This window comes from Tauraco erythrolophus, chromosome 3, assembly GCF_009769465.1.
Source record: "Tauraco erythrolophus isolate bTauEry1 chromosome 3, bTauEry1.pri, whole genome shotgun sequence".
Taxonomy (NCBI): domain Eukaryota; kingdom Metazoa; phylum Chordata; class Aves; order Musophagiformes; family Musophagidae; genus Tauraco; species Tauraco erythrolophus.
The window spans coordinates 90,243,742-90,387,920 of record NC_141467.1 but is presented as its reverse complement, the minus strand read 5'-3'; the positions used below and the strand labels follow the sequence as shown (position 1 = coordinate 90,387,920).

The following is a 144,179-nucleotide window of genomic DNA, read 5'->3' as shown; positions in this document are numbered from 1 at the left end:
CGAGAAAAAATGAAAATAAAGCAAGTAGGTAGTGAGAGTAGGATTTCTCTTTGTAAACGTAGTCCTCTATGAGTTACACGTTTAAGCTCACTGGTCACCTGTGCTACTGCTGCTGTCAGGAGAGAGGATGACAAGTGCCTTCAATGAACGCTGCTTTTCCTCCCCTTGGTGACTTCTAGGAAATGTAGTCTGATTGAGTTCTTGATGCTTTGATCAAGTTCAGCCAGACGAATCCTACTCTTTCTGCTCCCTGCCAGGAGGAAGCAGACCTGTGCTGCTGCTCCTCTGCCAAGAAATAGCAGACGTTGTGTTTGTCCATATGGAAGCGGCGCTCTGAATTCTTGCACTTGGAATACATGTGGAATTCCCTTTCTATTACAAAGCAAATCAAACCAGCCTGCTCAGAAATAAGTGGAAGGTTTTTAGAAATGTGGAATAGGTGTTCTTTCCTGGATGCCAGGGACAATTTAATGTTCTGTTGGGTCACTATGAATTCCATCGTCTCTCTGGGTAGTAAAAGCATACAAAGTACAATGGGAAAACGTAAAGTAACACTGTATGAATGATCTCAAAATATAACATTGATGAGGAAAATAACATAAGAAAGGGGATAGGGCTGTGATGCTTCGCACTGCTGATAACAGTTGATGTTTGCATAGTAACAGCATCAAATTCTTCAATACTGGACCTACACCTCCTCTGCACTGGGAATTTTCACTGTATGAGGTGTAAGGCAATGAAAACTCAGGGTCGTAATATCCCACTGAGTTTCTGAGTCATCTTATGAAACCAAAATAAAAGCACTTTAGAAAATACAAGCCATCTGTGATGTTAAATGCAATTATCTGATTTGCCTTAATAAATGCTCACAAATCACCGCCAACTACTTGAATTTTTCAGCGCTGTTCTGAGTCATTCATAAGCAGGTAAAGGTCATCATGCTAAGACATTATCAACTCTGATCATTATCAAGTTATTATTATCTGCAATAACACAATTGCTTCCATCCAAATCCAGCACACGAAAGATTTTTAAAGAAAGAGACAGGTTATTTTTTTTAGCTCTGACCTTCAGAGGATCACACTAGGTATGTTACTACACTGAAGTCTATGCAGTATCGATTATTACTTATAGTTTCATCTAGCTCTGAGGTAAGCGACAAACATTAATGTTGTTAAAGGTCAAATCCCAACTCTATGCTCCAGATTCCCCATGCCTGGAGCAGCTTCTGTGCATCAGGTATTCCCCAGATATCTCCTTTTTCCTATTTGCCCAGTAATTTTGCCTAAGTGTGACAGGGCCACTGTGATTGTTCAAATTAAATATTCTGGTTGTAAGTGCACTGTGCTCAGGATGTAGTAGCCCTACTGTGCATGCACAGATCATGTCCCAGATGGGCTCTGTGCAGATGCACATGTCCTACACTGCGCATTTCTCTGGGGAGACCCAGAAGATCTGTGATAGTGCTATCTAAGACTTTTTTTCTCAGATGTTATTTACGCCTGCAACAAAAGTTACCAATATGAATTTAAAATGTATTTCACATAAGTGTAAATGTTTCTAGCTGCCCATCAGGAATAGCTGTATGTGTGTGTTACCCAAACCTGAGCACAGTGAGGCTCCACAATACAGACATCAGTGCACAAACCAATCAATGTCTCATGTGTGAATGTAGCAGGAGTGGTCTGAATGCTCAGCCAGTAAAAATCAGCATAGAATTGCCAAAATGAGGACCTTACAGAAGCAGAATTAGCTCCACAGCAAACCAGGATCCAGAGGTCCAGGATCCTCAAAACAGTGGAGAAGAAAATTGTTATAACCAGGAGGAATACAGAGACACTGTCCAAGCACACAGGGATGATGTTAGGAAAGCCGAAGCCCACCTGAAGATGCATCTAGTGAAGGACACAAAAGGCAACAAGAAGAGCTTCTACAGTTATGTCAGTGGCAAATGGAAAACAAGAGAAAATGCAGGCCCGCTGCTGAATGAGGCAGAGGCCCTAGTGACATGAAAAGGAAATGGAAAAAGCCAAGGTACTCAATACCATCTTCATTTTACCTTTACTGGTAAGACCAGCCTTCAGGAATCTCAGGCCCCTGAGAGCAGTGGGAAAGTCTAGAGCAAGGAATACATAGCCTTGGAGGATGAGGATCAGGTTAGGGAATGTTTAAACAAACTAGACATATATAAACCCGCAGGACCTGATGAGCTGCACTCAGCAAGTGCTGAAGGAGCTGGCCAACATCATTGCAAGACAACTCTCCATTACCTTTGAAAGCTCAAGGTAATTTGGGAAGATGCTTGATGACCGTAACAGAGCAAATGTCACTCCCATCTTCAAGAAGGGCAAGGAGGATCTGGAGCAGTCAGCCTTGCTTCGACCCTTGTGAAGATGATGCAGCAACTAATCCTGGAAACCATTTCCCATATTTAGGATGGGAAAGCCATTAGGATGGAATCCATGGTCAAAATGGATTTACACAGGGGAAATCTTGCCCGATTAACCTGAGAGGCTTTTACAATGAAATGACGAGCTTGATGGACAAGCAATGCTTTCAACACTGTATCCCATAGCACCTTAAAAAAAAAAGATGAAATACAGACTAGATAAGTGGTTGGTGAGGTGTATTGAAAACTGGCTGATATGTTGGGCTCAAATGGTTATGATCAGCAGCAAAAAGTCCATTTGGAAGCTAAACACTAGTGGTAGACTCCAGGAGATGATTCTGAGGCACATACTGTCTGTCATCTCCATTAATGATGTACTGGGATGATGGGACAGTGTGCACCCTCAGCAAGTGTGCTGATAATACAAAACTGGGAGGAGTGGCTAATATACTGGATGGTTGTGCTGCCATTCAGAGGAACCTGGACAGGCTGGAGAACATGGAGACACTGGAGTATGTCCATCAAAGAGCCATGAAGATGATTAAGGGACTGGAGTATCCCTCATACAAGGAGAGGCTGAGAGAGATGGGCTTGTTCAGCTTGTAGAAGAAAAAGGCTTGGGAAGACAGGACGAGAGGGAATGGCCTCAAGTTATGCCCGGGGAAATTTAGGTTAGATATCAGGAAAAATTTCTTTACAGAGAGGGTTTTGAAGTATTGGAACAGGCTGCCCAGGGAGGGGGTGGAGTCCCCATCCCTGGAGGTGTTTAAAAACCGTGTGGATTTGGTGTTGACGAACATGGTTTAGGGGCCCTGACAGTGCAGGGTGAATGGTTGGACTCGATGATCTTGAGGATCTCTTCCAACCAGATGATTCTATGATTCTATGGTCTCATTGATGTTTATAAATTCCTGATGAGGGAGAGTAAAGAAAATGGAACCAGACTCTTCTCAGCAGTGCCCAGTGAAAAGAAAAGGCAATGGCCACAAACTGTAATACAGGAAATTCCATTTAGATGGAAGAAGAAACTGTGAGGAATGATCAAACACTGGAGCAGGTTGCCCAGAGAGGCTGTGGAGTCTCCACCCTTGGCAATATTCAAACCTGGCTGGACATGACCCTAAGCAACCTGCTCCAGTTTCCCTTGCTCTGAGCAGGGGGTTGGACTAGATGATCTCCAGAGCTGCCTTCCAGCCACAATGACTGAGAGCATTGAATTGTTCCAGCCCACATCAAGTTGCAGTTCAGCAAATAATAGCAGAAGTCAGGATTGTTTAAATAAGTTACCCAACTGTTTGCCAACTGGTCACATGGACCTGCTATGGTAGACTGTTTCTGGACCTGCTATGGTAGACTGATTCTCTAGCTCTGTTTACATATACATCCTCTATTAGGTATGGTTCTTTCGTGTTCTATGAGGAATATTTATGCAGTAAGGCTCAGTGATTCACACTCTCCAATCAAAAGCAAGGAGGACACTCAACATTTTATTTTTCTCTAAAGAAAAGCGACCCAAGCATTTTTGAGGAAACCATAAATCTCATTCATTGCTCTTAGATCTCCAATACAAACTCATCTGAGGCCATCACTGAAACAGTCATTGGTGACACAACCCTCACTTGCTCCTTGACACCTCATACTGCCGAATTCCTAGTGCTACCACATGCATTTGGGTGGTCACCTGTGAATGACAGTAGGCAACTGATGGGGTTAACACTCCAGGGGCTTTGTGCCAGGTTAGTTTTCAGTACAAAGGCAGGCTGTTTGAGGCTAATGACAGCAGTAGATAGCAGGAAGGTAAACCACTGCTTTAGATAGCAGTGCTAGTCCAGGGTAGCTAAAAGTGTTCATAAGATCACAGGATGATTCAGAGTGGAAAGGACCTCAGCAAGTTTCTAGCCCAACCTCCCCTTCCAAGCAGAGTCAGGTGTGAGATCAGAGCAGGTTGCTCAGGGCTTTATCCAGTTGAGGCTTGGGTATGTCCAAGGACAGTGATGGCAAAACCTCTCTGAGCAACAAACCTGTTCCAATCCATGACTGTCCACCTGGTGAAAAAGGTTTTCCTTATACTTTGCCTGAACCTCTCTTTTTTCAGTTTATGCCTGATTTCTCCCAACCTCCCACCACGCACCACTGTGAAAAGCCTGACTCAAAAGCTGTCATCCAAGGCAGCCACAGCTGTGGTCTATGCATGCAGCCCCACTGCTGATTTCGGATTGTTCTGCTGGGCAAGTTGTCACAAACTTGCTTCAGGAGGAAATGTGTGGCATGTTTCCATGTTTGCATAAAATTTCTCTTTAGCTTACCACTAAGCAATTACTGAAATCAACAACTCGTCAGATCATTTGATGATAGCAAAAGTCAGTACCACTCTCTGTACATGACTTTAGACATAGGTGTTACTGGAGAGTGGAATTAACTTCACACTTCTAACAGGACAGACGTTTGTATACGCTGCTGTCCACCCCATGCATGTGCAGATCATATTAACCCATCTGCTTCCCTTCCCCAGTTTTCTATCCTATGTAACAAAACATAATAAATTCCATGGATCTTCTGAGTATGTGAACACTCAAATTCCATTTTTTTCCTCGCAACTAAGAGCGGAACACATTGGCTATTCAAGAAGATAATTTTTTATTAAAAACAGACAGAAAAAAAGAAAACACCAGAAATTGCAACGGTAATGAAAAAATGGACCTTGAAGACATCCTATGATCTTTTCTGAGTCTCCTACAGACCCCCAGTTGATTATCATGCAAGATACTTTTGACAATAGCGAAATACAGGTGTGTGAGATAAACAATATTCAAAGTATACTTCAGCAGTAGTACAAAGAATATTAATTATACAATTACACTATGACACTATTAAAACCTGCTTTTCAGTGTCTCAGTGGCATACTGTTGAAATCATATCATATACATTTTAGACGTTTATTACAGTTTTGGGTGGACTACAGCCTCCCTGCCTGACAGCTCTTCTGAAGTCATTCTCAGGCCCCAGAAAACTGCTTCAGAATATTATTAGTGCTTACACTTTAACACGTAGAGTACCTTGGTTCACTCTGTGATGGTAGGATTGATCCACACAAGTATAAGAATCTGTTTCCGTGGATCAGAGCATGGGACTTAAGTTTAAACTCCGCTTCTCCTCTTTGCTCAGTATATGCTTAGTTGAGTTATAGAGCACCTTTTTCTCTTAAAATCAAAACCCTGCAGAATAACATAAAGTTGGATACTGAAAAAGAAATCAGCATTGAACCCAGCATTTTCACCCTGTGCCTTTCAGGTATTTGCACGAGACTCATCAGGTCTTCTCAGGAAACACCACTTCCTACCGCAAAAAAGAGAATGCACAGTAACTCCCCACTCTCCTCGTCTCACTCCAGATCTGGCACCCAGTATCCCTGAGGCTGTTTTGCCAGTCATGTGGCTAGGTCTGACAAAGGGAGAGGAACTGGAGGGGAATTCTCTGCTTACCACTTTCACACCCGAATTTCCAGCTACCTCCTACACTGTAGTGTCCATAAAATTTCGGCTAAAACTTCCTTATTTTTCATTACTAAACCAATGCAGCTCATGGTCTAGGGTCTGTGCTGAGGGTGTGCCTGAACCACCATACAGACCATACAAACCACCTCTTCCTCTTTCAACCCTCAGTACGGGCAAAGGTACTGAAGTGGAAAACCCCACTTCTTCTTCCCCATCAATATCAAATCTGTATAGTTCTATGCATGTTCCTCTCACACCTTCCCCCAATCTAAATGCATTACTTGTCAGTTACCTTGGAAAAAAACCACCCATTTCCATGTACTGATTCCCAGCAATACGCAAGGCAATGCAAGAGTCCAGATACGGAGTTGTTAGGCAGGTGGGATGGTCCTGTCATGGGGCTATTTCTGTCGCACTTGAGTTTGATGACAAACTTTGGATGGTTTTAATTTCACCATCACAACCTAGGCCCATTCAGCTACCTGAATCACAGCCAAATATGTTCAGTCAAGGCTGTGATGCTGTTCACCGCTGGAGACACTTTGGTGCCTGACTTGAGGTCAACGATTTTCAGATGTTTCTTCCACTGTCCCTCAAAGATGGCTCTGTGCATGTGTTTGGGCACCCAAAATAATCAATCGTGTTTGAAAATCCTGGGTCACAATGATATGGCAGAAGAACCTTGCTAGCAAGGTCATCAGATGAAGATGAGTGAGAATTTCACTATGTTTTACAGAAAGGACTTAAGAGCATACAGGGATGCTTAAAGCTTAATGACTGTTGGATTTCTGTAAGGTGAAAGGGGAATGAAAAGGGAGAAATGATGCTGCATGAGAGTGCAGTGAAGTATACAAGCCTAGTATCTTGTTTAGACTTCAGAACTCTTCTAGGAGAGCTATGCTGTTGACGGATGTACTTTCGTCTAATGTTAGCTGGCAGAATTCCTACCGAGGAACAATTCGAATGGTTAAGGAGCATCCGGTCAGTATTGCTTATTTGATCTGGTGACCAAGGGCAAAGTACACAGCAAATTGACTTTGGCTGCGACAAACCGAGTCTGTTTAAAGGGAGTTTGCTACACTTTTAAGAGAAAGTTTAGAAGAAACCTGTCTGGAAAGAGTCAAGGTAAAAAGAGAAGTGAGAAAGCAGGGAATCATGATGAGAGAGCTCTTTCTGAGCAGAGAAAGCTGGTCTTTTTCTACTCTATAATTTAGCAGGGTGTTTTTAGAAAGTTAGCTTGCTCTCACTGGTGCTTTTGAAAGCTCTGCTCAAAACAGATTGTGCTTTACCAGAGATTAACTGAATCAATTTACAGCCTCTTTTCTCTAATGAGTGACATACATTAAATTACAATTTGCCTAGTCTTGACCAGAATTTGAGAAGTTTGGATACTGTTAAATGCTAGGTTTCACCAGCTATCATGTAACATTAGGTATCAAACACTACACCTGTTAACAGCTGTCATGCCCTATTTGCTATCTAGTCACAGCCATAATTTTGCTGTTCTTCAGCAGGCACAAAGTTGTAATTAAAACCTGCAAGGCTGTTTAAAGGGCTTAGTAAAATTGTACTCACTGGGGATGTCCTCAGGGCCCGCATCTGAAATGCAGTTACCAGTCAGAAATTCAGCATGCTAATGGGGTAGGACTCCAGCTCTCCACATCGATGCCACTTGAACTCTGTGCCTTGATTTATTCACTCTTTGGCTTCTAACTCATTCTAATCAAGAAGGCACTGCTTCATATAGGCATTAGCCAGGTAATTACTCTAACATACCTCCAAATATTGTCATGATTAAATAAATGATTAATGATTAATTAAATATATCAGCTTAATGCAAAATGTCATCAAAATCACAAAAGTTTACGTAGTGATGTTGAGAAGAACCCGCTGAAGGTTGTACGTGTGTATTACACACAGTTGAAAACTGTGAAATCTAGGAACACTCTATTTTCTTGACAGAAAGTATGTGAACATCAGCCCATTTCATATGGGATCAGGTGTGTGATTATACTGTGCTTGGAATACCAGCATCCCTATTACTTACAATGCGCTGTGAGTATGCCTACCACTTTGCAAACATGTGAAAGGCAAGGCTGCTGCTCCAGGGAGCTTGTGTCTTGACTCATATACAACACAAAGGCTAATAGTTCAAATGCATATGAGAGCAAAGAACAAGTGAGGTCTTCAGGGCAAAGTTGGTAATAGAAGGCTTCAGGAAAGAGTTGGGCTTTAAGGCTGTTCAGTATAGGCTCTGGTTTTCCTACATAAAATAAATAATGAAGACCCCGTTTTATTTTAATTACTTTAGATATTTCAAGAATGTCCCTGGGGTTTATGAGGACTTTATTCATGTGCGCATTGTATGTTCTCGCACTCTAATTTGAACACATGGAGGTTGGTTTTACAAAAATAACCTGTCATGAATCACACTTATTAGCTGCAATAACCACTGCTAACAAACAAAAAATACATGTGAAAATGTTTTCATGACCTATCTATATTTGCCCTCGTATACTCGGTCCCTCTGCTGTTCCTCTCGGTTTGAGTAATGACACAACTTTGGTGAGTGAAGGAACTCATAGTCTCTTTCTGGGTACATTAATATTTGTTAATACATTTGAAACAAAAAAACGGCTACTTTTGAAAGAGAAAAATCTTCAAAACTTTTTTTCTGTGTCAACATGAAACTGAAAAGCGTACAAACCCACAGCTGTTTTTTGGACAGCAAGCGTTTTAGGACTGATCTTGAGGGTGCCAGGTTGTTTGGTGTAAGATTTGTGAGGAGTTGAGGTAAAGGCTCAGTTACCGTGTCCCTAATTGCCTTAATTTTCTGGATTTTTTGGACAATCGAGTTGAACAGGATAAAGGTGGCAAATGAGCAAGGCTGAGTGCCCCACTCTGGGGTCAGGTGCTGACGGGAAGTTCCCGATGCTCTTTGAGTGCCTGTCTCCTTCCCTGCAAAAACCTCTGGACATACTAGGGAGGGCAGCGGGATGGGCTGGCACCCGAGTCCCCCGGAGCCGTCAGGCTGGAAGTCACAGAGACTGAAATACCACGACTGAAACACCCTGTGCAACTGTGAAACGGCGTTTTCTGTTGGCAGGGACCTGCTCAGCCCCTTCTTCCCACACCTCGTGGCGGTCACCATCCCTCCCGCCTCCCACAGCCCATCTGATGCCACCGGCCGCTCCCTGCCCCCGGCGTTGCTCTCCCTGCTCGGCGGGTAAACGCGGAGGCGTCCCACGCCAAGTCCACCACAAAGGCCCGCGGGGCCCCTCCGGCCGCAGGGGAAGGCAGCGCCTCGGCCGGGCGCCGAACAGCCCCCGGGAATGGCGGGCCCGGGGCGGGCCGGGCGGACTACATTTCCCAGGGTGCCGCGGGGCGGGCACGCGGCCCCGCCCGCCTGTCAGCGGGAGCGCTGCAGGTTGATCGCCGCGGCTGCAGATGAGCGGAGCCCGCGCGCGGGCGGGGGGGCGGCCGGGGCAGCGCCGCCGGGGCCGGGTCGGCGGCCGGCGCACTATGCGAGGCCGGGAGGATGGCGGTGGAAGGTAAGGGCTCCGCGTCCCCTGCCCGCCGCCCCCGGGGTCCCTCCCCTGTCTCCTCCCCCGGGCACTCACCTGCGCCGCGGCGGGGCCGGCCCGGCTCGGCCTGCGGAGGGCAGCTGCCCCCGCCGGCGGGGCCCTGAGGGGGCGGCGGGGCTGCACTGCCGCCTGCCGCACCGGCCTCGCCCGCGGGGCGCCCGGCCGCCTCCCGCGCCCCTCGGCCCGGCCGCTCCCCGTGCCTTGCCTGCCCCCGGGCCAGGTGGCGCGGGGTCGTGCCTCGCCGGCCCGCCGGAGGGGCGACCGATCGTGGGGGGCGGTGGGGGAGGCGGCGGGGGGCTGCCCGCGCAGCCTGCGGCAGCCCGAGGCTTCAGTCCGGCAACTTCCCGGCGGGCCCGGCGGTGCCGCCTCTCCCGGCAGGGGCGGCAGACCTGCGCCGCCTCCCTCCCGAGTGGCCCCGGCGGCCCCGCTCCGCTCGCCGGGCGCCTTCCCCGCCCCACCGCCGGTCTCCCGCAGCAGCCGAGGCGCCGCCGCCGTCCCTCGGTGCCGCCCAAGTCCCCGAGGTGCCCTGGGGCCGGGATACCCACGAAGCTCAAGCAGCCCCCGGCCGTCCTCCCGCGTGGGCGCAGAGCCGTCGGCGCGGGGGTGTGCTCGGCCCCTCCTTCCCTCCGAAGGAGGTGCAGAAGCCCAAGGGCCGAGGTGCCCGGTTCGTGGGGAGCCGGGAGCTGTGAGGTGTTAGTGAGGTGCCCGGCTCCTGGGAAACAGCGGTGCCTACTAAGAGCTGGAAAGGGGGATGCTTTGCTGAGGTCTTCCAGTAGATGCTGGGCTCCTACAGCAGCCTGACGTTGGCTGCGTGTTCCCTTTCCAGGGGGCTTTTGGGAAGTTGGAGGAGAGATGTGACTAGGTGTATGGGAAAAGGCAAATCCACTTTCCTGCTATTTCCAAAACCCCCTTGGTTTTCTAATGCTGAGGAGCGAGGCATTGAGAATCCTGGGGTTTGTGCCCCATCTTGCTTTCTTCTGTGCCCTTGGGAAAGTTTCAGAAGTCTACAGTGTGAAAACCAGCCATCTGACTCCTCTCCTATGCTTAATTTGGGGGATGTTGGGTTTTTTTGAGTGCTCATCTTGAGACCACCTTGAGCTTTGTTTCTCAGACATGCTGAGACTCACAGTTCCATCAGAGACCACTTTATTGCTGAAAATCATGCTGAAACTGTCTTTTGCTGAGTACCCAAGTGAGCAGTGCAAATGATGGTCCAGCAAAAAATTGGGCTTACTGAAGGCGATGGACAGCTTAACATCCCTGAAAGCAGCTTCCTAGGCAAACTCAAATAAAACCAAACAAAACCACTATGTCTCAAAAAGTGTCTGTGTGCATCTTAAGCCTCTCCATGAGTCAAACAAATTTCTTATGCACAGGCTCCTTTATTGAATGGCAGTTTTGAAGACTGTAATGGTATAAAGAAAGAAGGTAGTGGTCTTCAATAAAAGCATTGCTTCTTCAGTGGCAAAAACTTAACATGAACTGGGCATGCGTGCCCAGTAGTGGGTAAGTAAGTAAATGAAACGGGCTGCCGTACACCAGATGGTTCATATGCCAGCAGCAACCCCTATTTCAGTGTGCTCTCTAATGTCATCCTTCTTTATTCATTTGAAGTCCTTCTCAGTATGTTTGCTAGATTTTTTCAGGTCTGTAATAATTCCTGTCATATCTGCAGTGCCTTCCATCTGAGAGTCTCTAAAAGCTTTGTAAATATTAATGAAGAAAAGCCCTGCTAAAGCTTAGGGAAGCAGTGCCTTTCCCTTCTCCTGAAATGGGATTTTTTTTTTTCTTTAACTCCTTCCCATTTCCTTCCCCCAGGATGCATCCCTGCTGTGGTCTCTCAGAACAGGTTTTCTTGTCTGTCTGTTCTCCTTTCCTTCCATTTTGAGTTTTTCTCCCTCAACTTTCTTGCCTTTGCATAATTGTATTATCCTCACACTAGCACAGCAAGATGACTACTTCTTCATCACAGGTAGCTGTGCAGCTATGACTACTTTGTGTGAATGTAGTGCATGCACATTTAAGGCCTTGTCCATCATTTTCTGCTGGAACTATGTTTCTTTGTGTGCCTGTGCTTAAAAGCATGCTTTTATCTTAATGCATCTTCTGCTGTATTGGAGCCCTGGGTGCGAGCCGTGTGCTTTTCATGAACTGTGACTTTTGGCAGGTAATATGTGGCATTGCAGCTTCTGTTTGGGAAGCTGAGAGGTTGGTTACTTGTCCCTCATGGCTCTGGTCACCATGGTGTGCGGATCCTACTTTACTCAAAAAGTAAAGTTGCTGTTGAGTCTTCTAAATTGATAGTTTTGTAGAAAAATGCCAATTTGCTAAACTTAAAATGTCTTGGACTCAGGAAACACAGACTGCTTTTTTTTTGTTTTCTTCCTAGTTGTTTGATTTGTTTGTTTTCATTGGAAAAACATTTTCCTGGTTTGCTGCTTGGGATTTTGAGAGCATAACCTGCTGTACATCAACTCTGGAAGCCTGGAAATAAGGAAAGCCCTGAAAACCTGGCCTTCCAGTCTCTGTGGTAGTGGGCTGGGAGCTTGGCTAGGATGGGCTGCCTGGGTCTTCAGACATTTTTATAGAGTGTAGCAAGGCTTCTAGAGAGCTGGGCCAACGGGGTCCTTGTGTGAACTCGAAAGTGGCTGGCTCTGGGATGCAACTTAGCAGGGAGCGGAGAGGTCCCTGGGGCACAAGGGAACCACGGATCCTGGAGCATAGGAGTTGCTGGCCAGACCCAACATCCGCTGCCTCACCAGCTCCGCCACGGCTATTCTGTGGAAACTGCGTGTTTGCCAGCCTCAGCCATGAATCCAGAGACTCTTTGTTTCTCCTTCAAGAAACGCTCTATGTGGCTAAAGTGAAAATGTTTTGTAACTTGTAGTTTGTGTAGAATCTTTGAAAAATTCTGATTTTGTTTTATCTAAAATCTTCCTCAAATTTGATTATTTTTAATGCTGTCTTTGCATGAAGTGCGGAGTTTAGTTATGGCAACAAATGTCCAGTGGTGTACTTAAGGGAAAATCCCAAATTTTTTACTGGGATACCTGATAGCAATGGATTTGCAAATATGAAATAGGAATTTGAAGGATACTACGGTTCCTTGCCAGTTATATATAATACATACCTGAATGTCCCAAAAGAGATTATGTGGACTGGGAGGTCCTTCGGGCTGCTTAGTACCAGTGATTCCTGACTGATGAAAGGATTGGTGTGTGTATAGGGAAAGTGAGTTTGCACTCCTTAATATGAGCCCATCTGGATGGGAGCACTGCCAAGGTAAGTCTATTTTTAGACCTAACAGTTTTGACAGTGTTCCTTTAAGTGTTTTTTTTCCCTCCAGTAAGAATGAAAGAACTAGGTCAGAGCCAGTAGAAAAAGGCTTTTGATCTCTGCAACAGTGTTCTCAAATTTTTTTTTTTTCATTTTGCTCTTGTGCAGTAGAGGTAAAGGGGAAGAGAGAGGTGGTGATTTCTCCTCTAGTGTTTATTGCACAAGAAAGTGAGAGATTGACAGCACCCACCAGACAATGTATGTGTGCAGGTAATCCCACACAGTTCTGTCGAATCCCCTGCAGCTCTGACCTGTGGTGTCTTTGAGATTCCTGAGCAAAAAAGTGCTAATTATATCATGGAGTTCTTTCATAGTAAGTGTTTAATGAAGTTTGGTCTAACACCTTTCCTGCTGCGTATAGGCTTTGGAAAGTGCATACATACATTGCTGGTCTCCTCCTGAAAGTTTATGTATTCTACTGTCCTTTTGGCTCTTCTGCAGTGGGCTTGTGCTATTGAGACCCTGGATCTACCTATGGGAGAATATTTTTTTTTAGTAAGAAGTGAAATGTTGCTGACATAAAATGACAATGACTGTGGCCTTACCCCTTGGTAATCCTCAAGGGTGCTAGAGACTCGAAGGAGGTTAGGGCATTCTGGGGTGTGGCATCAAGGTTAGCTGCTGCAGGACTGAAGTTATTTGCAGCTTGTAACCAACTTCTATCAACGCCATCCTCTGAATTTCAGCAATGTGATATACTGAGTGGAAAGTCTTCAGTGCCTTGCCAACTCCAACGGATATTGACTGCTGCCATGTGTTTCCTCAGAGACTTGAGATATGGTGAGCTTATAGATGTGCTATGCCAACTCTGCCAGGAACGTTAAAGCGAGTTCAGGACCATCTGAAGGACAGCTTTGAAGCAGGTTTCAGTGTAGGTAACTTATCATGCTGTTCCAGGGTGTGCCCAAAAGTACAACTTTCTGACAGGTATTCAGTTATTCAACTTTGTCTTATACCTACTCCCACTCCAGACTCAGACTAGCTGTCTCCACATCTATATTTCCAGGGAATGTGATCTAATAGATGGGTTTTCAGCACACTTAATTGCCTGTGGAGCAGAGAAGTAACAAACCCTGTCATTCAAAAATAGCATGTGCTTCCATCAATGCTCTTGTTTTCTTCAATAGTTTCCAACCACTCCTTAGCTTGAGGGACTCAGACAAGTGGCTCAGAAAGAGCTGCCATTTGGACGAAGGGCTGAGATATGCATCTACCTCTCCAGTTGAAACTGTCACATTGAGTCATAGCAGAGGAGATGAGTAAGACCAATGGTGGAGGTGCACACAGGACAGAGAGGAGTAAGACCTGAACTCCAGCCTTTGGTCTTGGTACCAGTTCTGTATGTTATTTAGTGACCATTTATTCCAAAAATGCATCAGCAATTATGGAATTCCAGACTCGGACATAAGTCTTCTCCCATCCACAGCCTTCTTGTTGGACTGTAACATCTATACCCTTCTTTCTTGCTCAGCAACAGCACAACTTCAGAAGATGGGGCTTCCTTTCTTGACACACCACCACCACCCTTCCACATCCCCCATAGTGTGCATACAGCTTGGCAGCAGCGTGTGCTTCTCTGCTTTGAACTACTGCTTAGAGCTTTCCTATCTAGGTTGCTACATTTGAAAAAGTCATCTCCATCACAGTTCATTGTGTCTAGCTTTAACAAGACAGATAGTCAATGATCCCTCTCCAAAGGAGTAATGTAGCTGTCTAAGGCCAGGAGTCTATCTTGGACTGCAAGTTCTCAAATCAGTCAGGTACACTATGCTCCTCAGGCAGCATACAGGGAGACTGTGAGATGAAGTGGGAATTGGAGACCCCAAAATGAAGCTGTGGCAACAAAGAATGACACTGCACCGAAGTCTCTTTGCGTGTATTCAGATTGAGTGGGGAGTGGATATGATTGCAGGTTATGTGGTTATTTTCCCCTCTCTGCATTTAGAAATGAACCCGTATTAGGATGGAATCAAAATACAGTATAGACTTGATATGCCACTGCATTTCCCTTAGGTGAAGTTTGGTTGTAGGGTAAGAGAGTACCTGGAAACTCAGAAATACTTTCAGGTCAACCAATTTAGATACAATTCCATGAGTGTTTGGCTTTACCCTTTCAAATACTTGGAAGACTCAGAAGATCCAGGAGGATATTGATTAATCTGAATTGGCTGTTTCAGTGCAATTGAATCCCATCATAAGGATAAAACTTATCAGGTCGTGGTGATGTATGAGCAGAGGGCAGGAATGGTGCTTTGAAAGTCCATGTGCTTTCTCCACTGAGAAGAGAAGGCCAGTGAGCAAATGACAAGAGTTAGACATTATGTGCATTTCTTAACATACTACTGGGAACTACTGACAAAGTCTGCAGTGACGTTGTAAGATCTCATGTTTACTGCTTAAATGGAAATTATAACATAGAGTTCTTGAGATTTTTTTTTTTCCCCTGAGGTGACCAAGCATGGTGAGTAACATCCAAAGAGGTTGTGTAGCTTTGTTCCTCTCGTTTACAGCTCAGTGGATGAGGCCAGGGTCTCTTGTGCTTCTCAGTGTTGCTGTGTCACAAGAGTTATGGCAGGAGAGCAGCAGTGAGGAGCTCAGAATAAGGCACTGTAGCCAGGTGGTGTTAGAATTGCAGATTGATGCAGGTTGTTCAGCTGATAACCACGGAGAGGTTTCTGTCCAAAACATCATCTGTGGAGACTTGCTAGTGAGTGCACACCTAGGTGTCTGCATAGCACCGTAAGCTTTTGTTTTGACCACTGGACTCTGAAAATGCTACAGCCAGTTTGCAGAGGTAGTAGAGCTGTTGGAGTGCTACTGCTGAGTGCACTGAGTATTGAGTTCCTGGGTTTGTTAGGGATAGTGTCTCTGGTTCTGGTGCCAACTTTCTGTGCTGCCCTGGCTGAGACAGCTTTACTCTCTTGTGCCCTGTCCCATCTCTCTCGTGTCTCTCTTTTTTTTGTCCAAATTGTATGTTCTCTGAAGCAAGGACTCCCCTTTCTGTGTACAGGAGATACTTGGAGGTTGGGACTGAGCAATCCTATTGTGAGTTATCTTGGATAAAAGCTGTTGCCTTTGAATGGATACAGGTATTTACCCTTGCACATTAACAGTTGAACAACTCAGCCCTTAATTATTTGCTCAAAGCATGCAGAGAATGTAGAGGGAGTAGTTCTGGAAGGTGCCAAAGGCAAAGGTGGAGAATATGGCCAGAAAATGAAGTAATCTCGAAGTCTTCTGAAACCATCTGTTTGGTAGTCGTTAAAATAGTAAATAGGATTTCAGGATCTATGAGGAAGAGCTTAGAACAAGGCAAGAAATGTCTCTGTTTCTGTATCATTGCATATTGCTCTTGTATTTTGAATGCTCACTGTGGTTTTGCTTGCCACAACCCCAAAAAAGCACAGGACTGGAAAGAGTACAGGAAAGGGCAGTCGGCTGGTCAGAGACATGGTATGTTCTCTGAGGGCAGGTTGCAAAGATTCAGATTCTTTAGCTTGGAAAAGAGATGACCATGGAGGGAATCCTTAGACATTGATGAATGATTTGGAGAAGGTGAAAAAGGAGCTAGTTCACAAGGCAGAACAATAAAGCTGTAGGGTTTTGTGCTTAAAATAAAAAAAGGAAATAGTTTTTTGTATAATACAGGGTTCCTCAGGTACAGCTTTCAACCTTGGGTCATTCCTAGCCCGCCAAGAGAGGATCCATTCATGTTTGCACTGCTCTCATGCTGTGTCTTTAAGCAGTGGCGTAAAGGGCTACACTTTTTAGTCTGACTCAGCCTGATCACTTTTATGACAAAGTCTAGCTCATCTTGTCCAAGTCCACTAGTGGAACAAGTCCACTCACCACAACAGGTTGATTTGCATCAAGTAACTGAGAGGAGAATTTGGCCTGGGCAACTGGAAATGGAGAAGAGATGGGGCATTGGGCACTGAGCTATAAAAACATTAACAGACAGGGTAGTGATGTGTAAGATACGTAGCTCTCTTTTGTCCAATATGTAAGAACTGATACTGTTCTGTAAGAGGAACTGTCTGCTATGTCAGGTCAATGGGACTGGGGAAGAAGGAGGGACTGCATTAGGCTGCAGCTGTAGAAGTGCCATCCTGGAAAATACCAGTTCCCCACAGCAGGTAGGGTTGGAAACTGCTGTACTACCCTGCATAAATGAGGTGAAGTGTGGTCTGAGAGAGACTTTCAGGAGAGCCTGAAGCAGATCAGATCTACAGATCTCACCCTTAGTGGCTTCTCCTTTGGGTCAATTGTATGTTCCTTCACCTTTGCATAGGGTCCTCTTTCTCTCTCCAGAAACATCCTGTGGCAGAAGGGTTACAAAGAGAATCATGAGGGAGTTGCTGTCACTAGCTGTGTGTTCTCCGTGCAGCATGAGCTAAACTTGACATTAAAGAGCAAGTTCGTTACTTGGAATAGCAAAAATTCACCCTACTATGTGCTCCTGGATGAAGCAAGCAAGTGGGCAGTGGGACTGAACTTGGGCTGAAGTGAACTCTGCATTCCATTACAGGATCTACTATGCTTGTAGGGGTTATGTGACTGAACAGGAAAAGAGCATGAGGAAGACCTTTGGGGTGGATTGTAGCCTGTCTTTAGTGCAGTTGTGTCCATCTCTGTGTAACGTGGAACCTTGCTAGCTCATACTCTTCACCTGAACATTCAGATCATTACTTCTTTCCATCTCTCCACTCATTTGCTCTCCTCTGCCCTGTTTTTGTGGCTTCCCCCCGAGGGGATTTTAGTTGTTGATTTGCTGCTCTGCAAATAACATAGTAAAAGCAAGAAAGAGACTTTTAATAATGCTATTTCAGAAACATAAAAAGAAGAATTGTAATGTGTGTAAATAGAAGCTTTCTCCTGGATTTTCCTCTAGCAAAATAATTGCATGCTCTCAGCTAACGGTTTGTCGCTACACAAATCAGCCGGGGTACTAAAGTGAGTAGGATACAGTGGTATGAGTAAGCAGTAGGAGGTGAAGAATTTTACTGGGGGAAGGAAAGAAGACGTTTCCAGGCTCTTCAGTTGAACGTGCAACGGAAGGGGTGGCCTCAAACGATGATAAAGGACGTAACTTTTAGGCAGTTGAGAGAAAGCCAGGACTGAAAACAGAAGTCAACTGCCAGGTTGTGGAGTCTCCTTCTCTGTAGATGTTCAAAACCCGCCTGGACGCGTTCTTGTGTGATCTGATCTAGGTGGTCCTGCTCCGGCAGAGGGATTGGACTGGATGATCCTTTGAGGTCCCTTCCAATCCCTAACATCCTGTGATTCTGTGAGGTTGCAAACCAATGACGCTAGCGAGAATGAATAAATATATTTTCCTTTGTATTTTGATGACTTTGTGCATCATTCCTGGGACAAGAAGTAAAGCCTGGATCCACAGCTGAATTGCAGCCGTTTCTGTGCCGTGTGTTCAGCAGACCCCAGGTTTCATGAGCCGGGCAAGGGCAGAGGTCTGAGATGCATGTCTGGGACAGTGCACCTCTGATGCCATAACAACAACTTAACCTGTGGGTGTCTGAGCCATTCCTTGTGTGCCGGATAGCTCGCTAGTGTTTGGAAAAGGTTTCTGATGTAATGCTGGCTGATTGTAGAATTGACTAGTAGTGATATTAGGTCTTGAGATGAGACATTGTTAGAAATGCAATTTGCGGTGGAGCATGACTGGCTAATCTCCTAAGCAGTGATTGCAAGACAAGTTTCTTCCAGGAATAGTGGAACTTAATGAAGACTTTTTTCTTACCCAGGTGTGTTCTTTATCTTTTCTATGTACTTCCTCTCCATAGGCACTGTGAAATCCTCAGAGGGCAACAGTGGTACCTAGCCTGGAGTTTGCCTAAGTCAGTTGGTGGCTGCCGATTGCAACGTATGGTGGATACTTTTCCTTCAGAGAGTGTGTTACTTTAGATCTCTTCCTCTCTGTCTACCCGTTGTTTTTTTTTGTTGTTGTTGGTTTTTTATACTTACACTTTTTATCTCCTGTAGCACCCTCTTTGATTGCAAGTCTGTGCATCTCACAAACTTGAAATCCAGAGGAGTTGTTTCACTTTTCAGGAGAAGCTTTGCAGATGCTCGCACAAGCCTTCGTATTATCAGAGGATGAAATTAGTTTGCAAAACAAACTGCTATTTTGTAGTGTAATCTTTTGCTCAATTATGTTCCTGTATACATACGATGCATGTTACTGACCTTTATTACTTTGTTCACTAAGATGCATTTTGCTCTGAGCTGAGTGCATAGCTCACTAGTCCTTTTCTTTGCCAGTATTCTCTTCTTCTATACCTGTGCAGGATTTGTGGTAGACTTGCCTTACTTATTCACTGAATTGGTCCATTTTTCAATGATCCTCTCTGTTGCCATTGTGAGTTGAAGAACTGCTTGTACCAACTGTACATCTATTAAAATGGAATGAGAAAATGCTTTAGAAGTAATTTGGCTGTCCAGTCATTGTGCCTGCTTTTTATCGTGAAGCCCTGTTGCTGTCGCAAAGGCAGAACTTGCATTGCTGAGGCTCCAAAGTCTATCTAGTGTAGTGATAATGGGCAGTCTCTCCTGAAGAGCAGGTGTGACAGAAACTTTTATGTTTACAGCGTTTGCTAATCTATGAGATAAGGGATGACAAGTGGATATTGCCATACATAAAATAAATAGTTTCAAGTAGGAAAATTGTCAAAATGCACAAGTAAATTTCTTAGCTGAGTAAACTTAAGTGGCCAAGTATCCTGGTGGGATGAGGGTCTTAAAAAGCAAACTTAATGCATACAAGAGGAGGATTTCTTATTCTAGGCTTAGTGTTTCTGTTCTGCAGACAACTGAGTCTTTCTTCTCTCTGTACACTGAAGATTTGCATGGCCTTCATCAAGGTTTAGTTTGTTTCTGGATGAATCTCCTAAATTATTCTTGTTTCTTGATACATTTCTGATGCTATACAGCTTGCAGCTGAAGTGTAAGAGATGTATGTGGAGTGTAGTAGATTGTCTCACTTTTTTTTCTCTTTCTATGTTTTTCTTTAGCTTTAGTTTTGGGCACTTTTCATTGTTTCTGGAGAGAGCAAATGGCTTGCAGTAGTAATTGGCTTGGTGCTGTGGGATGACTACCCACTTGCCCATCTAGGGACGTTCAGAGATAGCTGCATCAGGAGTGCAGTTACTTTAAATTTTGTCTTGCTGATGATAACTCTAAAGGGGTAAAAAAGGCAAAAGCCCCATAATTTACAGTTATGAACTAAAATGAATGCCCCTCCTCTGAATGCTTTAATCCTGTCTGCCTCTTACCATCTTCCTACACCTGTCTCCCCTCGGCTCTGCCCTCCTTGCCCATCTTGACCTGGTTCAGTGTCCAACTTCCTTGCCGCAGAGCTATCTCTTCTCTTGCCCTTCAAGGTACCTCTCAGCTGGAGGGCATGTCTAACTGCTTGGACGAACTCTTGACTGTAAAATTCATGTTACAAGAAGTTTATAATTTGTTAAATTGATTAATCCAGAAGTTAATTAATAGTCATGATAGAGAAAGTAGAAGAAGCAACTCGATGGATGGACCTGATGGTACAGCAGTGTGCTGCTGTGTCTGCCAAGCCTTGCTGTCCTTGCTGTCTATGTCTGAGCTTTGAATGCAAACCTACGGGTACAGATCAGCAGTAGCAGCAGTTTGCAAAGCACCCCACAGCTCAGTGCTGGCCTGGATTTTGGCACAACCTATTTGTAATTGCTTAATGCTGATTTTTTTGATGCTGACCAACAGAAGCAGATAGCTAGACATGAATACCGCTTCAGTGAAGTACTTTGGGACTTCAGCCTTTGTCATGGTTTGATGTGGGGGGGGAGGTTCTGGTGGGAGGAGCTGCCCAACCTGATCGGACTCCCATCCCCAGAGGAGGTTTCTGATACAGTACAGTGTTATCTGTACTGAAGTAGAAAAGGTCCTGACTGATTTGGTGGGCTTCTTTGCTCTGTGTGAATGCTCCTGATTTGGTGGCCCTTAGATAGGCAGATTTAAGAAACAGTAGGCAAAATGTTGAAGCCACTTCCTCAGCAGGTTGCCAGTAGTATTTACTAGGCGACAACATAAGCAGCAGGTTGTATTTATGTGCGACTTTGACTGCAGTTTTGTCCGGTCCATTACATTTTGTCTATTTGCATTAGCTGGAGATAGGACTGTATGGAGGAATGATTCCTATAGGCAAAAGCCAGACAGTTTCTCAAAACTAGAAACTGATTAATGAGGCAGATGGACCATCCATAGAAGTTACAGAAACTGATTACTGTGGAAAAACTTTCTGCCAGACAAAGTAGAATAATCCTAAATTTTATGGTACAAAACAAGGTCATCTTTATTAGCTGTTTTTAATCTTACTTAGTATTGTAGAAGTGGTACTAACTGCTCAGGTCAGACATGATCTTTCTGTCCTGGGTTTCCGTGTGTGGGCTAGCAGATGGCCAGGGCATTGCTGCTGTTTCTGTGCTGCCATACTGGACAGGCTGGAACTCTGATTTGAACTTGAGTAGAAGGGACTGTGAGCACACGGGAGTGGGACATATAGATGTGTCTGTGGCTGTGAGCAAGTTCATATCAGTGCAGGTACATCTCGAAGCATCTGTGGTCATGGTTATGTCTGTGCAGCAGCAGATGTACCTCTGAAGGGATTGTGGCCCAAGGATAAGGTCACGTTGGAACAGATGCACCTCAAAGCGAGTGTGACTGTGGATGTCTATGCTGCAGCAGGTACACCCCGAAGAGACTGTGGCTTGTAGTCTGAGGGGGAATGAGCGAGCAGCTGCACGGTGCTCAGTTGCTGGCTGAGGTTAAACCACAACAGTCCTTTTTGGTGCCCAACACCATCACTCCTAACATCCTCCCTTTCCTTCTTCTTCCCCCAGCTTTATATGCTGAGCATGACGTCTTATGGTATGGAATATCCCTTTGGTCAGGTGGGGTCAGCTGTCCCAGCTGTGTCCCCTCCCAGTGTCTTGTGCACCCCCAGCCTGCTTGCTAGTGGGGTGGAGTGAGAGGCAGAAAAGGCATTGACTCTGTGTGAGCACTGCTCAGCAGTAATGAAAACATCCCTGTATGATCAACACTGTTTTCAGCAGAAATCCAAAACACAGCCCCCATAGTAGCTACTGTGAAGAAAATTAACTCTATCCCAGCCAAAACCGGCACCTTTGAAATAATCCTGTGTTTTCTAGGGATATTCAGAGTTACTAAGAAAGTACAAGCTTCTGGAAAATACAAGAAGGGCTTCGCAGTGCAGATCCTTCTTGCCTGTTTGGTCAGTGTGGGCAGCCATCTCGATCTGGAACAAGATCTCAATGTTCTCAATGTGAACGTCTCCTCTCTGATCAACCTTGTTAAAGTGGATTGTGAATGATCGCAAGCAAAAAGCCCTAGCGATACTGTTAGACTACCTACCTGGTATTGAAATGCAGCATGTGGAAGTGTATAGAAGTCTAACTGCAGAATTTTATGTGGTTGGAGATTTGATTTGCTTTTGTCCAAGAACTGGGCAGAGATGGAAGGAACAGGTCCAGTGAGAGGTGCTGTCCAAAGGTCTTGTAGGACCTCGTTTCCTGGAAGTAGCTGTTAAAATAGCTGTTAAATCTTCATGACCTTCATGAAGACTTGAAATGGCTGAGAAGGTATTTGGATCCTTTTTATAACGTCCCTGCTGTGTCTGACCTGAGTTTGTTAATGTTCCGCCTTTACAAACTAACTTCTGTCTTTTTCAACAACGTGGCATTTTATGGTGGGAGTAGCAGGTGGGTTGTATGGACTTACCTCTTAGCTTTGTGCTGCTAAGTCCGTGGCATGAGTACATAAAATGGAGCTTGTACGCTTGCCAGTATTTGACACATGAAAGTTTCCTAAGGATCGTTAGAGGTTGAATGGATGTCTCCTGTGCCTGCTTTTTGTCTCCGAATAGCAACAGCTAGCATATGACTGTGATGCACACAGAACAGGCCAGATGAGTAAGAATACACTATTTTTACTCTATCGCTTTTTAGAATAGAGCAATTGTTATTGCATGTAACTCAAGCACTTGCCAAATATGCTTTAATGTAGGCTTAATTGATCTGCTTAAAATTTTAAGCAGCCAGCAGTATTCCCACTGAAACAAGTAGTTACGAAACGTTTGACATGGTAGGCAGGAGAGAGCACAGAGGCAGCAATTGATCATAGATTTGATCTGCTAAGCCTTGAGCCTACAGATGGAGAGACGACTTTCCATCTGCCCATGCAAAACTTCGGATATGTCAAGGCTGTGTTTTGAAGAGTGCCTTCAGGCTTTCCTCAAGACACGATTCACAGAGTAGTACCCTCTCGTAAAATGCACGGCCTGCCTCCAGATGCCAGTAACTTACTGTGGCTCCTGGTGACTTTTGTGTACCATCAGGCGTGCGCAGACAAGCTGTCTCTTGGCCTCTTGCCGAACGGGAGGCAGGCGCGTATGGGAAGGGGCAGCGAGGGAGGGGAGCGGAGCGCTCATGTTGCCCCGTGAGCTCTGCTTCTGAACTGCGTATGCATAGCACAAGGGATCTGCTGGGCACAGAGCTCAGCTCACACCTACCCGGGGCAGCAAATCCTCTTGCACTGTCTACATGGAAAGGACTTGGGTTTGTGTTCTGGCGTGTGGAAAAAATACACTGTGGATTGCATTAGTTTTGTTCCTTCCCTAGTTTTTTAGGACAGATGTGGTCATTTTTCCATTTTGAGTGCTCCGCTTAGTATTTTCTCACAGAGTTCTTGACTCTCGTAACTTGGCAGATCTCAGCAGTCTTTCCTTTGAAGTTCTGGAAAAGTGGGTATTTTCCTGTAAATTCAGCTCTACCATTGAGGTAGGAGTACAAGAGCACTTAAGTACTTTTGTTTTAAATAATAACTTGTTTCAGAAATGTAATCTGTGGATCTGTGTTACTGTGTCTGCCAGCACCATTCGTCGTGTGCTTGTTGCTGCGCAGTCGGGACTGTACAGAACATCCACCCGCCCTCTCCAAAGGACACAAGTTCCCAGCACAGAAAGTGTTCAATCAAAGTTAAGGAACAATTGTTGGGAAGCATGAAGAGAGAGAGACACAACATTAATCAACTGTTAGGTGGGATTTTCAGCAGGGAAAGGAGAATTTAAGTGCTCTGAAACTGGATGAAGAGTTGTATTACTAAGACATATGGATGATATATGAATGAGATTGTATTGAAGAATATTGGAAGAGGTTCTGTTTCAAAATCTAATGATACTGCTGGTATCTAGTGGTATTAGGCTGATACTATCAGCTGATTTGGAGATAGTGTTTAGTGTCTTGATGGACTTCTAAAGTCTGGGAATGATGAAATGGATTTAATTTGATAGAACGAAGAGGTGCTGAGACAATAGGGATATTGTCCAAGCAGCTGTGTGGGAAAATGGTCTGAATGCAGAGGGTGGGGTGAGCTATCTTTAGCTCATACCAGGGTAGTAAGAAGTAAGAGCCTGGACAAGTATTTAGCAAAAAAAAGGCTTGTCTGTAGGTAGAATCTTTTCCAGACAAATGCCATTAAATCCTGATAGATATTTAAGAAGAGTCAGCTCTAAGAGCATCAGAGCAGTTGAGATGTGATAAAGTTGGTGATTCGCGATTCTTTTGTAAGAGCTGCTTGGACTCAGTCCTACAGGACAGTAACCTTGGGTTTACCTTTGGTTTTGTATAGTCGATCCTGAGTTTAGAGCTGGTCTTATCTAGCTAAAATTTTATAAGGTGCTGATTTAAGAAGAGAATATGTTATTATTGACCAAATCTTGACCTCTCCCCCTGCTTTTAGCAAATCTTGAAAGGGAGCAATTATGATTTGTATTGACATTTAAAAGGCGGTAAGAGCTCCACTTCTGTCTGCCACAGAGATGGAAAATGTGCTTCTGTGTGGTAACAGGAAATAACAGACCCATGCAAGCAAACGTTCTTTCCTTCTTACCCTCTATGTAGCTGAGAGTTGGAGGCAGCACTAGGGGAAAACAAGAGCGCTGGCTGCCTGAAGATGGCTCATGACAGAGACTAGGTTCGCCAAGTGACGGAGATACTTGTCCTCACCTCTGCTTTTTTCTGTCCTGCCCTTCGCTCTGTCTTCTCGCCATGCTGAGGCTCTTCTCGGTGTGTCTTCCTTAAAGAACAGATTCAGTCCAGGTGTATGGTAAGCCAAGGCTGTGATGGGGGTGAAGGAGAGAGATGAACTCTTTCCTTCTCCCTCTACTCCCTCTACCCCTAGGAAATAAAAAAGTTGTGCTTTGTGAGCTCTCTCTAGTGAGCACTGGAAAGGGGCTGACAGCCAAAACCTGCCTGTTTCTGAATGCTGCTGAGGTGTGTTAGCATTTCAAAGGTGTATGCAGGAGTCTTCCTATTCAGCCAGGCAAGATCCTTACAGAAGAAAGTTGGACGGGTTTTTATGGACTCAGTTCCCTACCAAGTGTCCTTCACTGCTAATTTCTAGCCCCTGCTGGAGGAGGATGTGTTGGCAGTACTTTTACAGGTGTCATGGTTTGATGTGGAGGGGGGGGTGGTTCTGGTGGCAGGAGAGGGATTTTGCTCCCTGCGACCTCCCCGGTTTTGGATCCGGGTTAGGCTTAGTTCTGGCCACCGGATCAGACTGCCATCCCCCTCGGGGTTGAGCCAATAGGGCGCCTCTGCGAATTGCCCTATTTAAGTCAGGACAAGGGAACCGGAAAAGGTGCTTCGCCCAGGATCGACCAGAGAAGGGAGGAGGGCACTGCCCCCGCTCCCTGGCTCCTGGCCGGGCGGCTGCCTGCGTCGGGCCGGCGCCGCCCACGGAGAATGGCGGCGGTGGAGCCAGCTGGGGAACTCGGGGGCACCCCACTCCCAGGGTGCCCACTGGGCTGAGTTCACCTGGAGAGGACTGAGATCTGAGAGAAACAGCTGCATCGACAGCAGGTCAGTGAGGATGGAGCGGGAGGAGGTGTGCCGGAGCCGAGTTTCCCCTGCGGCTGATGGTGAGATAGCAGGCGGCCCCCCTGCAACCAGGACGGCCTCGGTGGAGCAGCGACCCACTCGCAGCCCGTGGGGAGAAGATGCCTGAGCCCGAGGATGGTCGTGTTGGGGGCACGGCAAGGCAGAAAGGCATCTGGAGTCTTCGTGACGACCCACGCCGGAGCGAGTGGCTACAGCTCCCTAAGTACCCGAGACTGTGGTATAGCCCACACCGGAGCAATCTGTGGGGAAGGATTGTTTCCAGTGGGCTGGACTCACGTTGGAGAAATTTGTGGATTTTTCCTCGTGGGTAGGGGATCCATTGGAGCAGGGGAAAAGGGTGTAAGGACTCCTTCTCCTTTAAGAAAGAAGCAGCAGTAACAGCACGGAATGAACTGACCTGCACTCCCCCAGTCCCTGCCCCTTGTGCTGCTGGGGGGAGGAGGTAGAGCCGAGAGGAAAAGGAAGGTGGGGGGGGGGAAGGTGTCGGTTTTAAGATCTGGTTTTGTTTCTTTCTGTCCTCTCAAGTAATCGGTTTTTATTTCCCTTTGTCCTTCTAAGTAATCATTAATAAACTGTTTTGCTTTGAGAAAAGCGCTGCCTGTTTTGCCCAGGACCATGGTTGGTGGGTGCTCCCTCTGTTCTTGCCTCAACCCTCAGTCCTTTTGTTTTTTTTTTGTTTTTTTTTTTTTTTTCTCTCCTCTCTACTTTATTGGAGAAGGAGAGACTGTGTGAGTTTTAGTTGCTGGATCAGCCTAAAACCACGACAACAGGTTAGTTAGGATATCTCTGCTACTAACCGAACAATTTCCATCCTCACTGAGCTATGGAAAAGTCTGTCTTGATGGACCATATGCATCTTTTATGTGGTCTGGAGGATAAGCAAAGTAGTCATTAGTAACTACTTGTTTCTTTCAGGTATCATAGAATAGTTTGGGTCGGAAGGGACCTCAGAGATCATCTAGTTCCAACCTCCCTGCCATGGGCAGGGAAACCCTCCACTACACCAGGTTGCCCAAAGCCTCATCCAGCCTAGCCTTGAACACTTCCAAGGATGGAGCATCTACAACTTCTCTGGGCAACCTGTTCCAGTGCCTCACCACCCTCAGAGTGAAAAATTTTTTCCTTATATCTATCCTAAATCTCCCCTCTTTCAGTTTAAATCTGTTGCCCCTTGTCCTATCACTACATGCCCTTGTAAAAAGTCCCTCTCCAGCTTTCCTGTAGGCCCCCTTTAAGTACTGGAATACTGCAATAAGATCACCCTGGAGCCTTCTCTTCTCCAGGCTGAACAGCCCCAACTCTCTCAGCCTGTCTTCACAGGGGAGGTGCTTCAGCCCTTGGATCATCTTCGTGGCCCTCCTCTGGACTCACTCCAGCAGCTCCATGTCCTTGATCTAGAGGAGATAGATAATGATAGATGGATATGATCTAGAGGAGAGAGAGATATTTTTTTTTTGGTTTTGTTTTGGTATCTTAAGACACACTGATGTAAATATAAGACACAAAGTAATATCTCTGAAACCTCCCATAGGAGCTTAAAAGCCTTCATTGTAACAGCTTGGCAGGTTCTGGATACCTCCCCATCATGGCCATACACCCAGAGCAGGTGAAGCCTGTTAGCTTCACTGCAGAAGTAAAAAGGATTTTGCATTTTCTCTGACACAAAAAGAGATCCTGCAAGGCAAAAATCAAGCAGCCGCTGTGTTCAGTGCCATTGTAGTCTTGTAGCCATGACAAAAGCAAAATCCAGGAAGGGGTAAGTATGGACAGTACCTAGAAATAAAGGACTCAAAAGTTAGGTAATGTCTCTACTAACATAGTTAAAGTTTAAGTATATATGTTTTGGATTGACTCAGTGGTGTGACTGGGAAAACCAGTAAGAGGAAAGGAGTGACTTGAAGACAGTCAGCTATTTTTCCCTCCTCAGCAGTGAGAGGCAATGCCAGAACGATGGATTTGGTTTCACATTGCCTTCAGCCAACCTACAGAATTGGTTTGAGGCAGGGAAGAAAGAGACTTGCAAGAAGAGCTGCAGCGAGACTTAGGGAAGAGCTCCTTAGAGTTGGTTTGGAAAATGAGGCTTCTGTAGCAGTTCTCTAGGTATCAGGAAGAAATTGCAGATGCCTGCCCTGCTAAAATGAGACAGAAAGATAAGAACAATAGCCACACAGGCTGCTGCAGACCCCTTTTCCTTAAATGCTTTTTCTCTATTAAAATTAAAAAAATGCTCATTTTTGAAAAATTGGTGCCTGAAGGGCAAACCCAGGAGTTCCCAAAAAGCTTCTCAGAAGGTTTTTGGTGCTTTTAAAGCAAAACCACAACTCTCTATGTAAGGCTTAAGCAGATGGAGGATCCCTTTGAGAAGGGAGGGATTTTTAGCTGGAAGTCCTTCTCCTGTGATAGTCCCTGAGGTGGCCAGCAGAAACCCTGCCTCACCTCCAGAAGCTCTGCATAATTCAGCTCTTCTGTGTCTTTCCCCAGAAGGAGATCTCTGCAGGGCTCAACTGTGGACACGATGCAGTCTAGTGATTCTTCCTCCTCTTCCTCTCATGCTGTCTGCTAAAGAATTGACTATTTGGAGAGGGATCTCTGCCTCTCTTACATACTTGTAAAAGAAGTCCAGGACTAATTCCCTACAGCTATTCACAGTGAGACTGAAATTTAGTTCCCTTCCCGTTTTCAGTTTCATTTACTAGTTTTCTGTGGGCCACTGGCCTATTTTTCTCTTCTTCTATATAAAATGGCTGCAATTTGTAATAGAACATATTGCTGTTCTTTACTACTTTCCATCACTCAGTGTTGTTAAGGAATTGTCCTTCATAATGTTCTTTTGACTTGAAGATAGGAGATGTTTCCATCCCTAGCTTGCAGATGCAGCTATTGGAGTGCTTGGACATATCACTTCTCTTTTACAAATACTTAGATGTTTTAAAAAATCCCAAGGAAAAAAGGCCAGCTTTTTGGCTTTTGTTTTAATTCTGCACCAAGGAATTGCTGTAATTTAGGCTCAAAGTTTTCAGTTAAGACTCTGGGATTTCAGGTGAATGGATTTTCAAAAGGTGCTGTAGTTGAAGGACTCTCTGCCTTCTCCAGCTGCTTTAGCCTGTTTCCTGTGAGAGGCTTTCAAGGGCTGATCTGTAGCTGGCAGAAACTGGCAGTTCTCGTTCCTCTCCCTGCTCCTCACCCTTAGCTTCTAAACCAAGCGAAAGGAAAAGCACAGCTTTTATTTTGCCTTTACGTTGTGTTTCAGGTCTGTCAAACACTGCACCACAGTATCTGAGCAAAGCTCTTTTGCACAGAGGGTAAGTTGAGACCATTAATTATGAGTAGTGCTAAAAGTAATGCAAAAATCGGGTGCTTGCATGGAGGGGAAGTTGCCTCAGGATCCACATTTTAAAGTCGCTACATGTGCTGAGAAGGTTGTTAAGGCTGCTGTCTATGCGAGTGCTGGAACTGTGACATTTCGGACAGAAAACGATTAAACTACTGCCATAGTTCTAAATGTGCATTTCTGTGGTGTGGTTTGCATTTGTTTTATTTTTTGCCTCTGGCTGCTTCCCTTATTCTGCTGCCATTAGTCCACACCTCATTATATGCTCCCAGAGAGTACATCCCTCTTGCTTGTTAGGATGGCGTAGGTGGTAATTTGCAGTGGTACAAAGTGCTGAAGGAGACATAATCAGCTGGGTAAGTCATTACTCTGTGCAGGGGCCGACTTGCTGACTTGCTGTGCACAGCTTACTTATCTCACATTGTTTAGGACCTAGAATGTTGTAGTAATTGAAAATGTAATAAAAAAACTTTAACTTGCTTGCCTGGAAAAGAAAAAAGGTACAGCGGAATGACGAATACGTGGGATATATTGTCCTACCCTCATAAAAGCTGTAAGTTGAGGGTCTTGGGTGCTGTAGAGCACAGTTCAACACAGTAGCCTACACTAAATAGCCTTATACAGTGCTGCATTGCTTCTCATTTTCTTTCTCAAATATCTCACCCTGAATCCATGTCAAGGTACAGATAGTTCTTTCGCCATGATCTGACATCGCTCTGGTTACCATATGGCACTCCTCAGTACTCTGTGGTAAATATTTGTAACATTGAGCTCTTCTTTCCTAAGCAGTGTTTTCTCTTTCTTGTATTTTTTCCCAGCTATCCATTGCAATCTGAATCCAAATGGTATTGATCACCCTGTCCCCACAGAAGGTATTAATCTGCAACTTGAAGGTGAAGGAGTTGAATCACCCTCTGTTAAGAACACTAGTACTCCAAAAGGGACTGAGTCAAAAGAGACACCCAAGAGGCAACAAGTGGAGCCAGAAATATCTAAGGTAGGTAGAACTGGGTTCTTATTTACTTTGGTGAGTCTTAAAGAATCCAGGCTTCTTGGAGTCCTGGCTTCTACTTAAAAAGCATTTATCATCCTATTAAAGACATAAAAAGGTGCAAAAGTAAGTGCCTGAGGAAGTGGGCGTTACAGAAGCAAGGTATCGCTGTGGAGTTTTAGTGCACACACATCTTGGACATTGCACTTTTATTTTTCTCTAGATGAAGGTAATTAAAATAATAGAATCTCTCTTTTTCAGGCACTGTGGAGACTTTTTCCAAATGACTTGGGTAACAACCAGAATCTGAATAGATGTTTTTTTTCTCGTGTGTTTTGTTTGCTTATTTATTTTTTCCTTGGGCAGGTAAAGGAGGAGAAAAGTTCTATGGATATATAAACATATGGATTTTTATATAAGTGACTGAGTTTAATAAACTGTTAACTAATTTTAAGTAGAATACCAGATCAATTCTTCCGTGTCTGGTATGTCAGTGAATAAACATACTTCAGAGGTGAATTCCTAAAGACAAATGAAGCGTCTGTTCACATTCATAAGCTGCTGTTTCTTGTTTGTGAGCAGCAGACATGACTACGAAGTGCAAGTGAATGTGTGTGCTCCAGACACTTTGGGTATAGGAGAACAATTTGTCAGATTAGATATGTTTTTAACTAGAATGAAAAATAAGAGAGTACTAAAAAAATAAAAAATTGAGATAGATACTTTAAAAACCTTGTCAGTCTTTTTGACCTTTAAAGGCCTAAACCCAGGCTTTTGGGAATGATTTCTGCGGAGTGGAAAACTGAGTTTTTACCAAATCTGACACTTTGGGAGTTAATAGAGCAAACAAAATGAGTGTCCTTTTTTTTTTTAAAGATCTAAAAAAGGCAATAACAATTAATTCAATGACTGAACAAATAAGAGTATTTCCTACTGTCATCAGTACAATAAATCTAACAAATAATACGCATACGGTTGTGAAATATTTTACTTTCAGAATAAAATAGCATTAAATGTTTTGAGCAGTAGCCTTGACAATAAAGGCTTGGTTTGAATTCTCCATTCTGATTTTTATCTAGTTTTAAATGAATACAATTTGAAGTCATTTCATCCTAAGTCGTTGAACTAGATCCAGTACCGGTTGACATTGATTGAAAACACTGCTACTTGCAGTCTGTTTCGTGGCCAATTATCAAGCACGTTGCTGATTCCTCTTGAACCCTTGGGGAACAGGTTTGTGCTTATTGCTTTGAATCATCTGTTTCGTAACAAGACCACCGAATTTTGGATGGGCTTTGAGACAAAGCTTAGTTACTAATGCATTTAGCCAGCTTTTTGCAGACAAAGGCAAGCTAATTCTGCCTGTGTTTCAACATCAGCGGATCCAAATCTGCCCTGTATGAACAGTTAAGGGGATACATTGAGCTCATAGCAGATCTTACAAGCTTGGGCGTGAAGAAGCTAAATGATGTAATGGAGCTTCCAGTTGAGAATGGGCTTATGTGTAGTTGACGTGGAACACAAACAGATCAAGCTTGTCTTTGCTTGCAAAAGACTCATCCTAGTGGAAAACGAGGATGAAATATATTGGTGATTTAATGTAATGGAGCCTGTTTTCATTGTCTGAGCCATACTTGTTGGATTGATGAATTGAAAACCAGTTCCAAGGCTGTCCCTGCTGGTGATAACTGGGGAAAAGGGGAAGCAAAGTGCTCTCAAAGTAGTGAAATCAGCTATTGGTTTTCTACGTCTGATTGCAGTAGCTTTATTTAGAAAGTTGGGCATGCTTCAGATTTAAAAACAAACAAACCATCAAACAAGGCTAAACATTTTGTTAGGTGAAATAAGCTTGGCATAATAGTGTCAAGCTAATGAAGAGGACTGATCTTCTGGATGTATTGCTGCCTTGTTAGTAACGTTATTTTTTATGTGTGGTATTAACTTAGTGATGTTTTTCATCTGGATTCACATGTTATAGCCTGAGGTGGCCTGTCTTTTCTGGCTTGCTTTGCCTTAAATTTAAAAATTGTGTTGCTTTATCCTCTAAAATGTGAATATGGAGGTGGATAACTTGTGTGGTGTTAGGAGTTGAATTCAGCTGTCATTATGAAACTTTATCCAAGTAGTCATATCTGTACAGTACAAAGATGAGCAGGAAGAGAGGAAAGTATTGTAAATAAAACGTTGTGGGCAGATCCATTTGTTTTATATTTCCTCATTGCTCAGTGTGTACTCAAATAATATTAACACATATCTCATATCCACAGTAGTGAGACTTATATTTCACAAAGCAATGCAATGTACTGAATGCAATTTAAGATGCCTTAAAAGACCAACTTCTCTGTTTTCAGCTTTCTGCTTTGTCTTTATTGGAACCATTTCCAGCACTCTAAACCCCTGGCTGCTTTAAGGTTTTGCTGTCTAAAGAAACAAACAAAATCTCTGTAATGAAACGTGTCCTCCTTTTTCTGTGCTCAGCTATGGAGTTGCAGAACATTAGTAACTCATGGGCTACAGGTAGATTTAAATTTCCTTTTTATGCAGCTACTATAATGTAAATAGGGGAGTACATGTATTTGTTTCTGTTTTTGGGATGCAGACAGCAGAAAGTGTAGTGTGAGTTGAAGGATCACTCATTTAGAAGTTCCTGATGAGTATGGAAACTAATTTTTGTAGGCTGACTGAGTTAGGATTTTAATGGAAAACAGAACAATGATCTTAGTCTCCCTCAGCTGGTTCACTAAGGAACCACCGTGTTACAAAAGTGAGCAGGTCCAGAAAAGGCCAAGATTATTCAGATCTAAGCTGATGTGCGTAATTCCGTGAGACTCTGATAATGTACATAGTATAATACAAATTAAGGAAATGATATGAAGTGTAAAAATACTTAGCTTTTTTGGTTTTATATGTTTATTTTAAAGTGTGTATTTATAAATATACACGCTTTCTTGATGAGTAATTGATTTTTCAATATTCACGCCATATAAAAAAAATTCAGGCAGTTGAGTGGACACTTTTACAGAGTAGAAAACTTTCATTAGAGAAAGCAAGGATGGTTTTTAATATGCATTTAAAAAAATTATATTATTTATTTAACGAACACCTAAATCTAACCTCTGTTGTGTATGCTTTCTAGAATTCTTGTGGTTTTTTTCATTAAAATCCTACTCCTGGCCTTTATGTCTAGTCTGTTTGATTTTAATGTCAGTTATCTCTAGATAAACACAATGAGTCAGGACATTTGGAGTCACAGAGTAGAGTTCTGTTAAAAAAAATTAAAAAGTTTTACTATACTTTTGACTTTTTGTACTTCTCTGAGTATAGGCTTTAACAGAAGGTGATTTTCTGTGACTTTCTGTCACTTATTAGAAGATTATTTATTCAGGGAGTTTTGATTGCTAAGTGAGGTGTGCATAGCTGGTGACACACTTTGTCTCATTATGTGGTAGCAGCGGTAGCAAATAATAAAGACTTTTTAATGGCAACCACTACAGTTAGACTTTTTATCTTGTGTTAGCAATGGCAGTTTTTTAATCTGACTCGGAGACAAATTAACCATCCTTTAAAATGTTCACGAAAACTATGAAAAGAAACTGGTAAAAGAAGTGAAAAGCTTTTTTTGTCTTGCCTGCTGTTGGCAAGTGCTATATAGACACCAGTAGAGGATACTTTTTGTTGCAGTGTAGCTCATTAATTCTCTTGGTTGCTTTTGCTTACTCTTTTTCAAAATGACATAGAACAACACTGAAGGGCTGATCAAACTCAGTAACAAGAGGATGAGAATTTATCTTGACTTAACTGGGCCCAGTTCAGGACTGATTTGGGTGAAAGCAGCTCCTCTGGCTTCCTGGGGAGTTCTGCTCGGCTCGCGAAGTATTGGGTGTGTGTGTTAAGTGTGTGATGGAATGTCCAAGAACAAAAGAGTGAGGCTTCTGGGTAATAAGGTTGTTATAAAATTCTTTTTAGAAATACAAGTGTTTTGTCAGTTATTTTTTTAAAAAGTAAAAATGTCCTGGTACTGTTTTCTAATGAGAGAATAGAAAAAGTAATTTTCTAGAATTCTCCAGGTTTTTTAATCAGTGGTGTCTGCTTCACAGTGTTTATCTTTTTTGGTCAATCTTAAAAAATGAATTGGATGAGAAGGACAGGATTTGCCAAGCAGTGGTCCTGGCGATGAGCATGAGGTAACATACACGTTCATCATCATAGCTGCTTATGCTAAGACCATTTTATTTTTCCCCACTGCTTTTTTTTTTTCTTTTGCAAATGGTTGAGAAATGTCAATGGCCACTGAACTGAGGCGATGAGGTTCTACCATTTTGCTTTGTCTTCCAACTATCCCCCCCCCTTGTGAAACTTCTGGTGGCCACAGGATATGTGTACAAGAACCTGGATTGGACTGACTGAAGTTTGCAAATGTTTCATCTGTTGAAGTGAAGGTTCAGCATAACCCCGGCTGGGCTGTTCCACTCCTCCAGATTTCGCTTTAAAATTGTGCAGCAGGGTGTGAGGATGTTTGAATTGCAGACCTCTGCATGTACCCCAAGGGAGGTGTGGATCCTGGATGGTGAAATGTTACTTTACTGACTGAAAGTTTGCATTTCTTCATTGATTTTCATGGAGAAGTAATTAATCAATGTCCACATCGGATCGCCACAATGAAAGCCAATAGATACAGCAGTGTGAGTGTAATTTCACTTTCTTTCCCTACTTTTTCACTGCAGTCCTGACAAACTCACTTATTGCACCAAGTCTATTTTATGACTAGCAAAAATAGATACAGAATCTGAGGGTACATTATGTCTGAAGTGGATTTAAAAATAATTGGTAAATGTTAATATAAGACAGCTGAAATAATTACACTTCGGGGCAATGTGCCTTTCTAATATCTCATTCTGTGGTTATTAGTAATACACACTAGTGTGCTCACTTCTGTCTTCATTTTCAAGAGACTTTTTCTTTCATGTGTTGCATAGTTAGAAGTACACATGTTGTCTTGTTTTCAGGTGTCTAAATTGGGGGTTGAAATGTTTGATGTGGATGTATCTCTTCCTCTCTCAGCCCGTCATTCATGATTGTGACCTCTGGCTGAAGGCTGACGTTTCAGAACCGTGCAGTGAACAAACCTATCCTGAGCAGTGAAACAGGAGTGCTGGGTGACCCTGTACATTTCAAGCAGCCGAGGCTGATGTTTTGTTTATCGCTCTGGGGATTTACTCGTGTAAATAAAGTGCTGGAGTAACCCTACCTGTAGTGCAGAATATAGCTGCTTGGTTAAGAATTTACAGTGTCACAAGCCAGGAAAACAAGAAACATCTCTCTGTTGGGGTCTTGTAAGCCAGCTTATCGTAGGACAACAAATGCCTGATTCAGAATCTAAATGTATTCTTGCTGTAGCATGTTTTTCCCCATTGCTATATCATCCATTCTTATTATAAATAGTGTAATATGAAGGCCCATGTTTTTGCAACGAGGTTTCTGCATTCAGCATAAAAGATATGGCTTCTCGTGTTCGCCCTGACTGTGTGCCTGGGGATTCTGAAATACATCTGCCTTGACAGCAACCCCATGTAAGTGGGAGATCTTGCCTGAATTCGTTTGTTGTGCTCTGCCCAGGACAGTGAGGGGAAAGAAGGACATCTGCTATAGACTATTATTCATTTCCTTCTCCTTTACCTCCCATCACAAGGTGGAATTATTTTCATATTACTTCTTTCTTCACATAAGAAGTGCAAATAATTAGCTCAGATTAATACTTAGCTCTTAAGATGGGTATAAGTAGCACAGATTAAGTTTGCTTACCAAGACCACTATTGATTGACCTTCCAAGTATCTAAAGGGATCCTTTAGGAAAGTCATCTGTACAAGCATGCTCTGTCTATGATTTCAGTCCATCAAGTGGTAATAGGAAGAGAAATTTCTGTTTGTTAGGCTTTTTACAGTTGACTTCCACTAAAAAAATGAACAATGAAAATGTTTTCAGTGGTTGCATGTACGGTGAGGTGTTGGCCCATGGGAAGGGGTGCAGCCTGTGACCCTGGGGTGTGCTGGGGGCTGCACAAATGCACAGCAAAGTGCTGGTTTCCGCTGCAGGGAGCGAATGCAGTCCTTGTGTAGGGCAGGCAGGAGCAGATGGTTACAAAGAGGCAGCTGAGGGAGCATAAGGAGGGAAATGTAGTCTGAGCTGGCTCCTGTTGTCCTGTGAAAGCAATCAATGTGAAATTTGTGTTCTTTCCCATTACACTAGTGTGAAAAGGAGCAGCAATTGCAGTATGTATTAGCAAACATAAGCAGTAAAAAGCTGTGGTAGTACTCTAGAAATAAGTGGGATGTCTAACACTATAGACACATGTAGACAGACGCATTATTTAAAATAACTTCTCTTCAGGGGAAAAAGAAATATAGATAAAAAGATGAAGTGGCTTTTAGAGGAAAAAGCAATTCCATACTGCGTGTGGATGCATAATGTACTTATAGTGCCAGTTCTGCTGCTTGCCTCGTTGTGAAGCTGCTCCACGAAGCCATCCAAAACCTCTGCTTGTACTTTGAAGATACTTTAAGAGCTTCATAGAGGTTGCTTCAAAAATAAAGCAATATTTTAATGACGCAGCTGCCTTGATGGGCAAGGCAAAGTATAGAATCGCCCGGTAAAGAAAATAATAGCATTGTGATTAGAGGGATTACAAAACATATTATAGAACCAATTTAGCATTTCAAATGGGAAAGCAGTTAAATACTGCACTGCTGGCACTGCAGGTTCTGCAAATAGTGCATTCATCTGAGTTATAACAATAATTTTATTAATCTGCCACATGTGTTTGCTGGACACTTCTGACCAAACTGATTAGTGGTTGCTGTAGTCCACCTTTCTCTCTACAAGTGGGAAGTTTTTTTCTTTTCTATTTTGAAAAATGACAGAATTGTTGAGCACCGTGAATGAAATGTGTCACAATCACAAAAGGGGTGTGGAACTGTAATAGCCTTGATAATGTCTGAACGGCGTTTCTTATCAACCTGTCAAGCTTTCCCTTACTGCAGAGGAGAGAAGAGATTTCTTTAGGAGATTCTGGAAAAGGGTGGCCTGGGGCAGAGTGGAGTATGTCTTCCTTTCAGTTACCATGGGTGGAATTGAGCTTGCTCATGAGGGAAATGTATATTAAGTGTCTATGTGTAAGCTAGGTGTCTAAACTCCTATTACATTTGATGGAGATCTAGTCTGCATGCTCAGAGGCATGTAGAGAGGGATCAGACTCCATCTCAAGTGAGCACTGCTCAGCTGCATCCGTCTATGCTTTGGGGACTGCACTGACACTTGAGTTTAGGTATTCAGATCTCAAACTCAGTTCTGTCCTCTGCCTTACTAGCTAACCAGCCTCTGCCTTTGACATTGAAATGGTTATTAATGTCTGATGGAGGTGAAACCTTGCGTTAGGAGACTGTATTTCAGAAGCTGCATTTACCTCAAAAATCATACTTGAACACTTCGGATAGACTAGTCCCATGTATACAGCTACATTCAAGATGATCTTCTGGCAAGCAAATACTTCTTAATCTGAAAAAAAAGTCTGTCTTTTGGATTAAAAGGAAATGATTGGAGTGTGTTTGTTTCATTTTTCCCTGTTCTTTTGATTGGTCTTGAACTTTAGAAGCCTGTCACTTTTCACTAGGAGTGAAGTTCTTGCTCTGAGGCTCAGTTTTCCAACTGTAAAAGAATGATGGTAATTAGTATGAGTTTAAACTGTTGTTTCAGTAGGAAACAGATTTGGAATAAATTTGCTACCAAAATTTTGTCTTATGCTTGTGTATGTATGTAAAATTGATTGCCCAAAACCTCTGCAATGTGTCCCTGAAAACTGGAAAACATAGGCTTGGTCAGGCTGCCTGAGAGTAACAAAGGCAGCAGCACGTTTGCTGCCTGTTGCCGTTCCTCTCCACGGGACAGATTCTTCAGCTGTTTTCTGTGGTGAGTAGTGGTGAAGGCCTCCACTGGTGCTTTGTCTGTGTCATGCCTCTGATTTTGATAGGAAGGATTTGGTGGATGGGGACTCCCTTTACTAGAGCGTGCATGGTGTCTGGCTCTCAGGGATCTCTTGTCTCATTTGGGCCTCTAGGCACTGCAAAAATGCCAACAGTAATGACCTCTGAAATCAAGGAGGCTTCTCAGTATGCTTTCGTTTCACACTTTGCAGATACTTGTTCTTTTTAGCTATTTCTGAATGTGAGCTTCAGTCAGAAGTGTTTCTGTTTTATCTGTATTCCACAGTCAGCTGCAGATTACTGTGTAGCTGATGTGCCACTGCAGGGAGCAAGGAAACAACTCCCAAATGTTAAAGCAGACATTATCTATGATGCTGTGTATTACCAGTGAGGCAAGCAGAAAGTAAGGAGAGTGTCGTGTTTAATGAGAAACGATTCTTCCCTTTCCCTCTTTAATTTTTTTGACCAACAGATCTGTAAGTAGCATGGGGTTTCTTGGCTGTGATGCCATTAAGTGAAACCTGGGCATAGTGATTTAGCCTGGGGGTGGCTTTAAGTGCCTGTGTCCTACATCTAGTTCTTCATCAACATAACTAGAAGCACTGGGGTGCCTTTATATTGTCAGTAACCACTCTGGGCATTTGCAGAGTTACTCAAAATGATATTCATGTATGACAACTCTTAAACCGCAACAAGTGTTGTAGGTTTGCAATGGGAGAGCAGAGGGAGGGAGAAAGGAAACAGTGCAACGATATGTTTCTTTAAAATTGGAATTGTCAGAGTTAGAATGCAGCTGAGGCCTTCAGCACTTGGAGAAGACAAATGCTGTTGGTGATCAAGAGTGGGAACAAATGTCACAAGTAATTTCTCTTTAAGAGATTAGGGAATGTGAATACAATTCCTTCAACAAATCCCTGGTTTAAGAATAAGAGAAAAGAGATTAACTTTTTTTTTAAGCTAGTTACTTACATTAGCTTTTGAACTGTGTCTTCCTCTGTTCATGCAAATTTGTGGTGTTTTCTTATTCTCAAAGTATACCAGCTGTCATCTTCGGTCTGCCAACCCTATGAGACCCTACAGACTGACATATGACCACCTTCTGTCCACCAGTGCCATCTTCACTTCACCTGCCGAACTGATCTTGTCACCCCTAGAGCCGGTAGCTTTTCCCTTCATCCATCCATGTAAACAGTTCATTGGAGTCAAAAAGTTAGCTGTGACCTGTTAAGACTGATGTAGTAGTAGTCATTCTTGCTTCACAAACTGTTGCTTGAAATGGGAGATGCTGATCCTGGTCCCTGTGGTGCAGTGCTACCAGAGCGTGCCTATGCCTAATTCAGATTGAATAACCAGCAGAATCGGCTCTGGGCTTCCCACCAGTCTGACTGCGAGTTTGCAGTGGAAGCAGCACAACATGGGTTTCAGGAGACTGCTGTGATGTCCCACAGCAGCTAACAGATGTGATCCTTCTTGCAACCTCAAGAGCTGCAACAGTAGAAGCAGCTGCAATGTGCAGCCTGGGCTGTTGGGGAGAAGGAGTAAGGCCACCATTTTGGGTTGTAGGTAGCTATTAAACTGGCCATTTCTTACAACATAAACATTGCGTTTCCTGCTTGTCTGGAGGTTGCCACACAACTGCTAGCAGTCATTAACAAGGTCTGGAGCAACAGTTCTTCCATCTCGTTTACCTCCTAGTTCCTCACCCAAAGGTTGTAGTTATTGCTGGTAGGGGCTGTTCTCAGAAGATGTACTTGCTAGAATGAATATTTCTAATTTTACTTATGTCTAGGAATGAACATTGTGATGATGCATCGAGCTGCACTTCTAGGATTAAATGTGTCCTTGACACGCATATCTAAAAATAGAAAACCTTCAGCTCTGAACAAGGTAGAGTTACTGCGCATCTTGAGGCCTTTATTCTGTCCTTAACATAGAGGATCTCATAAATGGGTATTATGTTCTGCCTATTTTCCTTTTTTCTCTAATGTCGGTAAGTGCATCCATCAAGTACTGATGACTTTGCTGACCTAGACACCCTCTACTTTTTTTTGCCTTTTTTCCTTGCTTTAAACAAAAGCATGACAATAGAGTCTGTATCTAATGGTTTTAGAACTGCTATTAATGCATCTTTCATTCAAGGCTGATTGCTTTCAGTCTTAGCAGTACACTTCAGATTGCGAAGGATTTTGTGAAGGTGTTTTCATTATGAAAAGGTAGATGTGACTGAACTTCAACATACCTATGTTGGTGTACAGTCTTTTATCTAAATAAAGCTTCTGTATAGGTTTGAAGAGGTATTTTTAAATAATCAATATCCTTGCTGATTAAATAGAAATTTTTTTTCTGCAGATAAACAATGATATGTTCTCCTTCAGATACAAGACTGTCTCAAACTTCCTTTTTGTTTTGTAACTCAGAATTCTTAATGTTGTTTTCAGGTTTGTCCTAAACAACAAATAGCTTAATTGTCAACATTTCAGCATTAGATGGTGATTTGTGAAGTTGATGAGGAAAACTGAGAGTGCTATTCCATGTACTAAGCTTTCCTGAAACCTTTATTGTTGACTGTAGGAAGAAGAATCTGAAAATGAAGTGCTTGTTAAGGTTCATGCTTATTAAACTGTCACTCCTGTTTTCTTTTTCTGTAGGGAAGGCTACTTAACTAGTAGCAGATTATGTCAGAAAAGTTTTTTTCATTAATAGTTATCAGCTTTGTTTTCCTTAGCTGTTGTTTCGTGTTCCCTTACTCTCTGTTGAAATAATTTAGTATTGGAAGAGTTTAATTTTTAAACAGAATTTTTGAAGGGCTCATATCAAGTAAGTGTTCAACTTGTTGACTAAACTCTCAAATTAATATGAAATCCAATTAGTTTTATGTGTCCATTAGAACATATTGCCCCTTCTGCCTTTTGCTGGGAGGAAAACAAGGTAAGATATAACCTTTCTTCCCCCCTCCCCCCCTGTTGACTTTTACTCCCCTGCACTGGTTTCCAGGTTTTAAAGGACACAAAAATGCTGATAAAAGCCAAAAAGAAGAATTGGAAAGGAAATTGTCTTAGCTTTGGATTCCAAAAAGAATACTGTAGAATGTAGTCAGGTTACATGAACAGGCCTGACATTTTGGGGAAAAAAAACCCCACACCAGAATGCATCCTTTTGTTGTGCTCTAGAATATTTTATGCAAATTGCAAGTGATTCTGAAAACACAAAATAAACTGAACAGATGAAACTGAACTTGAAAATTAAATTAGCTTCTCTATGCATGGCACAATGATAGCAAATAAGACCAGGTCATTAAAAATTAAATTCCTGTTTAACTCTTTTTCGCATGTTTAGCATCTTCTCATCTTCCTCCCTGACCACTCTCCCATGGTTAGTTTTGTTCTAGGTTTGTGGGTAGTTCTCCTTCCACTCTTTTTCTTTCTTTTTTTTTTTTTTTTCTTGACAAACTTGGTTCAATTCAGGATCTTACAAAGACTTGTAGCAGGGTGGAGAGGGGGCAGGATGGAGTGGAAGTGTGAGTGTGTCCTGGCTGAGCTGAGCTGATGAGGAAGACCCCATTTAGTGGTGTATTTCCCACAGCACACTTCATCCCCAACCCCTACTTTCTCTTGTTTTGAGCTGACTGCTCAGTTCTTTGACATCAGTGAGTTGATGATGAATGTATCATCTGCCTGAATTATCTCACTCTGGCTTTTATTAGTGATAGAGTACTCTGTACTAGCTGGTCAAGAGCAACCAGTGAGAACTGCGCTCTTTGGCAGTGCTTCCCTGCTAATTTGGCTTCTTTTAATGACTTTGCCATGCTGGCAGTAGTTAGGGCGAGTATTGCTTGGCTGCTTTTGCTGCTGAGAGAAACGTCTGTGGAAGTGCAGTCTAAATAGAGCTAGGAGGAGATTGAATCAGATTAGGAGGAGGAACAGGACATTATCAATCTAAAAGAGTAGTAGCCTTAATAACCAAATGTGTTTTGATTTTACAGCACATCATCAGCTTTACCAAATGCTTCAGTTTGTCCTAGCATGTAAGAGATGAGAATTGGGAGATCTTACAGTGAAATAGGAGGTTGCATACATTTCTTGTTCACAGAAATGTAGCAGTCCTCTGTGTCCAGTGCTATAATTACATGAGCAATAGAATGGACAGCAGTGAAATTATCCATCTCGTATTCTGGGATATATGATTGTGCTCAAAGGATCAAAAGAAAAAGCCGAAGGCATAGGCTGTGGGCATAGTAGTAAGTGGATGGTGGAGATCAGGCAAAACAGTAGAATATGGGCAGCAAAAGGGAATTTGACTGCAGAGGATGAAATATAGTGCAGTGGAGGAGTAATTTCTAGGATGAGTCTGAATAGCCCACTGTATTTATAAATCTTAGAATTGAGGAAGAGGTAAAAACAGAAAATTGTTGCTGCTGCATGCAAATACGCTAGAAAAATAAAACAACTATGCTGACACAAGCAAGTAGGGCTGTAAAACAAGATAGAACTTGAAACTTTCCTACCTATTAGAAAGTTCCTGTCATAATTTTATTAATGGATATTAATCTGCTACGTGTTTAAACAGATTGACTATAACCTCTCCCTTAGCAAAGCTTGTATTGGTTGTTTCCCTTTTAATCTTGTTCTGAAAAGATTCAAAAGGATTATTGTATAAAAACAGTAAATTGAGTTTCATTGACCTTTGGAATCTGCATGAAATATAAAAATATAAGTGATAAGCTTTAGATGTGTTATTGATGTTTTAATCAAGAAAACAACACAAAGCAAAACCCATATGTGAATGTTTCTTTTCTACTTCAACTTTTGAGATTAAATATCACAAGTGGTTCTTATGTTTATTAGTCAAGGCCTTTAGGACCAGTGGCTTTTGAGCAATTGGGTAGAAAAGTTATTCTAATTTATTACTATTTTTATTTTCTCCAAACATATATTAAAAAATAATCTAACTCATACTGTGTTGCAACACAAATCTTACCACAGTAAGTAATTGCGATAGTGTTAGCAAGTACTTTCAAACAGTGTGCCTGAATAGTTCAGTGCATTTCTGCTGTGTATTATGCCTGGGTTTAGAAGTGATCAGGATGTTAAATAGCATTCCTAAAGGTTATTTCTAGTTGTACTAGCCAGGAGAATAACAGCTGAACCATTTGTGTGTATTGATAATATTTTCTTGTCTGTCAGAAAGTAGCCTTTTCTTATGTGCATCTGCTAATAATTTTGTGTAGTAAAATAATAAAAGGTTATAGTACTGTGTTCAAAGAAGTAAACCAGCAGTAGGATAAAAGTGAGGAAGAAACCTCCACCTCTGTGTAATCTCCTCCATGACAAGACCATGAGAGTTGTAGAACACTGGAACAGGTTGCCCAGAGAGGTGGTGGATGCTCCATCCCTGGAGACGTTCAAGGCCCGGTTGGATGAGGCCCTGAGCAACCTGATCTAGTTGGAGATATCCCTGTTCCTTGCAGGGGGGTTGGACTAGATGACCTTTGAAGGTCCCTTCCAGCCCTAACGATTCTATGATTCTATGATTCTAAGACAGAAAGCTATTTCATCTCATGAAGTAAACCTTGAAGCTTTCAATAATCACGAGGCAATTGCATCTCATCTAGGGACAGTTCAAAAGTGTTCGACTTCAGTGGAAAATCCTTGTTGACTCCAGAGTTTTAGGAAACGTCATCATAAACAGCTGGTAATAAAATCATAGAATGATTTGGGTTGGAAGGGACCTTAAAGATCATCTAGTTCCAACGCCCCTGCCATGCGCAGGGACACCTGCCACTAGGTCAGGTTGCTCAAAGGCTCATCCAACCTGGCCTTGAACACTTCCAGGGATGGGGCAGCCACAGCTTCTTTGGGCAACCTGGACCAGTGCATCACCACCCTCAGAGTGAAGAATTTCCTCCTTAGATCTAATAAAAATCTTTCCTCTTTGAGTTTAAATCTATTGCCCCTTGTTCCTATCACTACACACCCTTGTAAACTGTAAAATGGTGGTATAGCGGCTATGTGCAAGGGGGAAGTAGCTCCATGTGGGAAGTTTCAATGACAAAGTGAATGAAATGAGAGAGAAGTGGGAAGATGGGGGGACTGACTACTAGAACAGTGCTACCATGTCTTGGAGTGAGTGGGCTGTCTTGTGAGCTGCGAGCGGGAGAACAGCTTAAGTGGCATAGAAGAGACAGGGCAGGTGGGGGAGAAAATGTGAAAAGTACTACACATCTGCAAGAGAAAGCTAAATTCCTTAAAAGCTAGATTATGCGGAAGCCCCGTGCAGAACCTTGCGAAACGGTCTGGCTCTGTGAAAATGCTGCCTGTCAGTAGATGGTGCTCTTTATATCAGCTATTTACTCACGCTGCCTGTGTTTGGCTGTGTTTTCATATAAAAGGTCTGGTAACATTCCTTAACAGTTCATTTCTCTGAATTCTGATGTCTGGGAGATTAGAAAACAGAGGCTTTTAAGGGACTGCCAAAAAAAAATAATATAATAGTGTCGACTAGGTTGCTTTGAAATACCTTCCGTCCTTGGATTTTTTCAACTACTTCTTTTGCTTTTGAACATGTATTGTTTTGAACTTGGGCAAACTCAGAAGCTTCCAGCGCAAAACCTTGAACAAACATTCTGGATTGGAGAATATATAGCACACTAATTCAGTTTGGCAACTGACCTGTGAGAGACTGCAATAACATGATATAAAATAAAAATGCAAAGCAGATTTGGGAAGTCATTTGCAGTTCTAAAGTTTTCTTTTGCATATTAACTTTGCAGTTTTGCCTGCTGTTTCTGGATAGATAGGAATTAGTTTATTTTTAAATGTAATGCTGCTTAGAAAGGACTTAAATGAATCAATGCAATTGGGAGTTTTACCTGGAGTCATTTATTCATCCGTAGTTGGATGTTTGTAAAAAGCCGCATAAAAATGAAGGTTTCCTTATTAATGTGATTGAAGTATTATTGGACTTACCTGCCTTTTTCATTATTCAGAAAATATGCCAGCTCTGGAGGAAAAAAGTTAAATGTGTTAATTGTGTAAAAATATAACTTGCCAAAGGCTGCTGTTGAGACGAAAGCCCTAATCTGGGCAGCAGAACAGCATGACAGACCTAATGGGAATCTGAGATGCTTAAAGTTATGTGTGTCTTTCTGCAGTGGTCTGTGTATAGAACATCAGCTACTTAACCAAGAGTTAAATTTTGGCTTGTGAGATGAATTTGCCCCTGGAGTGCATCTTGAGAACTGCCTGCTGTTCACTGCCTGACACTACTGGTCTTTCTGTAAACAGAAACTGAAGGATTACCGTGAATTTTTCATGTAATCTTAAACTGCAAGCAAATGATCCAAGAAAGAGAAGGGAACCGAGTTCCTTTCAGAAATGTGATTAAAATATTTCTAGTTCTTATTCAGGGCCAGTTTGTCTTCCCAGCACATTGATTTAGATATCCCTTCACAGATCTCTCTCCAGAAAGGGTCTATATTGTATGTACTTGACAAATTAAAGCAGACGAATGTCATTCCTCACAATGCCTAATTTACCTTCTCGTAGCCCTTCTTTCACATTCATCTCCTTATTACCCATGTTCCTTATATGGAGGTCAGGTGGGCATGAAATTTTTGTTGAAAATCTCGTCTCCACGTTTCTAGGGACATATCACAGCTGCCTTCCCTAGGAAAATGTTGCTGGGACACTTTGGGCTGGATTTACAAATGGTACTTGGAACTGAAGATAGAATCATAGAATGGTTAGGGCTGGAAGGGACCTCAAATATCTTCTAGTTCCAACCCTTCTGCCATGGGCAGGGACACCCTCCACTACACCAGGTTGCTCAATGCCTCATCCAGCCTGACCTTGAACACTTCCAGGGATGGTGTGTCCACAACTTCTCTGGGCAAAATCCAAATCTTCACTTGACTGGCAATTCCCCGTGGTGCCTGCTGGGGTGTTCCTGGCAAAATCCCATTTTCCCTGAATGACCTGGTCTAGGAGATATGTTCAGAGCATGGCAACAATATTAACCTCTGTCTTCCTCCCCCCTGGCTCCCCCTTCCCCTTTCTCCTTGAATCTGGGCTGCTGAGTCTTACCTATGTGGGCATTATAGCTCCAGATCTTTCGGTTTTTGAGCAGAAATGGTGCTGCTGCCACATCCTTTTGTTTCTTCTAAAATAAGGACAAGCTTCTGACCTTTCTTTTACTTTTGAGTTTATTTGCTGCACTACAAGAAGAGGTGCTTCCTGTGAATGAGAAGAGATGTCTCCCTTTGTCCTGGGCTGGCCTTCATGTGAATTTGAGACTTGTGCTCTGTGGCTTTTTCTGTATCTTCTTGTTGGCTGACTTGGGCTGCTTCCTAGCCAGGAGGGGCTGGCCTTCATGAATCTCAGTTTGAGGCTTTGTGCTTTCTATAATAAAGGGGATAAAAAGGCATTGTAGTGCTTAAGCTCTTCTGATGAATATAGGACTTCATAGGGATGATAAGAGAATACAGAAATTCCCTTATTAGGGAGAGAAGACTGGTTTCTCCAAAGTAATTAGCGAGAAATTACATTGACGTCAGAAGTGCCTTGCTTGTTTTGAAAAATAAGTAGTTTATCTGCCTTCTAGATATTTATTTCAGAAATCCATTATGACCTCTACACAGGCATTGCAATGCTGTTGCATGAATCAGATGGCTGGGCTAATCTGCCTCTTCTAACAACATTTGCCTTTTTTCTTCTGCCTTTGCTGGAAGTGGTAGCAATGTCACACTGGGATGCAAGAGGTTGACCTGTCAGCTGAGGCTCAGGGACCTTTTCTTATTCATACTCATGTACACGTCTGGCCTATAAAGCTGTTCTCCTCAAAATGTATTTGGCTCAGGAGAACATAGTTAAGAGTCAACTGGCACAGATATCTAGAAAACTTTGATTGCTGTTGGGGTATAAAATGCTTTGGCTGCTGCCCTTGCCTTCTGCATATGAATGAGCTGATCCGTAAAGATTGAAAGTTGGCATGGAAAGGTTATACTACTTCATACCGTATAAGCCTCTTAATTGGCACATCTGCTGGAAACAAAGGTGCCAAAAATCTGATTCATTCGGAAGTAGTAAACCTTGTAAGCAAGCAACCTGTCGCTATTTAATAGGGATTAAGATTCTCTGAGGATGTTAAATGTTCTCCTTGTACAAATGTACTGTTGTGGCACTAATGGCAAAATTAACCTCCCTACCTGCTAACGCTGAAGTAACAGTTTCTTTCATAGCTCTTCTCATATAGAAATGCTTCACTGTCTCTGTCTTTCACATCAAAAAATGAACTGTACCCTTCACCTCTGACATACAGCAGCTATTAAAAAAATACACAGCTACTTCTGAAACCCTAGGTTGTGATATGTTGAGTATCTTCTCAAAAGAGTACTAGTAATAGAAATGGAAGGATGGAGGTGTGGTCTGCTCTGGACAGATTTATTATGTCAGGGTAATTATCCCAAGAATAAAAGACTTCTGCCAGTAGCATTAATGACAGCTCCCCCAGAGAAAGGTACACTGCCCTGGCAAAAGCCATATTATGCCACAGATGTGTTTTTCATTAAAAAGCATGTCACCAAAAAGCACATAACCCCCAATGCCACTGCGAAGTACATGTTTCTGAGATTAGGCTTAGCCTGTATTTGAATAACCTTTTCATTAGAATATCCTGAACATTTAGAAACGTAGGGAAGTTGATTTTTTTTTTTTTTTTAATTTCTAAGGAGAAGGACTTGAGATTTTACATCTATGTTTATGTTTCGTTACTAGTATTAACTGAAATCTCTGGAAAGACCAGAGTACTACTCTGTACAACTTCTCTCCCCCCTCCCCAGTTAAATAAAGACCTATTTGTGTTATAGTAACATTCCTAGCATTAAGCTGTATGTCATAATTTTTAATTGACACGTTTCACTTCATATCTATGCTAGTATGGATAATGCGAATATGAAACAGGTACGTTTAAAACCGTCGTGGTCCTGTCTAGTTCTTCTCATTTCAAGGCAGCCTGTTTTGTGATTCTTATTGCTAACTATTGATAATTGAGCTGTTTTTGAAAGAATCCAATTAACTGACTGAAGAATTGCAGATAAGGCATCACCAATATATATGCTTATGAGTCAGAAGCATTCTTGTGATCCACAAAACAAATACAGGCTGACCAATTTCCTTTAACTCTCATTATTGAATTCACAAGTATAAAATCAAAACTTTGTGCTGTCCTTCAGATCTTTACATTTTTAGCTCTTGTCTTTTGCTGTTTATTGTTCTGTATCTAAAGAGCAGCAAGATTCCCATGTATTATTGATATTTCATGCAAATTAAACATTTTTCCAGTCTAGTTTGGCCAGTGGATTTTGTTACAGCTAAAGGCTGTATTTGAGGTAAATTCTTCTATATGATCATCTTCAAATAAGTATGTGAGAAATTCCAAGAAAATCAGTGGACCTACCTAGACACCTGTTTTTTATTTATTTTAGTGGAATTCCTGATAAGCAGTCCCAGTTTAGTTCAACTGTAGATTTAACTGCCTAAGATGCAACTTGCAGAGGTGTCAGGATTGATTTGAAAAAAAAGAAAAAGTGGGAATGGAGAATCTGTTGTAGTTGTCAGTTTTGTAGCACAGGTAGATTTTTTTCTGTGGCGTTATTTTTTAATTTTTATTTTAATCTAGACCTGGAGAAAATATTTTTGACAAATACTAAGCTTCCTCAAAAGTGGAATTTCTCTTGCTCTCACAGTATTCTGAGTTCAGGACAAACCATTGGAAAAGAGGGAGCCGCATTTCATCACTGTCTTAGTTACTAGATATTCCTGTTTGCTTTCCTATGTGTACCTGAATGGATTTGAATTTACAGCTTTCACCAAGATGGGGCACTCTCCTGTGCCTACTGCCAGTCTGAACAGTGTGATGAAGACTCATGCCATGAATCTTCACAGTAGGTGTAGTACTTAGTCCTTAAGACAGAATAAAATATGAGCTAACCTGCAAGTTGTGTGCCATGTTCAGAATGAACATCTCAAATTTTTATTCTTGCTGTAGTGGATGGTTAAGGACAATAAAAAATATGTGCTTGTAATAAAGTTTAGTTAATTACTTGTAACTTGCTGTTAATACAGGGCTGTTAATTGAAATTAATTCTGTTTCTTTGACTCAATAGTGGTAACAAGCAGGCTAGAGAAGTTCAAGGAGGAGCCCGTTATCTTCATAGCTGCACAAGGCATGCTGGTAGGGCACCTGCTGTGTCAACAGAAATTGTCCGTTCTCTAGATCTATGCAGGATACAGAGTAGGTTTCTGTTTGTAAAAGCAGGAGGATTTGTCTTTGCTTGTGAAGACTAATCCGCGATATAAGATAGTGATGATTAGAGCCCAGACTTGGATGGGTTTGAATTGTCTCAGGTAGAGAAGGAGAATCAAAGCCACATCAATGAAGAAATATCAAACAATTTACATGTCTTGTGAAGTAGGAGCCCTCACCCTGACAGAGCAACTCTCCCTCTCTGCGTTTTCTCTGCCAATGTCCAAAAGTAAATGTTTAATTTTTGGACTGGGAAGAATCTTATGCACTGAGCGAAATAGATCTTTAGTTTGGCAAGATTAAAAATGCAGTGGTTTTAGATGAAGTGAATTTTAAAACATTACACTCTTTATTTTGGATTTGGCCATCAAAACCTAAAATTGATTCTGCTCCTGGTCCTCCTGTGATTTTATTTTAAGCATTGTTGGCCTGTCTGTCCTGGTTGTGGCTTTCAGGATTTTTGATAGCAATTACAATGATGTCAAGCAAGCTTCTTGACAATGAGGAGTTCTCTGTCTTCTCCTTTCTTGTCCTGACACTTCGGTTCTTCACAGGTTGCTGATAGTGCCACTGCTATTTACTCAATGCTGACATCTGCCAGTCATGATTCTTGCTTTCAGAGTGCGGTATCTCATTGAAAGAGAGTACTCTCACAGGAAATATGTCATCTTATTTATCCTTGCTTGTTGTTTTGATACTGTCTTTATCCCAATGAGGATAATGCTCAGTGGTATTTTTTTGGTCAACTTTATCCTTTCCTGTTGATGGTTATACTTCTGACAGCCTTAAGAGGGAGTTAACTCCCTCTAGCAACTTCTTTCTTTCCAGACCAATCTCATTATTTTTCATAATTTATTTCCTTTCCCCTCCCTTTGCAGTCTGTTTGTAGTACACCTAAACTTGTGGCACTGGTACAGAAGGTAGTGGATTGGGTCAATCGCGGTGTTGCTTGAAAGCCAGATAAAACCTCCCTCTTTGTTCATCGATCTCTAAAGAAGTGGTGATGCTACGCTGATTTGAGACCCTGGGGTGTAAGTTTCTGCTTGTGCAGAGCCGGCTTTAAGTGCTGCCAGAGCAGTCTCTTAGTAGGGACATCAGTTTGCAGAAGTCCACTGGAGGCAACAAAAAGAACCCAGGGCTGACTTGGCCCTTGAGGCTGTGAAAAGGTGAAGAGACTCCGTGAGAGAGTGGAAACTCCAGTTTGTGTCTCTCCTTGGACTTCAGGGGTGTGTTTGAACTAGCTTGGAGTCAGTGAGGATGTGGTTCTCCTGGGGCCTTGGGTACCTTGTCTGACTTCGTTTGTGCCTCCTGCAAGACACAGCAAGCTAGCTGCACTGAGTTGCTTCTCTTAAAAACCCAATATATTCGGAGAACATGGATTTAGGTGCAATAGAGACATTATAGCTCTACTCTGATCCTTCTGCTGACCAGTGGTGGTAACTCACTCCCTGTTGCACGTACTTGTAATGGATCTTGTCTTTCGTGGGATCCTGTATGTGTACCCCAGTCTCAGGCAGTGTGGTGTGGCCATGTTCCAGTGGACTGGACTAGGGGAAGTGGGGGACTGTGTGAAGGACAACATGCATGGGAGTGATGGGAGAAGGACTAAGATGTGGGCTGGGTGTCGCTTGCAGTGGCATGCTTTGAGCGTCAGGCTTGTTAATAGCTGTGAGTGCCCTGGGAGCTGCACAGTCTCCAAGTCTTGCTCGTGGCATCATAGCGTGGCGCTCTGCCATGCTCAGGGGGTCACAGATTAGGCCAACCAGCTGCATTTTGTATTTTGCCATGTGGAGCAAGTAAGTTTGGGGCTGCAAATGTGAGACACAAGCTTGCAGCTCAGGGAATGCAAGGTGCTAGCTGACCATGCTTCCAGCACAATTTGGGAGTCTTGGTAGATCTCCCGTGTCTCTTAGTTTTCATTCAAAGTGGACATTGTGTGTTGATCAGTCATAGGTGTATGACTTGCATGATAGCTGCTGTAGGGTCTCTATTTTAATCCTTCCTGGGTGGCATCAGGGTATATGTCTGGACTAAACCAAAGCTGGTGCAAATTTGGCCTTTAAAGTGTTCTTTGAACTAAATTGCAATGATTTTTTTAAAATATATTTTATTTGCCATACTGATTTTTTGTTTTTCACAATTACTTAAGCAATAAATTAGAATGTGACTGTTAGAATTTCTGATCCCATTAAAATTTTAAACATTCAATCTTTCTTCAATGTAAGAGGGAAGGTGTCTCATAGTATTTTCCTTGGGTTTTGTTTTTGTTGTTTTGTTTTTGTTTTTTGTTTTTTTTAAATATATTTCCTTTGGTTTGTCATTTTCATCTCTTGGTATTAAAATTCTAAATAACATGGATGGAAACCCAACACAATGGAGGCTTCAGTGGTTTTATAGGGTTTCTGCTTATTACTGTAATTTTCTTCAGTCTTTGCTGGAAAAAATCTGTAAGTATGACTGTCTGACAAAGTGTATTTCTAAACCAAGAAGTATCCTTTCCAGATTCTTCATAATTTTAAGATATCATATAAAAATACATTCACAGGCCTGGCTCATTTGTTCTGTTCTTTCCAAAACTGAAACTGGCTTTTATGTTAGTCATTGATTCTGAATTCTATATAGGTAGTTTAATGTTGGAGAAGTAATTTGGAATATAAGAAAAAGAATATAAGAAAAAGATTCTTATTTTCTCAGTTTTAGAAATATAACACAAGCATGTTTAAAAAAAAAAAAATCATTCTTTTGAAATTCTCACTGGGCATTGCTGCTCCTGCTGCTTCTTGTCATAAATGATGAAGATGATGCTGTTAGTCTTACTTCCAGAGCGGCCTGAAAGATTTGACAATAACTTAGATAGCTTTTGGAGCTGTGTAGTTTAAGTTCTCTGCTATATGTATCTGTATCATATACACATAAAATTTTATTTTTTCTAATTTTTAAATGTATCATTGGCCCTTTATAGTTTGTTTGGAGAAGACGTTATGTTTTGATTTAAAAAATATTTCCTTCTCAACATTACACATGAAGTGACCTCGTTTCTTTCCTCCTGGTCTCTCTCTCTCTCTCTCTCTCTCATCACAGACACATCAATGGTTTTCTGACACATTTTATGATTTCCTGCCCCAGCTGACTCTGTGTTATTCTAGGGGTGGCAGCCACCCATCTCACACTCACTGTTCCTACTAGGTGAGAGTGACCTTCTTACTTCTTTCCTTTGCTCTTCCCATACCTCCTCTCACAGCTATCCAGTCCCCTTTTTTCTTGGACTGCCTAACCAGATTAACATAATGGTTCAACACTGAGTAGCTGTACTCCACATCTACTTGGTGTGAGGATTTCTTCATGTCTGAAACACAGCTGGCAGAGCTCCACACTGCTGGTCTAATAAATGATGGTGCTTCTCCTTGCAGCTTTGCCTTGCTTGTGTCCTTTGACCAACACAGCTATGATAAAATTGGTCCTGCTTTGTCTTTTTCTAGTTAAACTGTAAACTCCAGAGCAGAGTCTCTCATGATGTGTGTTGGAACAGAATCTCCTTTAATGCTTTGAGCAGAGCCTCTTTTATCCATCTGTCTTTCATACAAGCGTTTTTTTAGGCAGAAACTGTAGGGTCTGAATTTGGATAAATTTGAATGTAAATATGCATTGACTTCACTTAGTTGTCAGGATTGGTGTGTCGGCAAATTGGATGTTACAAATGGTATCAGGCAGCCTTTTCCCAGCAGACCTGTTAGACTGAGGACCCTGATCTCCACAATCTCTGGATTTTGTAATCTGAGCAGATTTGTAAATGCACAAAACGTTTGGATTGGAGAAGCTCTTTTAAATAACTTGGCTCATAGTAGGTGAAGTCGTTTTAATAATGAAATTGAATCCTCCGTCACTCAAAAATACAGAAGCCTTTCTTTCTTTTCTGAAGTAAAATACAGTAAATAAAGACAAAGAAATTCTGGTGAATAAATTGACCTCCAAAACTGGCAGACTTGGCAAAGTGCACCTGGAAGACTAAAGAGATAACTTGTCATTGCTCAGGAAGAGCAGGGCTTGGTTGCTAATGCTATTCTGAACACTGAAATACGCTCTCTATTAGTGCACAGGCTGGAAGTTTGATTTGTTTATTTATTTATTCTTGAATTGTTGATTTTAAGTACTGTCTTCTCTGCACCACGGAACAAAGACAGCATGAAATTGATTCACATGTTAAATATGCTAATTCTTTCTTCTTGGGAGTAATTTTAATAGTTTGAGATACACATAGCTAAAACTGGGGTTAGGCAATTTAGAAGAAAATTTGACACAAAATCATGAAGAAACAGGTTTTCCTTCAAATATACAAAAAAAAATCAGAATACTGAAGGCTTTTATTCTCATTAGATCTATATCTGGCACACAAGTTGGCATAGCGTTTGGCAAGATTAAAACTATTAAAGTGTTGCCCGCAAAGGGTGATCTTAGGGTGAGTTTAGGTCAGGAAAATGAAAAGCAAGACCAGATCAAATATTTCTTTTTTTAAAATACGTTATTTTATTTGAATTAGTTTGAGCCTATTGTTTGACTGAGCTGATAAACAGAAATAAAGTAAAACATAATATGTTTTCCACCTGTCTCAGTAGTTTATATATAGTTAGTGTCTGGGGACTCATTTGGTACGTATGTTTATGGTAAGGGTAATTTTCCTTAGTTTACTGGCAATTTTTTTGGTATAAAATCTAGCTTTAGAGCTGGGAAGAAACAAACAAATGAATTTTGTGGGAGCGAAGCATATTTTTTAATAGCCTTTCATTTAGAGCATCTGGTTGGAAAATGTTTTGGGTATGATGTTCCAAACATGAAAGCGACAACAATATACTTTTTATAACTGTTGCTTTAGAAACCCTGTATTCCTCTAATTCATCAAGTCCTTATGAATTAGAAGATTAAACATAATGCTTGATGGGGTCAATGTAAAAATGTCCTCTTTGGACTGCAGTTATAAGTTTAAGCCAAACATACTTCAATCATGATTCTGAACATTGGACAGTAAAAAATCAGCATGTATGTTTGCTGCGCAGTCACCTGTATATTGCACGGCATGATGGCTACATTTGAAACTGACTTTCAGTTCAACAGGGACAGAGGGAAATGTTAAATTTGTGCTGAAATTGCTGTTAAAGTTGTTCTGCAGATGTTTAACATGATGGTGCTTAAACCTTTTAAGAGGAGAATAGTTGCCGAACTGAAAGAGCATCTTAGTTAAAACAAACATTGTCACTACTGTGTACTTCCAGCTAGGAATAAATAGCTTCTAGATCTATAGCTAGCTATATATAGTTGTGTATAAATACTTCTAATTTAAGTATTTTTATAATGTACAAGAAAAGCCATTAACAAATTGTTTTTCAAGGGCTGACAGACTTTCCTCTGGTCTTCAAAAATTCCAGTGCTCAAGAAATGCGTTTAAATTTAAGCAGTAACTCATATAAAGATACACATTAAAATCTTGACCCTGTTGTTCGCGGGTTTCTATGGAATCTGAGAGACTGCTTCTGTTATATGGCTTTTTTAACTCATTTTTTTCTTTGATGTATTTGTGAAGGACACGCGTTTATATATGCGTGTAATAAAAATCAGCTAAGGGATACCATAACGTTGGGCTCTTCATTGAAATTCAGTTTCTTCTTTGACTCAAATAGCAGTAACGAGTAGGCTAGAGAAATTCAAAGTGGAGCCTTTGATCTTCCTTGTTGCATGAGGAACAGTTACAGGGCACTTGCTTTCCCTACAGAGGTTGCCCCTTCTCCACATCTGTGCAGTGTCCAGAGCGGGTTTCTCTATGTGCAGCAGATTGACGTGCTTCTCGGAAGGGTTAGTAGTAGAGCAAGTGCTGTCCTGGTTATAGTGCACCATAAACGCCTCTGGAAGTTTCTTTTTTGTGGGTGCCAAGTCTGTCAGTCAGGCTTCTGCCTGCTGCAGGTTGGTGGGTGTCAGCAAAAGATGAGAGTCAATTATTTGGAGTGGTTTTGTGCATTATTGTGATACCTCTAAAGATGGATGGTGTCTGTTTGTGTGTTTGAAGCAGGGTTCGTGTTTCTGGTGAGTGTATTTTCTTTCAAAATAAAAAAGGCTGAGCTAAAGGCTGTGCATTGTATTATATATTCAACTGTAATTTTCCTGCTGTTTATTTAACTTCTGCCCAGGCAATGAAAAAGAGAGAGGGAAAATTGACATGAGAAATTCAAGACGTTTGCCTGTTGGAATTTTTGCTCAGCCATATTCCCTGGCCCTAACTTAGTATCTTTGCATGATGTACGTTATGCACTTAATAGGACATGCAAAGCACTAGCTTAAAACTGCTTTGGTCCTTTGGGCTTCTAATCATGAAAAATTTCAAAGCAACTTTGAAAAGGTCTGTCTGACAAAGTGCATCTGCATAAATGCTGGGATAAACCTCATCTGGCAATATCGAGGAAATCGCCATGAGTCCTGATGGAGAAGAGCGGTTGAGATGACGTTCCCCTTCACCTCAAATTTGTGTAGAAAAACTTCTCTTGAACCTCCTGCACCACCAAGGAGCTGGAGGACAGGTATGCTGCATGCACAATGTGGGAACAAAGATACTTTGATTTTATTCTATAGACTCATTTCTTTGACAAAATTATGAAGTAAATGGATACTTTGGTGTTCACACTCACATCAACAACATCCAATGTCAAACATTTATTGTTGGTAATAACCACCCATCTTGTTAAGATTTCCTTAGTCTCCTGGGCAGACTGTGTTGCAAAAAAGAGATGAAATCACTTTGAATATATTTTCTTTTTCTTTGTTATTTTGCCTACTTTGACAAGAGGCTTTATACCCCTGGAGTTCAGGTCGTCTAGAACTCGGCATTTTTATATGGTTAAAGAAAGTGTATGTCCAAAGGTGAATTTTTTGATTAAATGAAATATGACTTTATACATGTGATGATGCAATTTCCTTAATTTGTGAATGTTTTGTATATAAATTGTTAATTTATTTATTCAGATTATTATAAATTGAATTTTCAGAAAAGTATACAACAGTGATCTTTATTTATTTATAAAGAAGCAACTGTTTTAAGCAGGAGTCCTACTTATTTCACATAATGGTGATTATAAGAGGGTTAAAGGTAAAAGGAAGCAGAAAAACTGAAAACTGCTTGTAAGCATCACTCAAACTAGGAGTGATGTCAACTGAAATACTCAGTATGAACCACTATCACCAGCTCTACCTCCATTGGTGTGTAGCCTCCTTTTTCCAGGCAGAACCAAACTTTAAGCTTCTTTGCACTAAAGGGCTTTGTTGCAAGATCTTTTCTAATTGTAGTTGAGGAACATGCCTGGCCTGAGGATACTCCTGGTATTCCACAGTTATATCCAAACTGGGACACAAATGTACGTCCCTCTTGTGAATTTGAAGGCTTCAAAGGCTGCAACTATTGCCCTTCGGGTGCAGTTGGAGTTGGTCGCTCTTTAAACTGTTATTCAAGTAGGACATGGTGCAATGTGGCTCTGTGATGCAAGGAACATGTATGCAATGGAAAATAATGTGAAAGAGCCTTTTGCTGTGTGTGATTCCTGCATGGTGTATTTCAATAGCTGGGTCTTGTGTACCGTACTGGTGATTATTGGATATCTGCCAGTCAGAGCAGCTCCTATCTTGCATTTATTATTTTAATATCATATATGGACGTCCCAGACTAATACTTCTGAAACTTGTGTGTGGACTAAACATAATTTCTGTTCTTCACTCTGTGTTTCTAGTCTGGGACTGTGAAGCTGACCAAGCCTGTGGCGTTATGGACCCAGCAGGATGTCTGCAAATGGCTGAAGAAACATTGCCCTAATCAGTATCAAATCTACAGTGAGTCATTCAAACAGCATGACATAACTGGTAAAGTATGCACTATCAGAAATATTTTACTTACTTAAAATGTGGCAGGTTGTTTTACTTTGTCGTTAATAGATTGTGACTGTGCATTGAGGGCTTTTTGTTGGTTATATGACTAGAGGGTTGCAAGTTGAGGGTAGGAGGAATATACTAGCTTTTGTAGGATGTGGTAAGTGATGTCCCCATCTCTCTAGAAGATAAATTTCAGGTTATTCAGGGTTAATATAATGAGGAAAGAAGTCAGTCTGTATGTGGGTAAGGGCCACACCCTGTTCATTCCAAATAAAGACACCCCCTCCGCCAAACATTAAGAAATGTCATATGAGGAAAAAAAAAAAGTAAATTGGGTTTTTTTTCATTGAGATATTTCATCTTGAGTTTATGCTCTTTTTTGCCTTTTTTTTTTTTAAATTAAACTGAAAGTCCATAACATGTAGAACAGGAAGCAAGCCCAACTGAGCCCCTCCCTAGGGCTGAAGCAGGATCAATACAGCAAATTCATTTCTGACAGATGTTAGTCTAACTTTGTTCTGGAAAATTTGGAATGGAGGAGATTTTTACATCTCTCTATTCCAATATTTTATGGTCCTTAAAGTTGGTATTTTCCTAGTATCTGTCTAAACTATTATTTCCAGACAGTGAAACTGATTTCTCTCCCAAATGTAGCTTGAGTACGAACAACCATTCCTTCTTACAGTCTTTCCTGTATTGGATAGAGAGCTTCCCACTTGCACATACTTTCCTTGCTCAGTCTAAGAAATATTTGTTCTATCGTGATTTGTCCTCCAAATATCTGCAGGACCTCCAAACCTTCCACACTTGTTGTCTTGTCTTAAAAGACTATATTAAAAAGCATCATTATATTTTATTTTTCTATTTACTTTAGAAGTTGATATTGATTTTGTTGATCTGCTTGACTTGTTAACTCCTACTTAGTTTGCTGTAGTAGTATTTTAGCCGACCACTTTGAACTGACACCAGTTTAGCAGAGTGACTGGATTAATATAAATACAGACATAACTTCGGAGTTAAATAGCATTTTTACTCGTATCTCAGGCAGTAATTAATCTGTAAAAAGTTTAATGTGGAACACTAACTTGTTCTGTGAAGAGGTGGTATACAAAAGTGGGAATTGGCATTCAGCCATGTAATATCAAGCAGATTTCAGTTTCACATCCAAATCTCAGTCTTAACAACAATGTATTGTTAACTAAGGCATGTTTCAATCAGTGCCTGTTCGTGTATGTGTTATGAATACGTGTTATGAAACACTTGGGGTGTTTCAAGTTTTCCATTGATACCTGTTGCTATTATTTGCTTTCTGATAATATATGAATAATTGCAAACCTCGCAAACTAAACTACCACTATTTGTTTACTATGTAGCCATGAATACACATACACACTTACATGTGAGAGGTGGTTTGTGTTGGTTTGATAAGTGTTGAGTTTTGGTACGTAACCATTGTGCCCATTTCCTCTGTGTCATCATCTGTTGAATGCAGTCCATAGGAATGTAGTCTGTGTCTCCATCCGTGTGTACAGAGCTGACTGCATCCAGAGCACTACCAGAAAAAATTTAAGTTATTTTAAATTTTTTTCTAGTACTATTTTACTATCAGATTTGTCTCTTTTTAGAATTAAGGCACTGTGAGATGAATCTGAAAGGAAGAAAACATTGATTTAATTTCAATATAAACATAGACGAAAACCTTGTAGTTTCCATTGCAGGTGTGCAAAACTTCAAACTTTATAGACGTCTATGAAAAAGAAGAATCAACATCAATCTTTCCTACTTTACACAAAGAGGCATAAGGAAAATATTAGTACGAGTGTTAGAAAGTAAGTGCAGGAAAGAAAATAACTTCAATTCAGTAACTACCAAAGAAAAGAATAAACGCAGTCAATATTTATATGGATTTTATAAAAGTATATTGTGATAATATTATGAGTGAAATCAATAACTCGGGAGGATATTTCCAGTGCTTTGGTCCCTGTGACTCCGATTATTTGAAATCTAATAAGGGGACAGATCAGTGGATTTGTGGCTCAAAAAAGTGGAGCATGAAAGGAGCATGGAAACTAATGTGAAGATTAAGCCAAGGTAGTATAACCGTTTCCAGATATGGTTATGGAAAAGTGATGTGATTGTTGAAAATTTCTCAGGAATTAAAGTGACTTTACAGGCTGCTTTGATATGGAAAAATATGATGGAAAAGAACTTGAAGAAAGTGACATGAAAAGGATGTTTAAACTTTATTTGAAGATAAAATCTAAGGCATGGTCATAAACCATGGCCAGGAAAAAGTCTTGGGCAAATATATCTAGTAGTTGTTTACCGTAAGTGTTGAGAAGCATGGCATTATACTTGGGACTGTTAGTTGCTGATTACAGTTTACTGAGTTGGGGGCAAAAATGCAACCCAAAATGTCTTTTTCTTTGTGGAGATTTTATATCTTTTTAGTACTCCTCACAAAGGTAGCTGCAGATGTGTAAGAAAAAAGCTACTTAATCTGGTGATTTACTTATTAAGGAAAAAGATCTTCATATTAACAGTGATCTTGAGGACGTCATGGGACAGAGTGTACTCTCATCAGATTTGCAGATGACACCAAATGGGGGGTAACAGACGATAGACTCAAGAGGAGGGCTGCGATTTGTAGGGACCTGGGCATAGGGACCAGACATAGGCTGGAGGAACGTGTCAACAGGAACGTGAGGAAATTCAACAAGGAGAGATGCAAAGTTCTGCAACTGGGAAGGCTGAGCCCCTTGCACCCCATTCAGCCTGGGGCTCGCTGGCTAGGGCGCAGCTTTGGTGAAGAGGACCTGTGGTCTTGATAGTCAGAAAGATGAAATGCACAAACGCTGTGCCTTGGTGGCAAAGAACGCTAACGGAATCATGGGCACTATTAACAGGAGGATAGAGAGCTGTTCAAGGACAGTCATTATTCCCCTTTACTCTGCACTGTCATAGAATCATAGAATGGTTAGGGCTGGAAGGGACCTTCAAAGGTCATCTAGTCCAACCCCCCTGCAAGGAACAGGGATATCTCCAACTAGATCAGGTTGCTCAGGGCCTCGTCCAACCTGGCCTTGAACATCTCCAGGGATGGAGCATCCACCACCTCTCTGGGCAACCTGTTCCAGTGTTCTACAACTCTCATGGTAAAAAAATTTTTCCTAATATCCAATCTGAATCTACCTCCCTCTATTTTAAAACCATTACCCCTTGTCCTATCACAACTGGCCCTCCTGAATAGCCTCTCCCCATCTTTCTTGTAGGCCCCCTTGAGGTACTGGAAGACCGCTATAAGGTCACCCCGGAGCCTCCTCTTCTCCAGGCTGAACAGCCCCAACTCTTTCAGCCTGTCCTCATAGGAAAGGTGCTCCAGCCCTCTTATCATCTTCGTGGCCCTCCTCTGGACCCTCTCCAACTGGTCCATGTCCTTCTTATGTTGGGGGCTCCAGAACTGGAGCTTGAACTCCAGTGCAAGTTCAGGTGAGGGCCACCAAGATGCTCAGGGCTGGAGCACTTGCCCTCTGAGCAGAGGACTGAGGGAGCTGTGCTTGTTCAGCCTGGGGAAGAGGCAGCTTGCCAGGTGGGATGTGTGCCTCAGTGTGTAGAAGGATGTTATCAAAAAGATGGAGCCAGGCCCTTCACAGTGATGTATGAGGCACACCAGACTTGAGTTGAAACAAGAGGCTGAGGTTGACAATAAGGAGAAACTTTTTCCCCATGAGGACAGTTGCGCATTGGAACAGGTTGCTCAGACAGCTTGCAGTTTCTGTCCTGGGAAGGTTTCAAGCCTCAGCTCGACAAAACCTTCAGAAACCTGATCTGATCTCATAGCTGACCCTGCTTTGAGCTGGAGGTTGAGCTAGAAATCTGCTGGGGTCCCTTTCAACCTGACTTCTGTGGTCCTGTGATTTGCTGAGTACTTACTGAGTACCTCAGAACCACTGAAATGTGTTTTGTGGCCAGTTAGGGATAATTAAATGTGGAAAGATCTGATAAGAAGTTGGGAGACTTTGTTTATACACGAAATCCTTGAGTTCAGGGAGTGGAGCGTTTGGTTGACTTATTCAGCAACAGGTCAGTGGTCATTCTCATGGTGTTGGACCCAGAGCCACAACCAAAAGAGTTTGAAGGACTAATACTGAGCAAGGTCTAAGGGCACCTCATAGGAATGCAGTGGTAGGAAAAATAACACAATAAAAAGGGGAGAACAAAGATGACAATGGCCTGTATAACCAAGAAAGCAAAGTGATGGTAGGGCCTTGTCACCGGAGGCTCTACAGCTGGCGTTGGCGTTCACACCAGTGTGAGGGGACATAAAAAGTTGCTTTTACTGGCCAGCTTTTTATACTCGTTTTGTACCAGTATAAGCCAGAGGGCAAACCTGAGAAATGGATCTTGCTTTCAGAGTGAGCATTTGTGGCCTTGAATTTTTCAGGCAGCGATCCTTTTAAATGACTAGGGAGTTCTTTGGAGACGAGTTGTTCCTTGATGATCTTATCCTGTACCATTGAAACAAATCAAGATTTTTGCAATGTCTCAGCATCAACAGGAGCAAGACTAGGCATAGAATGACTAAGGAATAGCCATTTTGTGGGAAAGGGTCCATTGACAAAGTAGTATAGAAGATGTCTAAGTAACTGCTTGTTGATCTGTGATTTGTTGAAAGAAAGGAAGGAAGGATAGAAACCCTGCTTCACCTCTTGTTTTTTCACCATCTTCCCCAGTGTGCTAATGCATGTCTTCAGAGCATGAGGTTTTAACGTTATGATCATTAAACAAAACTCATTCTGTCAAAGTAACACCCAAGAGGTACCTTAGCCCAAATGAAGGAATTTGATAGGAAGTACTTGAAAGGACTCAAGCCTTTTTAAATTAAACTTTTTAAGAAGGAAAGGAACAGGACTCAAGAAAACCTCTTTTTAATTTTAGAAGGGACCAGAACTTGTGAATATTCATTAAGTAGCAAATGGCACCTTGGAAAATGAAATATGAACTGCTACTGAAAACCTGCTGCAAATAGCCTTAAAATCTGGCTAATTCTGTAACTTCCAAAGATGCTTGCATTAAATCAGCTATATTGACATACATTTTTATGAAATTCATATAAAATCTTGCTTTTAAAATATGAATTATTTTTTCTCTTCAGTAATATCTTTGCAAATGTCAGGAGTTTATCATATCAGCTTAAATTCCCAAGTTATTCAGCATGTTGGTGATGGGATGGTCTTTCTCCATTCTCCACTGGAATTTGGAGAAATCTTGGCTCTGTTTCAAGTTACTCTGGTATTCTTAGAAAGCACACTGAATCCTCTGGGTCTAAGTTAATCTCTTCATACAAAGAAAGGACTTACTTTTCTTATCAAAGTGTTGCCAGATATCTTTCCGATTCCCAGAACATATACAGTTTAATTATGCCCTTTGTTTCACGGAACTCAGCTGAGTTTTGTGCTGCAACCAATGCAGTGACTTGGGGATGGAAGGTGTGCAGTGGAGCGCCAGAGGCCTGGGTTTCATTCCTACCTCTGGGGCAGGAAGGGTGACCAAAACCAGGTGGCTTTTTCACCATGTTGTGACCTCTTGATTGTATTCATCCTCCCTGTAGATGTTTTGGCATCTGTACAACAGAGTTAAAGATACCAGTGTTGTTAAATGTGTCGTGATATGTGTATAAAAGACATTGCTTGAGCCAGATGACTCTTCCTGATAACAGGTCCGTTTCATTTGGAAAAACTGCTTGCTTCCTGATCCCTTCCTTGAAAAGTGATTACAACTTTGTTATGCTTCATCCTTCCATTATTGATGAGTATCACATTGACCCCAAATATCTCTGTGCTGGTGACACAGCACACCTGATGTGAGGCCTGATGCAAGAAGCAACATAAGGTCTTCTGTAAGGTGACCTCAATAGGTGTTCACCCTGATGCCTTCCTGTCTGTGTTACCCAACACCTGGCCCTCCAGAGTCTTCTCACAGATCCTGCTGTAGTTACAGTGCAGAAGACTACAGAAACCTGCACCTTTTCTTAGCTTATTTTGTTGGACATTGTTTTATTGTCCCTGATAAACTGGTCACAACCTACCCTCTAGGTTGTTATTAGTAGAGGACTACTACCAAGTGAAGAAGGTCCTGGGTCAGGGCAAGTTGTTGTAGGAAGTACTTCAGTCTCGTTGTAGGAAGTACTTTAGCCTCCTTTAAAGCCTTATTACATTTTTGCTTACCACGTGTTTCTCTGTCAGGTCCCAAACCTGTAGCAAGTTTTGAGCATTCTGCAGCACTGTCATATATCTCAGAAAGCATCTAGTTTATTCACAGAAGGAGAAAAGTTTTTTAGTAGAAACAAAAAGAACCTTAATTGTGTCCAAATGGAGAGTATTTCTGACAAAATATTAGTTCTCTTCCTGTTTTGCATGTGACAGTACTCTTCAGTACAATAGATCTCTCCTTCCAAGCTGTGTTCATCTGATAGTGGTGTTGTGGAAGCAACTTCCATCTCCAGCCACCTCTGTGAAGCCCTTCCCTTCTCTGCGGTGCAAAGCTTAAGCCAGCCTTGCCCACAGTCCTTATTTATGCCACTTTTCCCTGCTCTCTCTGTGAGGTCTTAACAGCAATGTTGGTTGGTGGGCTGTCAGCTCAATCCTGACTACATCCATCTGTGGCTTAAAAAATAAAATCACTGCTTCACCCTGGAGAGAGCTTTTATTCTGCTGCCTGGATAAGGTCAGACTTATTTGCAGCATTCTTTGTGGAGCTGTGATGCTCGTGTTGGAAACTGCGAGAGACTGAAGAGTTTTCCCTGTTTCTTACTTGGCTGCTCTCAAATTTTTAACATGTGGAACACATCAAAGAGTGACAGGCATTGGGATAAGGCTTCTGTTTGCATAATTTGTGGCAACTGTTCCTTTTTCACAGAAAATAGTATCAGAAATACATTAATGTAACCCTGTGTTTATATAGCATGGAATTGAAAGAAGATGGATGAGCCCAATAGTTGGAAATCTTTTTTTCATTATTCAACTCTTAATGATAAAGAAAATTTTGCATGAAAGTAGACTTCTTTCATGACTCAGCAATGGTTCCTGGGTCTGGCTTTTCAGTCAGACTAAAGCTCATGCAACATACAGCAAACTCCTGCAACAAGAGGCAAAAGTAATGGCTTATGAGAGATCTGATGTGACCAGGAAGGCTCTTCTACAGTTGAGAAGGAGACAATGAGGCACTTGAACACTTCATGGGAGCTGTAACTTTGGTATTAACATAGTTGATTATTTTCTGATAAATGGGCTTTTTTGTGAAAAATAATCTGTGGAGTATTATGATGGAAAGTCATCCTTTTTAATGAGTTTCTTTTTTAAATCTGGAACAGGTTCCTAACTAGCTGCCATGCTGAAGTCTTCATTGCTAAACCAACTTGCTGCTTGTCCATAGGAGAACTAGGCTCTATATGCATAAGAAGAAATTGAGTCAAGTAGTCACGAAGTGGAGCTATCTTCTCTTCCATGCGCAAACCAGTGGGGAGTGTCTAATGCCATTGTTTATTACACAAAAACCTGTGTGGAAGAAGTGATATTGTCATCTATTCTGTTTAATAGGAATGTGAGCTTGTTGAAGGGTGATTGAGGCATTTTTGGCCTTGCTTGCCAATGACATTAAATTAATATTTCTGCTTCTGTGTCTACTAAATTCAGAATGAACAGTGTCCATGCTCTCACTCCGTTATCAGCTGTGAGATCTGCTGTGTGAGTAGCTCATGAATGTTTTACACCATTTCCTGTCTTAATGAATATTTCTTGGTTCTGGTTGCTTTTCCTTGGTATGCTCTTTCCACTTGTAACTACCTGGGAAGATCTCTCAAGGTTTCAATAACTATTTCTCTACAGCAGACTCAGAAGTGAGTTGCACTCTAGCTGCCTGTTTTTCTTTACTCTGTTGCTATATAGGAATTCAGTAAGAGCCATGGTAGCCAGATTTGCTGTAGCTTTTACTCCTGCCTGATGTATAAAGCAGAATCCAAATCATCTTTGAACTGAAAAGTTGAATTCCTGTCCATTGGCTTCAGATTTGAAGTTCCTTGTCAACTTAGCTTAAATAAGTTCTTCTGTACCCTTAGAGCGTGAGTATTTAGGTGACAGGAGAAAAAGGTATGTTGCTCTTCATTTGAAGCAGTGTTTACTTGCTCCTCAGTACTTACTTTTCAAGTACTGTCAGATGTTGAGGAATTAATGTTTTATAATTACATGCAGTGATAATTGGATTATTCCTTCCCTCTAAAACAATATTTTTTTGCATTTTTAATTTAATCTTGTTCTATTTATTTTAGTCAACTTCTACTAGCCAGAAATGGTATCATATTTTACTCTTCTTGGAAAGATCTTTGTTGTACAGTCTTTGTAAACCTGATCCACTGTATTCTCTACAAAACACTGATTCACATTAGTGTCGTGTAAAACTCACCCCCAGAACCTCTCACCGTGCAGCCAGTTTCAAAATCAACTTCTGTTTCATACTCCAGAGGGGAGCTAAAAATGTGAATTAGAGTAAGATATGGAAAACCGTATCAAATGTCTTAGCAAAGCTTATTTCAGGAATTCTCAAACCATATTGTAAAGCTTTGTGATATTTCCTAGTTTGCTGATAAGGCTGTGCAGTGTGTCTGCAAGAACTGAACACTAATTGTGATCCACTGACAGAGCCAGAAAGCTGCGGAGCTACTGATTTAGCCTTTGGTGCTTACACTATCTATCTCAGGTGACTCAGGCATCCAGCTGAAGTGGGATTCGTAAGATCAAGGGTAAGAGAGTAAATTGCCGAAGTAATCAATTTAGTGGACTTAATAAAACAAAGAGAAGATGTTATGAAAACACCCCTTTTATGTTCACCCTGTTTCCTTTGTCCACCTTCTTTTGTTCTGCGACCCTTTACATGTTCTTGACGAAGCATGCTTGTTATCAACTGTTTTTTCTTTAGCTGCTTTACAGGAGTATTGATTACTTTATTAATAGTTCTAACACTTTGCCAAATATTGGAGCTCTACTCTCTCATTATATTTCTTAGGAAGTTCTTTTTCTACAAGTTTTTGGAACCATCACCAACTGTTAGTGATTAGGTTATTACTTCACCAGGTTCTTTTATCGGTCACTGGGCTGTGTGATCTCGTTATCTAGAAGCTAGACAGAGTGAAGCACTCTTGTTACTTGGAGACTTCAAGGAACAGCTTGAAGCCATAGAACGTAACATTGTTAACCCTGATGGCACTTCTTTATTTCCTTTTTTTTTATTTCCCTACTTGATTAATACTGATGAACTACTTCAATACCGTGCATAACAGCCTTGAGTCTTTCCACTCAAAGGATCGGGTCCTTACTTTTGGACTGGCCATTGAATATCGAGACCTTCCTATGAATAGTGCTGATTCCAAGTATTGTGCCCTGATCATAGTCTCATTAAACTGTAATTCTGTGTTGCTTTTTTAACGCTTCTGCTGTATCTGTTGAGTGTGGAACTTACTTTTTCAGCTCAGTTAAACTGCTGATTAGTACTGCTGGGCTCTCCTTTCCTGGTTAGTACTGCTGGGCTCTCGTTTCCCACCGAGTCAGGCTTTCCTGCAGCGCTTCAGAAGTTCTGGTTCCCATTCTGGTGGGAACCAGGACAAAAATGGGAGGTATTGGAGGGTCTCCTTTCAGATTACTCATGCTATTGTCTGAGAAGGAGCATTTAGCTTCTTTGCTGTGCAGACACGAAGTCAATTTTCTGGCTTAGGAAAACTTAGATGGGGAAAACTTCAGTGATTAAGCTGAAGAGTTGTTAGAGGACCTTAAAATTCTTCACTTCGAAGAAGTGAATTAATTTGCTGCTTAGTGGGTGTGTGTTTGTGATATCAGTAAGCAGCTCGAGCTCGTTCTTTTTATTTCAGCTTGTTACTTGCCAGCATGTGCTATTCATGATATGGGGATTTAGTCTTAGTGTAATCTTATAATTATTTGGCAGTGTTCCCCGGTCTAATAACAGAGCTAACCTAATGATGAAACGCAGAAGGAAGCTCTCCTGAAATCTGAACCTGGAGGGAGCCACGGCCGAGAGTTTGACTTCTGTTTTGTGATATGAACGAGCGAGCACATATTTAATCTCTCTCATCTGATTGGTCTGCAATTCATTGTGCTCCTTCTGTCATCTCCAACTCTTGCCATTGTCTAATCCCCTGCGATTTTTCCCAAGCCAGATGCCCTCTGCAGATTATCCTGCAATTCCCGCTTCTCTGCTGTCTCTATTTTTTATATATATATATATATATGTAGCCAACAAATCCATTCTTGCACCAAATCGCTGACAAATGGATTAACTCATGTCCTAAATTTTGCCCTCTGCCATGGCCCTGTCTCCTCATCTGCTTCCTGCTTTCCCTGCCCTGGACCCTTTGTCACACGCCATCGCCAGCGAGAACTGGGCTCGCCCTGCGCACCCCGAACCCCCCCCCGCCGCTGAGCCAAAGCCAGCAGCCTCCTGCAGTCTTCGGTACTTCCCAAGTGCCTCCGGGTTGGTGTAGGAAATGCACTTGGGAAAACAGTGGGGCTTTTCCCTCTTCCTTTCGCCGAGCCGGGAGAGGGGGAGCGGGAGCGGGAGCGGGGCGCGGTACCGGCGGGCGCCGGGCGGGGGAGCCGGCACACCGGCTACGGCCGCGCCGCGGCCCGGGACCGGCCCGGCAGCCGGCTTTCCGGGCCCAAGCGGAATTGTAGCAGCCCGTGTAAGTTCCTGCAGGAGGTTTTAGCCCAGCAGAGTGTCGGCACTTGTGTGATCAGTTCAAGAAGGACAAGGAGCTGCTTGAGAGAGTCCAGCACAGGGCCACAAAGATGATTAAGGGAGTGGAGCATCTCCCTTATGAGGAAAGGCTGAGGCAGCTGGGTCTCTTTAGCTTGGAGAAGAGGAGACTGAGGGGGGACCTCATTAGTGTTTATAAATATGTAAAGGGTGACTGTCATGAGGATGGAGCCAGGCTCTTCTCACTGGCATCCAATGATAGGACGAGGGGAAATGGATATAAGCTGGAACATAGGAGGTTCCGCTTAAACATGAGGAAGAACTTCTTCCCAGTAAGGGTAACAGAACACTGGAACAGGCTGCCCAGAGAGGTTGTGGAGTCTTCTCCTCTGGAGATGTTCAAGACCTGCCTGGACGCGTTCTTGTGTGATCTGATCTAGATGGTCCTGCTCCGGCAGAGGGATTGGACTAGATGATCCTTTGAGGTCCCTTCCAATCCCTAACATTCTGTGATCCTGTGTAATCAGTGACGACTGCGCTCAGGAGGGTGAAAGACAGGGCAGTCCTTACCCCGAGCCTTCAGTCTCATCTAATTAGCGTGTCAGCTCCTAATTTTTGTTCATGTCCCTCTTTAAAAATGATTCTGGTTTTGGAAATAGCAGATCAGCCAGCTGAGCCTTTTACAGAAATCAAACAGACTGTAGGAAAAAGCACTCCTCTCTTCCTTGCCTCCTCCGTATTGTAATAAAAATGAAATCCGAAGCTGCTTTTTTTTTTTTTTTGAATCACTCAAGTGCTAAAACAGCTGGCCTCTGAAAGTCAAGATTTTCCAAGGGAATAGCCTTCAGTAAAAAAGAAGTGCCTCCCAGTGCTCCAGTGAAAATTGTTTGATTTGGTATAGTTAATTGAGCAGGTTGAAAGTCTGACAGGGTCCGGTACAGTGCGATTGACACTGAGCTTTATCATTGTTATTGTAGAGTGCACAGCGAAGGGAGGTCAAAAATACCTGGCTCTTAGCAAACATATAAGGACCCAGCTCCAGCATTTTCCTCTAAATTCAATGGAAGGAGCTCTTGGAACAAAACAAAACAAAAAAAGTCTGGATTCTTTCTAAGCCCTCACTGCATTCAGGAATTGCTTTTCAGCCCTTCACCCAACAAGGACCTGGCCACCCTGTGAAGTGCTTATCTGATTTCTCAGATCCTAGTGGTGGTCAGCGCTTAACAGATGCAGGAGAAGGCTTTCTGTCCTTCTGTGTGCAGCCAGAAGAATTGCTTGCTACTCAAAAAGAGGAATCCACTGTGAGAAACTTGCATCTTTTAATTGATTTTGTTATCTGTTATTTTGAACAGAAACTCTACACTTACTAATGTGAGCCTAGACAGAGAAAAAAGTAGGAACTTAATAAGCCATTTTGATCTGAAATATGGACAAGTAGATTAATCCATGAACCTTCTTAACAAGGTGCACTAAAGGCATGACTCCTTAAAAAACCCAACAAAATACGATCTTCCCTCCCCTGAGGTTTCATTAACCTTACTGAGCCTCAAAGTACTTATCAGAGGCAAACTCTGTTATACAGCAATCAACATTAAGTGGTTAACCTCAGATAAAACTTGAGGGACTTCTGTTCTAGTGGCTTGTTATTAACTACAGGTACTATCCAACATAATCCAATATGCAAATGCATATATTTGAGGGCTGTGTTGCTGCTGAAAATCAGGTGTTCAGTTCTTACTGAACTTCAGTGGCTGCTATTAAGTCTGCTGTGGATTTTAGTCTTTCAGGACTACATTGCTGCGTATTTACAGCAGGGTTAAAGGATGAAAAAAAAATCCCAAAAGAAACCCAAAATTCATGTCAGAACATGAGCTATCCCGCAGAAGTCTTCAGAACCTCAAGAGCCCACAACCCATCAGGCTGTGCAGACCTCAGCCTGTTCCCCAACAGCCTTGCTTGGAGCACAGAGGAATTCCTGCCCACGAGGTTGGTAAGAGAAGCCTCCCAGTTCTACAGACAAAAATTTTGCTTCTTAATCACTGACTGAAAAAACCAAACGCTCCCCCAAGGGGAATGCGAGGTTTTGTTCTGTTTTGTGAAATGCTGAACAATGATACCCTTGAGGAAATGTGTATCTTCTGTCAGTGTGCCATGTATTTGAGACAAGCCGTCAACGTAATCCCAGTCCTGTCAGCTGCACTGACAGGGCACCTGTGCTGCACAGGGGCTGGTGACATTGTGCTGCGATTAGAGGGAGGTCTTGCACAGGTGCGTTTGATCCCCCAAACAAGTTTAGGTTTATAAACCCCAGTCGCTTTCTCTGCAGGTTCTGTTGGGTGCAGTGAGTTGCAGAACTGAGATTACTTACCTGTTTGCTGGTCAAAATCACCAAATCCTGGAGCTATCATGCTTCAAAGGGTTCTTTTGAGATCACCTGGTCCAACCCCCCTGCTCAGGCAGGGTCAGCTAGAACAGACTGTCCACGTCTGTGTCCGTTTGGGATTTGAATATCCGTGCAGATGTTCTATTTAGTCAAGGTTTTCCTTGACTGTCGTTCTGAATGCACACTTTTTCATGTTTGTTTTCTATAGGTTGTGGAGTTTTTATCTTGCAGTATGTGTTCTTGAGCTAAAAATAACAGCTCAGAACCTGAAGATGGATTAATAAGGTTATTAAAAAAACAGTACCAAATGTAGAGTAATCCCAAATGGCCTATAAGGAAATGTTTGTTACATGTTCTAATTTTTTGCTGTTGTTAAGTGTAAACACTGTCTGGATAAATGCCAGGAATGTGACAGTCTGTTACGAGCATATCAAATCTATGAAGTACTGCAATCCAATCCACTGTCAAGCACTAGCTAAACTGCAATGCTAAAATGCTTGTGTCCATTGGTTTATGGATGTTATATGCATGTAGATAAAGCTTGTCATATATAGGCTTATCAAAACCAAACAAAAGACAGCTTGATTGTGATGTCACCTGTAACCATTATCCTAAGCTAATCGACTTCTGAATTTGCCGTTCACAGATGTGTACAGTCCTTTTTTATGTCACATTAAGCCATGTTCAGACCCATATCATACTGACTCATTCCAAGTCTGTCTCATGGAGAAAGGTTCTTTCTGTTAAAAAATGATGATTTGGGATTTTTTTTTCTTTTTATTACACTCAACACAAGGAGCTACAGACCTGTTAGCCTCTTGCCAATTCTGCCAAAATAATGGAACAGTTAATTTGGGTTTCTGTCAACAAAGAATTGCATTGTATAGTTAATACCAGTCATCTTGATGTCCAGCCTGTCAAACTAACCTGGCACTTTTTAATTTCTTTTTTCTTTTCCATTGGCAAGGGTGCAAATTCAGTAGTTAACAGCTACCGCACAGCATACAGTATCTTTTTTTGCTCCCAGAGCATACAGCTTAGGATCACATGACATCTTAATTAAACATGCGCCTTTTAATTCCGTATGCTGCATGCTGGAGTCAGGCTGGTTCATTGACAGATGCCTGTACGCAGTAGGGAGACGCTAATGAAAAGGGCCTTTGTTGGTGTCCCCTGGATTGGCTGGTTGTGCAGCATCGCTCAGACTTGCTGTGTTCGTTGCCTAAGCATTGCGGTTGATGTAGTAGCAAACAGTTAGCAGGACAGGTTAACAGTAAAAGTGTGGTATATAAATAATCTAGCCTAATGGTGCCGACAAAATTTGTTTTATTGTAGCCAAATGTCGTGCAATATAGGAGAAATCCCTTCACCCGCTGGTATGGTCTCGTCTGCCGTGGGAAGCAAGCTGTCAAAGGAGAAAATGAGTTGGGAGTTACTGTAGGTAGCCACGTTACACGTAGTCTGAACGCAAAGCTAATGGGACTAACGTAATCTCTCGTTATAGAAGTTGTATTGAATAACAGGGATTGTTGTAACATTGACAGGTCAGGTTGCTTAAGTCTCCTACTAGGATACTGTGTCCAGTTGTGATGTTTTAATTCTAAGAATAGCAAAGAAGTACCTGGAAGGCAGGGCCCAGCCTTTTCCCAAACTTGGAAGATGAGCTTTGTGTTGTCATGTTACAGGAGATGAAGCTGCTGAAAGGAAGGTTGATAGGTGACTTGATAACTGGGTATAGGGACTTAGCAGGACAACAGCGTGTGTTCAAAAGCTGAAATTGGAAGCTTGAGTGATTCGGTAATCAGAAAATGAATCCTGGCTTTGCAGGTCATTCAGCAGTGGAAATGCCTACTAGGAAAAAGGGTAGATGCTGACAGAGTTGAGTTTTTTAAAAGGTGAGAAAGGTGGGTGGAAAAATACATGGTAAGCCGGTGTACCTGCAGCACCCAGGCCACATGGTCACAGCGGTCATTTAGCAGAAGTATCTGCAATCTCTAGATTCTGATATGCTCTACAACCTTGTTGTGTGAATTTGGGTAGGAGGTGATGTGGTTTTGTGGTTTTGTTTTTCTACTTCTTGAGAGTTTAGGCCTTCAGAAGCAAAAGCCCCTGGGAAGCTCAAATGAGTCTTGAACTAGGCACCCCACATAGCAGGAGAAACTAATTAGCAAAACTACAGATAAAATAATCTGCCAGTTACCCAGCTGTTCTTGTGCTCTACAAGTGGTTTTTCCTACTTGTTCAATTTGTCTGTCAGACTAGGTCTAGGGTAAAACTTTTTTTGATATAAAGGCAACTTATTTTTGTGTTCCCACTTCAAGCTGGATGTGAGCAGTCCTACATGCTACTAGGTGTACCCCTGTTGTAAAGATCACGTTTGGGGTAAGTACTTAGTTAGGAAACTACGTGGCAAATCCAATTAGTAATTTTTATGTGTGATGTGTACTTTCCTGACAGCTCTCCTAGGGTTTGAATCTATTATATTTTCCTGCGTTTCACCAGGCAGCACGTTAGGCTAGATTCGTGTAGTATAGAAAGACTAACTCTGAGATTTAAAGTCCTCTTCTGTCTACTTTTAGAATCCCTCTGTGACTTGAATTTTGCAAATGTACTGAATGTGATATATGCAAAGATGACGCCTGTAAGCAATCTACTACACATTTCTCATGAGTCCAGTGGGATGCTGATACATGCTCATGTACCTGCCAGTCCTTTAATTCTCTTCTAAGGTAGCATTTCTATACATGCTTCCTCATATAGTCTACTAATACCATCTGTTTTCCATGTCTGTTTACATGTTCTTTCTAGATCAGATAAATATTTGTTGCTGAAGCTGCATGTGATGCTTTTTTGCTGGGACAGGTACCAGAACCTGCAGCCTGGTAGGAGACTCTGACTTCCAGAGTTGTTGCCTGGGAATTGCTGTAAAAAGCACTGTATGGCAGGCAACTAATTCTTATGTCATATTATGCATTTCCTTACATCAGAAGTGGCTCTTGCACAGTCATAAAAATGATAATGAAAATAGCTGTTTGAAGACCATTTATTCTTAATACTCAAGTATTTTTTTCTAATTCAGAAATGTGTGGCCATCAACTGATGTAGCCTGGATTAGATCAATAGAAGGATTTTAACAACGGAGCTATCTTTGGCCTCCATACGCTACATAAAGTAGTGCCATAAGGATTCCTGATCTGCTGCTGTGTTGCTGGGATGGGATTTGGAGCTGCAAAGTGCAGACATCAAATCAATCTAAAGGAAAACAGGGCTCACACTGGCTGTGTTTGTCCTGTTTTTAGACGGGAGTATTTTCTACTTGTGCAAATGTCATTGCTTCTTTTTTTTTTTTTGTTTATGGCTTCTTTGGGCTTAAATAGATTACCTAATCTCAGGGTTTGAGATTTTGCAAAAGCTCTTGAGGTATTCAGATTGTGATATTCAGGTGTTCTCTGGTGTCCATTGAGAAAAGTAATTAAAGGGCTGTAGGCTTCTGGATTTTATCTTGGTGCATGAATTTTCTTTAACAAAAGCAGAAACAGTTACCTACATAGGTGGAAAGAAGAGAAGAACTGTACAAGACTTTTTTTTGGACAAGGCTAAATCATAGAATCATAGAATGGTTTGGGTTGGAAGGGACCTCAAAGATCATCTAGTTCCAACCTCCTTGCCATGGGCAGGGACACCCTCCACTACACCAGGTTGCCCAGAACCTCATCCAGCCTGGCCTTGAACACTTCCAGAGATGGGGCATCTACGACTTCTCTGGGCAACCTATTCCAGTGCCTCACCACCCTCAGAGTGAAAAATTTCTTCCTTATATCTAATCTAAATCTGCCCTCTTTCAGTGTAAATCCATTGTCCCTTGCCTTATCACTACATGCCCTTGTAAAAAGTCCCTCTCTAGCTTTTCTGTAGGCCTTCTTCAGGTACTGGAAGGCTGCTTTAAGATCACACCGGAGCCTTCTCTTCTCCAGGCTGAACAGTCCCAAATCTCTCAGCCTGTCTTCACAGCAGAGGTGTTCCAGCCCTCTGATCATCTTCGTGGCCCTCCTCTGGACCTGCTCCAGCAGTTCCATGTACTTCTTGTGTTGGGGACTCCAGAGCTGAACACAGTATTCCAGGTGGGGTCTGACGAGAGCGGAGTAGAGGGCCAGAATCACCTCCTTCGACCTGTTGGCCATACTTCTTTGAACGCAGCCCAGGATACGGTTGGCTTTCTGGGCTGCAAGCGCACATTGCCGGCTCATGTTGAGCTTATGAGCTCAATCTTAATTGATCTTAACCTAAATCTTAAACTACTACATGAACAATTAAAGAAGAAACACTGACCCTGGATCATCTGAGTCTTTTCCAGCACCTTTAATATTGCTTTTATAGTTTGTACACCTGCACTGTTGCAGCATGACACAGCTTTGCCTGGGCACAGCTCTCAGGCTAGATGGAGGATCACGTGGAGTATGCAAGAGCAGCCTTCTCTCCAGGCTGTGAGCGAGGTAGAGCCTTATGAGGGAATGGTCTGTGATATTGCAATGGAGGAATATGTATCTCGATGCATATGTACCCGCAAGCCCCAACTTTAACGCACGGTGTTGTACTGCATCGATTCCTACATTGCTCGTCACCACAGCTGAATTCAGTGGCTCTGTCCCTGACTGCTGATGGTGATTACAGATGTATATGATGGTTTCTAATCTTCTGCAGGAACCAGTGACTCGAGGACAATGAAGGCTTCATTTTGCCAGTGAATTTCACAGCAACTCGCTGACAGTAGAGGAAGTCATTGGTCCTCATGGGGAGCTTCAATCACCTCAATATCTGTTTGAGGGACAACGCATCAGGGCATAAGCAATTGAGGAGGTTCCTGGAATGCATTGATGATAACTTCCTTCTCCAAGTTGATACAGAAACCAAGGAGGAGAGGTGCTATGCTGGACCTTGTTCTCACCAACGAAGAGGGGCTTGTGGGGAGTGTGAAGCTCAAGGGCAGCCTTGGCTGTAGTGGTCATGAAACGGTGGAGTTCAAGATCCTTAGGGCGGCGAGGTGGGCACACAGCAAGCTCACTACCCTGGCCTACAGGAGAGCAGGCTTTGGCCTCTTCAGGGATCTCCTTGGTAGAGTACAAGGGAGAAGGCCCTGGAGGGAAGAAGGGCCCAAGAAAGCTGGTTAGTATTAAAGGATCACCTCCTTCAAGCTCAGGAGCAGTGCATCCCAACAAAGAGGAAGTCAGGTGGGAACACCAGGAGTCCTGCATGGATGAACAAGGAGCTCTTGGACCAACTCAAACATAAAAAGGAAGCTTACAGAGGATGGAAGCAAGGACAGGTAGTCTGGGAAGAATACAGAGAAATTGTCCGAGCAACCAGAGATCAGGTTAGGAAAGCTAAAGCCCTGATGGAATTAAATTTGGCCAGGGACATCAAGGGCAACAAGAAAAGCTTCTATAGGTATGTCAGTGATAAAAGGAGGACTAGGGAAAATGTGGGCTCTCTCTGGAATGAAACAGGACACCTGGCTACCTGGGATATGGAGAAGGCTGAGGTAATCAATGAGTTCTTTGCCTCTGTCTTCACTGGCAAGAGCTCCAGCTGCACAGCCCAAGCCACAGAAGGCAAAGGCAGGGACTGGGAGAATGAAGAACTGTAGGAGATCAGGTTCGAGACCATCTAAGGAACCTGAAGGTGCACAAGTCCATGGGACCTGATGAGGTGCATCCACAGGTACTGAGGGAATTGGCAGATGAAGTTGCTAAGCCACTATCCATCATATTTCAGAAGTCGTGGCAGTCTGGTGAAGTTCCCACTGACTGGAAAAGGGGAAACATAGCCCCCATCTTTTAAAAGGGAAAAAAGGAAGATCCAGGGAACTACAGGCCAGTCAGTCTCACCTCTGTTCCTGGCAAGATCATGGAGCAGATCCTGCTGGAAACTATGCTAAGGAACATGATAAAAAGGAGGTGATTGGTGACAGCCAACATGGCTTAACTAAGGGCAAATCGTGCCTGACTAATTTGGTGGTCTTCTACGATGGGCTTACAGCATTGGTGGATAAGGGAAGAGCAACCGACATCATCTACCTGGACTTGTCTAAAACATTTGACACTGTCCCTTACGACATCCTTGTCTCTAAATTGGAGAGACATGGATTTGACAGATGGACCACATGGTGGATAAGGAATTGGCTGGATGGTCGCACTCGAAGAGTTGTGGTCAAAGACTCAATGTCCACGTGGAGGCCTGTGATGAGTGGTGTTCCTCAGGGGTCAGTACTGGGGCCGATGCTGTTTAACATCTTTGTTGGAGACTTGGACAGTGGGATTGAGTGCACCCTCAGCAAGTTTGCTGACAACACCAAGCTGTGTGGTGTGGTCAACACGCTGGAGGGAAGGAAGGGAGCGACCTGGCGAGGTGGGCCTGTGAGAACCTCATGAAGTTCAACAAGGCCAAGTGCAAGGTCCTGCGTATGGGTGGGGGCAATCCCAAGCACAAGTACAGGCTGGGCGGAGAATGGATTGAGAGAAGCCTGAGGAGAAGGACTTAGGGATGTTGGTTGATGAGAAGCTCAATATGAGCCAGCAATGTGCGCTTGCAGCCCAGAAAGCCAACCGTGTCCTGGGCTGCATCCAAAGACGCATGGCCAGCAGGTTGAGGGAGGTTCATTCTGCCCCTCTACTCAACTCTCATGAGACCCCACCTGGAATACTGTGTTCAGCTCTGGAGTCCTCAACACAAGAAGGACATGGAATTGTTGGAGCGAGTCCAAAGGAGGGCCACAAAGATGATAGAATCATAGAATGGTTAGGGTTGGAAGAGATTATCTAGTTCCAACCTCCTTGCCATTGGCAGAGACACCCTCCGCTACACCAGGTTGCCCAAAGCCTCATCCAACCTGGCCTTGAACACTTCCAGGGATGGGGCATCCACAACTTCTCTGGGCAGCCTGTTCCAGTGCCTCACCACCCTCAATGTAAAAAATTTCTTCCTTATATCTAATCGAAATCTGCCCTCTTTCAGCTTAAAGCCATTGCCCCTTGTCCTATCTACATGCCCTTGTAAAAAGTCCCTCCCCAGCTTTCCTATAGGCCCCTTTCAGGTGCTGGAAGGCTGCTTTAAGATCACCCCGGAGCCGTCTTTTCTCCAGGCAGAACAGCCCCAACTCTCTCAACTTGTCTTCATGGGAGAGATGCTCCAGCCCTCGCATCATCTTCGTGGCCCTCCTCTGGACTTGCTTCAACAGCTTTATATCCTTCTTGTGTTGGGGGCTCCAGAGGTGGATGCAATACTCTGGGTGGGGTCTCCAGATGATCCGACGGTTAGAACACCTTTCCTGTGAAGACAGGCTGAGATAATTGGGGTTGTTCATCCTGGAGGATAAGGCTCTGGGGACACCTTCTAGCAGCCTTCCAGTACCTAAAGAGCACCTACAAGAAAGCTGGAGAGGGACTTTTTACAAGGGCGTGTAGTGATAGGACAAGGGGCAATGGCTTTGAACTGAAAGAGAGGAGATTTTGATTAGGGATAAGGAAGAAAGTTTTTAGAATGAGCGTGGTGAAACACTGAACCAGAGGGGCTGTGAATGCCCCATGCCTGGAGTTATTCAAGGCCAAGTTGGATAAGGCTTTGAGCAACCTGTTCTAGTGGCAGGTGTCCCCGCTTATGGCAGGGGGTTTGCAACTAAATGGTCTTGAAGATCCCTTCCAACTCAAACCATTCTATGATTCTAAGTCTTGAGAGTCTTCTGTTCCAGATACTGATGAATGTCCATTCAAAAGACTGCAAATTCAGGCTCTCTTTTGGTCATATCTAGCTGGGACCTTCCCTAATTTTCTTGTCCTAGTATTAAAAAGTTTTTTTCTTTCTGTTGTCAGATTTTTGGTCCTTCTGTTGAACACACTTCTTTTCCAGTGGTGGTAACCTTTAGTAGTATACGAGAGACAGTTTTCTTCTCTTAACTGTATCTGGCTCCACAAAGGCACTACTTGGCTTGGATGACTCTGTCCCTTAGCCTGGGGTTGGAGCATGCACAGTCTCTTGTAATGACTTTTTGAGTGAGTCTATTGAGTGGCTGCAGACTGAAATACTTTAATCATTCTAATATGAAAAAATTAGGTTGATCTTCATGAAGACAGCATGTTGACAAAAAGGCTTACTCTCAAGTTGTGCTTTCCAACTAGAAACTGTGGATTTTTTTTCTCCCTCCCAACAGCTATTTAATTTTTTTAACAGAACTGCCAGTATTTTCCCTGACCTTGTATTGAGAACCACTGAAGTTTTGGCAACAAGTTAGCCTACCAAAAATCAGTCTGATACAAAACAACTAACACGAAAATTTTCAGCCTCAGTGGTTGTGGTTCAGCAACACTTGATGATTATGAAAGGTGTCAAGTGGCTATAATCATAGTCATCAACGCCTGTGCTGTAGGTGTGTACCGAAACATGCATTTGATCTCCTTTGTGAGAGAGATGCAATGCCTAATTGTTACGAGTGTCTTTATTGGCTGCGTTTCTCGTTTCTCTGTGTGTAGGGAAAGTCTGTTTAGAGGAGCTGCTGCTATTCTGTGAATCAAGAGTATGTTTTTATGTAAGCTTCCATTTTCTTCTCGTGCTGATTTATTTAAAAATTAGTTTTTCAAATTAGAAGTCCACCGTCATTTCTTATATAGAAAATAATTATCAGTAGATTTCATTTTTTACAAATAGTGTGTTGTATCTGCAGTTTCAATGTGTTGTAGTAGTTTTCGTGGATTCTCTCTCAAACCTCAGTACACATGGTTTTCAGATATATTCTATATGGATTGTTAAAGCAGTGAAGTAGCTGTGGTTATGAGTGTGCTCGTCGTGGTTTAGCCCAGCTGGCAGCTAGGCTACCATGCGGTCACTCACTCGCTCCTCCACCTTGGTAGGGTGGAGAGGAGAAAAATGTAACAAAAGGCCTGAGGGCTGAGATAAGAACAAAGCGGGATCACCCACCAACCATGGCCCCAGGAGAAACAGACTTGGCTTGGGGACAAATCAATTTAATTCATTAACAGTTCATTCAGAGAGGACAACAAGAAACAAAACCAGATCTTAAAAACACTTTCTCCCCCACCTCTCCCTTCTTCCCAGCTCTACCTCCTCCCTTAGCAGCACAGGGGGATGGGGAGTGGGGGAGTTACCAGTCAATTCATCACACCCTGTTTCTGCCACTCCTTCCTTAAAGGGAAGGACTCCTTACACTCTTTCCCTTGCTCTGTGGGGCCCCTCCTCATGGCAAAAATAGTCCACAGACTGCTCCGACGTGAGTCCTTCCTGCAGGATGCAGTCCTTACCCATCAGATTGCTCCAGCGTGGTCTTCTTCCCACAGAGTCACAGCTTCTGATCCAGCATGGCGTTCTCCATGGATTTCAGATGCATCTCTGCTTTGTCATCATTCTCCAGCAATGTGAGGAGTCCTTCCCGTGGAGAGAATTCTGTACAACCTCCTTCAGGCACAGGCATCTCTGTTCCAGTGTGGGGTTCTCTACAGGCTGCGGGTGGGTCTCTGCTTCACCATTAATCTCCACAGGCGGCAGGAGGGCCGCTGCTGTCTCATCGCAGGCTGCAGGGGAATCAGCTCCAGTGTACCTCCTCCTGCTCCATCTCCTCTGACCTGGTGTCTGTGTAGCCATTTGTCTCGGGTCTCAGTCCTCTCTCTGCTGCAGCTGTGCTGGACCCGACTGGCCCAACGAACCTCGGCAGTCCCAGCAGGACGAACTCTGCCCAGCGGGTGCCCCAGGAGTGGGGCATTTTGGAGCTCTCCAAGCTGCGCTGCCACGACCATCTCCATTTGAGTGGCGGGTAGCTCAGCTTGGGCAGCCATCTGCCCAGGAGGCTGGGAGGGGCCTCCCCCCTCTCGTCAGTGTAGGTCCAGCTCCTGCTGATGGGCTTCTTTGTCCTCATCTTAAATAGGGCATTCGTAGAGGTGCTGATTGCCTTGGCCCTGGCCAGAGGCTAGTCCGACCAGTTTGTTTTGGACCCAGGGAAGCTTCTTTCAGCTTCTTACAGGGGCCATCTCTGCAGCCTCTCCCCTGCTACTAAAACCCCATCAGATAAACCCAGCGCAGTGCTACATCAGGCTGAAGATGCATCTAGCCTAGAATCCTCCCTTGGTCCAAAAGTACAAGGGACCAGTGTGAGCACAGGACAAGCATGTTTCCACCTAATACCTTCCTGCTTTCCAGCAGTTTGTTGTTCGCAGTCTTCCACAAGGTAGGATAAGTAGTATAATTCACGTATGTGAGCAGCCACTCTATGAACAGACGGCCAAAGTCTCTGTGGTAACGTGTGTGAGTAAAGGACAGAGGCAGGCGTGCTCATGCAACCTGAAAGCTGGCGTTTCCTGACTTCTGAGATCCAAGCAGTGCAGCTGTGATATTGACTTTGGATGTGCTCGGTGATGGTGGTATGTTTTGTACCAAATGAGAAGAACGTTTTAAGATGCGAGGGAGTAATAAAAGGATATTTAAAAAAACCTCTCGAAACAGACATAAAAACACCAGGCTGATGAAGTAGAGAACTGGAGCTTGTAGTTTTTACTGACTTAGTTAATATTTTAGTTAAAAAATGGTTTCTCTGGGTTATTTGGTGGCACAAATACTTTTACCACCAGAAAATGCTACCTAAATGAGCACAATATATGCCTATATGAGTCTGTTTCAGTTTTCATACATGATCCAGACTTGTGGTGTTTGAGATATTTCTGTCAACATTGATGGAAGTCTGCTTTGAAAAACTTGCAATATTTCCTTACAGATCCCTACTGTTGTAGTACAGTTCTGACCTTCAGAGATGCCACTTCTGAAGATCTCCCAGATCTCCCTTTTTATTTTGTTGAATTTGATGAACGACACCTGGCTTTTATTTCCCTGACAGACTTTATTTTCACCAGGTGTGCTTCAGGACTGACTGTTTGTTTTTTCCTTTTATTAGAAAGCTAGTTAGTTGACAGTAAAATAACAACTACAGTGTCTGAGCATTCGTTAGGTGTTTTGGAATGCCAGATGTCAGAATACAACTTACAGGAAAAGATGGAAACTTCATCTCTTCTTAGTCATAGTAGTCTTGAAAATTTAAGGCAAAGTAGAATATGTGTTTTTACATTCCATCTGAGTGAATCCTTCCGTAGTAAGCAAGTATTTGCATACTCTTTATGTAAGCAAGCTCTAGCTAAACAGCATCCACTAAATCTTGTACAGTCTATTGCTGACTTGCAAAAATGGATGGGAACTGTTACACCGCTATGATCATCCATCTGGCAGGAAAAAAAATGCTGTAAACTGCAGTGCCGTTAACACTTTTGTATGGCAAAAGCTCTGATGTGCTGGATCCATTCTGTATCTAAATGAATTACCCACAGTAAAAGAACAGTATAAACAATCGTCGTCTGAAACACTCACTTGTGCAAACCTGCAATTATAATTGGTAGCGAGAGACTGTGGGAAGCAGTATCTTTTGATGGTATCTCTCAAAAATATATCAAAATGATTAAACAGTTTTCCCAAAGAATTTGCGGACTTGCTAATTCTAGACTGATATGTGAGTTTTAAAAAGATACACAGCTTGAGTTTTTTCAATCGTTAATGGCTTTGAGTGCAGAGAAGTGAAACTGCCAAATTTGACCTTGGACCAGAATCATAGCTGGAATACTGACCTTTTTTTGGTTTATGTAAATCACAGTGACCAGTTGAGTAATTGTCCTCTGCAGGAGGTTATTGAAAAGCACTGGAACTGGTTGCAACTGCAGTGGCCCAACATGGACAACAGATGAATTTGACTCAACTTCGAATTGGTTTGCACTAACATGCCTTGTGTCCATAACCTTTGTATGTCTTCTGGTTGTCAAACCACCTTGGAAGCGGTTAACTTAGAAGTGGGTTGGATTTGCCCTCAACAAAGTAGGCATGGATGCCCTTATGTCCTCTTGCAATTCTTGTGAGCCTACTAAGTTTTTTAAGTAGTTCCTTGTAACTCATACAGCCAGTAAAGTAATATCTGTTTGCAGAGTGGTGTGTTCTTCTCCTGCTCCAGGGGCATCCAGGCACGATTTCATCTCTAGTTTTAAGTATTGGTGTGCGGCTGTTACCATCTCGTGCAATTTTAGTTTGCTGGGAGAGCACGTACCTTGGTCCCGATTACTCCCCAGTCGTGCCTCAGGCAACTGTGTTGTGGTCATGTACTGGAAATGCTCAGTGTAATTGACCCCTGGAGAGGGGAGCTTTGTCTTTGCCAGCTGTCAGGCAGTAGCTTAACAGAGGTACAAAAGCAGGAGTCAGGGCAGGTTCCAAGTAAGGGGACACCCAGGTGCTCTCTGGTGCCTTTGTAAAATGAAATAGCTGTGGTCAAACTATCTTGTCTTGACTATTGCCTCTCAACAATATGATGAGAGGTGTGGTGCTGTAACTCAAAAATCTGCTGTGTATCTTGTTAGATGTGCTGCGTTACTTTCAAAGCTTGTGATAAGAATAACGTAACTCATATCCAAACCCGGGTGCTGCTAACCCACTGAACCAGGTGGAGTCGTAGAAATCTTCAGTGAGTCCAGGTTAGGACAAGAGCAGAAATCTGGACCATAGATCTCCACCTCAACCGATCATGTTTCCAATTCCTGTAAGTGTTTAAGATTACGTAGAAATAGAACTTAATGGAAGGAGAAATAGCATACTTAGTGCCTTCCTGCCACACCACCGCTGGACTGAATGTAGCACTTAGAGATGATGTGAATTCTTTATTCCTCTTTTAGGGCGATAAGAAGGCTCAGGAAAAATTAGACTTATTTGTCTTTCCACTTGTGTGGGTTTTTACCACAATCCAAAAATAATAATAAAGAATAAAAAAATAACACTGTCACCTGACTAAGAGAGTTTTAAGAAAGACACCAGAGATATTTTCATTGTCATTTCACTGTGAGAAGATGGAGAGAAACTTAGCTTGTAGAGAAGCAATTTAGCCTCCTTAAGCAAATGCTGTTCTAGCTTTGCACAGCGTTATATGACTCTACAATAAAAATGCTTTAATATGAACAGCTTTCATCTGGGTATACTATTGAGTTTTTATTACTAAAAATAATAAATACTATCCTGAAATTTCCTTACATTTATCATTTTATGGCTTTATACTCCTCTCTTTCTGTTTTGAAGCACTACTGCCATAACATCCAGGCAGGCCTTATAACAAATTCAGAACAAGGACTATGCGAAAATAACTTTGTAATAAACAGCTTATTAAAATCAAAGATATAAAATATTAATGAGAGTGAGTGCCTCAGTTATGAGTGACACTTTGTGTGAGTTCACACTCAAGTAGGTAAGTGTATATGGGACAATATTTTACTTTATCACACAAGTAAAATTTTTTATCTAAGAACACTATTTCCCACAAACTGCTCCTAGATTTGAAATAAGAGTCTCTCTCCTTCTTTCTTTTAAATCACTTCATTTCATAGAGGCTGTTTCTTGTAACTGAGATTATCTGATACTCCATGCTGAAGTGAAGGTCTCTCTTGCTTTCAGGAAACTCTTGATTGCATTGTACAAGTCAGTTGTAGCAAGAAATATTTCCATGTTAAGAGCCTGGTTAGCAGGGTGCTGATCTATCTGTCAGCTCTCTAAAAGCCATTTTTCCCAATCATTCTGGAACTTCTTAAGGCAAACTTGAATTGATTCTCTTTTCTAGACAAGAGTTTACTGAAAGGTCTTGCAAGCTTGGGGAGTGCATTGAATGGCTGGTAATTCCAAAATGCAGCAAGTCAGGGCTCATCTCAGGAGATGCTCCTCTGTCTGTTGTCTGTAGATGCGACATTCCTGTTGTGAGCAGGTGTGTGAAAGTCAGGACCTTTCTAAAATCCTGGCATCGTGGTTCTTCCTAACCTCTTCTGTCACCTCTCCAGGTTAACCTTTTACAGTGGTCAGTATGGTGCTTTAAAGCCCGATGAAAATATCTGTGGTGAATCTCAAAACTTAGAGTGGGAAGTGGCAATAAGAATGTTTCTTATTAACAGCTTTGTACCATTCAGGAACCCGAACAGTACAAACCATTGGTAACTGTCTTCATATGGAGCACCTTTGTGACAGCAGAGTCGTTTCCTTTACATCTGTGCATGCTTCTCCTACAGCAGTCCCGTAGCAGCTCTGCCACTATCCGGCCACTCTGCGACAGGAGGAGGCTCTTGGCTAGCAGCAAGCAGGTGCTTTCCCACGCTGGGGAAATTACTTCGCAGAAGGTGTTCAGTCTGCAGAGTTGTAGGAAGGCAATTGACTTTTATCAGGTGCTGTTTATCCCAAGCCTGGAATGATATCTTACCCCATTAGTTATTGTGGTTAGGTAAAGACCAAAACCTGGTAACTATCTTTAGAAGTATCAGATTTTTGTCAGTCTTCCTTTTTTTCTTCAGATGCTCTTATTGTCCTTGCTTTAAAGCTGTTCCTGTGGAGTCTGGGCCAGCAGTCTAATTGTAGTCGCAGGTGGGAGGAGACAATATTCATTAGCATTTTTTCTGTGTGACCTGACAGTGCTTCAGAAGCAGTACTGGCGTAGGGGTCAGGATTGCAGAACACATTGAAGGTGTGCCCAAGAAATGCAAGTGAACTAACACAGATGTACCCTACAACTATAATTAATGGTCTGCCTGTGAATCAGGCAGAATATATGTGCAAAAATCCTTGACAGCTCTTCTGACTTGTGCAGTGTGATAAGCAGCATGTTGCCCTTCAGAAGTTATCCAAAATTGGACTTCAGTTTACTGCTTTTTGGGCTCGTTTTCAAACATTATCTCTTACAGGACTTTGCAGAAACTACATTCCTTGAAGAAATGTGTTGTTGCTTTCCTCAAACACAGTATCCCAGTCATTTACACCTCTTCTGTTGTCCCCATCATTTCCAGTGTTTGGAAATGTTGGAACATCTTTCCCGTGTGGCATAAGTAAGAGCTGAGACAGGTCTGAAAGCAGCAGAATCCTTCAAATGCCTAGAAATGAAAATTAAATCCGAATAAGATTGTCATAATCATTAAAAACTTAATCAAACATCTCCTTCCCATTGCTTTTCCTCATTTCCACTGTTGAGAGAACAAAGTTAATTAATAGTTTAGAACAGGTAAGAAATAGCAAAGGAAATCCTTTCCAAGTGCTCTGACTTGTGCCGATGGACACATAGAATTCACAAGGGAGGAAGTAATTTCGTCTCACCTCTGAATCTCTGATTTCTGAGAAACCAGCTTAGGCTTTTACTTTTCAGGAAGAGAGAATGAATCCTGGAAGTCCCCTTGTTTTTTAAGATTGAACAGACCCTTATGTGACGGATGTGCTATGTTAGTAGAGCTGGTCGGGTTTTGCCCACAGAACTTGTGGCTCTGTCATGTTGCTGTGTTGACGTCAGTGGTGTTTACTCAAACATCTTTTGGCACTGAGGCTAATTCGTAAGGAATGGCTTGTGCCTTTGCTACTAAGGGCTTTTACTCTTCAGGACAGGATGGCTGTGATCACATTATCTGTAGGGAACAGCCCCCAGTTTCTGCTCGTTCCTAAACCATACCTGGGAGTTTCTAGGGAAGTGTTAAGTAGCCTAGGACAGAATCATCCCAGGAACCACTGGGGTGATTTGATAGTAGAAATGACTGAGTTCCAGTGCCTGGGCAATGGTGGCACTGGTTAATTTAATGGAATGGACAGCAGTGGAGAACATACATTCTTGGAACTAGCTGCAGCCCTGTGTTCAGAGCATGTGACATCAGGTGAGCTTCAAAGGGCTGAAAAACCCCATGTTTTACATGCTTAATAGCCCCCATCCTTCTGCCTTTCAGACTTTGCTAGTTGTAGCATTTCCATTAGAGATCTCCAATGTCTGGATGCTCCCACTGAGGGATGCTGCAGGTGCTGTACACTAGTATGCTGTCCTGGTTTTGACTGGGACAGAGTTAGTTTTTCTTTTTAGCATCTAGAAGAGCTCTGTTTTGAACTTGGTATGGGATTTGTTATGAGAAGAATGTTGACAGCACACTGATGTTTATAGTTTGCAATGAGACAATTGCTTTCAGCTTCCCATGTTTTTGCCAGTGTGCAGGAGCTCAACAGGCTGGGGGGAGCATGGCCGGGACAAAGGGTCCACAACTCCCCTTATGATTTGAACGTAGGCCTAGGATTGAGGGCCAAACTGGCCAATGGATATCATGCTATGTCATGCCCAGTGTATAGATGAGGGTTGACTGAGAAGCTTGGAACTCTCTTCGGAGGGCTTTCTTGGACTCCTGGAGTTCCGTCTTTCTCTTACTCTCTTTTTGGGCCTCCATTCATCTGGGATTGCAGTGTCGGGACTTATCTGTTTTGGGATTGTTTGCCAGAAGGGGACAGACATTGATCACCAGGTAGTGAGCAATTACTGTGCATCACTTTTTTGTATGTATTATTATCATTATATACATGTATCCTTATATTATTATGTTTTATCATTATTGCTTTTATTATTATTATTATTATTATAATAAAAATTTGTTCTTATCTCAACCCACAGGTCTCCTTCCCTTTTCCTCTTTAATTCTCTTCCCTGTTCCCCGAGGGTGGAGTAGGGTGAGCAAGCGGCTGTGGACGTTTAGTTGCCAGCTGGGTTAAACCACAACATGATATGAACAAATTTTGAGGGAGGTTCCAAGTAGTTAGGTATTTTTTCACCTCCTTCGTCTGCATGTTTCAATTGAATATATTGATATACAAATTATGTAAGACTCTTGTATTCAGTAGCTGCTAATTGTGACCTTGCTAACTATTGGAGTTCAGACAGCCAGATTTGCTGCTCAGTACCTTCATGGAATCGAATCAGAGAGTTGTTGAGGTAGGAAGGCAGCTCTGGAGGTCATCTTGTCCAACCCCCTGCTCAAAGCAGGGTCAGATAGAACAGGTTTTTCAGAGCTATGTCCCATCAGTTTTGAGTATCTCCAAGAATGGAAACTCTGTAACTTTTCTGAAGGTATGTTCTAGTGCTCAGGAACACTCATAATAAAAAAGGTTCTTTAAGTTTAAGTGGAACTTCTTGTGTTTCGGTTTGTGGCCATTGTCTCTTTACTCCTCCTGTCACGTATTTACACACGTTGAAGAGTTCCCCCCTGAGCCTTCTCTTCTGGCTGAGCAGTCTCAGCTCTCAGCCTTTTCTTATCTGACAGATTCTCCAATGCATTCATCATCTTCATGGCCCTTTGCTGGACTTGCTCCAGTATGTCCATGTCTCTCTTGTACTGAGGATCCCAGAACTGGACACAGTAGTCCAGGTATGGCCTCAACAGGGTCGATCAGAAGGGAAGGATCACCTCCCTCAACGTACTGGAAATGCACTGCCCTACTGCAGCCCAGGAAGCCATAGGCTGCCTTTGCTGCAAGGGCACATTGCTGGCTTACGTTGAGCTTGGTAGCTGCCAGGACCCCGTGTCTTTTTCTTGCTAGCTGAATAACAAAAATGTTTCCTACACCACTATGAATGGACCTTATGCGATCTCCTCCTTATTGTTTAAGTAGCATCTCATAATGTTCTGGTTGAGAAACTGATAACTGCTGGCCTGGATAGGCACACCCTCCTTTGGGTTAAAAACTGGCTGGATGGCCGGGCCTGAAGAGTGGTGGTAAATGGGGCTAAATCCGGCTGGAGGCCGGTCACCAGTGGGGTTCCCCAGAGCTCAGTGCTGGGTCCAGTTCTGTTTAACATCTTTATCAAGTGGCGTCCCTCAGGGGTCCGTGTTGGGCCCGGCCCTCTTCAACATCTTTGTCGGTGACGTGGACAGTGGCATGGAGTGCACCCTCAGCAAGTTCGCCGATGACACCAAGCTGTGTGGTGCCGTCGACACGCTGGAAGGGAGGGATGCCATCCAGAGGGACCTTGACAGGCTGGAGAGGTGGGCCCGTACCAACCTCATGAAGTTTAACCAGGCCAAATGCAAGGTCCTACATCTGGGTCGTGGCAATCCCAGGCATAAATACAGACTGGGTGGTGATTGGATCGAGAGCAGCCCTGAGGAGAAGGACTTGGGAGTACTGGTGGACGAGAAGCTCAATATGAGCCGGCAATGTGCTCTTGCGGCCCAGAAGGCCAACCGCGTCCTGGGCTGCATCAAGAGGAGCGTGGCCAGCAGGTCGAGGGAGGTGATTCTCCCCCTCTACTCTGCCCTCGTGAGACCTCACTTGGAGTACTGCGTCCAGTTCTGGAGTCCCCAACATAAGAAAGACATGGACCAGTTGGAGAGGGTCCAGAGGAGGGCCACGAAGATGATAAGAGGGCTGGAGCACCTTTCCTATGAGGACAGGCTGAAAGAGTTGGGGCTGTTCAGCCTGGAGAAGAGGAGGCTCCGGGGTGACCTTATAGCGGTCTTCCAGTACCTCAAGGGGGCCTACAGGAAAGATGGGGAGAGGCTGTTCAGGAGGGCCAGTTATGATAGGACAAGGGGTAATGGTTTTAAAATAGAGGGAGGTAGGTTCAGGTTGGATATTAGGAAAAAATTTTTTACTATGAGAGTGGTAGAACACTGGAACAGGTTGCCCAGAGAGGTGGTGGATGCTCCATCCCTGGAGACGTTCAAGGCCAGGTTGGACAAGGCCCTGAGCAACCTGATCTAGTTGGAGATATCCCTGTTCCTTGCAGGGGGGTTGGACTAGATGACCTTTGAAGGTCCCTTCCAGCCCTAACCATTCTATGATTCTATGATTCTATGATCAATGACCCGGATGAGGGAATTGAATGTACCCTCAGTAAATTTGCAGACGACACCAAGCTGGGAGGCTGTGTCGATCTGATTGAGGGTAGGGAGGCCCTTCAGAGGGATTTGAACAGACTGGATCATTGGGCTGAGGCCAATGGCATGAGCTTTAATAAGGCCAAGTGCAGAGTCCTTCACTTGGGGTATAAAAACCCCAAGCATCGCTATAGGCTTGGGGAAGAGTGGCTGGAGAGCTGCCTGGCGGAGAAGGACCTGGGGGTCTTGGTTGACTACCGGCTTGATATGAGCCAGCAGTGTGCCCAGGTGGCCAAAAAGGCCAATGGGATACTGGCATGTATCAAGAATAGTGTGACCAGCAGGAACAGGGAAGTGATCCTGCCACTGTACTCGGCACTGGTGAGGCCGCACCTGGAATATTGTGTCCAGTTTTGGGCCCCTCGCTTTAAGAGAGATATTGAGCTCCTGGAGCGAGTCCAAAGAAGGGCGACTAAACTGGTCAAGGGGCTGGAAAATAAAACTTATGGGGACCGGCTGAGGGAGTTGGGGCTGTTTAGTCTGGAGAAGAGGAGGCTGAGGGGAGACCTGATTACAGCCTACAAATACTTGAGAAGGGATGGTGGGGAGGTGGGGGAAGGGCTCTTTACATTAGTGTTGGGTGATAGAACAAGAGGAAATGGGTATAAGCTTAGTCAGGGGAGATTCAGGTTGGATGTTAGAAAGTATTTCTTCTCTGAAGGGGTTGTCAGCCACTGGAATAGGCTGCCCAGGGAGGTGGTTGAGTCCCCATCCCTGGATGTGTTTAAGAAAAGGGTGATGATCTACTTAGGGATATGGTTTAATGGGGATTAGGGATGGTTGGACTGGATGATCTCTAAGGTCTTTTCCAACCTAGAAATCTATGAAATCTATGAAATCTATGAAATCTGGCTGCTGAGAGCAGATAAAAGGTTTTGAGAGCATGACTGGGAGTGCCCATGGCTTGCTGGATGTTGCAGAAAGAATCTTGGCCTGCCTGTCTTCAAAGGTCATCAGAAAATTGCTTGGGAGCAGGCTAGAAATTATTAAGATCAGCTTCTTATGCAACTGTGCTGAAGGATTTGTAGTTGATACTTCAGTCTATAGTCAGCTGTGATCCTACTTACCGTCCAGCTGATTTACTTCTGGGGTATTGACAGGATTTCACACTGTCAGTGCTCACGTGGTGCACAACATATTCCCTAACCAGAGAAGCTTTGCAGTCAGAGAAAACTGCAGAAAATAACTTGTTCCAGTGGGAAGAAAACAAAGAAACACTGGTGAGGAAACCAACGTATATCGCAAAGAGGACTCGCAGGAGGATGTTACAGAAGAAACATAAGTGAATTGAGCAAAGAGTATTTACAGATCAGGGTATTTGTTTTAGAATTTTAATTACACACTGGAAGATAAAGTAAATGATTTCTTAGTATCTGTTGTTGCTTTTTGGGTTTATATTAATGCTGTTCAGAACTTGCTACATGGATATTGTTACTTGCTGGAGTTTCACAAGACATACGTTTACAACCCAGAAAAGAGTGTTAAGCCTAAATGTTTATTTATTATGTGGAAACAAGAAATTGTATTTTGTGCATAGCCAAAACTACATTTGAAACTAACCCTGAAATGATTTGGTTTCCTATTGAAGACAGAGTGCAAGCTAATGAATGGAGATGAAGAGAAACAATTTAGTACTTGACTGAGAATTAAATTTGTGGCTCAGTGTTAGTACTCAGAAAACATTCTCTAGACTCTTGGGGTTTAGGAAAGTTTTGCCAGGCTGAAAATGATGTATTTCTTTTCTTTGTTCTGTGTGTGTGTGTAAATCAGTGGAAAAATTATTTTGTATGTTTGTGTCTGAGCTCTGATATGAGTGGATGCATCTTCATTGCACCTGTCAGAATAGTCACTCTTTGCACCAAGAAAGCGTCTGGCCGTAGAATTAACCAATGTGCCACTGGTACCTAATGCATATTCTGCAAGAAGAAGCACTGAGCTTAAATGGCGTGTCATCTGCTCTTTTGGCCCGCTTGGAGAGCTAGTCTTCAGTATTATCATAGGAAATTTCTGTGGTGATAGTTTCCAGTCTTCTTCCTCTGTATAAATTACTGTATGCAAATTGTCAATACATTCACTAACCACAGTTGTTGCTTTTTCTCTAATCTAATTTTATTGATTGATTAGTCTTTGTTCAACTCAGTGCCTGTTTAACAAAAAGTCGTTAAGGGACTTATCATGTCTTGTGTTGCAACGTGTCCTCTCCATATACTCTTTCTAATAAACAAGATGTAAATGAAGATTTATACATAATACAGTGCTTTAACATTTGATGTTCTGAAGTGATGGAGACTCTCAGAAAGAGAAAAAAATTCAAGTAGAAAGAAAACCCACTAATATCTATCAGAAAGATTACATACTACAAAGTGAAAAAAAAACTGGTTCTTGAGGTTTAGGAGTTTACTAGTGTTTGTTTGGTTTATATACATTTCTTTTTCTTCCTCTTTCTCTTTCCCACACTTTTTTCCAAGTGGAATGCAGAATCTCATGCAGAGGTAAACAGCTCCCAGTACTGCTGCCTCCTCTTGTGCAGACCCCAATAACATGAGCTCCTCTGAACTGTCTCTTCCAAGAACTTCGTTTGAAGACCACAAGGATCTGAGAATCACCCTTTTCACTGCTGGATGACTCTAATTGTGAATTAGCCTCATTATTGAACACATTTCTCATTTTAATCAGTTTAGATTTACCTTGCAGCACTTGTTTCTTGTTTTGTCGCTTCCTGCTACACCAAATCACATTGGGAATGGGAGAATTGTTCTGCCATTTTAAAATCTTGGTGAGGTTCTTCTCACAAGCAGCTCTGTTACTGTAGTCACTGGAAGCCATCCACTGACCTTAGGCTCAGCTGTAGCTCAGATTAGCCAACTTTTATTTTTATTAATTAGTCCCTAAATGACAAGCTTTTGGAGGCTGAGAGAGTGTTTTGGGAAAGCGTTGTTATATTCTTGCTTTGCTCCCAAGCTCCTTTCCAGGCATCTGCTGCTGAGCAGCCAGAGAGTGAGTGACATGTACAGATCCCGTTACGCCTGAAAGAGGACCTAGGTGTGATGCTCTGGATTGTAAACTGGACTCCTGAATTATCATTCAGAACTAAAAAGAAGAACTAACTCTTTCTCAGCTGAAACCAGTACAGTCCCTTATGTGGTTGCTGAAAAAGCCTGGAGGTGCCTGAACATCCTATTTCCCTTTTTATTTTAGCTGTGAATTTACCTCGATGTCTGGACTTCTTCTTTATGTGTGCCCAGAATTGTCCTAATCTGAGCAGAAGGGCAGAAGGGAACATAAGTCTGGCTTCCCCTTCAGCCTGAGGGCTTTCAGATCCTGCCTCCAAGCTAACCACCTGCCTGAGCAGTCGGTGCGTTCCTTGGCGTGCAGGGAAGAGAGGGCTGTGTAACGCTGCTGGAACGCTCCTCCGAGGGCTGGAGTGGGTTTTCTGTGTCTGGTTTTGGAAACAGCCTGGGAGTTGACAGCCCTTGCATCTCCTGTATGGGTTCCCCAGTACATTGCAGCAAGGTCAGTGCAGCCTTTGCTCGCGAGTCTCGGGGCCCCTGTCTTGGAGGAGAAGCTGGGCTTTGGCACTTTCCCCTGGGAGTTTGGAGATGAGGCATCTCCCTCTTTTCAGGAGAGCTTCTACCTCTAATAATTATTTTTATAAAAGAGGTCACACAACATCTTCCTGCCTTTTTGCTCCTTGTTGGGAAAATGAGCTTTTATTTTTCCTTGGGAGAGTGAGACCCAAAGCCAGAGCAGGATCTGGGCTGCATGTTCTGTTTGGAGCACAGTGCCAGGCTGCAGCCTCTGGTCAGGCTCCTGTACATTAGCATGATATTATTATTATTATTATTATTATTATTATTATTATTATTATTATTATTATTACTGATCCTGCTTCTATATATGTGGTGGAATGTCTTGCTGAGTCAAATGCATGGAGTATCAGAAGCAGAATTAAAAAAAAAAAAGGTCTGGATTCTGTTACAGGCACCAGTTGCTTGCAAATTAGGTACCATAAGTCATTGCTTAGGTATCTGTTTTATTTCTGATCCAAAATGACTGTGGTCCCACAGTCTTCTGTAGATTGAGTGTAAGTATTAAATAGGAGGAATAGGCCACCAGAATAAAATCCTTTTGTCTTGATTCTCCTCACAACTACAATAATGAAATCTGGAAGAAACGCAAAGGAGCTCTGCAAAGTTTGTTGTCCTACTGAACCAGCAACGCAGCAACAGATTAGTGGCTGTATCTGTAAGACTGTGCATATGATTGAGTAGAGGTGACTTACAATAGGAAAATTATCTTCCCCTAAGTTATGAAATGGGGAGCATAAACTGTAAGTTAAGGGCCCACCAGAGGTGGTGTGTGCAGCTTGACGGGTGCTGGGCTTCTAGTTAAAACCCCCAATGAGAACTGGTAGAGCAAAATGTGCATCAGGAGAGATGTGGCTGATTCATCCTTCAGGTTAGGAGAGTTGAAGCAGTCTACAGTGCTCAACCTATGAGCATGCTGCTTTTAATTTTCCATTTTTATTAACATGAATTATTAACATAATGAATATTAACACAAAACCTTTCTCAATTCCTTTTTTTTATTAAAAAAATGAAGGGTAAAGCTCACACAGGCATAGAAGAAAGCACTACTGAAAGCTGCTTGGAGGTAACAATGTGGAGCAGGAGGGAGTTAGGGGTACAGATTGGGAAATGTTCTAATACTGTCTGTACCTCAGTGTTGGAATATGAAACGTTATTTTAATATTTAATAAAATTTGAACTTTGATTTAAAAAAAAAAACCACAACAAAGCAGTGATTGGAAAATCTTGCTAGAAAATGTAAGTTCTCAAATGCTGATCTGCTGGAGCCTACGACAGCCCACAGAGCTCTTGCAATGTAAGCTGTCTGGTCACATTATGTAGATCCTCCTTGCTTCCCACAAGTTTGACATGAAAAGAAACTGAGAAAATGAATTAAAACATGTTCCAAATACTACTAGTTTGTGTAGGTTTTTACCTAAATGCTGTATGGCAGTTAGAGTAATCAGGATGAAGAAAGGACGGCTTTCCTCAGCATCGCAGAATGTGAGGTGACCCCAAGATCGCCTTCCGAGGCATTACAGAAACATGAAAGCTATTGCACATAAATGGATTGCCTTTCCTCATCTTTCCATATATTGTGTACTGAAGAATTGGATCCTTGTTGTGTATTTTGTGGCATAGCATCTTTGGGTTATTGGTCGGCTCGATTAGCAGCGAATTAGAGCAAGCTGCGATATTTACTGACAGTTTCTGTCCCTCGGCTGAGGGACACAGGCTCCCAGAGCCTGGGCTTCAGCCACGTGAGTGTTTCATACTGGAGTGGTTCAGAGAGCTCGGTGGGTAAGTTTGTCTGTCTGGGGTAGGAGCAGGTGTTCTTCCCCACTGGATTAAATGGCAGCTTTTTTTGAATTCACGTGTGTACGTCACGGGGCTTGCCCCCTTTGCTGAATGCACACACCAGTTCTATTTCTAGGCAGAACTGCAGAACCCTTTTTGCTTTAGAAATGTCAGAAGACAGTCTTCTGTGTGAGTTCAAGGAACCCAGTTCCAGTTGGGTTGGGCGCTTCAATAATGAGTGTTGGTTTTTTCCCATGCGTGTGTGTGTGTGGTTGTTTTTCTTGTGGTAATAAATGATCCTTTTTTTTATGGAAGAAAACTGATTTTTGTAAGTTCCACCATTAGGAGTTACAGGAAAGGCTCTTGTTTAAATGAGTTTGCTGTAAAGAGTTCAGTCAATTCTAATGCTTTCCAAATTGGCTTTCCCTTTCCTAGTCTGTTCTGTGTAGAAGCTGTGCATTATAATATATGAATGTGTTTTTACTCCTGAATAAATTAACAGGAGTTTTGCCAGCAGGCATGATCTAATGTGGGGTTTTTTTAATTAATAAAGAAATGGGATATGCAATGCATAATGGGTTGCACACTGAGCAACATTAGATTAACTAGGAGTTGAAGAACTGTGTGTCCTGCTGATGGTGGACAAAATCAAAAGTGTTGACAGATTCACTCACACCATCACAAACAAAAAAGACCTTGAGGCTGTTTATTTGGATAGGGAGACCATAAATCTACTACACAGATATCAGGAAACAATAGTCCTGAATTTTGTTTCTTAAAAAATATGATGTGCAATATAATAGAAGTCCATTATTATATGTCTTTATATCTTTATATATAGCTGTAGATAATATATAATTTTGTACGGCCAGGAAATAGCTTGGCAAATGTATATACAACAAGCAAGGTGGATTTATAGACTGCCTGCTAAAGGTTTACATTTATCCTTAATTTACTTTGTGGGTCCTATCGGGTCCTTCCTGAGAGCACTAAAAATGGTTGTCTCACATTTTACAGTACATTTGAAAAGTGGTGTAATATGATTTGCGCCTGAATTTATATTTCAGAGGGGAATTCAAGTTATTACTATTTCCTCCTATTAAAATCATCAGGTCCTGAATATGCTCAGCTGAAAACTAGGACTGTCTAACAGTCTTTTACTCAGGACTTGTAAGGAATCAATATAGTTCCCATCAGTACAGTAAATTACTTACTGAACCACTTCCAGTAATCACGATGCACAATTTCTCATTAACCCCTTCACTTCTCTATGTAGAACCAATATTGTCTCAGAATAAAGTTATTTTGGAATATATCTGTAAATCATTAGACACTAAGTAGTGAATTCAAAATTTTATAACTAAGGCTGTTACATTTAAGGATGTGTGGTGCTTCCATGCAATTAAAGTACACAAATACTTCCTTGAAAATATGTGGATGAGTCAAGGAGCAGGAACTTCTTGCTTTGTTTATGGGAGGAGTTGAGAGTCAGGAGACTCATTTCTGGACAGGGATTTTTGTCTTTAGCATGACTTTTCAAGATACCTGGACTGTTTTGAGCTGCCTGGCTGGAAGAAAGTGCCTACTAGGGTGAGAGTAAGGGTAATTTTAAAATGTAGTCCCTAAAATGAGTGTTCAAGACCCATGCTCTTGTTAACTCACTGTCTTTTAGTATTTTTAACATGACTTCAGCATTACTGCAGGCTTGTTGTTTTCTTTGAATAGGATAAATCCAACGTCATTGTGACTGAGCAGGTGGACATGCTTGAGCCTGTGCAGCAGGAGCCCCAAAGGTAGTGGTAGCTGGGCAGAAGCAGGTGGGGGTAGCTAGATGGGAGAGGTCCTTGGGAAAGAGCCAGGGAAAAACTGAGTGCAAGAAAGACATAGAATCGTAAAATCGTTTGACTTGGAAGGGACCTTAAAGATCATCGACTTCCAACCTCCCGGCCGTGAGCAGGGACACCTTCTACTAGATCAGGTTGCTAAAGACCTTATCCATCGTGGCCTTGAACACTTCCAGGGATGGAGCATCCACAGCTTCCCTAGGCAACCTGTTCCAGTGCCTCACCACTCTGAGTGAAGAATTTCTTCCTTAGATCTAATCTAAATCTCCCCTCTTTCAGTTTAAAGCCATTGCCCCTTGTCCTATCACTACACACCCTTGTAAAAAGTCCCTCGCCAGCTTTCCTGCAGGCCCCCTTTAGGTACTGGAAGGCTGCTAGAAGGTCTCCGCAACTCTCTCAGCCTGTGTTCATAGCAGAGGTGCTCCAGCCCTTGGATCATATTCATGGCCCTCCTCTGGACTTGCTCCAACAGCTCCATGTCCTTATGTTGAGGGCCCCAGAGCTCGATACAGTACTTCAGGTGGGGTCTGACAAGAGCAGAGTAGAGGGGCAGAATCGCCTCCCTTGACCTGCCGGCCACGCTTCTTTTGATGCAGCGCATGATACAGTTGGCTTTCTGGGCTGCAAGCGCACATTGCTGGCTTATGTTGAGACTCTCATCAACCAGCACACCCAAGTCCTTTTCCTCAGGGCTGCTCTCAATCCATTCTCCGCCCAGCCTGAAATTGTGCTTGGGATTGCCCTGACCCATGTGCAGGATCTTGCACTTGGCCTTGTTGAACTTCATGAGGTTCACACAGGCCCACCTCGCCAGCCTGTTAACATCCCTCTGGATGACATCTCTTAACGTGGTGCATTTTTGGAGACTGTTGTGGAGCAGGAGATATATAGCTCAAAGAACTGTATCAGAAATAAGAGAATAGAAAATAAGAGCATTATTTGATGGAATTTGAAGGGAATTGGGAAAGGCAGCGCTAAGGTGAGAAGAAGTTATGCCAAACTAAGTAATCCGGGTTAAATAGCCTCACAGATGTATTACTGACCACTTAATAAGTTTGTCAGAAAGAGACAAATTTAGAAACAAAGTTAAATCTTGGTTGTTGCTAATTTTGTGTTTGAAAATGCAGCTAACGTAAAGATTGGGTGGAGTTACTCTTCTTTCATATCCTGTTCATGCCTGCAGTTTGGAAGCGTGGAGGAAGGGCAAAAAGGTGCAAGAGAACTGTGACCTGAGAGGGCCTTTGTGGAAATAAACGTTTTATTGTACATTTATTGGCAGCAGTAACAATAGTCATCACTTCCTCTTGTCAGAACTATAAACAAACACGATGTGAAAACAAAGGATGCAGATAAAATTCAGAAAGTGCCTTTGTTTACGTAGCTGCTTTTTTGAGTTTGATCAGACCAGTTTAATTGACCAGTATGACAGTGTTTTCTTTGAGAAACTTCACTGTAGAGCTGGCTTCATCCAGATCTAGCAAATAATGAATGAGAAAGATGATTTCTGGATCTTCTTCTTTGATGATGTTAATAAAGGCATGTCCAGAGCTAATTTGACACATAAGCAAATGCCTTCCTGTGCTTTTCCTGCGCTTCCACTGGAGCCATACCGGAGTCATGGGCCTCTCCCATTCCTGTGACTTACCAAGAGGTAATTCCTACAGTTCCGTGAAGGTTTGGTGCATTTGTTAACAGGACGAGAAAACACAAGAATGCTGGCTCTGATGTTGGAGAACTTCCTCAGTTGGAGATCTCTGATATTCATCAAGCTTAAATAGTCGTTTTTGCTCCTCCTGGTTCCTGTCATTAGAAACTATTGTTCCCTCTTCTTTACTTCCATACCAGTATCCCTTGTGCCTCCTGTCCATCTAAGTTGGTCCCCAGTTGAGAGTTGTTCGTTGTGTCAGAGGTACCAGGCAGCTGCCAAGAGCAATTCTGGGAGCTAATTCTCCTTTGCCTAGGCTGGTAGCTGCTAGTAGATAGATCGATAAAGCGTTTGCTGCTGTAGTGAGTCTCATGAAAAATGGATCCATTTTTACTTTTGAAGCAGGCGAGTCTTCCCTGATTAGTGAGATACTAGATAGCTGAAGTGGGGCAAAGAAAGCGGTAACGCAAGCTGCAGCTTACCAAGTGTCTGCACCAGTCTTAGGGCTAAAATGATTAGTAAGACGAGCCAGATCTAACTGCTTTTGCAAGAAAAGCTGTAGATTTGCCACAAGGCATTGATGACAAACTGGCTGATGCATCTGGTTGACTAGTGATGAGACTGGCATGAGAAGGAGAGACGTGCTCTTAAATTCTCATGTGAAAGCAGAAAACCTAGGACTGTAGGAGATCTAATGTCTTATTAAGAACAGTGTCATGAAATCATACCAAGTTTGTGCTGAAATTTTGACTGATTTCTGGTTTGTGCTGCTTCTTTTACAAGATGTTTCTGAACCCAGCGTCCTCAATTGTATTCATATCCATTTGTTCTCTTTTCAACTAAGTTCCTTAGTTTAATAGTTCTTCTCCTTCCCTGATTTTTGTCTCCCTCCACTGCCATCGTGAGGCCGTTTTCATTCTGTAGGTGACTTATTTTTCTCGCCTCCTCTCATTATTTCAGTGTTCCTCACTATGAAGTCATAGCCTCTGTCTCTGCCTGTTCTTGTTCGAATTCCTCTTTCCTGAGTATACGATGAGAATTTTATACTTGTGTCTCACCAGCACCTGAACAACAATATTAATGTCTGTGTCTCTGTCATAGAAATTTCTTACTTGTTTTTAAGCACTGAAGTGAAGAGAAGCCAACAATCAGCCTGTATAAGAAAGAGGAAAACTGTGATCAGACTATTTCAAGTAGAAAAACCCAGTGAACTAGAATTATGAATATGTTTGTGGAACTAAAGAGGTGAATACAAAAGCAGTATGTTTGAAATTGTTCTACCCTAAAACTAGAGAAGCACATTACATCAATTAAATAAGCGTATCCTCTTGTGTCAACAACAATTTAAAATGGTGCTCGCAGCATTTAAGTATTTTTTCAAGTTTTCATCTTACATAATTTAGGAGCTTAGTGAATCTCGTGTTCCTGTTTTTCTAGGTTTGTCAGCTGGATCCATCCAGAAATATGATCAAAAGGCATATGATTGAAGTTTACAAATCATGGAAGCAACAGATAAGCTGAATGTTGAACTGTTAACCAAATACGGCAATGCAAGAACTAGAGAACAATTGAAGCAATTAGTAAGAAATTAATAAAAAACAAACAAAAATGAGCAGTGAGCTTCTGGAATTTGCTTGTCCAGAAGGCTGCAGAGGCAGACAGTATCAAGAAGATCAAAAAGACAAATTTATCAACATCAGTACAATAAGTAGGTGCTAAAAATGCCATACTCTGTAAGAACCCTAGTGTAACAGTTCTAGATGCTGGCATGGTACAAAGGGAATGACTTCAGAAAGTAGCCCTCCCAGTAGCTCTCCCGAAATATACCTCGTACTGCTGCTCTGAAAACAGGGCTGGGTGAGCCGCTGGTCTGGCATTAGGGCATTTCTTAATGTCCTCGTGTTCTCTGTCCTGTTCTTTCTTTCCTAGATTCTGTGCCACTTGGTAAGTAAACTGAATTATCTTGTCTTGATATTCAGGTATACCTATCACGTTTTACTCAGGAGACAAGATCACCTTTCTTGGCCGTATTTCACACGCATCATTTGTTCCCACTAGTACTTAATCATTTTCATCAACTTTAAATTAGTCATAGTTTTCTTCAGGGTTTTACCTGAGACCCGCCTCTTACTAACTATCCGCTCTCATTTTCTTGTGTTTCTTCAGTTATTTCTGCACGTTTAATAAGTCCTTTGTTACCTATTCATTCATCTCCATTACAAGTGTCCTTTCAAGGCTTCTCGTGTGATGTCCCTGTAGATATCTGTGCACTGGCGGTTGGTGCAGCTTCACAGGCTCAGGCAGAAGAGCAGTAGGCTACACCAGTGCAGGGAGGTACGAGCATTTCTAGTTAGGTAGAGCAGACTGTGCCACGTTCCTTGCTCTAGGGCCAATGCCAGCCTCATTGGACCAATGCTTATGCTCACATTAATGTTCTGTGGCGTGCAATGTTTCTCCCTCCATTCAAATTTTCATCTAATCCCAGCTTGATCAGATGAGATCTGCAGCAGCTAAGTCATATTAGAAAAAATTAGGCCATCAATCCATTATTAAGCTGGAAAGTATTTCATATTCTGTGTCTGCCCTCGAGGTGTCTCAGAACATTGCACGGCTGATCTGTCCTAAGTATGAGAGGGCTGGGGTTTAGGTGCTAAAAGATGCATACGGATACTGAGGGAGTTACGGGGGTTTTATTTAAGCATTTGGTTTCCAGCCTTACAATTACCTAGAACCAAGGCCTCAGTGTTTTTGACTACAATCTTTATGGTTCCATTGATCAAGATGCTTTTGAAAAAAATTTCCTGATCTCTTTTATGCATGCAGTGCTACATCTAAGAAGTAGTACCAGTTCTGTAGTGTTGGGAAATTTTCCTGAGATATAGGTAAAGTTCCTTTACTTGTGTCCTAGCAAAGATTAGTATACACTTTTAGAAAATGTTACGTTTGTTGCATGTTCTGCTCTTGGTAATGTATTCTATCCAGCACTCTCTGAAAATTAAAAATCTATCCCCAATTTTTACTGTATAGCCCACACTCTGTTTTAACTGTGATGCTTGCCAAAATGACCATCTTTTGTGTATGCTTATTAATTTCCTTCATTAATCTTCTCTTTTCAAAGAAATTAGATCTTTATCCTGAGATCCTTCATGCAGTTGGTTTCACAGAATCACAGAACAGCCGATCTTGGATCTGTTGATCATCTAGTCCAACCCCATGCTCAAAGCAGGGGCAACTCCAGCAGATTGCTCAGGACCTTGTTAGTCAGGTTGTGAATACTTCCAAAGACAAAGACTCCACAATCTCTCTGGACAACTGGTTTCAATGTTCAATAACCTTATAGAGTTCTTAGCATCCAATGATAACTCTTTCAAAATATGTACAGTACAGGAAGTAAGACAGTGAAGCATCCAAAACCATCAGCAGATTGTCAGGACCTTGGCCTTAGTACCTAACTGGCTTTGGTGACTGTGATCCAGGCATTAGCAATATCTTTTCAAAGGCATGACTTAGTGTCAGAATAAAAAATTATTCTGGTTCTGACTTGGATGTTGTTCCGAGTGTTGAGAGGGGAGAAAGTACAGAGAGGATGGAATTTTCTTAGTTCAGGTCACTTACTGCATTCTTGAAATGCCACATTTGGATATCTGCCTTCTCGACTCATCACTGCCTCAACATGCCACATTGGATTTGGTGCAAGAAAGAGTTAATTTAAGGCAACTTGTAAAAGCTGCTGCAGATACTATGAGTCAAAGACAATTTTTTCCAATGGCATTGTGCTTTGAGCCAAAGCCCCAGAGGAACTGGCATGCCAGGAGTTGAAAAGAGATGCCTCTGTTCTGTGCAAACTCAACTTCCAAAGGCAGTGACTAGGGTAGAAAACCAATTTGAATATGAAATAGTTACCCAGAGGAAGTAAAGAGTAATGACTATATCCATGGCCAAAAAGAGGTGGAAGGCACTGGATGAGAAGCATGGCCTCTGTCTGTCCTTTCATATTACTGTTGCTGACTCCTTGCCCTGAGATGACGTGTGTTGGCACTCTTTAAACTGATGACTTGTTTATTTTTCGTTTGCTTTCAGTTGCTAGACTGACATTACAGACCATACTCTTAGACTGCTGTACTTCCTTTGTAAATTGCTTTAAGATGGTTTAGTGTGATAAGACAGTATAAAAATTGAAGTCATTATTACTATCTGTATCACCAGGGGAATTGGACAGTTGGCATTGATCTGCAAGAGACTAATTTCCATATTTTGTTATTACATTAACACATAGAATTCTTGTTTATGATTTCAAAGAAAGTTTTCCTAATCAAAAGGTCACCTTCCGTAGTGTGTAGTGCTTGAGGACATGGAAGGGCAGAAAATGTATGAACCCCGTCATGTTTCTAATCATGTTAGATTAGATATAAGGAAGAAATTTTTCACTCAGAGGGTGGTGAGGCACTGGAACAGGTTGTCCAGAGAAGTTGTAGGTGCCCCATCCCTGGCAGTGTTCAAGGCCAAGTTGGATGAGGCTTTGGGCAACCTGGTGTAGTGGAGGGTTTTCCTGCCTATGGCAGGGGGGCTGGAACTAGATGATCTTTGAGGTCCCTTCCAACCCAAACCATTCTATGATTCTATGATTCTATGATTCTATGATTCTATGTTTTATCTGATCTGACTTTTTAAATAGTAATATCCCAGTATTTTACATTGCATCCTATCAAGATCCCAGTAACTGCTTCACAGAACCACTTGTGGGTGAAATCTAGCAGTTGCTGAAGAGTATACTGATAACTTCTTGCTTTTGGGCAAATGTCGTAGAATCATAGAATGGTTTGGGTTGGAAGGGACCTCAAAGATCATCTATTTCCAACCCCCCAGCTGTGGGCAGGAACACCTGCCACTAGACCAGGTTGCTCAAAGCCCCATCCAAATATTTTGCACCCCTTTAAATTCCTGGCATTTATTTTAAAATTTTTAATTAAAATCATCATAAAAATTCTGTACTCATTGCTGTTTTGCAAGGAGAGAGATTGAATAAGGGCCTTATCTTGCTATGTTGAGTAACACTTTATGATGAGTTAAATTGTACCATTCATCCCAAAGCCACAGTATTGACAGCACAGAGGCTGCTGTGTTGCAGAATATTGTGGATATTGCTCTGTGCTATATTCTGGTTTCAGAATAGAACCTGAGAAATCAAAGAAGGGATTTTTAATAATTAAAAGCACTTACAGTCAGAACTGGAGGAGGTAAAAAGTTGAGTCTTTTTAAAAAGTGAACCAACCAACATGCCATTTTCTGAGATAATATCAATGTAGATCCAGTGCACTTTGTTGGTATTGGCCAGGCCACCTTGGGATAGCAAATGTATATACTGGGAATCGAGAGTCAGTAGAGGGTCGCAGGGCACTGCTCCCTGTACCTAGCTCAAAGCCATGGTGAAGACTAAAGAAAGTAAGTTCTGGTTTTCTTCCTAAGGTCAAGCTCTGCTTGATGCTTTGGTTCTCTGCTCGGTCCAAATACTTCTTTAGTGTTGGCTCAGCCTGTGCTGCCTTCCTCCTGTTTACTTATAGCATAGCAATGCCCAAAAGATGAAGTCAGAATTTCACTAGCAGAATCTGGGAAGTGTGGATTGTTTGATTTTTTTAAAATCTACAATCTGCATGGGACTGTGGTTCAACATTAGCATAATGGAAAAGATAAGTCACAAACTGGAAGTGATTGCCTGCAAAGACTATAGGCTCCTTATAGTTGGGCAAATGTCTTGTTATAGTTGGGCAAACATCTTTTTCAGGAATTGTTTAGATATAACTCATCATGTGAAGGGAGATCTCTGGCTCTGTTTTCTATTTTACTGTGATAGGTTACGGTTGAGAGCGATTTGGAAGACTGAGCAAAGTACAGGATGCTTGAAAATAGATGAGGATCTATTTATACACCTGGACCAATTCATAGGATCATAGAATGGTTTGGTTTGGAAAGGGCCTTAGAGATCATCTAGTTCCAACCCCCCTTGCCATGGGCAGGGATACCCTCCACTACACCAGGTTGCTCAAGGCCTCATCCATCCTGGCCTTGAACACTTCCAGGGATGGGGCATCCACAGCTTCTCTGGGCAATCTGTTCCAGTGCCTCACCACTCTCAGAGTGAAGAATTTCTTCCTTAGATCTAATCTAAATCTCTCCTCTTTCAGTTTAAAGCCATTGCCCCTTGTCCTGTCACTACATGCTCTTGTAGAAAGTCCCTCTCCAGCTTCCCTGTAGGCCTCCTTTAAGTACTAGAAGGCTGCTAGAAGGTCTCCCTGGAGCCTTCTCTTCTCCAGGCTGAACAGCCCCGACTCTCTCAGCCTGTCTTCATAGCAGAGGTGCTCCAGCCCTCGAATCATCTTCGTGGCCCTCCTCTGGACCTGCTCCAACAGGTCTATGTCCTCCTTGTGTTGGGGATTCCAGAGCTGAACACAGTATTTCAGGTGGGATCTGATGAGAGCAGAGTAGAGGGGCAGAATCACCTCCCTCAATCTGCTGGCCACACTGCTTTGGATGCAGCCCAGGTTGACTTTCTGGGCTAATTGTAGACTTATGTGGGATATCCTACTTCTGGGAGACCAGCTAGCACTCAAGAATAGCAACTGTTGTCTAAACCAGCACAAGATACCTATTTTACATGCCTAAATGTCTCACAAAGCATTCAAACAGTATATAAAATCAAAACCAATATATGAAATCAAAGAAAATAGAGGAGTGGAACATAGATCTCTGACAGTAAGGTGGTACCTAACTGATGAAAGAATATCCTCCCAGACTGAGGTATTTCAGGGCTGAGAATTTTTGATCTAGCAAATTAGCCTGTCAGAGTGAGAATATTGCATTAATGGAATGGATGATTTTTCTTTTTGACTTTTGCATCCAGGCCGTGCTTTGCTGAGACTTACTGACAAAAAGCTTGAACGAATGGGCATTGCCCAGGAAAGCCTGCGACAGCACATTCTGCAGCAAGTCCTTCAGCTGAAGGTGAGAGAAGAAGTCCGAAACCTCCAGCTGCTTACACAAGGTATGAAAAATAATTTTGATACAGACAGTTATTGAGATCAGGTAGGAGAAGTTTGCCTGAGGGCACAAAAGGTGACTTGACGTTCTCCCGCAAGAAATGATGCGTGAAAACGTCTCATAGATTCCACATGCTTTCCAAGTTGGGAGCAAAAGGTAAAATAATGCATAAATAAATAGAGATGTTCAGCTGCCTGTTTCGCATGATGAATAGGCTCCATCTACAGCTCGATGGTAGTCTCACTTAGCTGTCCGCTTACTGAGATGAAAATAATTACGTATAAAGGGCACGAGCGGTGAACATGCTGTCTTTACAGGCAGTGTACGTTTTGCATTAATTGTTTACTTTCAGTGTTAGATAAAAGAGTAATCTCTGTAACCTGTTTTATGGTAAGAGCTGTCAGTGGAAAATTACCTGTTAGACTCTGTTTTTTGCAGATGGCTGATTCCTTTTTCATGTTGGAGTAATTTTATTGACTTGAATAGAGTTGCTTCTAATTTATGCTGCTAAGGAAATGCAAAACTGGGCTCAATATGGAGATCTTGATTAGAAGACAGGGAAGAAGGAGTAACAAAAAAGCTCATACATATTTTCCAAATGAGGTTAAGATGTTTTATAATGACTTGTGTTATTAGCTCTCTATTAAGGCATTTTAACAGCTGTGGTAACACGGAAGAAAAGCAATCACTGTGGTAACAGCGTAAAGTAAAATTTAGACATCGTCTGGTACATATTTGCAATACTTTCCCGATGTTAAATGTTTGGTAGTCCAGTGAGATAGCATAAACCGCATACTTCTGTGGTGTTTTGGTTCAGTGCCCGTTATATGTCATATCATGTGAAAAAAATAGAGTTCTTCAGTACATGCAGTGTATTTTTAACAAAACGTCCTTCACACATGACATTGTGTTCCTGATTAAGCCTTGCTCACTGTGTTTGGGGAAAAACTCTCTGATTAGTTGAGTGAGCTGCATTTTATCTGAAAGAGCTGATGTCTCAACTGAATTGTTCCTTCAGGCTTGCTGTCATGTGGATTGTGATGAGGAGTGTTAAGGCTCCTTCATTTTGCCGTGACCTGTGAATATGACCTCACCTCATCTTGTGCCATGTTAAAAGCACCGCACATGATGAAGCGTCAGAGTCTTCCCCAGACGTTTAGAGCTCTTTCTTTTCCCTTCATCCATTCATCCTTTCATCCATCCTTCAGTGTTGGCCGAGTTCTCTCTTCCCCTACTTGCGAGTTTGCCAAACTGTGAAGTTCACCAACCATCACTGGTTTAGACCTGCTTACAGAAGTTGGGATTTTATTGATGTGGGACAATGAAGATCCACTAGCTATAAATTCACCACAGTCCAGATAGATTTCTTCATAAACCTGTATGTGGCATTGAGGACTGTGTTTCCAGGCTTCTCGTTTGTTGTTTCTCTCTGGTTCCCCTCTGGACACATCAGCTGGTGTATGAGTCATGATCAATCAGACAGTGGCGACTGCTATTTCAAGGAACTCAGGGCAGCATCCTTTGCTATTTAGTTCTTGCCCGTGCAGCTAAGGAGACAATTCTAGACTTTGTAAGAGGATGAATAAACACATGCTGGACTATGAAGGACAGGCTAGTGATAGACGTATGGGCGTGTGTTTAATGTAGTCTCTCTCTGCCATGTAGAGAGAACATTGTTACTTGGTCTGATCATTTAAAGGCATGCCATCTTATGCTTTATGAAAGTCAGCACAAGCTTATGAAAACTGGTGGTCTGCAGCTCCTGCTGTCTTCCCAACACTGGTGCTGGCCATTGCGCTGCCCTTCAGCTCCACTCCATCCTTTTTAAATAGAGCTATGGGGCAGCAGAACAGTCCATAAAACATTCCTCTGTGCAGCAGAGCTGTGTTAATTGTGTGATCCCAGAGCAGGGGTCAGTGAGTGATAGGATGATAGCAGTGTTCCTATCCCTTAGCACCTCATTTACACCAAGTTGGAGTCTATCTGTTGAAAGTGCTTGTTTGCAAGTAGCACAGTTAAGATATAATTTCTCAACTACGATGCAGTCTGTAGAGCTGTATGTCAGTTGTTCTCTGAAACGGATTCTGTCCCCTTGCCCAGTTTCTTCAAACTGTGCCCACACATATTCTTATTATGGTTTAAATGTTCCTAATCCACATTGTAACTGGAGTAGCTTTCTGTAAGTGCTTCTCTGTTCTGGAGAACATTTGGAGAACATTTTTTCTCTGAAAAGTAAAACATTTGCATGCCAGCAGTTTCTACCTTTTGGAAATTCCACTTGCAAAAATGCAGGTCACAGTGTAGCTATTGCTGCACTGTCCTTTGCTGCCCTCCAAAACGTCCTCTGAAAAGAGGGCGAGAAAAGCCCTCTTGTCTCTCAGTGCATAGCTCAGGAGATCATTAGGTGAAAGAAGCCATTAAAACCCCTTTCTGAATTCATTTAGCAGACAAGCAGGGTTGCAAGCAGTGAGGTCCTAATTCAGAGCCCTCTGATGTCAGTGAAATGAAGTCCACTGACTTTAGTTCATAGCCCGACTGAAGCTGGAGGAAACAAGGGAAGTTTTTAAAAAGCATTATGTAATACTTACATGATATTTTAAATGTTTTTCTGTTCTGTTGTCCGCAGACAAAGTTAACCTAATTTTAAAAACTCAGTAGAGAACTAGCATTCTTTTCTTCTCCTGTTTCAGAAAATGACTTAAAACTGTTTCATTCTTCATTCAGGACACACCATCTGGTCTGTTCTGGGGATCTTAAAGCCAGAATAGTATGTGATTGTGTAATTGAAGACTTGTCTTGAGTTTTAGGAAGACTTTTCTTTGGAGTAAGAACTACCTGATTGAGACTATTATGAGCAGAAACACTATTCCAACCTCTGCTAGGATAGAAGGGCACAGGCCCAACTACTGATCTGTGCTTTTTTTCCCAGACTTAGTGATGTTGAGGAACTAATTTGACGAAATATCTTCCAATGTCTCTTGGGGAGAGCCATGCACTGTTGGAAACACCATTATTGTACTGTTACCACTGTAAGCCTGAGTTGAAAGATCGTTTATAAAAAAAAGCCTTACATAACTACACAGAGAAGAAGTTATTTTGAGATTTTTCAATGTGAGCCCTGCTTTTGGCTAGCATAGAGGAGATTGTCCTCAAAGTGGTAGAACAGCGCTGTGTGTGATTCTGAGCAAAGTATCCATAGACAGCAATCTGCTAATAGGGCTGAGCTTAAGAAGCGTTTTTGGATTTGCATTAAACGATACCTGCATTTAAGATGAGGCTGGGCCCCCTCCTAAGCTTCTCTGTGAGTTTTGTGTAGGGCAAAGTGCTACTTGAATATACTGCCAGGCCACATAATGTGCCAAATTTTCTTCAAAAAAAATATTTCTCCTGCTAGCAAAATGTGTTAGAATAAGGCTTTATGCTTCATTGAAAATCATCACAGCTGTTGATACCTGTTGAAATTATTTCTTCAGTAAATTTTCTGCTCCTCCTGCACTGGTGCTCAGCTACTGAAAAACATATGTGCCTGGTGATAACCACAATAAGATTGATATTTTCCTTCCTTTCTTTTCTAAAATAGTTCCATTCAAAAGTTGTTATAATACCCTACCACTGTACCTTCTTCCAGGAGGGGAACTAGAAGATCTTCAAAGATGCATCTCATCATCTGAGGAAAGATGAAGTAAAAGCCATGTATTCTAGGGTTTTAGAGGAACCTTGTAACTAAAACATTGCCTTCAGGGTCCGTGTGGTGAGTAAACCAGGACCAGGAAGCCCCCCCAGCCGACACATGTTGTAAGGATTTTACAGCATTATCAGCCTCTTAATACTAGAGTAAAGGCAGGCGTGATCAAAATTTGAGCTGTTTGGCACTGAACCCTCCCAGGCTGTTAGAAACATAATGCTATTTCCTGTTTACCTTACCTTCTTCTTCCTTGTGAATGTTGAAGGTGGGAGGAACCTGAGCACTGGCATTCCACCGTGCATCACCGCGTCTGAGGAGATGTGATGTTATTCTCCATAATAAAAGCCTCGAAGTACTAGACTCACTTCCATCTTCTGAATTCCCACATATGAAGACCTTCCTTGCTGTGATGGCTCCAGTACACAGCACAAATGACTGGGAATTACACACCTGCCTGAAAAGTGACTTGAGCAGTCAGAGAATTTGACAACATGCAACCTTGAGAAGCGCAGAACTGGAAGGTCGTGTGGAGTTAAGAGAAGATGATTGCGGTTTGCTATCCTCCTGCTGCGTAGGCTTTATGGATACAGTAGTATCCAAGCTGCCATTGCCTACTGTCTTTCATGTCCCTTGAAGAAGTGTTGCTTCAGATCAGCACGTTTCTTTGTCAGCCCTGTAAAGAAGTCAGAACAACTGAAGTTTGTGATAGAAGGTCATCCTGTTACACTTCCAAGATGTACTGTTTTCTTTCCTGGGTACGTTCTGGACTCAAGGTTTTGGCACCCAAGGAATGATGAGTTCCTTCCGCCAGAAATACTCTTTTCCTTGTCGGTAACAAACAGCAGATGTTGCCTCTGCGAGCGCTCCAGGTAGGCAGTGCGTTCGCCTTCCCAGGCAGCTGGAGGGGGAAGTGTGTAACTCTTGAGGAATCTCCGTTTCATGTCCCTGTGGTGGTGTTCAGAGGCGTGCAGCATTTGAAACGTTGACGGTCCTCTTACCAGACACCCATTTCTTTTGTTTTCAATATCTTGACCTCACCTTTTTCTTTTCCCTAACCCTGAAGTTTCCAGCTAGTCAGGAAGGGCCTTTATTCTTACAGCACAAATCACTATGCAAATGTTTCTTGCATATGCTGCTTACATGGCATCTATCCAAGGCATAGAAAAAAACACTTGATATTTCAGAAGAGCTCCAGCAAACTTAATTCCCAGCTGATTTCCTTTGCTCTGTGCTCCTGTTATGCTCCAAAATCTCTGAAAGACCTTGTGAGTTGAACACAAAGTATAGCATGGAAACACTGTCAGAAGTTACCCTGTAGTAGTAGTTTATCCCTTATCATCCCATCAAAACTGTGTTCCAGGACTCAACATGCTAAATTGCCTGATTATAGGTAAAGAAATCTTAACCACCTTCTCGATGTGAGTTTATTTTCACTGTGTGTCCGTATCCCTTTTATTCCTTTCCATTGTATGTCTTTTTTTCCTGTACCACTGTAGGAATCATAGCACTTGTACTTAACACTGCTCTTCCAAGACTGTAAAATGACTTTGCTACCATCCATTAGAGTGCAAAAGAGCAGTCTTTATTGTATTTTTCCCACTTCCAGTCAAGGACATTTTCAGCACTTACAGAGGACATAGGCTCTGGAGTCAGAAGCTGTGGTTGTTCCTGAGAGATTTTTCAGACTTTAGGCACTGCTAAGACTTCTGAAAATCTTTTTTTTTCAGGTTACAAGTATGTACTGAGGGGTTCTCTATAGTTTTCATTTGTTTTAGCTGAAGCAGAATATCGTATGTGGAGTGTCTATCTGAGCACAGATAAAATGTTTAAAGTACACGCATCAGTGACGATAAATACCAAATCCCATCTAAGGCATCGGTTATTTGAATTTCATGTGGCTGGTTTCTAACCTGAAGAATATACTTTGCAGTGGAATCAATGGTCCCTGGTAGACCGTTGAATTACTATTGTTCTGTTAGTTACCTTTTAGCTATTGCTGTGATGCAAATACATATTCATATCAAATAACCGAGTGATTCAGCTGACAGGTAAAATAAGTTCCAATACACTGGACAATACATTTTTATGCACTCTGGGTAGGTTTAGCACAGAATTGTCCTTCAGCATGGGTAGTATATTACTTTTGAGTATGGATAAGGAAACACGTATGCAACTATGAAATTTGTATTGATGAACTTCTACAGCAAGATTTTGGCTATATAATATTATGATGTGTTTGCATTTTTATGTGTTTCCATAAATAATATTGCAACTGAGTCTACTGGGAATGTAGTATCAGCTGTTTTGTATGATTGCAAGGACGTGATTGCAGTTGTCTGGTTTTCTTATTATTTTATTAATGTTGATTTCTTTTCATTCCTGCTTTTCAAATTTCTCAGGAGCCAGACTGCTGGAAAATTTGATCTTGAAACTTTAGTCCTTCTAGCAAGTGCATGCCCAAAACTGTTTTACATGTTTGATGAATAGATATTATACATATACACACGCACACACAGAGAAACATATATATGTACGTATTTCACCACTTATGTGTAAATTGGAAAGAGAAAAAACAATTTTGCTCAAAGTTTAAGAAAAAACAGTAAAAATATTGGTGTTTGTGCTGCAGACAGTCATGAAAGACTTTCAACTAAATAGGAAAGTTTTGAGCAGTCAGAGGCTGTGATTTAACAACAGCTGTTTGTGATCAGTGCCAGCAGAAATCACTTGTTTTCACCCAGCCGAAAGAACAGGCTGGTAAAAGGGATTCCAGGAATAGGTACAGTCTTTCGCACAGGGTTTAAATAAATCAAATCTACATATTGTGAGATGGTGCCATTTACAATGTAACATATTTGTCATTTCTAATGAGATTTTTCCAGAAATCAGACATAGGATAAAATTAGGGTTGATAGTTGTTTTAGAAAAGGATTGAGGAAATGGGAGCCCTGACTATTCTTTGAACTCCTTAGAAAGTACATAGACATTTTCACTGCTGGGCTTCTGGTTCAAAACTTGACTGTCTTCATCAACCAACTCTTTTATGGTCAAACTGAGTGGATAGCGTTGGAAATAAGATGAGAAATGCCGTTCTCTGTTGGATCCAGTATCCCTCTGTCCCAGCACTCTGCCTCTGACAGTAGCAGATGCTGTTTAGATAGAGCCCAGAACCCTGGCTCCTCTCTGTGGTCCCATCCCCTTGGGCTCCCCAGCATCCAGAATTGCTACATTAGGAAGAGTACTTCTCTGCCTGATTCTTTTATTATCTGTTGAGTATCTGTCTGTCTCTGTCATGAAACAAGTTGTTCACAAGTTTTTTACAAACTAGAATATAGTCACTGGCAGCCTCAGTGTTGCCGAAAACGCCAAAGCCTGACTTGGCATGCCTTCAGTTCCCTATCTTCTGCCTTCCTCAGAGACTCTAAGCAATCCTACTATCGTGTGCATGCAGTAGTAGCTACACATTCTCTGTGTTTCATATACACCAGTCACTCCTCAGCCACATCAGATGAATTGTGCCTGTTGCTCTCCATTGATTATTACAGCAGCTCAGGATGGCTGCCAGATCTATTTGTCTACATGGTAGAAGACTAAACTTAGGTGAGATCAATTCCCGCTTGCTGTGCCTGGATGTAAACTCCTACACTGCATAAAGTTGGTCAGAAAGCTGGATGAATTGCCCTTTTCACTCAGATGAGGTTTGGTAACACCATCTTTCTGATTTTATGAAACTGGTGTTGCTGACACCTGCATGAATACGTTCTGTTTGCAAAGTGTTGCACCGTATTGGCACTTTTAACAAACACAAAAACCTTTTTGAAAATGTAAATGAGGTTTTGCTGTTTTGAATCCCCGAAGGTGAACGTTGCCAAATAGTTCAAAAGCATTTTTCTTCCTGTTGTTACTAGCATTTATGGCCTGTGCAATAAAGATTTATAATTCCTGGAAAGATTCAAGGGAGGTGAGAGAAAAACCTCTCTTTTTTATGCCTTTGTAAAGTTGCTTTTCTAAGTTGTGTAAAAAGAACCTGTTTTATTTAAAGCTTCTCTTTTTTCATTCACATTCTTTAAAAGCCTTTCTGTAATGTAATGTTAAAAATGAATGTGGTTCTGTTCAAATAAAAGTTTACTCTTAATGGCTTTTCTGCTTCATATGATAGAGCACCTTCATTTACTTAGTCATACATAGGCTGTCAGCAGTGGTATGAAGGGTTCCTTTATTACTTAGCAGTATGCAGATCTCTGGCATCTTCCACAAAAGAAAGGGTGGGTTTTTTAAACTCTTTATTTGACTTGATCATAAAACATGGGTACTAGCCCAGTGTTTTATGACATGCTCAAGTATAATGAATAATTTTAACTATGCTGATTCCCCCTTAAGATCAATATTATAGAGTTTTCCCAGTCACCATTTGAATGGATTTTAATTGAAATTGATTCCCTATAAAATAATAAATTGAAGTGTATTAACAATGATCTTGTGGTCCTTGACGTTAAGGAGTTCTGAATTCTAACAAAATTCTGAAGTTTTCAAAAAATACCTGATTCGCCTCTACACAGCCTAAGTACTCCTAAAACTCCTGTAATTTTTTTATTTAAGTGCTAATTCCAGCAGATGACAGTAAATACACCAGCCTCAATTTGCAATATGAATGTGAATAGCAATGTGGCAGGGAATTGTTTTGTTTTAAAATGTATTTTTCTGTTTGTAGTTCAGCTATTGTTGTGTTGTATGATCCTAAAATTTAATTATATACTCTTACGCATAGTGTCACTTTCAAATTTTTTATCAGTAAAAATACCTCCCAGTCACCTGACTTATTAAAAGTTAACTGTATGAAAAAAGGACACATTGAGCAGATCTGCAGTGAGTAGCTCTAAGAACTTCAGTGTTTTTCCAAAGTTACCACTTGTAAGAGCATTGAGCCAGACTTTGACTGTTTTTCTCAGTGTCAGAGTGATGAGTTTTAGGCAGTGTGTACACGGCAATACCACACAGTTCTGCAGCTCCTCAATCATACTGAGGTTTAATCCACATCCTAGAGCTTATTCTCAGTTGTGCTTATCCACATAGTTGGGAAAGTAGTTGGTTTACATACATTTGGCTTGTCCAGTGAGTTCCACCTGAAGACAACCTGATTAGAAAATAGCCAGACTCAGGTATGTGCACATCATTTTATATCCAGACAGCCTGGTGTAAAGTGTCAGGACTCTGACTTGGCATGCTTATTCACCTGTACAAGAGGGCCGGAGCTCTTATCCTCAGGAACTGTAGGGATAAGCAAGTTAGAGACTTCTGTATGTGAACAAAAATGCATGTCAAAGTTCCCCTTCAAGCTTGAGTGCAGTCTGAAAACATATACATTGACACGGTCTTAGAGTTTTGACTCCTCTCCACTAGAAATAGGTTTCAGATCTTCCCAGTCAGTTCGTCTGGGACATCCAGCTGTCAGCAGCTGGCATTTGATGATGTGAGATGGAGTTGAACCAACTCCAACACCTGGAGTAATTTTGCCATATTCTTTCATTCTTAACTGAGACCAGTTGGGAGGGTTACTGTCGGTAATGTCAGCGGGCAGACTCTGAAGTTCAGTTCTAATTTTTTTGTATCGAGAGCGCACTGTTGTGTAGGACTTTCTGGAGCAGGGTTTTGAAAGAAAGAACTGAAAGAAAAAAAGGTCTCACACAGCAAAAAGAGGAGGTTCTTACTAACTCATTATGCCTTTGTCCAGGGAGCAGTAACGCAAAGCTTCCGTTGTTAAAATTTACTCTCCAGAGTCCTCCAGAGTATGGTTTTTGTTTTCTGTCCTCTTCGGCGTATGTCAGAGGTAGAGATGGAGAGGGGATGATAATCATGTTTCCTTCTTTCTTTCAAGTGTTAGGTCATTCCAGTCTTCTTGAGAAATAAAGAGGAAAGTCTTTCTTACTCTATTTCTTTTTATCTTTCATTCCTTTAAGAACTCCGGAGTAACTGAGGATTGTTGTTAAAGTTGAGCCAAGAGATTAGTATCTCCTGCTCTAGTTTTCTTTTGTTGATTTTCCTTTAGCCTGAGTGTTTAAAGGACTGATTAGACTACAGTTGTCTGGTGAGGAATTTCTTCAGCTTGTTCCAGAGAGTGTAGCTATGTGAAACACTTTTCAGCCGTTCCTTGTGATTTTCTGTCATAAGGTGCCAAGGTGGTCTGGCCTTATTTAAAGAATCTTGGGTGCTGGAAGGAGCAATCAGCATCATCTTAGACAGCGGACCGGCTTTTAAGAGTGTCAGACAATTAAGGATGCAGATAGACCTTTGAAAATTCCCTACGCTGATCACTCCCACGATGTCACAGCAGTTGTAATTCTCGGTCCAAAAGACTTTAAAGACTTTGAAGCAAACAAACTATATTTCAGATGAAAGGAGCAGGAAAGAGGAAGGGAGGGACAGTCCTACCTCTAAAGCTCCACTGACAAATCAGTTGTCACCTGTGTAGTTTCTGAATGCTTCTTTCTCTAGACTCAAGAATTGCTTTAATGTGTCCAGCAGTGCAGCTGCCATCCATTCCGTTACAGCTGTTGACTGTGACACTAACTACTGATATTGTTGACTTTTGTAGATCTCTACTTAAACCTGGAGCATGGTTTTTTGAGGGTCATAGAAAAGCAGCCAGCCCTTACAGCCCATCAAGGTAACAAATGTCTTTTTGCTGGGATGTATCTTCTTAAAATGAGACATCTATGAACTTTTTTTTGGTCTTTTTCTAGAAATGCTTCTTTTAGGTGTAGAGTTTTTTCCAGCTATAGTTGTGAAAATAGTGTTTTATTTTCTTCTAATCCTAATAAGCTCTTTTCAGAGTGAATTACTGTTTATTGAGATTTGCTTGCTAGAATTGTTTGTTGATAAATTCTCTTTCGCCCTTCCTAAATCTCAGCTGCTGTGATAAGAACTAAAATGTGTGACCATTGCTTTGTCAGCAACTCATGTTTTCCTTTTTCATACTGTTACTGCTATTCTTGAGATGTCTTTGATTCGCTCTAGTAATGAGACCTGTCACTGTGGGAATTTTACTGAACTTCTACATGACTTATCTGATTACATGATAATTCTGGTAAAAGAATATATGCTTTACTGCTTTCTTCAGTGTTTTCTCTTGATCCAGATGATCAGAACCCAGGGTATTTAGATGAGGAACGTAAACATATGCTGGGATGGGAAGAGAGGAATCCTTTTATCAAGGATATCTCTAAGAATTGGAAGCACCTAAAACTAATGCCTTCTTTAAATTTCTGCTGCTTATAATTAATTTGGATAGAGTGTTTGTGAAAGTCTTTAGCTGACTTAAAACTTGATCCATACTCTTCATGCATGCATCGTGTAACAATTCTAGCACAGTGAGCAAACAGCAAGAGTAGCTACTCTACTAAGAAGAATGTAAATTTACGTCTACCACCAGCTATGGGTTGGTTTTATCCCAATTATCTCCCTTTGCAAATCTGAGACCTCAACTTTGCTCTTGGTTCTGTGAGGGCAAATGAAGGAGTAATGCTCCATTGATTTCAGCGAAATGTGAAACTAGTTAAAATGAGAACAGGATCAACCCCATTTTTCCTCTATAGCATGAGACTATAAAGCCCATTCAAATCAATGAAGGGTACCAATGACTTTGCTGACCTTTGGATCAAATCCATAAACCTTTTTGGTAACTTAATTAAAACCACAAATACAGAAACATAAGTGTTGTGTTCTCAAACCCAACATAGGTTTTTCTAAAATTGAAAAATATGAACCCTTGCCAATTTAGTTGTATCAAAAATACAATTTTGATATTTTATTCTCTTTAGAACTTTTGTCTTAACTATATAAGGCTATTTTTCACTTGGTCTCAAAAGGTCTTTTGGTGATGTGCACTGCCTATGTTATTTGCAATCCTAATTTCGTAATCACTGTTGAAAATGAAACCCACAAATGCGCTTTTATCTTACTCTTTTTATTCGTGTTCTTTACTAAAATGGCATAATCAAAGGTAAAAACAACTATACTGTCTTTTAGCTTGAGCAGTTTGAAGTGTCTGTGTTGCATCTTACATTAGCTAGCTAAAAGTTAGGTGTCTGGTTGAACTCATTGCTTGTGTTCCTCAAATAATCAATGAATAACAACAGCCACCTCCAGAGATAATCTGTGCCCTTCTAAAACAGATGCCCACGATAGCTGCAATGCATTGCCCTCTGGAGGTTCCTGCCTCTGTCAGCTGGAGAACTTGCCATCTAATTTGGGATACCTAAAATTAAACAGAGGAAAAGTAGGCAGTAGTTCTTCCCAGTTTTTGCTTTTCAGCATGAAACATATAACAAGTGATGTTACCTGCTTTTAATTTGCCACCGATCGTCCACTACCTTAATATATTAATTTTATTGTCTTTATCTATACCTGTTAGCAACATTTGATTAGCCTATGCCCTTAAATTGCTTTTTTTTTTTTTGCTACAGTTCATAACATAATCGTTCATATTTTATTACTTTCTAGGAACATTTTTTTAATTGAGCTAACTAGTGCTTCACTGGTAGTAGAACTAAAGCACCAACCAGAAAGGCTGAAATTAATGACTTACAAGTTCTGGGTTAAGGGGTTTTGGAGTTGTTTCCTTACTTGTAATTTAAATGGTCCTTTAGTCTGAAGCAGACAAGGTCTCATTTTATATATTGTTTTGGGATAGGGTTGTAACTTACCTGTGCTTTGGCAATTTTTCTTGGACATGAATGCTTTAATAACTGCAGTTAGATCCTAGTCCTCTGAGTTCTTCCTTTCATCTGAATGTGTTTGAGCCTGATACAAATATTAAAAAAATATTGTTGTTGTTGCTGTTATTATTATTATTATTACTATTATTATTATTATTTTATGATTGTGGCTTTTGTTGCCTCTGTGGAGCTGGGTCCAGCCTTACACAGGAAGGCCAGGACAGGCTGAGAGCCTCAGATGAGGTACTCATTGGGAACTGAACTTTTCCTTTATAATTCAGAAAACTTACTGAAAACTTCTTTCCTTTCATATACTTAGTACATGGAATGAAGGTACAAGTGAAGGTACACGGAATGAAGGTACCATGAACTGCATAGTTTCAATTAAATGGAAAATCTGTCAAAAAATGACTTGAAATAACACAGAAGAGCGACTGAAAAAACTACATCTTTTCTTTGGGCTTTCTGTGTCTCCCTTAAAGCTCTCTCGCATTATCATGCAGCTCGTTTGTTTTATTGAATGCTAAAGCCTTTTACCATCTGCCAAAGGTTTTATTTTGGGGTTTCCTCTTCTGTGGGAGGGTGGTTTCCTCCTTCCCTTCGTGTTGGTTTCATTGCTATCTTTAGGACTCAGAGCCTGCTGGAGACCTTCCTGTCTCCCGTTTAGTGCAGTCTCCTCCTTCCTTGCTGCAAGTTCCTGCTCTCGGGGCAAAGAAGAAAGCGAGAACTGAAGCTGCCTTTTGAGCTGCCTGGCTGATGCAGACGGCTTTTGTGTTCGACGCAGGGGTCAGTTCCTGGAGCGCAGGGCTGCGTGTGCTCCGTGGAAACGCTCACCGGAGTGGGTGTTCTTAGGAACGGTTCCTGTGTGAAGGTGCGCCCAGCTGCCCAGTGCTTTGGCTGCAGAGTGCAATAGGCTTCTGGAAAAGGGTGCTGTGACCTGTAGCCTTTACTCTAAAAGCAGTTTACTCCTCTCTTGTTTCCAGTCTTTTACCTCAGCACATTAATGCAACCTGTTCTGCCACTGTTAAGACATCTGTAGCCGTAGCCCTCTTGTTTCTTCCTTTTATGGGAACTTTTAGATGTTCATTTTTTCTATGAACATATCGATTTCCTCCCTCTACCTTCCTTGTACTATAGAGAAAAAGAAGTGAAATTGGAGGTGTTATATTCGCAGAGGGATAGAATTGCATCGTTTTTTTTTCCCCTGAGAGCAAAATAAACTGGATGCCAGTCTGGGTTTTCCAGCATAGTTCTCAAGGATGCAGGAAATACAGCTGCAGTGGGATGCAAGTATCCAGGTGCCGAGCCATGAACACAGCAGGAGGCAGCAGCAAGCCCCGGTCAGGCACCGCTATTTAAATCTCTGCTATGGAGCTCTTCAGGTAGCTGCCATCGTCTCTTCTCGAAGTAGGTGCTACGTGGGGCAGACAAAGGGCCCTGCCTTTTCCCTTCAGCCTCTGCCTGCTGGGAGCGAGCACAGTCTCTGTTGGAGGAGCGTGCAGTCCTGTTACTGCCTGTCCTAATCTGCTGTAAAGCTGAGCCTGTGACCGGAGACAGTCTGAACGTGGAGGGCACAGGCACAGGGAGCTGCGCTGGCTGTCAGGTCACCTCTCGAGAGCTCTGCCAGGATCCATATCAACCGCATTATGCCTCTGCTGAGTGCATTTCTGGCCCACCTTTTTAGGTTTTTGTTTGGTTTTTTTTTTTTAAAATCACTGGCATTACACCAAACAGCATATCAGGTAGTAATAGGAATGTAATATTATTTTATTCGTGATTAGCTCATCTCTTGGACTCTGAGATGTTCTAATCTCTATCCTTCCGTCATCACCCATCTCCCTTTGAAGCTCCATCCTTCTTTGGTTTATTTACTCTACTCCTGTAATTGAGAACTTTATTGTTGATCACCATGAAAAATTGTCAGTGCTTAAAAGTAAATGATCCATCTTCCATCCCTACAGTGCATCCAGTTTTTATGACTATAGGAATCTCATGAAAGGTTGAAATGGGAACAAGGAGGTTGAGAGTGTCCCAGGGTGTTACCTAAATATCTGATCTAGAGAGGAAAAGGGATGCTGGGATTGCTGTTCAGGAAAGTGCCAGTAAAACTGCCCATTTCTTAGCACTGCATATTTTAATGACATTCAATTCCAAACTCCAAGTACAGCATTGGACGGAGAGGTCACTGGTGCCCATTTCTAACAGCAGAATAGTGCAACATAACACAACAGCCTGAGATGACATTTTCCTGAAAAATAAGACAGCTATGTGAAAAAATTTCAAGCAAGACACACACATATCTCTTCATTTAGAAAGCAAGGCATTGTACTTCTGAATAAACAGTTTTCCATGTTCTCCCCGTCACAGAGATGGACACACATACACACACACTTAATTGGATGAAAATGTAAACAGTAAATTAAGATATGATTAAAAATTAAACAGCCACTGCAGAAACCCTCAATAGTAAGTGCTTATTAACTTACATATAACAGCATGCTGGTGTGATAGCTTCAAATTGGCTGCTGAAACTGATTTGCAGCAAATAAGGCCAGCTTTCTAAAAGGCTATTTCTGGGTTTCAGTAATCAGACCCTCAGCTCTAATTGCTTGTTTTGTTCCTTCTCAATTTTTGCCAGACCTTTTAAGTAACTGATAATATGCATGACTTCCTTGAACTATAGTGGGTAATATGCTTAATCCTTCACCTCTGGTGCTTAGCAAGAATGAGACAGTATGAATCTGACCCAGCTTTGTCCTGTCTCATGCATTGCAGGACACCTACGATCTGCCCCTCATCTCCATCCCCTTTTTCTGCAGGGCTTTACTAGAACCTCTGTCCATTCTGTGACCCACCTTGCTGGTTGTTTGTTTATGAGCTGTATGGTAAGCTGAAGGGCAAAGCTGATTTATACGTATTCACCTGCCCATCCGAGCGCTGCATCCACACATGCACAACTGTGATCTGCAGACCAGCTCCATCTGGCACTGCGTGGCAGAGACTGCAGTTTCTGGAAAGGGTACCCCCCAGCTCCGTGGTTCCTTTCCATCCCCTCTCATAACATTTATGCCCTACTCTCTTGTGTGACCTGCGTATGGAGGCCTGTGTATCAGAGGATAAGATGTTTGGCCATCTTGCTTCAGAGTCAGTGTGGTTTTGCCCTAAAGCAAGTCATCCTCAGTAGAACTGTTACAGCCTGGATTGAATACCAGCAGCTCAGTGTTAGCTTTAAACATTTAGGGGGAAATTAAGGTTAAAGACCTCTCAAAATTGGGGCTAATCTGGCAGGGCTGAGCAAAGTGTGGTCTTTTCCAGTGAGCTATGTCTTCTTGGATGTTTGCTTTTCAGGTGAGTTAGATAATAGTGTATGTGACTAGTGTACGGCACAGAGGAGCTTTTGCATACTTGTTTCCTGCCTTCATATAGCCAAAACTGAGTGCTGCTCGTTCCAGAAAGCAGCTGAGCTTTGTGCTTGTTATTTGGGTCTCCTGTGTTCATTTAGGCTGGGGACCTCCTTCCCTTTTTGCTCCTGCCAGTCAAAAATGAGAAATGAATGGGTGTTACTTGAGTTCAAGATCTATAGCCAGCCCAATATCAGTGACTTGTATATATCCTGTAAGAAAACCTTTACTCTAAGTCTGCCTTCCTATGAGAAAGTAGCACGTACCCTGAATGGCTGCCAAGCTCCTTGAAGGTGGCTGCAGGTGGCTCAAATGTGGTTTTTGTTAAAACACACCTGGAAGATCATTTCTGTCATGAACACCTCAGTCCTGTCAACTGTTTCTGTTCATGCTCTGCTCCGACTGGTGTGGTCCATATTTGGAGCCATTCAATGGTTGACTCTTTGGTAGCTGCTATCATCGTAGTTCAGTGTTGGCTGCAGCTGTGCTTTGGGGAGCTGGACAAATGAGTGGCAGATACCGGAGCAGCTGTTGTCAGTTGAGTCACTTAGACCACTGACTTGTGTTGTGAGGAGTAGGAAGGCTGTCCTGATAGAGATATTCACAGTGGGAGTTTCTGGCTGTAGCAGGGGAGTAGTATGAGCAGAGATACTGCAGGGCTACGAAACTAGTGGAGGACATAATGGGTGTGAACCTGGTCTACAGTGCAGAGCAGGAGCCTGTGGCTGCTGAGGGCCACTGCTGGAGCTGGGATCCTGGGTTAGGTCGACTCAGTATGGGTTTCTCTCTTGCTTTCTGTGCTTTGTTTCCTGACTTTGTTAAAGCCTTTCCAATATAGTTGCATGCCTGCCCCAGCCACCTATTCTCAGACCATGGAGAGAAGGGAGGAAGCCAAGGGTTCACAACGTGCCCGGGTGGAACACAGGAAACAAGGTTGGAAACCCACTGGCTTAGGCTGGTAGAGCTGAATTGCTGTCAACAGCAGAGAAAAATCTCTCCAAAATGATCTCAAGTGTACAGAGTACCACAGGGAGCAATTCCTTGTCCTGAAGAACAGATGGATCTGACATGTTCATTGCCTCAAGCTATCTTGTTTTATCATCACATCAGATCTAGGTGCTTGACAGATGTGCCTAACAGAAAATAAAATTCATCCATGCCCAATTGTATGGGGTTTAGCATCTCTAGTTACTATTTAGAACTATTCTCTTTATTGTCCAACTTAGTCTGTGTATAAATGAGGAGATACTTTCATTTAAAATTAGGAGAAGACAGAGGCAAATAAACTGTTACAAGGGCAAACCAATCTTGTGAGCTTTAAAAGCATAGTTCGGTATCTTCAACTTTTTGGTTCAGAGATATGTCCGAGATAGGAAGAACATCAAACTGAATGCAAAGAGGCTGAGTTGAACCATACTGGCAGTAGTGAAACAAGATTTTGTACATGTTACAGCTTGAATACCTTGAAATTTTAAAACCTGTGTTACAATTGCAAAAGCATGAAATAAAAGCTTTTTTGAAGCCAGCAACATGTTTGCTCAAAAGTTATTGCAACACAGTTCTGAATATCAAAAGCTGATTTTATTCACATCTACCCCATTCCTGTTTCTTCCCACCAGCACACACTTGTATCCTATGTGGGATGAGGCAACGAGTGTTTCTGTGTCTTTTTTCACAGCAAGGTCTCCATCATGGTTTTTTTTTTTCTTCCTCTTCAAAAAAATCAAAGAACTAAAAATTGTGTTAACATACTGCAGTATTTCCAACAGTTGCAAACTGTGCAGTGCAAAATGGGTATGAAATATTTAATGTGATTTTAAATTGAAACTGTGCTACATATTTACTTTTGAAAAGTACATTGGATTTATTGGAACTTCAGACAGCATAGTAAAGTTAGATCTTATAGGTTCTTGTAATTATTTAAATTCCTATTTTTCAATGTATAGCAGTGGAAGTATTTGCTGCTGAAATGCAAAGGAAGTCAGAGAACAGAATTGGTGAAAGTCACTGGTTGAACACCTGTTGTTGGAGAGCTAAACTCTTTTTTGACTTCTGCAGGTGCAGAGATAATATCTTTTTCATGTTTGTTCAGCTATTTCAATTCAGTGACTAGTTCATTCAGAAGTAAGAAACCACTTGGGACTAAAAAAAGCTGAAAAGCTTGTTTTTCTCCTTTAATCTATAAACAAAATCTGTGCAGTAGAGAAAAAGATATACCAGTTCTGAGATCTTGAGAAATATGGTAACATTCAGTTCTTCAAATGAAGGTAGTGCTTCCTTCCTTAATGAGACTGATTACTTAAAAAGTATAACAATAAGGTTATTTTTGTCTTGATTATATAGATTATTTGGAAAATACTGATCTTCATCATTTTTATTGCATTTCACTTTTACACACTAAGATCTATTTTACAACTAGAGCTTAACATGAATCCCAAAGAAAAAAACCCTAGTCAACCATAGTCAAAAAAATCTATCATTACTCATGCCCAAGTACAATGAGAATGTAAGGAATGAAAATCACTCACAGCATCCTTCTGGACAAGTTGTCCAACTGTGGGATGAATGGGTTCATGGTGCACTGGGTGAAGAACTGGCTGAAGGGCAGGGCTCGAAGGGTTGTAGTGAATGGGACAACATCTGGCTGGCGACCGGTCACCAGCAGTGTTCCTCAGTGTTCAATTCTAGGGCCAGTCCTGTTCAATATATTTACCAGCCATCTGAATGCAGGAATTGAATACATCTCCCTCAACCTTCTGGCCACGCCTCTTTTCATGCAGCCGAGGATACGGTTGGCTTTCTAGGCTGCAGGCGCACATTGCCGGCTCATGTTGAGTCTGTCATCAACCAGCACCCTCAAGTCCTTCTCCTTCTGGTTGCTCTCAATCCAGTCTCTGCCCAGTCTGTACTTGTGCTTGGGATTGCCCCGACCCACGTGCAGGCCCTTGCACTTAGCCTTGTGGAACTTCATGAGGTTTGCAGTTGCCCATCTCTCCAGCCTGTCAAGGTCCTTCTGGATGGCATCTCTTCCCTCCAGCATGCTGACCACACCACACAGCTTGGTATCATCTGCAAACTTACTGAGGGTGCACTTAATCCCACTGTCCATGTCGCCAGCAAAGATGTTAAATAGCACCGGCCCCTATACTGAGCCCTGAAGAACACCACTTGTCACTGGAAAAGGCAGAGGTGGGTGCCCTTGGGCCCAGCGTCCCGTGACCTGGCTGCTCATATATGACAGATCCACATGCTGACAAGTTCAGTATTACATCTGGATTCTACTGCCCACAAGCTTAGAACAAGTATCAAGAAATATTTACAGAAGGCAGTTGTATGGACGACACAGAAGAGCAAGTAGTCTTTTCTGGTTTAGAGATCCAGACACATGAAGGACAAGGAGGTGGCTAGGAGGAGCCAGCCTGGATTTACTAAGGACAAAACAGCCTGATTGCCTTCTACGTTGAGATAACAGGCTGTATGGACAAGGGAGGAACAATGCATGTTGTATACCTTGACTTTATAAAGGCCATTGATGTGGTCTCCCACAGTGTCCTTGTAGCCAAATTGTTGACTTATGGACTGGATAAGTAGACAACAAGTGAATGGAAAGTCTAGTGGCATCCCTAATGGGTGGATACTGAGCCCAACACTGTTCAAATACCTTTGTTAGTGACGATGGTGATGAGACAGCGTGCACCCTCAGCAAGTTTGTGGGATGCTGCCAGACTGTGGAGGGCACTTGATGTGCTGGAGGGCGTCAGTATCACTCAGAGGGATCTGGACAGACTGGAGGAGTGGGCTGACAGAGACCTTAGGAAGTTCAGCAAACACAAATACAGAGTCCAGCATCTGGGGTGGAATAACCTCCTGCTCCAGTACAGGCTGGGGGCTGACTGGTCAGGGGAGGACTTTGCTGAAAAAGACCTTGGGGTCTTGGTAAACAACAATTTCAATACAAACAAGGAGCATGCCCTTGCTGCGAAGGAGAACAACAACATACTGGGCTGTACAAGCAGCAGTGTAGCCAGCAGGTCAGGGGAACTGATCGTTCCCTTCTGTTTGGCACCGACGAGTTGACATCTTGAACAGTCTGTGCAGTTTTGCGCTCCGTGCAAGAAAAGAGTTTGAGAGACTGGAGTGAGTCAATGGAGATGGTCAGGAGCTGGAGCACATTATGTAGAAAAAGAGAGCAAGGGCTGAGTTTGTCCAGCCTGAAGATGAGTTCTGGGGAGTCTTACTTCTGTCTGCAACTGCCTGTTGGGAGGGCACAGGAAAGACAGAACCAGATTCTTCTCAGATGCGCACGGGGCCAGAACATGAGGTAACACACATAAGTTGTGATACAGAAAATTCTAACTAAATCTGAGAACGGGAAAAAAGGGTGGTCAAACAGTGGAACAGGCCTGGAGAAGGTGTGGATCTCAATCCTTGTAGATACTGCAAACTCAACTGGACATGGCCCAGGACAACCTGCTCTAACACTAATAGCGCTCTGAGCAGGCAGTTGGATTAGAGACCTCCATAGGTGCCTTCCATCCTGCATGGTTCTGTGACTGATAGGTGCCAGTGTGAGCTAATTGCCAGAGCTTCCCTTTGTGGATCACTCCAGGAAAAATAGGAACCATTAGAGATTTTTGTGTGATTTGCTTTAGGCATCTACTATGGCATAAGTTGAATCTCACTCTGGGAGATCCTAGTCTCTTCTCTGGAGTGACAAGCTGAGTAGATGCCTACCCTTGGTCAAGTGAATCTTGTCTAGGCTGTCTAATAAAAGTTAAAATCTAAAGAGTGTTGCTTTTGTTTCTGAGGGCAAAGCAAATTAGTGAAGGAATTTACTTTATGCTTTATTCTGAGTCATCAGAAGGAAGTGGCTGAGAATTTGAAGATAGAAGCAACGTGAGTGAAAATGATCACAAGTTTCTGATCTGAAGAAGAGGAAGGAATGAGTAAAAGCAGCTGAATAATGTCGAAGGACTTTAAAAGAGCTTATTTCTTTGAACTTCAGAATAGATAGATAAGGGCTGGGAAGGGAGGGAAAAAAAAGTTCAAGGGAACTGACAGTTTTTTGGAAGACAAGATACTACAGACATGGCAGCAGATTGTCCCATTGAAGGAGGAAGACAAAATATCACAAGTACTTCAGAGCCTCTGCAATTACTTGAAAATCAGGAATACTGCTACTAATGGCAACAGGAGAATGCACTGCCAAGGCAAAAATTTTAAAAGTAGCACAAAGACCTAGTTTAATGAGTTGCAACTACAAGGGGTATTAAAATTCATTTTTTTCAAGACCACAGAAATAAGAGAAAGGTGAAAGAAATTAGAGTTCTGTTACTTTGTAGACAAGGAGGGGAAAGCTGGTCACAAAGAGGAGGATGAACACCAGCCTCTCTTGGATTCAGTTTTCCCAGACAGGTTAATCATGACGAGGTGCTTAGAACAGTTAACTTAAATAGAGGGGAAAGAAACACAAGCTGCAATGGGGGACAGAGGTCAAATACATGGAGGGAAGCTGGATGCAGTCAAGTCATCGCGATCTCTTGAAATTGACCCCTGAGTACCTGGGAGTTAGATGAGACCATCCCTGAAGTTTAGCTTTTATCTTTAAGAACTTGTGAAGGATGAGGAAGGGCAAACTTAAACACTAAAATGAGGAAGCCTGTCAGCTTAACTTTGATACATGGTGAAATGCTCCAGAAAATTATTAATCGATTTGTAAACACCTAGAGGATAACTAAGCTGATAGAAAAACAGCCAGTGTGGATTTGTTGAGGAAAAAAAAAATCTGTCAAACCTCTCAAATTTGCTTTCCTAGTGGAGCAAGAGGTGTAGCAATAGAAGTAGTAGGTATGTCTTTAGTAAGGCTTTTGGCAGTGTTGCGGAAAGCCACGTAGCCTTTTGACAAGTAAAGAGGGGAAAAATCATCTAGTTACTGTGTGGCAGGTGAGGGCCTGGTTGAAGTGCTGTGGTCAAAGAATAGTTATTGTTTGCTTGTCAGGTGAGAGGAGCTGGGAGCGCTGCGCTGTTAGAGTCTGTGCAAGGTCGCGTGCTGCTCGTGGTTTTCATCAGTGTCTTGGACGATGGACTGGGGAGTGCAGTGTGCGAGGGTCTACCAGCTCTGGTGGGCTTTGGGTACTGTGCAGGGCAGCTTTAGAGTCCAAAGTGATCTTGATAAAAGGCAGAAATGCTTAAAATGAGTAAGATGGGAATTCAGCAGCTGTAAGTAAGAAAGCCTGTAGCGAGGAAGGGAAAACAAGTGTATGTGTGTATGCAGACAAGGGATATCTGAGTAAGTAACCGTACCGTGAGAGCATGTGGTGTTGGGATATCACAAGCTAAATATGAGTCAGCACTGTGATATGGCGGGGGGAGAAAATGGGGAAGAGACCAGACTTTTGTGTAAGTGGGAGTCTTGCATGCAAGCCATAGGATATCCTTAGCTCTTGGCTCTTGGCTCTGTCGGTCTGCTGGGATAGTGTCCAGAGCCGGCTTCACACCATGAAACAATATAGACAAACTGGAGAAAGCCAAGAGGAGAGCTGTAGGAGTGAGCAGAGATTTGGAAAAGACTAGTGAGGAAATACTGAGTTAGGTCCAGGATGCAAGGGAAAAGTTGGAAAGAGACGCAATCTTTCAGTTATATTAAAGGATTTGTAATATAAAATCATAGTGATGTTTGCCCATGGCCTCTCTACCTACCCAAAGGTAAGGGGGAAAGCAATTAGTTCAGTTTTCACCTAAGGAGGTTTAGTTGGGTATTAGAAAGAGATAGTTGGAGTTGGAGATATTAGTTGGAGATATCCCTGTTCCTTGCAGGGGGGTTGGACTAGATGACCTTTGAAGGTCCCTTCCAGCCCTAACCATTCTATGATTCTGTGATTCTATGATTCTAGAAACTTAGCGTAAGCATATTAGAGTGGAGTATTTGGGGGAATGAGAGTAGGGGAGGGTTGTAGTTGTGAGGACTAGGTAAGAGTCACCTGTGAGGATGTTTGTCTTTGCCTCAAGTGGAGGGGTAGACTAGATGATCTTTATGAAGTCCACTGTATGGTTTTGTCCATGAAAGGAAAACATAAATTAAAAATGCAAAACAAGAATAAACCTGATTTAAACCAAGGGTTCCTTTTTGTTCATTTGAACTGTGATTATATGCAGCATTTTAAACAACCCTGGTTTAAATTAATCCCTCATGTCGCAGTGTTAGCATCTTCTGTTTATGGAGGTCTTTTACAATGCCTTTTTATTTATTAAAAAAAAAATGCCCCTTGGTGTGATAATCTCTTTGATTATGAGTTATACAAGTAATGATGAAGAGACTAAGATGTTCTTAAAACTGTTCTGAGGTACGTGCTTTAATGCCTTAGTTTTTCAGTAAATTGGCCAAATCCATACTGTAAAAACTAGATATCTCTTGAGACAACGTTGTCCTAATAAATACCAATTTCTTAAATAGGTAACACTTGCATAAAGAAATTTCTCCCCTCTAAAAATGAACTACTCTCCAAACACACAGCTTATCCAGACAGTAGCCTTGTATATCTTACTTTATCCAGCACTGTACTGGTGACATTAATTCAGTGAGGAGACCAGAATGGGAGCCTACTAGTTATTTTTCATGTTTGATTTTCTTCTCTATGAATTTAATATAAAGATGGTTATGTTAAGCTAATGATACCTTGGCTTTTTATTTTCTGCTGCTGAGTGAAATAATGTAGAAGGATTTTTTTTTTTTTCCCATTTCCCTGAAGAATGGAACGTTTGACCACAATTACCATTTTTTACATTTGATAGAGCACCTTTCTGTCTGTTCCCACAAGTGATTTCTCAGTACGTAGGGCACACTGGGAAACAGCGTCTGACTAGCCAGTGGGACATGGTACTCACACAATGCAATGCCTGCAGAATCAAATTACGTTTGATGTTTAATATAAACCCAAACTGCAAAGTAAGACTTCAACCAACCAAACAAAAATCTTCGAAAATGGAAAGCCCGAAAGAAAACAGAAACCAGGTAATTGCTGGGATAAATTTTCTTCTTACAGGAAATCTGTGCTGAGCAGAGCGTCCAAGGCGAGGGACAAGCTGCCTTCTGCCCTTTCGCATTCTGCTGTCCCTGGCTGTCCTGCTTCCTCTGTCTGTGTCTCTGCACATATGTGCCGCCCACCTAAGGAAACAAACAGAGACGACTGGTCCCAGTGTGGCACTTCTCTCCTTCAAGTTGATTCTGACCAGGAAGATTTCTTGTGTGTAATAATAGATTGTGCACACACTCTAGACTCGTGCTTCTGGCAGTGTGGAGGGCACATGCTCACCCACTGGCACAGAAGCACTATCATCCATCCGCTGAGCTCCGTTTAGCCAGGTGCCGAGCACCTTTCATCTGAGAAAAAAGAATCCTTAGCAGCCGCTGCTAGAGGTGTTTCTGACTGGTGTAACATATTAATGGCAGGGATGAAAGAGTTAATTCATTTTCCATCCATATTTTTTTTCTTTGTAGAACCGATTTGACACAGTCTAGCAGGGTGCTGTTATTGAAAAATTGAAGCACCAGGTGTGATTAAATAAGATCACACGTTTCATTCCCTCTTTAATTTCACATCACCCTTCAGCAGCTGTATCCCTTTGCTTTCCTATAGTTGGAGAACCCGTTCCATTTACAGCAAGCCGCTCGCCACATCGGTAGCATGCACCACTGGGCTGTTGTGAATCAAATCTGTTTGTACACACAAATTATTTATTGTTTGATGGACCAAACTTATTAATCTGTTTATTTCTCAAGAGTAGGAAATACAGAGTGTATTTGAGTCATGGAAACAAACCTAGCCTAGTTCCTCAGTATTTCCAGAGGTTCTTGCATGTAGAACAGGTTTCATTCCACTGCAAAGAGAGTAAAAAGGTAAAGGGTAAAGACAGTGGTGGACTTGGGATCCTTTTTCTGTTCTTACTAAGCATAGCTCTGTAGGATCTGATGAAGTCACCTCCTTTCCTGAGATTTCATGGCCTGCCACTGACACAAGGAGACCAGACCGCTGTCCTCCAGGCACTACAGAGCAGCAGTACTGGCACCATGCACAGACTGTACCCTTGTCCCTTTACTGCTGGGTCAGAAAGGTGGCACTGGGGCCACAATTGCTATTTGCAGCTAGAACATGATGCCAGAAAAAGAAAACTATCAGGTTTTTAACTTTCCATCGCTTTAGAATAGTGTTCCTATGAAAAAATGAATTGGGTTCTTAGAATGTTGCTGGTAGTTACTCCAGGCAACATTTGCGCTTCCAGACTCTGACTGGCCTCAATTCTCAGTCCAAAGGAACTCAAAACAGAGGTTTATCTTTTTATTTTTCCCCGTCCTTGAAGAAGGAAGGCTTTGTTTGCCATACTCTGACACTGTTACCTGCAGTAAAAAGTTTGTGCAAATGTGACAGTGCCCTGGTCTGAGATGTTCCTGTGCAGCTCTGTCGTAATTAGCCCGAAGGACAGAAGTCTGTGCTCTGTTGTGCGTCAGTATATGATCTGATGGATTACCATCCTGTGGTGTCAGCACCGAGGCATACAGTTCCTGGGAACACGGGTTTGGGTGTTTCTGAAGAGTCTACTGCTGTAGCTTTGGCTTTGTTTTCTCCTCCTGCACCTCTGGTGCTACACTCCACTGATTTCCTGCTCCTCTTAGTCGTGGTATCACACATTTATACAGCTGTGACGTTTCATGATACAATATGGTAACGCTTCTCAGCAATTTTGAGCGGCGTTTGCCTGTTGTCTATTTATAAATGCTGGGATACAGCAGTCATGTCTGTCCTCCAGCACTCCTGGCCCCCTGTGTAAACAGCCAGTTTTGCTCACCGAGGACTTGTCAAAAATGCATCCATCAAAATTAAACAGATGAACTAAACAAGTAAAATTGTACCAGAATACCAGAGCTCTTTCATTCCCAAGTGAACAGGGGTTTGTTTGCTGTAGCATTATTCCCACATAAAAGAAAAAAGACGCCAGGGGAGGGTGACAGAAGAAGTTTGGAGGTTCTAGGGATGCATCTGGGTCTGCGTTTGAGTATAAATAATGCCTGTGAACACCTGTCCCTTCTTAAATTTGATCTCGGAAGCAACATTGGGACCAGTTCATTTGATGTCTCCTTTTTTAAATCAAACTCTGCAGATAAAACTGGCTGCCTGTAGTGCAAGACTGTCCTTAAAAGTGAGCTGACATTTATGCAAACATGACTTAGTTCATGCAGGAAAAGATACTCTTTGATCTGTGAGAGGACAAAAAAATAAAACTCCATGAAACTCCAAAGGAAACCATTTTTCTTTTCTTTACGTTAGTAGACCAATCTTCATGGGGATGGAGGAAGCTGCTCTGACCTTTCTTTCCCTGTGTGATACAGACTGAGCATGACTGTTCCATCATAAGTGAGGCCAGTATCAAATCAATGGTTGGAACTAACCATGCCAGTTTTGGCGTAATTATTGCCATATTGAATGGGCCATGTTTTCTGCAAATACTTCTGTAGTGACTCTGAGCCATGTAAGATGTACTGCTGTTAATGCAAACAGGATTATTTCTTAACTGCATGGTCATATATACACAGAGGAAGTGTTTCAAAAGGTGAAATCGTGTTTAAGTAATTGTTTCTTATTATGCTGGGGATTTTTTTAAATTACCTTTTGAGCTTGCAATGAAGGGCTTAGGAAATCTTTCAGCTTGTGAAAGTTACCCAGTAATGTCAACCTAAAGTATTAAAAAATCCAGTGTTGACCCCCTTCAGAAATAATGAGGTTTGAAAGGACCTCACATTTTGCTCTAGATGTTATGGGAATTTGAGTCTATAGGCTATTCCTGATATCAGACTGAAGCATTAAACCTTTTTAAAAAAAAAAAAAAAGTAGACATTTTCATGCCATTCCCTGGTTTGTGGAACTAGATTAATATTGGGAAAGTTGGCAGTAGCCCTTATTCCTCCTGCCAGCGCAAAGCGGCGTGTTATTCTCCCTCCTACTTTCCCCTTTTTTAGATGGATGAACTTCCCTTTCTTGCTCAAAACTCAAATGCCTTTGCCATGGGTGCTGCTTTTCCAGCAAGGTCCTTTCTTGCTGCTCTTTTCCTTTCCCCATGCAAAGCAGCCGTTGCTTACACCTTTTGTTTGATAGGATCCTTCTCCCTGAGGAGGGAACAACTATCTGTTTTGTTTCCTCAAGGGAGAAAGAGAGAGACATTCTCAAGAAATTCTCCTCCTTTCCTGCTCGGTAACAACAAAAGACATTCTAAAGCATTTGGTGTTTCTGGAGAGACGAAAAAACAGTGGAGCCCTAGACAGGAAGAAAACAGCCATGGAGAAACAAATTGAACATAATTTGAGCTATAATTAAAGGCCTTAAAAAGAAGCCAAACTGCCAACTTGGAAAGAAAAATGTGCATCTTGAAATAAAGTACCTTTATGGAAGGATGTGCTTGGGGTTACAATGCAGGGCTGCCATTCAGGGCATCTTGGCTCTGTTTCTGCTCTGGGCTTCCTGGGTGATACCAGACCAGAAACTTAACCCTTATTTGCCTTGAAGATCCATATGTAAAATCACAGAATCATAGAATGGTTTGGGTTGGAAGGGGCCTTAAAGACCATCTAGTTCCAACCCCCCTGCCACAGGCAGGGACACCTTCCACCAGAAGGAAGAGAATTTGGTGATCATAGAATGGTTAGGGTTGGAAGGGACCTCAAAGATCATCTAGATCTAACCCCCCTGACATGGGCAGGGAAACCCTCCACTACAGCAGGTTGCTCAAAGCCTCATCCAACCTGGCCTTGAACACTTCCAGGAATGGGGCATCCACAACTTCTCTAGGCAACCTGTTCCAGTGCCTCACCACCCTCAGAGTGAAGAATTTCTTCCTTAGATCTAATCTAAATCTGCCCTCTTTCAGTTTAAATCCATTGCCCCTTGTCCTATCACTACACGCCCTTGTAAAAAGTCCCTCTCCCTTCTTCCTTGTAAAAAGTCCCTCTCTCGTGATATTGTGAGTCTTTATTTCATAGTGCTTGTAAGCACAAGGAGATAACAGAAGTTATTTAAATAGAAGTTGCTGTGGCATTGAGTGATGGCAGCTTTTTGTTTATTATATTGAAGAGAGTCCATATCCTCTAAAATATTAGAAGCGTTGTGAAACTGTGCATCACTGCGTCCCTGGGGATCCTGTTTGTTGTTAGCATGGTGTAACCTGCAGCTTCAGTGAGGGGGCCTGCTGCGGCATGAGTTGAAAGGTAAAGCAAAGAAAGCGGGCTTCAGGGAGAGCTTCCCAGAGGAGGACCTTGTGGTCTGCCTGCTGATGCTGTCCGTGCGCGTTGCGCGTGACTGAAAGCAGGAGATTTTGTTACGTGCAATCTGCTTGCTAGTGAGATGCCAAACTGAAACCAAAGGCTCCGAGTTGAGCTGTCCGTGATCTGGATGGGGGAAGGTTTCATGTCTGTGAGGTGCTTCTGCTGTGACGTACAATAGGTGGCTCACGGGCTGCACGATGTGATTGGTGGGAGCGTAGGGCACTCCCGCTGCTGCCAGGAAAATCCCCGTGTGCAGCTTTACGCTACTAAATAAGCTTTGCAACCTACCAACCCTCACATTTGGGATATGGTTAGAGCTGGTGTCTTGCAGATGGCTAGTTCCATCATTCATAAATTCTTAAACTCATATGAATAAATTCAAAGATTTTTATGTTTAAAGGTGACCCACAACTCTTTAAACTCTCTTTTATGTTTACAGTTGAATACCTCAGCCACTTTGACAACATCACTGATTTGCACTCAGCAAATCTGGATTTTGTGAGGCAAATGAAAAGTCTATAATGTGCTGTGACTTCATTCTGCAGTACAAGTCAAAATAAATCAAAATTTTTCTCTCCTGTTCTCACTACTAGTATCAAAACTGTCTCCAAATCAGCATGGAAATGTGCTAGGAGGTTAAGACAGACATGGATTTTGGTGGCATCTTGGTTTAATCTTTTTATAGCTATATTAGCAAAAATTCACATTCCTCAGTGGTTATTGTGTGTTTGAAGGGCCACCTACAAATTACATTTTCAGAAGTGTCAAAGCAGGAGATAGTTGTTAATAGTATTTCAGGACTCTCTTAATTCAACAAGTCTATTCTTTATGTATGTTTCTGCAGATCAGTTGGAATGCTCTTCTGTATTTAAAAATTCACTTAACAGTTTCACAACCTAATAGTGATCTTGCAACATGGTGTTTATCCTAATCTGATGGATTTGGGACCCGTGGTGTAGTTTAAAATAGAATAGTTAGGCTTTTGGATCCACTGGCTGTAACATTTCCATGGTGGTCTGAGCTTTGGGCCACTGGTGACAGTTCTGTCCCCTCTCCAATGCTTGTTGTGATACCCATATATATTTCCCAAACCTACTGTTCATTTCCATTGTTATCTCAGTTCGTTGCTAGAAGAAACCACCAAATTTCCACCATTGCACCACATGTCCACCGCTGAGGACAATATAGCTTGTGGATAAGCAGCAAATAACTATGGAACATAAATGCTTTTTAAAAAGTTACAATCAAAGAAACCTTGAAACAGAAAATTTAGAGCTTAACATTGGTTGAGTTGCAGCAGAAGCAATGAAGTGTGAAATGCGTTATTCCCAACCAGTATGCCATGCTGCTTTAATTTACAGAATATACAATTATATAACATTAACATTCTGGTACATCAGTCTGACAAAAATTGAAATGAAAACAGACAAATGCATGAATCTATTTATAAGACTATTATTGTAATAGCAGTGGATAAGAATACAAACTTAAGTAATTTTCATTATTTTAAGATTATGCCTTTAAGATCCTTTGATATTGTGCCCTGATAAATACTCGCATGCTGTTGCAAGCCAACTTAGTTTTAGTAAACCTTTACTAAACACTTCTGGAAGGCCTTCCAGCATGCTTCTAACTTTATCTGAATCCCATGAGCATGAGACCAGTGATCTGCTTAGAGATCTGCTTTTGCACTTCAGGGATAAACTACAGGTGAGATTGGTTTTTCTAGTCAGACCATGGTCCATTTCAACCAACATTCAGCCTTTGGCAGTGGCCCAAATGGGCTGGTTAACCAGATACGCAACACTACAGCAATTACAATGAAAAGCACCACATCCCATCACTCCAGGCATCCAGTTAACCACAGAGCTGTTAGAATAGGAGATGCCCTTTTATTTCATTTGCAAAGAAATGACAAAGGTTTACTATTAATGGTTCCCACTATATGATTACAGAGGAAGAGGTGAGAATCCTTTCCTAATCTTCTGCAGGCACATTCCTCCTCTGAGATGCCGTTAGGTCCCACATTGACCTGTGCTTGTGGTGCTGTCCAAGTATCTTTTATTTAAACTATTTTTGAGAAAATCCATTTAGTCTGGATTGCTCAGGAGACTCTAGTGATCTCTGTTGTCATTTGCATTCAGGTAGCTGAGGCCAGAAGTACACAGATGATTAGAAGCAGACTGGATGGCTTAGGAAACAAATATGCTTTTCTAACATGCCCACTAATGGACAAGTCTCTGCATAGCAAACCTGCCACCAGGTCATCCGCTCTCTTCGAAGGGCCAAATAACTCACTTTCCAAGGCTAGAAAATCTCTTCTTCTCCTTGGATATGATGCTTCCTCTTAGGGTCAAGTTAAGAGGCTGGGAATTGTGTTGTTTAGGATTTCTTTTTTGCTCATACCTCACATTTTTTTTCAGCTGAAGAATAAATCATAGAATCATAGAATCATAGAATCATAGAATCATAGAATGGTTAGAGTTGGAAGGGACCTCAAAGATCATCTAGTTCCAACCCCCCCGCCATGGGCAGGGAAACCCTCCACTACACCAGGTTGCCCAAAGCCTCATCCAGCCTGGCCTTGAACACCTCCAGGGATGGGGCAGCCACAACTCTTCTGGGCAACCTGTTCCAGTGTAAAAAATCTCTCATTGTAAAAAATTTCTTTCTTATATCTAATCTAAATCTACCCTCTTTCAGTTTAAAGCCATTGCCCCTTGTCCTGTCACTGCACACTCTTGTCAAAAGCCCCTCTCCAGCTTTCCTGTAGGCCCCCTTAAGGTACTGGAAGGCTGCTAGAAGGTCTCCCCAAAGCCTTCTCTTCTCCAGGCTGAACAGCCCCAACTCTCTCAAGCTGTCTTCATAGCAGAGGTGCTCCAGCCCTTGGATCATCTTCACAGCCCTCCTCTGGACCCACTCCAACAGCTCCATGTCCTTTTTGTGTTGGAGTGGGTCCAGAGCTGAACACAGTATTCTAGGTGGGGTCTCACAAGAGCAGAGTAGAGGGGCAGAATCACCTCCCTCGACCTGCTGGCCACGCTGCTTTGGATGCAGCCCAGGATACGGTTGGCTTTCTGAGCTGCAAGTGCACATTTCCAGCTCATGTGGAGCTTCTCATCAACCAGCACCCTCAAGTCCCCAGGCTTTGTTCTGTTGTGGTGGTTTGTTTTGTTTTGTTCCAGAAAATGTGTATTAAAAATCAGATGAGCTTTCATCTTTCTGCTACTTGATAATGATTTATACTGAGCTCACAGACAACCTAGGGGATACAGATTGCATATGCACAGTCTGGTTGGGTCAGGAGATGACCTTTCTGAGTTCCTGTCTCCAGAGGAAGCAGAAGTGTTTAGTCTCTGGGATGCTAACAGGGCGGTGCTGAGAGACAAACTAATTTTGGTAGCTTCATGCAGAAAAAAACCCCTCTGAAACTTAATGACCTTCTGTAGGGGAAAAAGGCTTTAGGCATGAAGATACAAGCAGAAATCAACAAGATTGTCATCTGGGGAATGCAGAGAATACGGAAAAAGAAACAACTGGAATACGCTGTATGTTTGAGTTAACTAAAAGGTATTATTTTGGCATAGAAGCACAGCTGACAGAGCAGGTAAGGTATGATTTTCAACATACTGCATCACTGTATTTAAAACATAGCTCTTGAGCCTTCGCAAGGAATGAAGCAGGATTTTTATTAAGGAATATTAAGGAATATTTATATTAAGGAATACCTAATGGTTAAATATGTTGCAGATCATCAAAGACATTGAATCAACACAGCATTAAATTCGAGAATCTTCAAATGGTATGTTATAAGCAGGAGGAAACTGGGGAGCATAGTAGGAGGTTACACTGAATTTATGGGAGAGGGCTATGTTTCTGTCAGGGACAACAAAAAACTCACATTATTGGGATTATGCTGAGGAAGATTGTCAGACTTGTATGGTTTTGTCAGTAAAATATTTGAAGAGATGGATCTGATTTAAGAAACAAAGCAACTGTTTAGAATATTTTTGTGAACGAGTAGTTTCCTTACATGTACAGATTATGCCAGTGTTCATAGAAGAGTGAACAATGGCATGGCATGGGGATATTTGGGAACAGAATTGTTTTCTCTCACCTTGGACCACAAAGTTTCTTAGGAAAAAGAGTCTAGGTCGAATACTAATGAAAAACAGATACACAAGGTCTCACAGATCATGTAGTCCATCCCTTTGCACTGAAATAAAATCAGTGCATAGAATTTGTAGTCATATCTGGAAAATGGGTAGTTATTTTTAGTTGGCAATATTAATGGTTTGATGGCATATCAGAAATGTCAATTATACAGTGACCTATTATAATACTAATTGGGCATATCATGCAGCAACCGTATAGTTGCTGAAGGACATGATAATGGGATGGTAACTTATTCAAATTAATTTGTATGTCGCCAGCCCCTGGCCCAGGCACTTTGGTGGTGACCGAGAGAAATAAGCTGATTCTTACAGAGGTGGTAAGGCTGCAGATCTGCAAGATCTGCCTGTGTGGTGATCCTGAGCATTTGGTTCATCTCTGAGAAGGGAAGATGACGTTGTTTCTGTACCACTTTGGGGCTCTGATGTTGGAGGCTGTCTAGTGCAGAGGCTGGGACATCGTGCCGAAGCAGGTACTTGGAGAATGAGTTGCTGTGGGACTTCTCTAGCTGGTATTCCACGTTAGACAGGCGGTGCTAGCTCTCGCTGAAACTCCCACCGTGCAAAAGGCTGACAGGTGCTTTGGACTGGCACAATAATGCCAACTTTTTGTGATATATATGCCAGAGGAATTCAACATATCCCTGAGCTAACTCAAGTCTTTCTATGTTCCATTTAAGAAATATTGACAAAATGGGCCACGTTATCACTCAAGTCATTAATATATAACCTATAAAAGGACCTGGGCAAAAAAAAAGAAATAAAGGAAAATCTCTAAACCAAACCTATTTTCTGCTCCTATGCTCCTTCTGCTGGTTATGCAGAAGCAGTAAACAAGCCCTATTCCCAGAGCTGTGCTGACAGCACTGATGATGGTGGTGCACAAATTAGGAGGTAAACAAAAAGCCGTGTTAATTTCAAGCTCCATTAGAAACACAGGCAGTAAAAAAAAAATAAAAATCAATGTCTTCCAAACAGAAAAGGTCAAAATTGGTAGGAAAGAAAGTTGGGTTTCCAGTAAGTATAAGACTTCATAATTATTATTATTATTATTTCTTTTAAATTGAGTGAAAGCAAGAAGAAGCTACTGGACAGTGTCATGTTAATGACTAATACACTGAAAATAAACAACTACCCAAAATTGTTTTTAAAGAAAAATATACTTGGCTTTGGCTCAGGTTGAAATTCTTGTATTTAAAGGCTGGTTTCTATTTTAAATTTTGCCTGTAGGTTCTGTGGATGTTCAGTTACATTTATAATTTTGGCATGACACATTTGAGGGATCATTCTTTTGAAAAGTGTAATCATCAGATTTCGCTGTTTTCTCTTGGCATGGTCTATTCTTGGATCCAAATCCTTGGGGCCTGTTAGTTTAAGTTTTAGACTTTGTTGTGCGTCCAGATTAAGCCTGGAAATACATGTGTGTCATTTTGTTATCAAGTCGTCTAGAAGAGGATGACAGGAAGAACAAATACTGCTTTATACATTTTCGTTTTATGGGAGTGTGTCACCTTCAACTCCACTAACATTAAATGTTTATCACTTCATGTGATCTTTGCTTTGCACATTATACTAAATTTCACATGGCCATGTTAAATTATGCATGGCGATGGAGTTGTGCGGTACGGTGTTAGGAACCAGTTCTTCAAACGTGAATGCATATGCAAAAACCTTGGCATATAAACACCACAGAGGAAGTATGACCTTACAAGAGCAAAGTTGCTCTCCGTCTAAGGGTTTGAGGAACTGATGGTCTTAGCGTAGCCACAGACATTCTGGAAATTATTTTTCTTACACTTAGTCATTATAACTCTGCTATAGTTACACATATTTAGTGTGACCTTCTTTGACCAGTGTTGGGAACAAGGCTGTTAACACTTCTTCGTTCTCCAGCACCAGCTAGTCACAACATTTTACCAACAGTTACTAGTGTTCATCCCTGGGTGGTAGGCAATATTCCCCTCTGCAGAATAGGACCAAGGCACAGTGAGTTCAAAGACCATGTTTTATACATAAAAATGTGTTGTGGCAGGCGGGGTTGGAACTAGATGATCTTTAAGGTCCCTTCCAGCCCAAACCATTATATGATTCTATTCTATGATTCTATGATTCATGCGATGTTTAGATTGGTTTGAAACCATCTTCCACAAAGCGTGGTCAATATTTTTGTATCAGAATCAAGTTCTCTGTGGTAGAGAGTACAGATAAGAGATACAAAATGGTTCCAGCTCAACACATTTCCTTCCAAACAGCTGCATCTCCTCATTGTCTCTTCCTCTCATCCCTAAGACACAGCTTGCACTTCTAATTGTCATTCCCTTCAGCAGACATGAGCGTACTTGTTAAATTAGCCATTTGTATCCCAGAACTCCCCTGCCTGTCCGGTGACTCACTCAGACCTGCGTTTTTCACGCCCTCAGGGAGCATGGAACGAGTTATCTCTGTACTTGCAGCTTCTGGTCCTAAAACTGTTGTGCATCAAATTCAGTCCTCCCTTATTGCTTCATTAACTACTTAAAACTGCAGTTTTTGTGAGGAAAAAGGGACTTTTAAAGAGGAAGAAGTCTGAAAGGATGTGTTCTTTCCTATGGATTTCAACATTTTCTTTGTTTTCTTTTGTTTTCACAAGTTACCAGTTGCCTTTTTCCTTCCTGGCTATGCTGTCCTGCCAACCTTACCTGCCTGCCTCCTGTTTCCTAATGCCATCACCACCAAAAGAGACCTAACTGTACCTGACAGTGTTGTAATTAAAGTGTGAAGGTAGAATATAGAAGTCAGTTTGCCCATCCATAGTTGTGTTGGGAGTATATTGCTAAGAGCCATCAAATCTTGTTTGGCCAGGAAAGCAAGCAGTAGTGATTTGAGGATGTGTAGAAAGCTGGTATGTTGAGTGCCAGTTTTCAAAAGTTCCCCTGATCTGTTTACTTTCATGTTCAAGTTGCAGCTCTCTGGGTTAATGATCGCCTGTTTTGAGAACATGATATCTGTATTTCAGAAAATGACACCTTTTGTCTCTCTAGAGTAGACAATATTCTGTCAAAACTTCAGTTATCAACAGCCTCCCTTGTGCAAGTCAGAGGCCAAATATTGCCCCTAGAAATCATGAGAAACTGACTTCAGTGAGTCTTGGGGTCTGGCTAGCTGGTTTTTGTGTCTGTCTGATAATAAATTATGAACATCATGTTGAAAAAGGCTTTGTGAAACTAGCCTTCATGACATGACATCTAACTAGTAATGACTTCGGTGAAGCTTGAGGGCATACATAGTTCTCACCGTTTACTACTACAGTGAATTCTTTCACAAGGCTTTCCTCTTTTGCAGCACAATTAATTTTATGTTTCATTTACTGACACTGGCATGCACTTAGCTTTATAATATTAGTTAGCATTGGTTTATGATGTCAGTCTTATTTTTAGCACACTGAAAGCGGGGGAATAATCGAAGTGTGCTGTTGTACAATTTAAGGCTTGCGGTGGACTTGGAGAGATGAGGATGTGCCATTCCTGCTTCAGTCGGCCTAGAGGGAATAGCTCTTCTCTTTAACATTTCATTGTAATCTTCCCAATGATACCTCAAAATGTCAGCTTGTGCCTCATAGCTTAAGTTAAGTTCTTCCCAAAATAACTTCTGATGTACCTCAGAAGTTTAAAAATTACATCTCAGCAGTATGCACCAATAATGTTTGAATCTTGAACATTATTGAAGTTGAAGTTTAGCATATCATTTATTTTGTTTTAGTTCTGTTTTCAGTTCTAAGTTGTCTCCCGTATTTCAACAAGTTGACCTTACAGGCTGCCACAGGGTACTCTGCTGATCATCCTGAAAAGCTTTACCAGGTTGTGGTGTTACATTCTAGTGAAGTCTTAGTAACTTTCCAGGATGAAAAGGAATTAAGAAGTATTTTGTCTGGAGTTTTCTTGCTTGCTTTACGTGATAGTGCTTTGGTTCAAAAATGCCTGTTTTTCTAATGAAAGTAATTTTTAGCTTTCCTACAAAGAAATGAAGGCATTAGGAGGTCAATCAAGCATTGTTTAAAATCTGTTTTGGGGCTCTCGCTGATTTACACAACCTTCCTTAAATCTTATGATGACTTGGAGAAAGGGACATTTATACATGTTTCCTATCAGGAGTGATGTCTCATCAGAAGTTTGAAGGAGGAAGAACACTCTGAGATATCTACACGTGAATGGCATCCTGCTTGACTTGCCTTCAGGGAAAATAATGTGTGTAGATCATAAGGTTGGCTCTGTCTTTCGAGTTATGGAACATTTGCCTCTGTGTTTTCTTTTCCCTATGAGATAAAACAACCACTGAGAAGCACTGAAACTCAGTGTATTAGGATGCACAACACACAGAGCTCAAAGAACAGTAAGACCTTCATCAGCTGAATGAGTCGGTCCACGTGCTGACCTGACCTTACTCACACTTCTTCTGTTAGAAGAGCAGGTTATTTGCCAGAGTCATTCTGAACTCTCACTATGAAACATAGTTTTTCTGCTGTGCTCCTGTCTAAAAGCTATCTATTTTTATTGCCGTCCCCATCTGAGATATTTCAGGCTAATGAAATGATATGATTGTTTTTATCTCCAAAGTATTTAATTTCTACTGAAGAATATCATGCAGAGGAATGCAAATCTAAATCTGAGCGGTTATCTCTGCTAAGCTGCTTTTGAAAAATGAATTAGCTTAGCAAAGAACTGGCAAATGCATGTCGAACATTTTGTGAGGATCGCTGATTGTGAAGTTTTGTTAAACTGCGCTTTCTCCAAGCATGTACAAAAATAGCAACTTTGGAAATCATGAAGCTGTGTATTTTTCACAACTGAAGCTATTATGAGACTGCAGGCACCATTCTCATTCCTTCTCTTCCCCTTTGAAAGCTGAACATCATCTCAGAAATGTGAGGAAGGAGTAAGCGTCGTGCTTAATGTGACTGACTGCTCAAGAAATAGGTACTGTTTGCCGTTTTAAGCATTAGCCAGCAATTAGGGTTTGCAGCACCGACTCTCATTCTGTTTTCATTAATGAGGTCATTAGCAAAGATATGATACAGTCTTTTCCTCCTGTTCCACATGCAACTCTAATACGTGAAGACTTCAGGTATTTCCAGGCCAGTATTAGTCTTTATGAACCTGCCTCTGTGATGCCTGTAAGCACAAGCGAAGTGAACTTCTGCAATCTTCAGGAAACTGCCCTCCACAAAGTGACTGGGAATCCTTGTCCAGCCTGACTCTTGTGTACATATGAAACCTAAGCTGCTTCTCTTTTGTTCCAGTCCTTCTTAGGCTCCCTCTCTCCCTCCCTGGCCGCTTTTATGGACTAGCGAGGTCATTCTCCATTGCTGCAATTCCACCTCCCGTCACCCATTGCTAAATGATGGTATCTATACCCTTCCTTGGGAACAGCTCCCTGAGAGCTACTGCAAAGTCACTCCACGATCTCCTTCAGATCCCACCTGATGACTGTGTCTTGCTGGTTGAAAGTTTGCCAGCATTTGAACTTCTCAAGCATTCTGTCTGCTTGCTGTCTTGCCAACCAATGTTGTCTCACTGTTTCCTTGTGTCTTTGCATCTGCTGTGCTTGTCTTCAGTACATCTGCATTGCCTTCTGCCTCATGTTGTGGAGAAAACAGTCCAGCCAAGGAGCTCAGAGGAGTCTACCTGTAGGATGAAAAGCTTTGAGCTCTGCTACCGTAGCTCTTTTCCTTGAGCCAGCTCATTTAAACTTGGATCACTGTACCATACATTACGCTCTAGTGCGCAGACTTTCTTTTTGTTTCCCATTAGGAATGCACTTGGCATGAGGAGTAGAGGAATGTTTTCATTACTGAGAGATAAATATGTTTTCACACAAATTAGACAAGTGATATATTTGTATATGTTACAGAGCTGCCCTATAATGACAGGAAAAATCACTAGAACTCACCTTTTCTTCACCGGCATGCCACTCATGCACCGTCTGGTTTGTCTTGCCAGGCTTCAGGACACGTGCCATGTAGTTGTAAGTGTAGGCTCCCTCCCACTCTTGCAGGTCTTAAAATAGTACAGTTTTAATAAGAGTATAATGTAAGAATTTTAATTTCTTCACTGATGTTACTGGACAAAGACCATTAGAGGATGATCTCTTAATGAAACTACCAGTTTGGCATTTCCCTGTCTCGAGTGTTTTGATAAATGTATTATTTACAGAACATTCTATTTTTTTCTCCTTGATGCAGTTCAGATTGGACCTAAGAAACACCTACTGCTCTGCGATGTTGATTTGTCTTACTAGCTTGCTGGAAAAATGAGGGGGAGGGACAGAATAAAAAAACTTGACATTTTAAGATGTTTTCCAGCTCTTTTAGCTGTTGTTTTGTATTGCTGTTGTACCTGCCAGCCCCTGCTGACAACGGCTGCGTATGCACAGGAGAAGTGGCTGTCTTAAAGAGCTTGTCTGCTAACCAAGAGAAATGCCAGGAAGCATCATCTGAGGGTTGCTCCTTGGAGGATGAGGCACAGAGGCACCGAACGACATGCTTTAGGTTACGTGGGAAATCTGTACTGGGACCAGAACTGAACACCAGCTCCAAGTCCCTCCAGTCTCTGTTCCTGAGGAAAAAGTCGTCCTCTTCATGGTTTTCAAAACCCCATCAGGTAGAGCAATTCTCCACGAATCCATGTGGCAAAAGGAAAAGCAACGCCGAGCCTCGTGGCTCCCTTCCTACCTCTGCTCCGCTTTCAGGAGCACTAATGAGACCTACCAGCCTTTTTCGTCCAACCTATCAGCTGAAGACTGGAGGAAGATGTGATTTATTAGCTAAGAC

General features: G+C 42.2%; 1 protein-coding gene across 1 annotated transcript; it reads left to right on the top strand.

Moving 5' to 3' along the window:
• The first annotated feature begins 29,612 nt into the window (after nt 1–29,612).
• Nucleotides 29,613–133,724, top strand: SAMD12 (sterile alpha motif domain containing 12). The gene is made up of 6 exons (XM_086609335.1): nt 29,613–29,655; nt 29,921–30,099; nt 57,135–57,264; nt 104,956–105,096; nt 115,370–115,441; nt 133,642–133,724. Exons 1-6 carry the CDS (start codon nt 29,613–29,615, stop codon nt 133,722–133,724), a joined length of 648 nt encoding a protein of 215 aa, XP_086465461.1.
• Nucleotides 133,725–144,179: the final 10,455 nt, after the last annotated feature.

Coding starts and splice junctions, on each gene's coding strand:
- SAMD12 (XM_086609335.1), top strand. CDS start 29,613: ATGACGAATACGTGGGATATATTGTCCTACCCTCATAAAAGCT. Junction 29,656..29,920: donor GTCCTACCCTCATAAAAGCT/GTAAGTTGAGGG, acceptor ATTTTTTCCCAG/CTATCCATTGCAATCTGAAT. Junction 105,097..115,369: donor CCTCCAGCTGCTTACACAAG/GTATGAAAAATA, acceptor TGACTTTTGTAG/ATCTCTACTTAAACCTGGAG.